Source organism: Lucilia sericata, unplaced genomic scaffold (genome assembly GCF_015586225.1).
Source record: "Lucilia sericata isolate MDLA Ls3-8-SP2 unplaced genomic scaffold, ASM1558622v1 Contig001600F_arrow, whole genome shotgun sequence".
Lineage (NCBI taxonomy): Eukaryota > Metazoa > Arthropoda > Insecta > Diptera > Calliphoridae > Lucilia > Lucilia sericata.
The window spans coordinates 1-114,835 of record NW_023995517.1 but is presented as its reverse complement, the minus strand read 5'-3'; the positions used below and the strand labels follow the sequence as shown (position 1 = coordinate 114,835).

At 33.0% G+C, this 114,835-nt stretch overlaps 8 protein-coding genes across 11 annotated transcripts; 4 read left to right on the top strand and 4 right to left on the bottom strand.

The window, feature by feature from the left end:
- Positions 1-8,424: 8,424 nt before the first annotated feature.
- On the top strand, positions 8,425-9,450 carry LOC119612103 (rRNA-processing protein UTP23 homolog). Its single transcript, XM_037967833.1, is given in 8 exon segments — positions 8,425-8,555; positions 8,557-8,580; positions 8,582-8,660; positions 8,720-8,919; positions 8,978-9,128; positions 9,131-9,238; positions 9,241-9,345; positions 9,348-9,450. Coding segments are annotated over 8 exon segments (768 nt in total). The 5' UTR covers positions 8,425-8,537; the 3' UTR covers positions 9,431-9,450.
- Positions 9,451-10,600: 1,150 nt separating this feature from the next.
- On the top strand, positions 10,601-11,430 carry LOC119612100. Its single transcript, XM_037967830.1, has 2 exons — positions 10,601-10,898; positions 10,965-11,430. Exons 1-2 carry the CDS (start codon positions 10,695-10,697, stop codon positions 11,235-11,237), a joined length of 477 nt encoding a protein of 158 aa, XP_037823758.1. The 5' UTR covers positions 10,601-10,694; the 3' UTR covers positions 11,238-11,430.
- LOC119612099 (dehydrogenase/reductase SDR family member 7) lies at positions 11,288-12,710 on the bottom strand. The gene has a single exon (XM_037967829.1). The coding sequence runs from the start codon at positions 12,511-12,513 to the stop codon at positions 11,548-11,550; it is 966 nt and encodes a 321-aa protein (XP_037823757.1). The 5' UTR covers positions 12,514-12,710; the 3' UTR covers positions 11,288-11,547.
- A 191-nt stretch (positions 12,711-12,901) lies between these two features.
- On the bottom strand, positions 12,902-13,723 carry LOC119612101 (exosome complex component RRP40). The gene is given in 2 exon segments (XM_037967831.1): positions 12,902-13,555; positions 13,558-13,723. Coding segments are annotated over 2 exon segments (687 nt in total). The 5' UTR covers positions 13,613-13,723; the 3' UTR covers positions 12,902-12,923.
- Positions 13,724-15,916: 2,193 nt separating this feature from the next.
- On the top strand, positions 15,917-25,478 carry LOC119612096 (enolase). Of its 2 annotated transcripts, none has more exons than XM_037967822.1 (2): positions 15,917-16,397; positions 23,655-25,478. In XM_037967822.1, the coding sequence occupies exons 1-2, from the start codon at positions 16,246-16,248 to the stop codon at positions 24,961-24,963; spliced, it is 1,461 nt and encodes a 486-aa protein (XP_037823750.1). In that variant the 5' UTR covers positions 15,917-16,245; the 3' UTR covers positions 24,964-25,478. The 2 variants fall into 2 exon arrangements, with proteins under 2 accessions (XP_037823750.1, XP_037823751.1); XM_037967823.1 differs by lacking the exon at positions 15,917-16,397 and adding an exon at positions 18,294-18,434.
- Positions 25,479-32,544: 7,066 nt separating this feature from the next.
- On the bottom strand, positions 32,545-64,733 carry LOC119612097 (villin-like protein quail). 2 transcript variants are annotated; one of them, XM_037967825.1, is made up of 8 exons: positions 46,135-46,821; positions 38,789-38,998; positions 35,499-35,701; positions 34,855-35,440; positions 34,474-34,797; positions 33,394-34,413; positions 33,109-33,333; positions 32,545-32,900 (listed from the first exon to the last, which is right to left on the bottom strand). In XM_037967825.1, the coding sequence occupies exons 1-8, from the start codon at positions 46,150-46,152 to the stop codon at positions 32,787-32,789; spliced, it is 2,700 nt and encodes an 899-aa protein (XP_037823753.1). In that variant the 5' UTR covers positions 46,153-46,821; the 3' UTR covers positions 32,545-32,786. The 2 variants fall into 2 exon arrangements, with proteins under 2 accessions (XP_037823753.1, XP_037823752.1); XM_037967824.1 differs by lacking the exon at positions 46,135-46,821 and adding an exon at positions 64,108-64,733 and having other exon boundaries at positions 32,571-32,900.
- Positions 64,734-68,680: 3,947 nt separating this feature from the next.
- On the bottom strand, positions 68,681-70,952 carry LOC119612098 (elongation factor Ts, mitochondrial). Of its 2 annotated transcripts, none has more exons than XM_037967828.1 (4): positions 70,634-70,952; positions 69,718-69,985; positions 69,411-69,659; positions 68,681-69,341 (listed from the first exon to the last, which is right to left on the bottom strand). In XM_037967828.1, exons 2-4 carry the CDS (start codon positions 69,871-69,873, stop codon positions 68,829-68,831), a joined length of 918 nt encoding a protein of 305 aa, XP_037823756.1. In that variant the 5' UTR covers positions 69,874-69,985; positions 70,634-70,952; the 3' UTR covers positions 68,681-68,828. The 2 variants fall into 2 exon arrangements, with proteins under 2 accessions (XP_037823756.1, XP_037823754.1); XM_037967826.1 differs by lacking the exon at positions 70,634-70,952 and adding an exon at positions 70,364-70,473.
- LOC119612102 (dynein heavy chain 7, axonemal) lies at positions 70,113-108,465 on the top strand (the record flags this gene model as incomplete). The annotated part of the gene is given in 23 exon segments (XM_037967832.1): positions 70,113-70,287; positions 73,506-73,808; positions 74,062-74,296; positions 74,400-74,615; positions 92,193-92,355; positions 93,235-93,468; positions 93,532-94,821; positions 94,885-95,174; positions 95,247-95,369; positions 95,696-95,849; positions 95,910-96,041; positions 96,101-96,736; positions 96,790-97,317; positions 97,380-97,807; positions 97,809-97,824; positions 97,903-98,016; positions 101,059-102,575; positions 104,952-105,738; positions 105,887-106,069; positions 106,130-106,476; positions 106,714-107,449; positions 107,509-107,612; positions 108,100-108,465. Coding segments are annotated over 23 exon segments (8,924 nt in total), but the record flags the coding sequence as incomplete, so codon positions are not given.
- Between the last annotated feature and the right edge of the window lie 6,370 nt (positions 108,466-114,835).

Genomic DNA, 114,835 nt, shown 5'->3' with positions numbered 1-114,835 from the left:
TTCAGTTCTAGTTCAGTCTAGTTCAGGTTCTAGTTCAGTTCTAGTTCAGTTCTAGTTCATTTCTAGTTCAGTTCTAGTTCAGTTCTAGTTCAGTTCTAGTTCAGTTCTAGTTCAGTTCTAGTTCAGTTCTAGTTCAGTTCTAGTTCAGTTCTAGTTCAGTTCTAGTTCAGTTCTAGTTCAGTTCTAGTTCAGTTCCAGTTCAGTTCTAGTTCAGTTCTAGTTCAGTTCTAGTTCAGTCTAGTTCAGTTCTAGTTAGTTCAGTTCTAGTTCAGTTCTAGTTCAGTTCTAGTTCAGTTCTAGTTCAGTTCTAGTTCAGTTAGTTCAGTTCTAGTTCAGTTCAGTCAGTTCAGTTCTAGTTCTAGTTCAGTTCTAGTCAGTTCTAGTTCTAGTTCAGTTCTTTCAGTTCTAGTTCAGTTCTAGTTCAGTTCTAGTTCAGTTCTAGTTCAGTTCTAGTTCAGTTCTAGTTCAGTTCTAGTTCAGTTCTAGTTCAGTTCTAGTTCAGTTCTAGTTCAGTTCTAGTTCAGTTCTAGTTCAGTTCTAGTTCAGTTCTAGTTCAGTTCTAGTTCAGTTCTAGTTCAGTTCTAGTTCAGTTCTAGTTCAGTTCTAGTTCAGTTCTAGTTCAGTTCTAGTTCAGTTCTAGTTCAGTTCTAGTTCAGTTCTAGTTCAGTAGTTCAGTTCTTGCTCAGTTCCAGTTCAGTTCTAGTTCAGTCTAGTTCAGTTCTAGTTCAGTTCTAGTTCATTTCTAGTTCAGTTCTAGTTCAGTTCTAGTTCAGTTCTAGTTCAGTTCTAGTTCAGTTCTAGTTCAGTTCTAGTTCAGTTCTAGTTCAGTTCTAGTTCAGTTCTAGTTCAGTTCTAGTTCAGTTCTAGTTCAGTTCTAGTTCAGTTCTAGTTCAGTTCTAGTTCAGTTCTAGTTCAGTTCTAGTTCAGTTCTAGTTCAGTTCTAGTTCAGTTCTAGTTCAGTTCTAGTTCAGTTCTAGTTCAGTTCTAGTTCAGTTCTAGTTCAGTTCTAGTTCAGTTCTAGTTCAGTTCTAGTTCAGTTCTAGTTCAGTTCTAGTTCAGTTCTAGTTCAGTTCTAGTTCAGTTCTAGTTCAGTTCTAGTTCAGTTCTAGTTCAGTTCTAGTTCAGTTCTAGTTCAGTTCTAGTTCAGTTCTAGTTCAGTTCTAGTTCAGTTCTAGTTCAGTTCTAGTTCAGTTCTAGTTCAGTTCTAGTTCAGTTCTAGTTCAGTTCTAGTTCAGTTCTAGTTCAGTTCTAGTTCAGTTCTAGTTCAGTTCTAGTTCAGTTCTAGTTCAGTTCTAGTTCAGTTCTAGTTCAGTTCTAGTTCAGTTCTAGTTCAGTTCTAGTTCAGTTCTAGTTCAGTTCTAGTTCAGTTCTAGTTCAGTTCTAGTTCAGTTCTAGTTCAGTTCTAGTTCAGTTTAGTTCAGTTCAGTTCTAGTTCAGTTCTAGTTCTAGTTCAGTTCTAGTTCAGTTCTAGTTCTAGTTCAGTTCTAGTTCAGTTCTAGTTCATTTCTAGTTCTAGTTCAGTTCTAGTTCAGTTCTAGTTCAGTTCTAGTTCAGTTCTAGTTCAGTTCTAGTTCAGTTCTAGTTCAGTTCTAGTTCAGTTCTAGTTCAGTTCTAGTTCAGTTCTAGTTCAGTTCTAGTTCAGTTCTAGTTCAGTTCTAGTTCAGTTCTAGTTCAGTTCTAGTTCAGTTCTAGTTCAGTTCTAGTTCAGTTCTAGTTCAGTTCTAGTTCAGTTCTAGTTCAGTTCTAGTTCAGTTCTAGTTCAGTTCTAGTTCAGTTCTAGTTCAGTTCTAGTTTCAGTTTCTAGTTCAGTTCTAGTTCAGTTCTAGTTCAGTTCTAGTTCAGTTCTAGTTCAGTTCTAGTTCAGTTCTAGTTCAGTTCTAGTTCAGTTCTAGTTCAGTTCTAGTTCAGTTCTAGTTCAGTTCTAGTTCAGTTCTAGTTCAGTTCTAGTTCAGTTCTAGTTCAGTACTAGTTCAGTTCTAGTTCAGTTCTAGTTCAGTTCTAGTTCAGTTCTAGTTCAGTTCTAGTTCAGTTCTAGTTCAGTTCTAGTTCAGTTCTAGTTCAGTTCTAGTTCAGTTCTAGTTCAGTTCTAGTTCAGTTCTAGTTCAGTTCCAGTTCAGTTCTAGTTCAGTTCTAGTTCAGTTCTAGTTCAGTTCTAGTTCAGTTCTAGTTCAGTTCTAGTTCAGTTCTAGTTCAGTTCTAGTTCAGTTCTAGTTCAGTTCTAGTTCAGTTCTAGTTCAGTTCTAGTTCAGTTCTAGTTCAGTTCTAGTTCAGTTCTAGTTCAGTTCTAGTTCAGTTCTAGTTCTAGTTCAGTTCTAGTTCAGTTCTAGTTCAGTTCTAGTTCAGTTCTAGTTCAGTTCTAGTTCAGTTCTAGTTCAGTTCTAGTTCAGTTCTAGTTCTAGTTCAGTTCTAGTTCAGTTCTAGTTCTAGTTCAGTTCTAGTTCAGTTCTAGTTCTAGTTCAGTTCTAGTTCAGTTCTAGTTCAGTTCTAGTTCAGTTCTAGTTCAGTTCTAGTTCAGTTCTAGTTCAGTTCTAGTTCAGTTCTAGTTCAGTTCTAGTTCAGTTCTAGTTCAGTTCTAGTAGTTCAGTTCTAGTTCAGTTCTAGTTCAGTTCTAGTTCAGTTCTAGTTCAGTTCTTGCTCAGTTCCAGTTCAGTTCTAGTTCAGTTCTAGTTCAGTTCTAGTTCAGTTCTAGTTCAGTTCTAGTTCAGTTCTAGTTCAGTTCTAGTTCAGTTCTAGTTCAGTTCTAGTTCAGTTCTAGTTCAGTTCTAGTTCAGTTCTAGTTCAGTTCTAGTTCAGTTCTAGTTCAGTTCTAGTTCAGTTCTAGTTCAGTTCTAGTTCAGTTCTAGTTCAGTTCTAGTTCAGTTCTAGTTCAGATCTAGTTCAGTTCTAGTTCAGTTCTAGTTCAGTTCTAGTTCAGTTCTAGTTCAGTTCTAGTTCAGTTCTAGTACAGTTCTAGTACAGTTCTAGTTCAGTTCTAGTTCAGTTCTAGTTCAGTTCTAGTTCAGTTCTAGTTCAGTTCTAGTTCAGTTCTAGTTCAGTTCTAGTTCAGTTCTAGTTCAGTTCTAGTTCAGTTCTAGTTCTAGTTCAGTTCTAGTTCAGTTCTAGTTCAGTTCTAGTTCAGTTCTAGTTCAGTTCTAGTTCAGTTCTAGTTCTAGTTCTAGTTCAGTTCTAGTTCAGTTCTAGTTCAGTTCTAGTTCAGTTCTAGTTCAGTTCTAGTTCAGTTCTAGTTCAGTTCTAGTTCAGTTCTAGTTCAGTTCTAGTACAGTTCTAGTACAGTTCTAGTTCAGTTCTAGTTCAGTTCTAGTTCAGTTCTAGTTCAGTTCTAGTTCAGTTCTAGTTCAGTTCTAGTTCAGTTCTAGTTCAGTTCTAGTTCAGTTCTAGTTCAGTTCTAGTTCAGTTCTAGTTCAGTTCTAGTTCAGTTCTAGTTCAGTTCTAGTTCAGTTCTAGTTCTAGTTCAGTTCTAGTTCAGTTCTAGTTCAGTTCTAGTTCAGTTCTAGTTCAGTTCTAGTTCAGTTCTAGTTCAGTTCTAGTTCAGTTCTAGTTCAGTTCTAGTTCAGTTCTAGTTCAGTTCTAGTTCAGTTCTAGTTCAGTTCTAGTTCAGTTCTAGTTCAGTTCTAGTTCAGTTCTAGTTCAGTTCTAGTTCAGTTCTAGTTCAGTTCTAGTTCAGTTCTAGTTCAGTTCTAGTTCAGTTCTAGTTCAGTTCTAGTTCAGTTCTAGTTCAGTTCTAGTTCAGTTCTAGTTCAGTTTTAGTTCAGTTCTAGTTCAGTTCTAGTTCAGTTCTAGTTCAGTTCTAGTTCAGTTCTAGTTCAGTTCTAGTTCAGTTCTAGTTCAGTTCTAGTTCAGTTCTAGTTCAGTTCTAGTTCAGTTCTAGTTCAGTTCTAGTTCAGTTCTAGTTCAGTTCTAGTTCAGTTCTAGTTCAGTTCTAGTTCACTTCTAGTTCAGTTCTAGTTCAGTTCTAGTTCAGTTCTAGTTCAGTTCTAGTTCAGTTCTAGTTCAGTTCTAGTTCAGTTCTAGTTCAGTTCTAGTTCAGTTCTAGTTCAGTTCTATTTCAGTTCTATTTCAGTTCTAGTTCAGTTCTAGTTCAGTTCTAGTTCAGTTCTAGTTCAGTTCTAGTTCAGTTCTAGTTCAGTTCTAGTTCAGTTCTAGTTCAGTTCTTGCTCAGTTCCAGTTCAGTTCTAGTTCAGTTCTAGTTCAGTTCTAGTTCAGTTCTAGTTCAGTTCTAGTTCAGTTCTAGTTCAGTTCTAGTTCAGTTCTAGTTCAGTTCTAGTTCAGTTCTAGTTCAGTTCTAGTTCAGTTCTAGTTCAGTTCTAGTTCAGTTCTAGTTCAGTTCTAGTTCAGTTCTAGTTCAGTTCTAGTTCAGTTCTAGTTCAGTTCTAGTTCAGATCTAGTTCAGTTCTAGTTCAGTTCTAGTTCAGTTCTAGTTCAGTTCTAGTTCAGTTCTAGTTCTAGTTCAGTTCTAGTTCTAGTTCAGTTCTAGTTCAGTTCTAGTTCTAGTTCAGTTCTAGTTCAGTTCTAGTTCAGTTCTAGTTCTAGTTCAGTTCTAGTTCAGTTCTAGTTCAGTTCTAGTTCAGTTCTAGTTCAGTTCTAGTTCAGTTCTAGTTCAGTTCTAGTTCAGTTCTAGTTCAGTTCTAGTTCAGTTCTAGTTCAGTTCTAGTTCACTTCTAGTTCAGTTCTAGTTCAGTTCTAGTTCAGTTCTAGTTCAGTTCTAGTTCAGTTCTAGTTCAGTTCTAGTTCAGTTCTAGTTCAGTTCTAGTTCAGTTCTAGTTCAGTTCTAGTTCAGTTCTAGTTCAGTTCTAGTTCAGTTCTAGTTCAGTTCTAGTTCAGTTCTTAGTTCAGTTCTAGTTCAGTTCTAGTTCAGTTCTAGTTCAGTTCTAGTTCAGTTCTAGTTCAGTTTCTAGTTCAGTTCTAGTTCAGTTCTAGTTCAGTTCTAGTTCAGTTCTAGTTCAGTTCTAGTTCAGTTCTAGTTCAGTTCTAGTTCAGTTCTAGTTCCGTTCTAGTTCAGTTCTAGTTCAGTTCTAGTTCAGTTCTAGTTCAGTTCTAGTTCAGTTCTAGTTCAGTTCTAGTTCAGTTCTAGTTCAGTTCTAGTTCAGTTCTAGTTCTGTCTACGTTCAGTTCTAGTTCAGTTCTAGTTCAGTTCTAGTTCAGTTCTAATTCAGTTCTAGTTCAGTTCTAATTCTAAAGGAGAGTTCAATGGCATGACTTAATCAAAATATGTACTATGGTAGATTATACACATTTCTCAAGGGTCTAAGAAATAATAAAAACACTCTGCGGTCCTATAATTAAATCTTTTATCGATTCTAAAATACCTACTCGAGGGGTGACATCTTATCAAAACAAAGCAACTTACTGGCAGCCGGCTATTTTGAAGGTTGCTTTTATATAACAAATAACAAAGATTATGGTCAATATTTCATTTGTTATGCCAATTTTATAATAATTTTTAGTAATCCTGATCTCACAAATAATAAATTATAAAAATAATTGAACTTTGATTTAAAAAAATAAAATGTAATTTTTCTTACCTTTTTCTGCGTTTTAAGTTACGGAAGTTTTAATTAACATTTTAATCATTAAGTTAACACTTATTTGTATAAATATCCCTCAATTACACTTTGTTACATCTTCATTGCTTAATAAATTGTACAAGTTATTTTATTTAATTGCTAACTATTAATTAAATTAATACAAATTCACTAATAAACAATAAAACGTACAAACACACCAACAAATGCAAATTGTGCAATAGTCAATGGAAAAAGGAGAGAAGGATGCATTTTAACAGCTGTTAATGGTCTTAACAAAGTTGCCATATAGTTTTAGGCTGAATAAGAAAGTTTAATAAGTTTTTAGCTATTTTACACAAACAACAACCAACATGAAGATATAGTATCTTATTTAAATATTTTCTGTGAATTTTAAATAACATTTTAAGGAGTTTTTTTAAATTTAACGTTAATTTTTAAATAAAATATTGGCAACTCTATATATATATTGTGAATTACTGAAAAGAGAAAACAGTGCTTCTTCTAGTTTCCACGTGTTTGTGAATGATTAACCAGAGACTTGCGCCGATTCGGCTTATGCCGTCTAAGCCTAGCCGCCGAACAAAATGTTAAAGCGCCGTTTGAATTTTTATTAAAAAGTTTTAAAATATATATAATTTTGTTATTGGAAATAACATAATTGTTTATTGAAAAGTATTTAAGTGTAAATACTAAAAATATTTATTGATTTGGCCTGTTTGTGCGATCTAGAAGATTAAAAATGTAAGTAATGATGTTAATTAATTAATTATTTATTTGTCTCTAAAGAACGTCTTTCTTTTTATGAAAGAGGAGGGATCACGTTGGTCTCCTGGAAGAATGCCCACAAAAGAGTGGTAATTGTATACCTCCCTAGTCACCTAGGCGGGTGGTGGTCGATCGGCTAGTGGTGACATGGTATATATGAAATATGATTCTTATTACATATCAAATACATTAGTAGGTGATTTTTATAAACTATTTTAAACATACACTTTGCAGCATGTTTACATCTTCAAACGTCCAAATAAATCAGGCAGATATTTTAAAATTTCCGTGAAGCCATAAACACCAGAAATATTGTCTATATAAAAATAGTCAATCTAATTTTTTTTTTTTTTTTTTTTTCATTTAAATATAATAGTTTAATAGCAAACAAACCTTTTTAAATCACTTAAATACCTTTTGTTTAAATTTAGAATCGAAAATTAACGGGTTTAATCTGTATGTGTGATGAAATACAAAATATTTATTCTTTTAAAAATATTTTCAATTTTTTTGTTTGACAAGAAATAAAGTTTGAAGAAAATTTTTTGGTTATTCTTTTACTTAAGTTGAAATTCAGTTAAATTTCAAACAGTTGAATTTTTTTGTGCTTAAGCCGGCTACTCACCATGATATTCAATAAACGACATGTCAAATTTTTCAAATAAAATTAAAAATATTATAGTGTAGATACAAAATGTAATAAAACTTACTGAAAATACGGATGGAAAATTGAAAATCGCATGGTTTTTTTTTTAATTTTTTGAAAATTTTCAAAACGATTGGATTTTTCTTTTTATTTGAGTTTTATTTTTATTTAAACAAAGAAAAAAATAAAAACATTTCTTTCAAATGTCGATGTAATAATGGAATTCGACGAAAAAAACTTTTTTAGGAACCGCCAATATAACCCACTTACAGAAAATCAATTTATAGCTAATACATCATTCCAAAAGTTATCATTATGATAGAATTATGGCAGAATTAAAAAATACTTTAAATTATGGAGAACTTGGTCCATAATTGAACCAATACCACATTTAAGTCCCTATTCCGAAAATCACGCTGACGTTCTTGTTAATGTAATGATCAAAGTCCATATACATATGTATATGACCACTTCCGAAATTTGCTTTTTTACGACATATGATTTGCCGAATATAATTCTTACTTCTTAATTATTTTAATCATAAAGAAATTTCCGCTAAAAGAGGAATAGTCTGCCTTTAGAGTTGCGAGTTTTCATGTTTTCAAAGTGAAACTTTTGGAATATTTTTCAATCTCTTTGTATTTTTTTAAGAAAAACTTAACAGTTATTGAAGCTTTTAAAATTTGGTGTTATTCAAATCGAATTTTTATTTGAACGTAGAATTCAGAAAAATAAACATATTTTAGCTTTGTTTCAGAACTTTTTTGGCTAAAGAGAATTAATGAATTTTCTCTCCGTATTTGTAAAAAGTACGGGAACAGAAAACACTAATTTCTCTTTCAATAAATAAAAAATTTCGAACATTTTCTGTTTTCAATGTACTTTTTAAACAATAATTTATTTGACAATTTTTTTTTTTACCAGGAAAAAATTTTCTGGCTAAAACCGACAAGTTCTGACAAAGCGAAAACTATTATTATGTCAAGTAAAGGAACACAGCTTTTATATGAAAAAGAGTTTAAAAATGCCCATAGCATTTATTTTAAGTTACAATTGCAAAAAAAAACAATTATTTAATTTATTAGAATAAAATTACATTCGATTTACTTTCCACTAGATTTGTGTACTCGGTTTTAAAACGAAAAAAATTATGCCAATTCGTTTTAAATGAGAAATTTACTCGGATTCGGTTTACAGAACAGACATCGGCCGATCCTCGTAAAACTTGGAAAGGATTTGTTTTTAATTTTTAAGAATTTGTTATCCATCCCTGCATAATTTCTCACACAACTTTTGTGCTTGCTCTGGTTTGTTGTTATAAACAATATATTTGCTTCCAAAATCCCACTTTCTGATCTTTCGGATTCCGTTTTTATTTAAAATCGTTGAAAATTTAAAAACTAAACGTAGTTGAAAACTTAGCCGGCTTAAAGTCGATTTTAAGCCGCCGCCAACATATTTAGTGTCAGTCGCCGCAGACGTTAATATTGTCGGCGCAGGGCTCTGTTAACAACTTCGAAGCTAAAACGTGTGGTTTTTGTAATTTGTTTTGATTTTTAATAAATTTTTCTTAGAAAATTAACTAATTTTGACGATAAAAAATGAAAATAACGCGTTATAAAAAAATCCCACAAAACTTTAATGTTTTTTTGCCACACATTTCAATTATCATGAACCTTATCAAGTGTTAGTGGATGCCACTTTCTGCCAAGGCCGCTTTAAAGGTAAGAAATTAAATAGAAATACTAGAATATTTAACATTCTAATGTGTCTTCTCCTTCAGAATAAGTTATAATCGAAGAACAAATAAAGAAATACTTTCAAACTCAAGTAAAACTGCTAACAACACAATGTATTATTTTGGAGGCCGAATCTTTGGGAGCGCCACTCACGGGAGCTACACAAATTGTCAAGCAATTTTATGTGCACAAATGTGGTCATGAGGGAAAACCTGTAACCGCAGCTGAATGTATTAAACAAATGGTGTGTAGAACATTTATAAAAACTTTGAATCGCCTAAAGTTATTTCGTTGTATTACAGACCAAAGATTCCCGCTATATAGTTGCCAGTCAAGATCGTGCCTTACAAGGCAGTTTGCGCAAAGTGCCCGGACGTTGCCTGCTATACCTACATAAAGCTGCTCCCGTTTTGGAGGCTCCTTCTGATGCTTCCAAGAAATGGGTACACAAGAAGCCAATAATCTCTTGCCGCAAGAGGCAGAAAAGAAAATTGAGTTTCTTAAACAAAAAGAAGGTCTAGTTAGAAAGGAAAACGAGCTGCCAAAACGTAAACAAAAAGGTCCAAAAATCCTAATCCTTTATCCTGTAAAAAGAGTAAAAAACAAAGACAATATGAACAGCAACAATTGCAAAAATCTGATGTCAGCAATAAGGAACAGAAAATTGATGATAGAGTAAAACGGATATGAAACCTAAAAGAAAACGTGTAAAAGTGCCAGCACATGTTAAGGAGGTGTTGAAAAATAAATCGTGATAAGGAATTTTATGAATGAAGCTTTCGTTCTAAACAGGGATTATCCAGATTTTGTGTGGTAAAATGAAATAAAAAGAAAAAACTATTGGAATTGCTAATGAATCCTAAGGAGGCCATAACTCTTTTTAACATTGTTACCATCGGAATACTAACAATTCTCTCTAGCTGTTAATACAGTCAAATTTGTTTTATCTTCAGATACGGACAAGCATATAAATATTTACAATATTAACGGTTTATCGAACGAATTATTGCAATAAAAAACTTACCGTTTGAGTCAAACAAATTTGATGTGTGGCCGTGTCGCTTTACACACAAGAAAAATATGGGATTTAGGGGAAAATTATAGTTTAAAATAGGGTTCTATAAGTCGACTTTCGAATAATCGAACAATCGACTTTTTGTCGAAAAGTCGAAGTCGACTATTTTGTTCCAAAAAAGTCGATAACTCGACTATCGTCTGTGAAAAAAGTCGAAAAAGTCGACTTTGTGAATAAAAGTCTGAAAATCGAAAAGTCGAGAAGTCGTAAAAAGTCGAAAAGCCGAAAAAAGTCGAAAAATCGAAAATTGTAGAAACAAGTCAAAAATTTTAAAAAAGTGGAAAAAAAGTCAAAAACTCTAAAATAGTCCGAAAAACTCGAAAAAAGTTAAAAAATAGTCGGAAAAAAGTAGAAAGAAGTCGAAAAAAGTAGGAAAAAGTCGAAAAGTCGACTATTTATAAAATACTTTTAGTCGAAAAGTCTAAAAGTCGACTTTTATTTAAATGAAAAAAGTCGAAAAATCGACTTTTCATAAAATGCAAAAAGTCGAAAAGTCGACTTTTAACTAAATGAAAGAAGTCGAAAAGTCGACTTTTTCGTTTCAACTATAGAACCCTAGTTTAAAATGGTGGCAGGATTGTTATTAACTATCCATCAGAGATGGTAATGTAGTTTTTAATGGTTTTCAACTAATTTTATCCATAGTTAACCCAAATATCAGAAATTTTTATTTCAAACTGAACAACTTTTATAATAAATTTGATCTACTGATATGAACCGTGTTGAAATTGAGAAATATCTGCAGTTTAATGTTACCTTGATTTATTAAATTTATCAAAATCACTTCTCTTTTCCCCTTATTCAAAATATTCCCCATTCCACCATAAAAAAGTAAGACTCCATTATATTTTCCATCTCTGGAACAAACAAAATCAAATTCAATTTCTTGTTAATAAAAGGATTTTTATTATTTCACTCTATTTAACCACATAATTATTAACATAATGAATTCAAAACCCACTTTAAAATCTAAATGTCTAGCTACCTGCTCATGCTCTTGTCCAACATGTCAACAAAGACAGAAATTAACTAAACCCACAGTAAATTCTACTCTGCGGCAAAAGCAGCAAATAGAGCAATTGCAGAAAACTAATTTATTAAAAAATTCCAATAAACCCGAAGACTGCTTGCAGTTAAATCCCTCCAAGGTAAGTAACAAGAAATGTTTACAACATTAAATGCTTTAAATGTTACTTTTCTACTTTATATTTTAGTATACGACAAAATTAAATTTTGGCGCCAATCACAAGTTATTCAAAAATCTTACTCCAATAAATGTTAATGATTCTATTCTATTGCCAAAAGACAAAATGTCAATTCCCAAAAAATATATACGTAATAATGATAAAATACCTGCACCGGAGTTACAAGACTTTCTGGATACAGTTGCTCCCAACACTTATGTTATACCAGAACCAGAAATTAAACTAGAGTTTATGGAATATGAATTTGATGTGCTCTCCGGCTATAAACAATTAATAGAGTAATAACTTCAAACAAATTTCAATTGCGGTTTTTAAAAGAAAAACAATTTCAATATTTCGTTATATACATTTATTAGTCATTTTTAAAATAGAATACAAATTACATTTTATATCCGTGGATAGATGTATGCATTAAGATTTTTGTTAATAAATAAAATTCGAAATTAACTTTTGTCTGACTTACATTTTCATCTTATATTTATTTGCTTTTTTATACAAATTTAAATGCTTGATTATTTCATACAAATTTTGTAGATCAAAATTGGAATTTTACGACAAACTTTGAACTTAATATGATGGCATCTAATCACTTTTAAATTTTACCTTCTCTTATTTTATTTAAAGTATTTTGAGTCATAAATTGTTTAAGTATAGCACTCAACAAAGTATAACGTGAGACATAAGCCAGGAAATTGACTGGAAACAGGCCACACCAAACTAATTCCATTTTATTAGCCAAAGCAGTGGCGAAGAGAAAACCGCATCTGTCGGCTGTTAAACGTTTTTGATTTTTGGTACTTTGTCCCACTTTGCTATTGGGTTTGGCGGTAAAGGCTTCCTGTAGGAAATCTGTGGCTACTGGACCCGGATTGAATAAGGTAATATCCAAAGAAGGATGTTCCATGGCTAAACATTGTAGATAGGCATTTAAAGCATGTTTGGCACCACAATAACTGGCCGAAAAGGGTACCGTAGTTAAGCCCGCTACACTGGAAGTAGCAGCTATATGACCCTTGCCACCAGCCTGCTCCACAAAATAGTGTACTACTAAACGGCTGAGATGCAAAACGGAAAATACATCCAATTCAAAAAGTTCACGATCTACTTGAATGTCAATGTCTTCCCAATTTGCTCTTTGGGAACGTCCAGCATTATTGACCAAAATATCCAATTTGCCAAAGTAATTTAAAACCTCCAACAGACAGCGGTTGTGAGTCTCCAACTTAAGCATATCCATGGGCAGCACCAAGACATCTTTGGCCGCCAATAGTCCCTTAGCCTCTGCCAAACATTCTTCTTTCACTTCTTCCAATAGGGCTTCACGTCTGGCAGATAATACTAATCGTACACCATGTCGAGCCAAATTTAAAGCCAAACCTTTACCAATGCCACTGGAGGCTCCAGTAATCCATACCACTTGACCCCGTAAGGTGGAAATGTGTACACCAAAACGTATCTTCAACCAAAGTGCCACATTACAGTCCAAAAAGATCCATAGAAGAAAGTAAATTACGCAGTAAATTAGCACAGTAAAACCCAAAATTTCAAAGAAGTTCATAGTACATAACTAATCTGTACGGAACGAAGTGATGATTTGAGTTTTATCTCTCTCTATGTTGTTCAAACGAGAAGTTTTAAACTTTTATTATAAAATAAATAAAGATTTAACAGTGATAAGAAAAATCAACAAAAATTAATAAATGAAAATAATAACAGAGTTGTTCATTTGTTTGGACAAAACAAAGAGATCATACAGGTGGCAGCGTTCAGTGAAAGTGATGGCAAAAATATTTGCATATAATTGTCTATTTTTAAGGTACTTTTTGTATAAATTTGGTACTTTTTTGTTAAAAATTTAAATCATATTGAATGTATCTACACATAATACGAATATCTCTATCATATATGTTTATATCCCAGTATATATTAAATAAAATACAAAACACTTCTTTTTTCAAAATTATTAAATCAAGTAAATAATATATTTCCAATATTTTCACATATTTTTGCAATTTGCTCATTGGAGGCATGTTCTGCCGCCAATATAGCATTACCCACTGCTATAGTTTCTTTCACCGACTTCGCCTTAATCCAGATGCGTCCATTTAAACCTACCGCAATTTCAAATGGCATCTCCTTTGTTAGCGCCGCCAAAAGTGGGCAGTCTTCGCGCAAAATCATACGTGCCAAATTTAAACTACAATTGAAAACAAATCCATCTGGAAGTACTCCCAGCTTTCCTTTTTTACCCACCGAATTGACGCACACCAATTCGGGTTCGAAATCTTTACTTGCCACTATAAGGCGGGCATACACTAAATCGCCTGTATTAACATCCGGACGATTTTTCTTGGTGGCCTGTTCGAAGGCCAAATAGGAAAGAGAGGCTTGTTCACAGCCTCCTATATCGACACGAAAGATATCACCTGCCTTGGCTGTCACTACACCAATGACTGCTTCTCCTCTTACGGGCACATATCTCCTCTGATAGCTTTCCACCCAAAATGTGTTGGGTTCTTTGTGTTGTAGTGTTCCGGCTTTGCAGGCCACAACTTGTTCGTCTTGTCTTCTCAGACCGGGTCCCAATATTACTTTCTTTGTTTAGCCATCTCTTCAGCGGCTGTTATACGATCACCGGGCATAACTATTTCTGGCATTTTGTTTATTTATCTGTGCTATTTTTTAATTTCAATTTAATAAAAATAAGACAATATATTAAGACACACGTGAAAATAGAAAAACTAAAAATCAAAACAATTTGTGTTGTGATGCCGTATGACAAAAAAGAGTTGTCGGTTTGCCATATCAACTTAAAAACAGTTATATTGCCACAGTGTGGAGTAAAAGAAGGTTGCCAGTGAAGTAAATTATTACTAAATAGACGTTAAAATTACGTACAATTTAAAATGAAATATGAGATAGATAGATAGATTGATAGATAGATATATAGATAGATAGATAGATAGATAGATAGATAGATAGATAGATAGATAGATAGATAGATAGATAGATAGATAGATAGATAGATAGATAGATAATAGATGATAGATAGATAGATGATAGATAGATAGCTCGCTCGCTCGCTCGCTCGCTCGCTCTCGCTCGCTCGCTCGCTCGCTCCTCGCTCGCTCGCTCGCTGCTCCTCGCTCGCTCGCTCGCTCGCTCGCTCGCTCGCTCGCTCGCTCTCTCGCTCGCGCTCGCTCGCTCTCGCTCGCTCGCTGCTCGCTCCTCGCTCGCTCGCTCGCTCGCTCGCTCGCTCGCTCGCTCGCTCGCTCGCTCGCTCGCTCGCTCGCTCGCTCGCTGCTCTCTCGCTCGCTCGCTCGCTCGCTCGCTCGCTCGCTCGCTCGCTCGCTCGCTCGCTCGCTCGCTCGCTCGCTCGCTCGCTCGCTCGCTCGCTGCTCGCTCGCTCGCTCCTCGCTCGCTCGCTCCTCGCTCGCTCCCTCGCTCGCTCGCTCGCTCGCTCTCTCGCTCGCTCGCTCGCTCGCTCCTCGCTCGCTCGCTCGCTCGCTCGCTCGCTCTCTCCTCTCGCTCGCTCGCTCGCTCTCGCTCGCTCGCTCGCTCGCTCGCTCGCTCGCTCGCTCGCTCTCGCTCGCTCGCTCGCTCGCTCTCTCGCTCGCTCGCTCGCTCGCTCGCTCGCTCTCTCGCTCGCTCGCTCGCTCGCTCGCTCGCTCCTCGCTCGCTCGCTCGCTCGCTCGCTCGCTCCTCGCTCGCTCGCTCGCTCGCTCGCTCTCGCTCGCTCGCTCGCTCGCTCGCTCGCTCGCTCGCTCGCCGCCGCCCGCCCGCCCGCCCGCCCGCTCCCCCTTTGTTCCCTCCCCTTCCTCCCTCGCCCCTTTCTCTTCTCTGGGCCTTTCCCCTTCCTTTTCGGCCTCCCCCTCTTTTGCCTTCTCCCCGCTCCCTCCCTTCGCCCTCCCTCTTGCCCCATCCCCCTCGTCTTCCCCTCCCTTGCCTCCTCCCCTTCCCTCTCTCGGTCCGTTCCTCCGTCCCTCTCTCTGTCTTCTCTCTAATACATCCAACATAAAAGAAACATCCAGCCAGGTTGACCTTCATTTGAAATTGTTAACACTAATACAAAATTATGAAATTACCGTAGTAATGATGACTCATTGACCATTTGGTTTTAATAAACCAACCAAACATAAATAAATGATGAAACTATTATAGCAATTGATGATTTGAGTTTATTTTAATATTTCCCTTGAAAATATAAACATTTTAACAGAAATAAAGGATAATTTAAACTTTCAAAAGGTTTCATGATTTTAAATATTCGGTGGGTCATCGATAATTAAAGTGTACATATAATGTTTAATTGTTTTTATAAGATCATAATTGACACTTTTATAATAAAAATTTTAAGAATGTGTAATGTTTTCTTTAGAAATTAATCAGTTTTATTGTGATGTAAACGTTCATTCATGATTAGGAAATTATTTGGCGGGCCTCTATTGTTAATAAACGTGATGGCATCACTTGTTTGCTCTCTCCAACATTTTGACAAAACTTATGTTTGGGCTTGCCAGACTTTATTTGTAAAGTTTTTGGGAAAAATAATGTGACAAGGATTTTTTTAATCAATTTTAGAATATTTTGGTAAATTTAAATGTTTTAAGGGGTTGTTGAGATGAAAAATAAATCTTTTGAATGAAATCGAAAATACTTCAACATAAAATTATATAATTGATATGTATATGTACATTATTTGTATGACCACCTGTCAATTGAAATTATAATGGGGTCATAACATGAAGAGCTAGAGTATTTATTTATTATAAATAGATATGTTATCTACAATTCAATGTAAAATGTAAATGGGTCTAAACGGAGAAGGAATATTTATTTAGTTTTTAAATGGTTAGAATACATAAACAAAAAATTCGTTCCTATAAATAAGAAATTTTGTGGATATTTTCCATTTTGATTAGAGGAAGCGACAAGAAAAAACTATCTGGCAGCGTTGATGGTAAAAAACAACATCTGACAAAATTCCATGCCAAACAACAAAAACGATAAAAAAATACTCTCTGGAAATTCAAAAGAAAAAATTATTACCGGTAGAATTCTCCCTTGTCACCTTGCTCAAGGTCATTAATAAAAACAAACCCCCCGCCCGCTAAAAAAACATAATTTTGAATTGATTTTTCTTGTGGGAAAAAGGCCTAAATACAGAATTTTAACCCCTAACGAGTAAATAAACTAATAAATTTTCCACATCTTGTGGAAGAGACATTTGTATCTATTATTTTGCGCAAAACCAAAGAGAATTTAAATCAAGTTCCTCCCGTCGACGACAATGATGATGGGGGCAAGTACAATAAAGTTGGGCAAAAATGTATTGTATGCTAGTACACGTAAATACTCAGTATCAGTCGCTAAAGAGTCGTTGTTGGGTATAAAACAACTAAAGTTTAGTTCTGTCAATTCACTGCAAATAAAAAGATACAAGTAAGTTGGAAAAAGCAAAAAAGAAAAAAAAAGAATAGTGGACAAAATTTTTTTTGAATTGTGTTTTTGAAATTTTTCTTTTAAAATTATTACGGGCCGGTATTATTATTTTTTTGAAAATCATTTGTTTTTGTTTTATAATTCACACCCAAATGCATTTTAATAAAAATTTACAAGAAAACCATAAAATGCAACCATAAAGTGCAAGCGTGTTGTAAAAATAGTGTTGTGCTATTAGATAACAATTTTTATACAAAATTTTTAAGATTTTTCTTAAATTCTTTTAATTATTAAAGAAATTTTAATTTGTTTTATAAAGATTAATAATTTGTTCTGTGTTTTAAGTTTGATTTTTTTAGAAAATGTGTTTTTATTCATTTGACCTCTAGCTAAAGCTTAGAGGTCATTTGTTTTAGATTTCATTTACTCATCATAGTAATTTACTGTGCAGTGTGTTTGTTATAAAGTTAATTTTAAAGTGAAAGTATTACAAAAGTTAAAAGTTTTGTTCTTTTAATTAAATAATAACCATTTCTTTAAATATTCTATTAATTTCTAGAATTTTTTCTCAATTTGGCAAAATTAGTTTATAGAATACAAGTTTATTTTTAGTTTATCCCCTTTACCCTTTTACTATTAGTTGTCTGCTTTATGCAGTTTATTAAACTTTTATTTTCTTTTTACTTTTTAATTATATTTCCTGTTTATTTTATTGCTTTATTTTACAAAAGAGAAAGAGCAATCACAATAAAAATTGCACTAAAAATTGCATCGCTGTGTTTGTCACTTTGACAACTAGCAAATGAAAAAGCAACTAGTAGTAGTAGTAGTAGTAGTATTTTTTTATTGAGACTTATTTCATTTTTGACACTACGAAAATCTTATAAGAGTAAAGATATATGTAACAAGGTTTCTTAGAACTATATTCGTCTTATTCTAATACACGGTGAATTGAAATGGCTACTAGCCTGCAAAATGGATGGAAGATGTAACACTATGTGTACATTATATTTTTATGAAATGTCAATGCTTGCTCGCGGCATTTATGTTGACTAACAGAGCTATGTCTGTTAAAAATAAATAAACAATACAATAATCAAAACTAATATATACAATACAAACAATACTGTCAAGTAACGTTAACACAACAGTGAAATTGAACAAATCAAAATTTACAGTTAACAGAACGTTAAACCAATTAAAACCGAAAGGTTTCCAGATCGTGATCACAAATTAATATAATTATCCGAAAGGAGTTCATCCCACAGAGATAGATATAAAATCGGACTCTATCCGATCCCAATAAACCATCCATAAAGCAGTCTAGAAGGCAATAAGTAGAATTTTCAGTGAAAATAATACAATTCACCACCCGTAACCTTAAAAAATGGTACCAAAATCTAGTAAACAAAGTATATAAAATATCACATATATGCATGTATAAATATCACAGATAAATTCGAAAAAAGTGTATATAAAATATCAGCCCCTGTGTGTCCCCTGGTCGGATTTCCTGAAGAAATCTGGCAGTTCGTAGATGGCGTCGTCCAAGATAATATTCTCATTGAGTATTCCAACAGGAGATAGATAATAGGGGTTATGCCAGCTGATATCCCTTTGTGCCGCAAAAATCTCGTTCATTAGATGGTTCTCATGATCAGCGAGACGGTCCACAAACTTCCTTTGTAGAGCTAGAGCATACTTGCAAAATGGAGTCACAGAAGCAGTCTCATAGATGAATGAGTTGGAAAATCTTTCCGTATGATTTTTAAAGTTGCGGTTTATACATTTACGTAAAATATTTCTTTCCAGAAGTTCTATCTCTTTCGCAACCGTTGGAGATATGGAAAACCATATTGGAAAAGCATATGTTAAGACGGATCTAATTGCCACTTTGTACAGGAGGAGTTTAGTATTTTTGGGAAAATAAGTACTATTCAGCAACCTAGAGAACATCGAAGCAATGCGTTTAGTTTTTGTCAGAAGTGTTCGTCCATGGCAGTTAAACTTAAAAAGTTTGTTGAAATTAACTCCAAGGTATGTTATATTGTCTTTTATTGGGATTTCTATCCCATTTAGTGTGAGAAGTAGGCATTTACTTTGGGGGACCACGTAGTCTGCACATTTGCCCGATGCGTTTCTAATACATATAGCCTTCGATTTTGCAGCATTTATCTTAATTCCCCATTTGTCGTAGAAATCACGGATAGAACCCAAATGTGCGGCGGTGTTTTTCAGTGCTTGTAATGGCGAATCATTGTGGCTGTAAACCAAACAATCGTCAGCATATAAGATTGCTGTGGAGTTATCTTTTGTATGCGGAAAATCATACAATAATATGTTGAATAAATATGGAGCAAGAATGCTACCCTGTGGTACACCACTGTTCACAAACCCGCACGAGGAAATACTGTCCTTTATTTGAACACAAAATTGTCGGTCTGTAAAGAAACTTTTAAAAAGTTTAACAATAAATGGATCTACAGCGAGTTCTACCAGTTTATACAGGATGCCTTTATGACATGTGTAATCAAACGCCTTCTCGATATCCAGTGATATGGCCAGAGTACAGCATCTTTTCCTCAGATTCACAGTTACATCATCGTGGAATTTCATTAGGGCGTGTTGAGTGGAATGGTGGCGTTTAAACCCAAATTGATATGATGGGATGGGCTCGATCAGAAATTCATTTTCAAGTTTTGATTTGATTACATGCTCAAGCAGTTTGCCAATGTTTGACAGTAGTGAAATTGGACGGAAGTCCTCAGCTCTATTACAACTGCCTTTCTTCTTCATTGGCAAAATTTTCGCTATTTTCCATGCCCGTGGAAAGTAACAATTATTGAGGCAGTTGTTGAAGAGAATAGTCAAAAGCTCAATAGTTGGGTCTGGGAATTTTTTTATCAAGAAATTTGAAATGCCGTCGAGGCCACTGGATTTTTTGTTTTTTATGTTCGATATGATCGATTTAATGTTGTGGACATTTGTAAAATGGTACGCATCCTCATTGTCTAGAGAGTTGAACTCACTATTGAAAGAATATATATGGTGTGATATATTCTCAATATGCGAGCCTACACGATGAGCAAGATCGGCCACCGGATTAACAGGAAGTTTTTCCGTATATATGTTGGAATAGTATTCCTTAAAATACGCAGAACATGTATCACTGTTGGTTACCGTAACGTTGTCAATACAGATATTGTGGCAAAAAGGTGATTTATGTTTCCCAACAATATTATATACCTGTTTAAAAGCATGAGGTCCGGGTTTGATATGTTTTAGTTTGTTGTTAAAAATGTCTGCTTGTTCCATATTAACAAGATCCTTTATAATTGTTTTAAGCAACTGTATTTGCTTAGAAAGTATATTATATTCGTTACTCAGTCTATTTCCATAGCGATGATATATTTTCTTCAATTCCCTTTGCCATCTATATTTAATCTTATAAAAATTTTAATTTTGTCGGAATATAAAAATTTGCCGTTCTTAATTTCTACTTTCGTTGTATGTAGATCATGAGCAGACTTGAAACTTTCATTAAATTCTACTATAATTTGTTCAATTTCAGTGTTTTCCAAATTTCTGTTATTCGGTGGCATTAAAATATTAGAACTGATAGTTAAGTCCAGTTGAAAACGTTTCCAATCGGTGTTCTTGTAGGAAGTGTAGTAATGGGGGTTATTAAGTAATATATCCGAAGCATTCATATTAATTTCCAATTTCAATGGAAAATGATCCGAGAACGTCGGGAGGGATGAGATCCTGTAGTTGGGGGTGTCATTATTCATCAAGGAAGTGCTTATGAGGTAATGATCTAGAAATGAATTCGCGCTTGGAAATGACGGGTTGTTATGACAAATCCTTGTGATATCCAACGAATGGTCTTCAAGCCAGTTCTGTAAAATATTGCCGTTTTGGTTTCCAGTACTGTCACCCCATGCTTGATTTTTGGAGTTTAAATCGCCACCAAGAAGAAATAGGTCGAAACCATTTGCCACTAGAAGTATTTTGTCCAAACTATTGCGTAAATTATTAGCAGTAGTGTTGCATTTTACATATAGCGATCCAACCAGGATTTTCCTGGTTGTGTTGTTTATTTTCAATTGGAGTTCTAAAAATGTTCCCAGAATACTTAGGTCGTCGATACCAACTCTTTTGTATGAGATGTTATTTTTAAGTGCAATGGCTACTCCAATGGAGGAGTTATCATAAATAAAGTTGTAGTTATTCAAGAAGACTTTTTTTTGTCTACGGAGATGGCATTCTTGTAGAAAACAGATATCTATTTTGTTGCTGTTAAGGGTGTTAGTGAGATCTATTTGACGACTTCTCTCTAAGAGAGATCTGACGTTAAATGTTAAAAAATTGATGATTCTATGGCCCATGAACTTGTTGAACTTTTTTAAGAAGCCGCAGGAACTCCCCTTTGGCTTCTACTTTTGGCCTATTTTTGTACTCGTTCATGAAGTTATTGAGTTCTTGTTCTAGAGTTAGCTCTTCTGGCTCGAGAAAAAATTCAGCAAGTTTTAAAAATGTTTCAACAATTGACGGTTGAACAGGTTTATTGTCCGCAGATGGCTTATGAAAAAAGCTTGCAAATGATTTGGCTGGATTAACTGCTGATGAAATATATTTGTTGACGTTGCTGCTAGCAGCACTTTTAATTTCTTGAACCTCACGTAGGCGTTGTTTTTTTCTCGACACATAATTTTTGTAGAATGTGCAGCCTCGCCAATTTGCGGGGTGACCTTCTTCGCCGCAATTTACACATTTTGGGTTTGAGTTGTCGTTTTTATTCCGGTTACATTCACCAGGCAGATGATGTTGGTCGCATTTCACACATTTATAGTCTGAATTACAATTTTTTGCCATATGACCCCAATGTTGACATCGTCTACACTGTATTTCTCTATCCTTTTTCTTTGGCCTTTCCCAGACAACTGACTGGCTAAGTACGAATTTTACGTGCGATATGTCGCTCAAGTTCTTGCCGGGGTGCAAAGTTACAAGAAAAAGACCTGTGTCACAATTGTTTTTCATAGAGTATGGGGTTGTAAATTTTGTAACCTTTGAGATTACATCGGGAGTTATCCCATCCAGGTGTGATTTTAGTTCCTCGATGTCAGTGCCGTGATATAGGCCACGTAGAACTAACGAGATTTGCTTCAGTTCTCTAGGAGTGAATGAATAAGAATTTATCCTCTTCTCCTTAAGTACCGCCATCATTTCCGTATGGACAGTGGCGTCTGAAAGATAAAGTTTGCATTTATTCCTGTTAACATTCTTTATTTTAAAATTTATCTTGGGTGATTTCGCCTCCAGTTGGCTCACCAGATGTTGTACATTAATATTGTACAAAAATATAGGGGGGCAGAATTTGTTACCAGTTGGTGTCGTTGAAGTGGAATTAGTTGGCTTGTCAACAGTGCCGTAATTCCTTGGAGTGCCGGCGGAGTCATCATTACTCTCTATGTCAAGGTCAGCTAGGAGACTGAATCTGTTGCTGCTAATGGGAGCAGCGCCATTGTCCGGGTTTGATATGCTTTTACGTCTCCTCTTGGAATTTTGCTGTTCAACCTTGTTGTCAATAACTTGTCCTTGAGATGCAACGTCGTCAATATCGTGGCAATCCATATGAACATATATCCATAAAATCCAAGGAAAATTGTATCCCACGTATTCAGCACTAAAGACTGAGTGTCTTCAATCCTCCAAGAATTAATGTTGTGTCGAAAAAGCAACTAGCAAAATAGTTTAATGCAGGTTGCCAGATTTTAGTTGTTATTTTTAAAACGGCAAAAAATCTCTAAAATGTTTATTTAGTTTATAAATTAAACGGATTTTTATTTTTGTGCAAAAAATCTTTAATTTTGTTTGTTTTTTATTTAAAACTTTTTTAATATTAAAGACTTATCTTTATTGTTGTAAAATTTCAAAGAAATAAGAACTTAATTGCCGTTTTTTATAGATGTTGATAAGCATCGGTCAACAAAATATTTTTAGAAAATTTTCCATAAATACGTTCAATACATATATACGTATATTTTATATGTATATGGACAATTATGTTGTTAATTTGTGGTTATACATAAAAATTTAATTGGAATTCTTCTGTTATACATATATACTAACTTTTCCGTTAGAAACTATCCAAATTTTAATTAAAAAAAAAAAAACAACTGCAAACAAAAACTTATAATATTTCAAATCTTCCTGAGAGCTATTTCCCTAATTCTTTATTTTTGGAATTATCTATTAAAAATTCCAATGCATTCTGTAAATTCGGAAATTCACAAGATTTCTGACAAAACAAATTATTTCCATGATAATATACACAGGCCAACAAATTTTTAACCCAGAGACCAAAATATACATTATTATAGGATTGATCCGAATCTGACCTCTATTATAACTTCCCAAAAATGCAAAAATAGTAGGATTTTTATGACACGATATCTTGAAAATTGAATGTGATGGCTTAAATCTTGCCCATAAAGTAGTTTTCTTTGTTTTTGGAAGAATGCGGACATATAATTAATTCTATGACTGTATTCGAATTTGCAAATTTCCAAATACTAAATATTTGTAATAATTTCGGGAAATGTTCTTCATCTCTGGATACTTTTGCAATAATAACAACCGTCATAGGAACTGACATAGGGTATTCAACTAAGCATTGATTAACTGCCGAAAGCCACTTATATACTTTTTAGAGTAAAACTTTTAATTTTACTCTGAATTGCCCTTTAGTGGTAGATGAAAAGAGGGCCATTAAAAAATGTTTTGTTTGTTTCAATTAAGCTTATCATTTGCACTGTGGCCCACAAAAATATTCGTAAACATTAATAAAAATTGTATTTTTAGTATATATCCTCAAATCCTCTATGACATTTTAAGGACAAATAGTAAAAAAATAAACATACATACACAAAACATAAAAATAGGTTTTGCGCAGTGTACAGGAAATTAAAAAAATGAGGACTACAGAGGCAAACAAATGGAAAAACACATAATGCCTAAAGAGGTTTTTGCTCTCAAATATATTTTTACTTTAATGAAATATTTATAGCATTCACAACTAGAGTCGTATTGTTGTATGATAAACATAATTCTTATTAATTTCGTTCCATAGTAAATATTTGTTATTGTTTAAAGATTAATTAATCAATAGCCCTTAGTTACCATTATTTTGATAACAAAATTTTAATTTTTTATCTAATAATATTTTTTATCACATTTTTCTTTTATTACCAGGTGCAACATGCCAATCAAATCCATTTTCGCTCGTCAAATCTTCGACTCGCGTGGTAACCCCACCGTTGAAGTTGACCTTACCACCGAATTGGGTCTTTTCCGTGCTGCCGTACCATCTGGTGCCTCCACCGGTGTTCACGAAGCTTTGGAATTGCGTGATAATGACAAGAAGAGCTATCACGGCAAGAGCGTCTTGCAAGCCGTCGGTCATGTCAACAAGACTTTGGCTCCCGAACTCATTAAGGCCAATTTGGAAGTTACCGACCAAGAAGCCATCGATAACTTCATGTTGAAATTGGACGGTACTGAGAACAAGAGCAAATTCGGTGCCAATGCCATTTTGGGCATTTCCTTGGCCGTCTGCAAGGCTGGTGCCGCCAAGAAGGGTGTACCATTGTACAAACACATTGCCGATTTGGCCGGCAACAAGGACATCATTTTGCCCGTACCCGCTTTCAATGTCATCAACGGTGGCAGCCACGCTGGCAATAAATTGGCTATGCAAGAATTCATGATCTTGCCTACTGGTGCCACCAGCTTCACCGAAGCCATGAAGATTGGCTCTGAAGTCTACCACCACTTGAAGAAGGTCATTAAGGACAAATTCGGTTTGGATGCCACCGCTGTCGGTGATGAGGGTGGTTTCGCTCCCAACATTCAATCCAACAAGGAAGCTTTGAGCCTTATCTCTGATGCCATCGCTATGGGCGGTTACACCGGCAAGGTTGAAATCGGCATGGATGTTGCCGCTTCTGAATTCTTCAAGGATGGTGTTTACGACTTGGACTTCAAGAACCCCAACAGCGACAAGGCCCAATGGCTTGCCCCTGAAAAGTTGGCCGATTTGTACCAAGAATTCATCAAGGACTTCCCCATTGTCTCCATTGAAGATCCCTTCGATCAAGATCATTGGGATGCCTGGGCCAAACTTACTGCCGCCACCAGCATTCAAATTGTCGGTGATGATTTGACTGTCACCAACCCCAAGCGTATCCAAACTGCCGTTGAAAAGAAGGCCTGCAACTGCTTGTTGTTGAAGGTCAACCAAATCGGTACCGTCACCGAATCCATTAAGGCTCATTTGTTGGCCAAGCAAAACGGCTGGGGCACCATGGTTTCCCATCGCTCTGGCGAAACTGAAGATTCCTTCATTGCCGATTTGGTTGTTGGTTTGTCCACTGGTCAAATTAAGACTGGCGCTCCTTGCCGTTCTGAACGTTTGGCTAAATACAACCAAATTCTCCGCATCGAAGAAGAATTGGGCGCCAATGCCAAATTCGCCGGCAAATCCTTCAGAAAACCCCAATAAATCGCCTAACATCGAGCGAGCATAATTCATTGTTACCACACCTACACATCTATTCCAACAACTGAAAAAGAAGAAACACGCTAAAAATGCTAAACCTAAGTTGAGCTTGGTTATATAAAAAACAAATATTCATATTTTTTTAATTTAACAAGGATTAGGATTAATATTAAATGAGGGAACTCTAGGTATATAATCTTAAACCTTTTCTAAATTATTATTGATGTTTATTTAAATACACTACTACAATATTTATTAAATAATTATCTCTATATAGTTCTACACAAAACATAATTAAATAAATATATGTAGTTCGTTGTTGTCAAAATTATTACAAAACAAAATTTTGGAACAGTCGTAATTGCATTCATCAGGATTCAATTACAGGCTGTTCCTTAAGTAAGACACACGCATAAAATTTGTTAATTTTTAATCAGTAGATTTAAGTATTTGATTACTTCATCTTAAATTAAATAGATGGGTAATTATTAATAAAAAAACAAAAAAATTACAAAAAATACGATGTTTCTTTTCAATCATCATTTATATATATTTTAAACAGTTTATTATTACCCGGAACGAAAATAGTACCAAAAAGTTCCATTTTATAGAATTACATTCCATTAGAATGGTATAGGTCTGATTTTATGTTCCTTGTTTACAGTACTCTTTGATATCCAAAAGTCTACTCTATAGTCTAGTCTATAGTCTAGTCTATAGTCTAGTCTATAGTCTAGTCTATAGTCTAGTCTATAGTCTAGTCTATAGTCTAGTCTATAGTCTAGTCTAAGTCTAGTCTATAGTCTTGTCTATAGTCTAGTCTATAGTCTAGTCTATAGTCTAGTCTATAGTCTAGTCTATAGTCTAGTCTATAGTCTAGTCTATAGTCTAGTCTATAGTCTAGTCAGTCTATAGTCTAGTCTATAGTCTAGTCTATAGTCTAGTCTATAGTCTAGTCATAGTCTAGTCTATAGTCTAGTCTATAGTCTAGTCTATAGTCTAGTCTATAGTCTAGTCTATAGTCTAGTCTATAGTCTAGTCTATAGTCTAGTCTATAGTCTAGTCTATAGTCTAGTCTATAGTCTAGTCTATAGTCTAGTCTATAGTCTAGTCTATAGTCTAGTCTATAGTCTAGTCTATAGTCTAGTCTATAGTCTAGTCTATTAGTCTAGTCTATAGTCTGTCTATAGTCTAGTCTATAGTCTAGTCTATAGTCTAGTCTATAGTCCTAGTCTATAGTCTAGTCTATAGTCTAGTCTATAGTCTAGTCTATAGTATAGTCTATAGTCTAGTCTATAGTCTAGTCTATAGTCTAGTCTATAGTCTAGTCTATAGTCTAGTCTATAGTCTAGTCTATAGTCTAGTCTATAGTCTATCTATAGTCTAGTCTATAGTCTAGGTCTATAGTCTAGTCTATAGTCTAGTCTATAGTCTAGTCTATAGTCTAGTCTATAGTCTAGTCTATAGTCTAGTTATAGTCTAGTCTATAGTCTAGTCTATAGTCTAGTCTATAGTCTAGTCTATAGTCTAGTCTATAGTCTAGTCTATGTCTAGTCTATAGTCTAGTCTATAGTCTAGTCTATAGTCTAGTCTATAGTCTAGTCTATAGTCTAGTCTATAGTCTAGTCTATAGTCTACTATAGTCTATCTATAGTCTAGTCTATAGTCTTGTCTATAGTCTAGTCTATAGTCTAGTCTATAGTCTAGTCTATAGTCTAGTCTATAGTCTAGTCTATAGTCTAGACTATAGTCTAGTCTATAGTCTAGTCTATAGTCTAGTCTATAGTCTAGTCTATAGTCTAGTCTATAGTCTAGTCTATAGTCTAGTCTATAGTCTAGTCTATAGTCTAGTCTATAGTCTAGTCTATAGTCTAGTCTATAGTCTAGTCTATAGTCTAGACTATAGTCTAGTCTATAGTCTAGTCTATAGTCTAGTCTATAGTCTAGTCTATCTAGTCTATAGTCTAGTCTATAGTCTAGTCTATAGTCTAGTCTATAGTCTAGTCTATAGTCTAGTCTATAGTCTAGTCTATAGTCTAGTCTATAGTCTAGTCTATAGTCTAGTCTATAGTCTAGTCTATAGTCTAGTCTATAGTCTAGTCTATAGTCTAGTCTATAGTCTAGTCTATAGTCTAGTCTATAGTCTAGTCTATAGTCTAGTCTATAGTCTAGTCTATAGTCTAGTCTATAGTCTAGTCTATAGTCTAGTCTATAGTCTAGTCTATAGTCTAGTCTATAGTCTAGTCTATAGTCTAGTCTATAGTCTAGTTATAGTCTAGTCTATAGTCTAGTCTATAGTCTAGTCTATAGTCTAGTCTATAGTCTAGTCTATAGTCTAGTCTATAGTCTAGTCTATAGTCTAGTCTATAGTCTAGTCTATAGTCTAGTCTATAGTCTAGTCTATAGTCTAGTCTATAGTCTAGTCTATAGTCTAGTCTATAGTCTAGTCTATAGTCTAGTCTATAGTCTAGTCTATAGTCTAGTCTATAGTCTAGTCTATAGTCTAGTCTATAGTCTAGTCTATAGTCTAGTCTATAGTCTAGTCTATAGTCTAGTCTATAGTCTAGTCTATAGTCTAGTCTAGATCTATAGTCTAGGTCTAGAGTCTAGTCTATAGTCCTAGTCTATAGTCTAGTATATAGTCTAGTTAGTCTAGTCTATAAGTCCTAGTCTATAGTCTAGTCTATAATCTAGTCTATAGTCTAGTCTATAGTCTAGTCTATAGTCTAGTCTATAGTCTAGTCTATAGTCTAGTCTATAGTCTAGTCTATAGTCTAGTCTATAGTCTAGTCTATAGTCTAGTCTATAGTCTAGTCTATAGTCTAGTCTATAGTCTAGTCTATAGTCTAGTCCATAGTCTAGTCTATAGTCTAGTCTATAGTCTAGTCTATAGTCTAGTCTATAGTCTAGTCTATAGTCCTAGTCTATAGTCTAGTCTATAGTCTAGTCTATAGTCTAGTCTATAGTCTAGTCTATAGTCTAGTCTATAGTCTAGTCTTAGCGAGTCCTAGTCAGTCTATAGTCTAGTCTTAGTCTAGTCTATAGGTCTAGTCTATAGTCTAGTCTATAGTCTAGTCTATAGTCGAGTCTAGTTATCTATAGTCTAGTCTATAGTCTAGTCTATAGTCTAGTCTATAGTCTAGTCTATAGTCTAGTCTATAGTCTAGTCTATAGTCTAGTCTATAGTCTAGTCTACTAGTCTAGTCTATAGTCTAGTCTATAGTCTAGTCTATAGTCTAGTCTATAGTCTAGTCTATAGTCTAGTCTATAGTCTAGTCTATAGTCTAGTCTATAGTCTAGTCTATAGTCTAGTCTATAGTCTAGTCTATAGTCTAGTCTATAGTCTTCTAGTCTATAGTCTGGGTCTATAGTCTAGTCTATAGTATAGTCTATAGTCTAGACTAGACGGAGAACATCATCCGTTTAGGTAATCCGAAAACTACTCGCGTGTAAACTTTATTGGATTACATAATCCATAATTATATGTGTGCGAAGTAGTCTCAATTTTTGAAGGGTATTACACAAGTTTTTTGTAATATCCCTTTTATACACAATTTTCCCACCATCTGGCAGCACTTGTTTACTGGTATCCGCTTTGGCAACTCCTTTCAACTACTGTTATTTTCATTTTTGTAGTTGTTCTCTAATCGTTTACATTAGTGCATGTGTTATTAGTGAGTTGTTTACAAAAAGTGTTATTAAATCAAATGTTATTTACATTTATTATAATAATTAAAAGCAAATAGTGTTATTTTTACAATTAAAACATTGAAATGCAGAAAATGTTGTTAAATATTCGTCAGTTTATTAAAGAAATTGCGGTATTGCAGTTTCTTGCCTGTTGCAACAAGTGATAAATTTTCTTTCTCTTTCGCACTCATATCAAGTGGATGGATAGCAAAAAAAGTGTTAAGTCATGGGCATGCAAAAACACAAAACAAGCTACAAATAAGCCGGCTGCTGTTTATAATAATTTGGCAATCGTAAGTTAAATTGTTTTAATTTTATTCTATAATTTATTGATTGATTAATTTAATTATTGCTAATTTGTGGGATTAAAATGCCATTAAATTCATTTAGGTATAAATAGTGTGTATTGTCAAATTGGCTAAGACTGAATATTTATGATGTTGCAAATCCTTTGATTTAAAAGTGGTTGTTACTTAAAAAAAGTTATTGTTCTATTTAATAAGATAGGAAATAAAGTGTAGGCGGTTATGCACGATTATGTGATACCCTTTGTTTGAAATACCATTGTGTGTTGTAATGGGAATTTTTACAGTGTCTTCTAGTAGCAGTACGTCGCACAGTGGATAAGAATCGTCTTTCATCTGTCAAAAAGCTTATAACTGGCATAATAATAGCGGTAGCAATATTCGACATAAACAAGTTTTATAAGAACAAAAATCTCTCTAACAAAATTGATAAGGATCAGCTCTTAATTGATCCTACTCGTCATATAAGGTCCCCGCTTTTAGGTAGAGTTCTATAAATCGGCTTTAAAATAATCGAAGTCGACGTTTTTGTCGTAAAAATAGTCAAAGAATCCATTTTGGAAATAAAAATCGAAAAAAAGTCGGAAAGTCGAAAAAGATTTAAGAGTCGAAAAAAGTCAAAATGTGGAAAAAGTAGACTTTTTGTTGCTGTACTGTAGAACTCTACTTTTAAAGTTCTATACACCTCGACTTTTTGTCCAAAAGTTAAAACTACTATTTTTTATTAAAAATAGTTAAATTTCTTGTAGGTAAAAGTCGCAAAGTTGACTTTATAAACAAAAGTCGAAAAAGTCAAAATAAGGTAAAAATCGACAATTTGAAAATTGTAAAGTCGAAAAAACGATTTTTCGCAAATTGAAAATATGTAGTGCGATTTTCATCTATAGAAACCTATCTGCTTTTCATTAATTATTTAAAAGTCGACTTTTAAAAATGACGGAAGAAGACGACTTTTCCAAAAGTCAACTAGACTATAGACTAGACAATAGACTAGACTATAGACTAGACTATAGACTAGACTATAGACTAGACTATAGACTAGACTATAGACTAGACTATAGACTAGACTATAGACTAGACTATAGACTAGACTATAGACTAGACCTATAGACTAGACTATAGACTAGACTATAGACTACTAGACTATAGACTAGACTATAGACTAGACTATAGACTAGACTATAGACTAGACTATAGACTAGACTATAGACTAGACTATAGACTAGACTATAGACTAGACTATAGACTAGACTATAGACTAGACTATAGACTAGACTATAGACTAGACTATAGACTAGACTATAGACTAGACTATAGACTAGACTATAGACTAGACTATAGACTAGACTATAGACTAGACTATAGACTAGACTATAGACTAGACTATAGACTAGACTATAGACTAGACTATAGACTAGACTATAGACTAGACTATAGACTAGACTATAGACTAGACTATAGACTAGACTATAGACTAGACTATAGACTAGACTATAGACTAGACTATAGACTAGACTATAGACTAGACTATAGACTAGACTATAGACTAGACTATAGACTAGACTATAGACTAGACTATAGACTAGACTATAGACTAGACTATAGACTAGACTATAGACTAGACTATAGACTAGACTATAGACTAGACTATAGACTAGACTATAGACTAGACTATAGACTAGACTATAGACTAGACTATAGACTAGACTATAGACTAGACTATAGACTAGACTATAGACTAGACTATAGACTAGACTATAGACTAGACTATAGACTAGACTATAGACTAGACTATAGACTAGACTATAGACTAGACTATAGACTAGACTATAGACTAGATTATAGACTAGGCTATAGACTAGACTATAGACTAGACTATAATAAAAGTCGACTTTGTAAATAAAAGTCGAAAAAAGTCGAAAAGTCAAAAAATCGGAAAGTCGAAAAGAGTCGAAAAGTCGAAAAAAGTTGAAAAGTCGAAGAAAGTCGAAAAAAGTCGAAAAGTCGGAAAAAGTCGAAAAGTCGAAAATAGTCGAAAAGTCGAAGAGTCGAAAATTTTAAAAAAGTGGAAAAGAGGTCAAAAACTCTAAAATAGTCGGAAAAACTCGAAAAAGTAAAAAAATAGTCGAAAAAAAGTCGAAATAAAACGAAAATAGTCAAAAAGTCGTAAAAAATCAAAAAGTCGGAAAAAGTCGAAAAGTCGGAAAAAGTCGAAAAAAGTTGATAAGTCGAAAAAAGTCGAAAAAAGTCGAAAAAAGTCGGAAAAAGTCGAAAAAAGTCGAAAAGTCGGAAAAAGTCGAAAAGTCGAAAAGTCGGCCATTTATAAAATACTAAAAGTCGAAAAGTCTAAAAGTCGACTTTTAAATAAATGAAAAAGGTCGAAAAGTCGAAAAATCGACTTTTCATAAAATGAAAAAAGTCGAAAGGTCGAAAAGTCGACTTTTAACTAAATGCAAAAAGTCGAAAAGTCGACTTTTCGTTTCAACTATAGAACCCTATTAGTAAAGTGATTAAAATTATCGATTTATGTAAATCGACTTTTGATAAAAAAAAAACGGAAAAAGTCGTAAGTGAAACTTATTGTTGCAACGTACTCTATTGTACTGTATATAACAGTTTGAAAATCATTGTAATATTGCGGATAACAACCGGAAATGATATGAATAGTTATGTTAGTTTTGAAATACTGAATAAGCGATGAGTAAATGTTATACTAGTTGATTTGATATTGATCTGAATTGATATTCACAATGTGGGGAATTGAAAATAAACACTCTAATGAACAACCTAAATGTTTAGCAATTATAAATTCATGCAGATCGAAGATATACATAAATGTACTAGAATATAAACAAATAAAGTTTTTAATTGTAGGGGGGTAATATTTGGTATTAATTAAAAATCTCATTCATGGTTATTAATTTTCAAGGTAAATTATTTAAAAAAAAAACAACAATTGCAGTTTAATTTTGGTTCTTTTTTTGAAAAATAAAAATTCAGTATTACAACAATTGTTCAAGTGATTGACACATACGACAAAAGTTTTAAATTTAAACACCAAAAGAACTAAAAAAATGTTTTTCGATCTTTTGCAAGGATTATTTGATATGATTTGGGGATTATTGCCATTTGGTAAGTATTTTATTCAAAAACAAGGAAATAAAGTCAACATTAATCACATAAAAAACAAATTGCGTGTGTTTTTAGGTGGTGGAGATGACGATGATGATGGTTCTGAAGAATCCTAATTTTAATTTTACACCTCAACGATTATAGTCATGCCCGAGTAAGTTTTTATTAAACAAAAAAACTGAATAATAAAATTTCAAATATTACAAATAGTTCAACCATCATTCTAGTAACCAGTTAAATAAAATTAACAACATGTTAAACATATTCGAAATGATATTTTTATTTTTTCGAGGTCTTACGAAAATTGTCCAAGTTATTAGGGAACCACCTAGTAAGTTCTGGAAATATGTTTAATCTGTAATTGTTTTTATTAATGTTTTTCTTTAATTTCAGCCTCCGGCGATGAACCCGATTCCGATGAAGTTGAAATTATTTCCACTTGACATTGTTTTATTTTATTGTTAAATTCAATATATTTTATTAAATATTATTCATAATTTATTTTTATATAGTTTTTATTTATATAAATATATATATATTTGTTTTAAATACATTTGTTTTGTAAAATAAAATAGCTTTTTACAAAAAGTTTTGTTTATAAATTAAAAATGTTTGCAATAGTGTATAAATTTAATAATATTTCCTTTTTTGGGGGGAAAATTTATAAAATAAACATATATAAATAATAAAAAATAACTTTTAAAATAATTTATATTTCTTTTTTAATTCTTGTTTCTTCCAACCGGGTAACTCATCAAATTCCCAAAATGACATATTGAATAGGGATACAAAATCATCATGGGTTAAGTGAACCTGTAATGGGAAATAGGATATTTTAAATATAAATTTGCGTATTTTTTTCGAAAACTTATTTAAAGAATTTTTTGCTCAAATCTTAAATTTCCCGACATATCTCAATATTCCCGACATATCTGAACCATATTGAGAGACAATACCGGAAATCAGAGTACCAAAAATATACTCTTGGATATTGAGGTTAAATGTTTAAATTCTCACTTACCTCTCGTTTTAAGGGATTAATTTCTGCTGGCAGTAAATCGATTTCTTGTTGTAAAACTGATATAGGATATTTTTGATGACAATCGAAATCCTTTTGATTGTTCAACAAAGCAGGATGAACTTTGCCATTAGCATCGCCATTTGAATGTATACCATTACCATTAGTACTCGACGAAGCGGAAGTGTTGGACAAAAGTTGTCGTTTATTTTCATAAGTCACGTAATTCTGAAAGAAATTCCCATTGAATATTTTAATTTAACAAATTTCACTATTAAAATAACTTACATTCCACAACTGATGATTCCAATTCTCAAAGAAACCCTTAAAAACATTGGGTTCATCTTGCTGCCTAACCACACCTATAGCGGTTGTGGGTCTTCTAGCTATGGGTACCGTTTCCAAATAACTTTGAGCCATATTAAGGTATTTATCTTTTTCGTAAGCCGAAACATGTTTGCCCAACCAGACATACGTTATAATACCAGCATCTAGTATATAGACACATTCGGGTGATAGATCGGTTTGTTCATAGCCCAAAACTTCTTCGCTATAGAATTTGTTGCGCAAAGACCACACCAGAAATAGCTGAGTCTGAAGACGTGGTTTGTTAGGGGAGCTATTGCAGTACTGCGGTGTACTACTGCCATTTGTAGAGGGTGGTGAAATACTGCCATTTGTGCTATTTGAACTGCCATTGCTATTAGTGCAAGAACCGTTGGAGTTGTTCAAACCATTTGGTATAAGATTTTGATTCATAAAATTGGTAACAGAACGCCAAAACTCTTTGGGCTCTTTACCCTCCAGCACCAAAGAACTTTCGCCCAAGAGAGTGCCAATATTTTTGGCTACTTCTCGAGCATCACCTGTCGAAGATTGACCGCACCATACCCAAACGTGATGGGATTTAACAACATAACATTCTTTGGAAGACATGGAAGAAAGTGGATAGATTTCAACCGCTTTAGAGTTGTATGTTGAATCACCATAAATTTTCAATATTAAATGTTCATTTTCAGGGCCACCACCATTAATGCCATTATGATTATTGTTATTTTGAGAGTGTGGCATGTTTTTGTCATTCAACAAAATAATTAACTTTCCGCCAAACATTTGCAGGAAATGTGGAGTTTCATCGAATTCCATCATTTGTATAAACATGGTTTTTTGATTTGATTTTTCAAATAAAGTTTTCGCAAAATTCTCAGCTTTAGCGGCAACATCCACGGCAGCCTCTGAGCCGTTCCATTGATAAATGATTTGCTTAACGCCTACATTTTCACTGTCTAAAGGATTCATAGAGCAGCTCTGGGGAAAAGAAATTTTTATTATAATTATGAGTGGTAATAAATTGGAGATCGAACTTACCGCTACGGTATATTGTATAACATAGGACTGAAGTGTAGTAAAGAATACAGCTTTGGTTTCTGGCATTTCTATAACTTGATCCTTGGTAATGCGATAAATTTTACGCTCTCCTGAACCATCATCAATTAGCTGAGTTTCAGCAGCCATTTTGGGTCTTTGGCATAAAGTCAAGGAATCAAATTTACCCAATATAGTTGAAATAGGTTTGGCCGAGGAAGTGGTATCATTATTATCCTGCTGCCAAGAGGGAAATAATCGTTTAAACTCAATGGGTTCATGACCTTCTATAACTCTGATAACTGGTGTGCTGTAGGGATATTTTTTCTAAAAAAGAACATTTTATTTATATTATTTGCAACAAATAGTTTGCATATGCTGTACCTTCTTAACAAACGCCCTACCATTGCCCATAGCACTGGTCTTATCCGGTTGAGAGGCTTGACTACCCACCCACAACCAAACGCCTTGAGAAAAACCATCTAGCACATAAGCCGTGCTAGAGTCACTAAAATCATCTTTAGTCGGTATGACCACATCCAATTGATCCAAATGCAAACGATTATTGCGATAACAGCACTTATAAATTTTCAATTTATTGCACACTGGTTTCTCCGGAATTTGGGAATTTTGTGATACTGCCCGTTGATTCAAAGGTAAAAATGTATTCCATTCATTTTTACGATTTTCCGGCAAAGATTGTTCATAACCGTCATCGACAATGGTGATATTGTTCGCATTCGTTTGCCATTTATTGGCCAATTCTATGGCATTACGTCTTTCTACATTGCTACTAGAGCGGCCAATCCAAACATATAAATGATTAGCGGTATGTAAGAGCATAATATAATCGGCACCAAAATGTTCCCAAGAAATATTTTTCATTTCAATACAATGCATCCATTTGCGACCATAGACTTGATATAAACGATTGGGATCATTAGAATTTAAAAGAGCACCCGATTTAATGCTGCAGAGAAAGAGAAATCTGAGCAATTTGAGTTTTTTAAAAGAAAAGTTAAACTTACGTTATTCCCTTTTTGAAATACGATAGAAATCTAGCACTTTCATTATTTTGTGTTTCACGATATTCGGTGGCCACATTACCGAAATAAGAGTCCAGCTCTTGTATTTTATGAGCCACATTGGAACGTTTCTGTTCGGATACATTTTCACCCAACCAAAAGTGTATGAAACGTTCTAAGCTGATAGAAGGTTTTACTTCACGGGTCTGGAAAGATATAATAAAATAGAAATATAAATGAAGGGGATCAGAAAGTCCTGAGGGAATGACTCCCTGTCACACCTTCGTATTAACCATAAATACTTTGTTCATTTGGACTAGGGTAACAATCAAGACAACAGATCAGACTATAGTCGCAACCATACACCAAATTATAGTCGAGTCAACCGGATTAGACTAGATTATAGACTAGACTATAGACTAGACTACTATAGACTAGACTACTGTAGACTAGACTACTATAGACTAGACTACTATAGACTAAACTACTATAGACTAGACTACTATAGACTAGACTACTATAGACTAGACTACTATAGACTAGACTACTACAGACTAGACTACTATAGACTAGTCTACTATAGACTAGACTACTATTGACTAGACTACTATAGACTAGACTACCATAGATTAGACTACTATAGACTAGACTACTATAGACTAGACTACTATAGACTAGACTACTATAGACTAGACTACTATAGACCAGACTACTATAGACTAGACTACTATAGACTAGACTACTATAGACTAGACTACTATAGACTAGACTACTATAGACTAGACTACTATAGACTAGACTACTATAGACTAGACTACTATAGACTAGACTACTATAGACTAGACTACTAGACTAGACTACTAGACTAGACTACTATAGACTAGACTACTATAGACTAGACTACTATAGACTAGACTACTATAGACTAGACTACTATAGACTAGACTACTATAGACTAGACTACTATAGACTAGACTACTATAGACTAGACTACTATAGACTAGACTACTATAGACTAGACTACTATAGACTAGACTACTATAGACTAGACTACTATAGACTAGACTACTATAGACTAGACTACTATAGACTAGACTACTATAGACTAGACTACTATAGACTAGACTACTATAGACTAGACTACTATAGACTAGACTACTATAGACTAGACTACTATAGACTAGACTACTATAGACTAGACTACTATAGACTAGACTATAGACTAGACTACTATAGACTAGACTACTATAGACTAGACTACTATAGACTAGACTACTATAGACTAGACTATAGACTAGACTATAGACTAGACTATAGACTAGACTATAGACTAGACTATAGACTAGACTATAGACTAGACTATAGACTAGACTATAGACTAGACTATAGACTAGACTATAGACTAGACTATAGACTAGACTATAGACTAGACTATAGACTAGACTATAGACTAGACTATAGACTAGACTATAGACTAGACTATAGACTAGACTATAGACTAGACTATAGACTAGTCTATAGTCTAGTCTATAGTCTAGTCTATAGTCTAGACTATAGACTAGACTATAGACTAGACTATACTAGACTATAGACTAGACTATAGACTAGACTATAGACTAGACTATAGACTAGACTATAGACTAGACTATAGACTAGACTATAGACTAGACTATAGACTAGACTATAGACTAGACTAGACTACTATGACTAACTATAGACTAGACTATAGACTAGACTATAGACTAGACTATAGTACTAGACTATAGACTAGACTATAGACTAGACTATAGACTAGACTATAGACTAGACTATAGACTAGACTATAGACTAGACTATAGACTAGGACTATAGACTAGACTATAGACTAGACTATAGACTAGACTATAGACTAGACTATAGACTAGACTATAGACTAGACTATAGACTAGACATAGACCTAGACTATAGACTAGACTATAGACTAGACTATAGACTAGACTATAGACTAGACTATAGACTAGACTATAGACTAGACTATAGACTAGACTATAGACTAGGACTATAGACTAGACTATAGACCTAGACTATAGACTAGACTATAGACTAGACTATAGACTAGACTATAGGACTAGACTATAGACTAGACTATAGACTAGACTATAGACTAGACTATAGACTAGACTATAGCTAGACTATAGACTAGACTAGACTATAGACTAGACTATAGACTAGACTATAGACTAGACTATAGACTAGACTATAGACTAGACTATAGACTAGACTATAGACTAGACTATAGACTAGACTATAGACTAGACTATAGACTAGACTATAGACTAGACTATAGACTAGACTATAGACTAGACTATAGACTAGACTATAGACTAGACTATAGACTAGACTATAGACTAGACTATAGACTAGACTATAGACTAGACTATAGACTAGACTATAGACTAGACTATAGACTAGACTATAAGACTAGACTATAGACTAGACTATAGACTAGACTATAGACTAGACTATAGACTAGACTATAGACTAGACTATAGACTAGACTATAGACTAGACTATAGACTAGACTATAGACTAGACTATAGACTAGACTATAGACTAGACTATAGACTAGACTATAGACTAGACTATAGACTAGACTATAGACTAGACTATAGACTAGACTATAGACTAGACTATAGACTAGACTATAGACTAGACTAGACTATAGACTAGACTATAGACTAGACTATAGACTAGACTATAGACTAGACTATAGACTAGACTATAGACTAGACTATAGACTAGACTATAGACTAGACTATAGACTAGACTATAGACTAGACTATAGACTAGACTAGACTACTAGACTAGACTATAGACTAGACTATAGACTAGACTATAGACTAGACTATAGACTAGACTATAGACTAGACTACAGACTAGACTATAGACTAGACTATAGACTAGACTATAGACTAGACTATAGACTAGACTATAGACTAGACTATAGACTAGACTATAGACTAGACTATAGACTAGACTATAGACTAGACTATAGACTAGACTATAGACTAGACTATAGACTAGACTATAGACTAGACTATAGACTAGACTATAGACTAGACTATAGACTAGACTATAGACTAGTCTATAGACTAGACTATAGACTAGACTATAGACTAGACTATAGACTAGACTATAGACTACTATAGACTATAGACTAGACTATAGACTAGACTATAGACTAGACTATAGACTAGACTATAGACTAGACTATATTTGAAATTTTCGAAAATTTCCCATGAAAAATTACTTACGATTGTATCCTGATTTACAAATGTTCCCGTTGGACCACAAGCATATATTATATAAGCACAATCATCCAAAAATGTACCATATTGAGCTTTTGGTTCGGCCTCCAAACGATCTTCCTCAATTTTCCAAACATGAAAGCAGATGGCATTTTTTGGTATTCGTCGAAAAGATGCATCTACCTTAACATCGGCAATAGAATTTGGACGAACCTCCTAAAATGAATAGAAATTATAAAGTAAAAAGTGAATAATTGTAACAAATAATAATTAAAATTTTCTGCTATTTTCTTTTGAATTTCAAATATTTTAATCGTTGCCAAGTCATAAGATAACTACGTTAATCTATTGCGATTATCATATTAAGAGCTGGTGTGTAAACATGATTTTTTTATGTACAACCAGTTACCACTTTTACTCCATCATAATAGCTGTCAAAATGTGCATCACACTATTCTCACTTGCAAGTTGCCACAAATGTTTGTTCACATTATAATCATTCATATAAAATAATTGTTATTCAAGATCTTGATCGTGTTTAACTGTTGTTGTTTTTTTCTCTTACAATTTTTACTTTGATTAATGTTTAATTACAAATGTTTCTGCGGCAACAGTGTCACCATTATCATCATCATACTTGTATCATACTGTTTTGTTTGATAAGAAAAAAGTACACTAAAACAAAGTTTAAAATTAAAAAAATTTTAACCGGCGAAACGATATGAAACGGCGGAATTAATTGCTTGTCACTTGAAGCATGAATTTGTTGTCTTTTTCATTTGTTGTAACGATGATGAATACTATGAGAGTGTGTCCGATATCGTGTAATTGAAGAGACAATGAATAATAAAAACTTTGAAAAAAAAACTATAACAAAATAACAATAAAATGTACTCGCATTATTACGTAGCACGTTTGTAGTTACAGCTAGAAATGATCATGGTTTCAAACCTAAAACATTTTAATTTGTTTTCTTTTAAAATGAAACACGTTTAGAACTTCCAAATGTATAACACACACTGTCTGTGTGTATTTTACGACAGTGGTTCCCACTGTTTTTTAATTCACGAAATTTTTATTTAATATGCCGTTTGGTATATTTATTCCTGTATGTCCAGGATAAGAGAATAGCTCAACCAATCATCTTTTAGATAACTAATCCGATTTGTTTGTTTATGCCCCACAGTTGTCGACTACATGCACCCTAAGCCTCAAAGGTTTTGTGAAGAAAATATGTTGTGAACCTCTGTTTCAGAGTTTTACAACAAATTGTGTGATATTTACACAGAAATACATATATGTATGTAGTAGTTAATTTAGTTAGAAATTAAGTTTTAATCTAGTTAAAAGTTAGATCTAGTTCAGTTCATTAAATAAAGATCTTAAAAAAGATTTTAAATAATTTCCAAACTCTGGATATCATTCGCTCTTCTCCGATTGCTTTATTGTTATCCTAAGTATCGTCTGCTTTCCACTGTTTTATAGGGTATATTAGAGCACTCAAAACCCTGAACTAGAACTGAACTGGAACTGAACTAGAACTGAACTAGAACTGAACTGGAACTGAACTAGAACTGAACTAGAACTGAACTAGAACTGAACTAGAACTGAACTAGAACTGAACTAGAACTGAACTAGAACTGAACTAGAACTGAACTAGAACTGAACTAGAACTGAACTAGAACTGAACTAGAACTGAACTAGAACTGAACTAGAACTGAACTAGAACTGAACTAGAACTGAACTAGAACTGAACTAGAACTGAACTAGAACTGAACTAGAACTGAACTAGAACTGAACTAGAACTGAACTAGAACTGAACTAGAACTGAACTAGAACTGAACTAGAACTGAACTAGAACTGAACTAGAACTGAACTAGAACTGAACTAGAACTGAACTAGAACTGAACTAGAACTGAACTAGAACTGAACTAGAACTGAACTAGAACTGAACTAGAACTGAACTAGAACTGAACTAGAACTGAACTAGAACTGAACTAGAACTGAACTAGAACTGAACTAGAACTGAACTAGAACTGAACTAGAACTGAACTAGAACTGAACTAGAACTGAACTAGAACTGAACTAGAACTGAACTAGAACTAGAACTGAACTAGAACTGAACTAGAACTGAACTAGAACTGAACTAGAACTGAACTAGAACTGAAATAGAACTGAACTAGAACTGAACTAGAACTTAACTAGAACTGAACTAAAATTGAACTAGAACTGAACTAGAACTGAACTAGAACTGAACTAGAACTGAAATAGAACTGAACTAGAACTGAACTAGAACTGAACTAGAACTGATCTAGAACTGAACTATAGAGGTGTATGGTATGAAAACCACATCAATAACACTATTCATAATTACACCCTGTACTTTATTTGACGATACCATTTATATGAATTCTGGGAAATTTGTGTTTTGGGCTAATGATAATATAAAAATGGTTATACCGACAATGTTAATGGTTATAAATAGTGTGAATATATTTTATGGTTTTAGCTATAATAATAATGGCAAAAATATTTTAGTGGGATTCCATTTAAATTATATGGCAAGGAGTTTTTAAGGTAAAAAGAAATTAAATTGTAAATTTATATATAAAACTAAAAACATTATCAGATTTAACAAATTTAAAATGAGAGAGACAGGTATTTGACCGATATCGTATTTCGATTTTACTTTTAATGCATCGTTCTTAATGATAAACCCTATAGTCCATTTATCACAATTATCAGATTTTAAGACTAATTAAGTATTTATAGTATACTTATCAATCTAATTAAATAATTAAATGTGATTTTTATGTGATTCATTAAAGTGTATTAATTTAAATACAATATTATCAATGTATTTAATCATTAAACAAATGCACTTTTAAAGTTTTGAATACGTTTAACAGCTTGAATAATTTAATTAGATTTTATATGTAGTTTATTTTTAAACTGTTTGATTTGTAACGTTACTATTAAATTAATTTCAAATATTCTGGTTATTTGTTTAATTTTATGGGTTATAAAATAATATATAACTTCTGGAATATACAATTAATTAAAATGTCGTTAAAATGTGTTTAATTTTAAACTAGAAAAATCTTTAAAAGTCTGTTATTGAAAGTTATAAATTTTACTGCAAACAACTGATGAACCCTTGGCTTTAAACCATTATTAGGTCGATCCAAAATATCTCTTTTATAAAACCTTTTACTACAGTTAACTCATAGTTATTTTAATAAAATAAAAGCAAAATTTATAACCAGAAAAACGGCAACCGAAATCAAAACAAAACGTTTTTCAAATTTATGTATTTTTCATTGGAAAAAACTTCACCAAATTTATGCATTACTAAATGTTTATAATCACTTTAGGATTAATGCACTTATAATTATTAAATTAAATAGTTTTTTTTTTTTGGTTTAAACTGGTTAAAAATTCGTTAATTCAATTTTAATTTAAACCACAACATAATAAATTAAATATCTAAAATAAAAGCACGAAATACGTATATAAATAAAACATTAAATATACATGCAACATGCTAACAAACATGCCACACCACTTTCTAGAAGTAGTTTCAACTAAAAAATTTTAAAAAAGAAACAAAAAAGTTACAACAACAAAAAAAAATCGTATAAATAAAATGTGCAAAATATTCAATAAGTTTTCACTATCGTTTGAAAAATTTACAATGGACGTTGAAATTATAGTTATGTGTGTGTGTGTGTATGGATGCAACGCTCAAATGCAAGATCATACAAAAGAAAAACTATTGCCTAAGACTAAGTTCGTTCGGCTGATGTTTGAGTTGTATGGCTGCTTGAGATGTTGCAACTAATGCATTGTTAGATGAAATCGAACATGTGCTATTGGAAGCAGATTGTTTTGCAGTAATTGCAAAACAAGTGACCATTATAGTTATGTTACCAGATGTTTTCTAATTAATTCCCGCCATAATGTTTGAAAGAATTTTTCCTATTTAGGAAAAACTTGCAAGTGCAAACATGTGTTATGACAGAATAAACCATGATATGCATTGTAATTAGAATACCACTTGAAGTTATGTTACCGGTTGGTTTTGAAAAGGAATTTCCTTATAAGGTTTATGCAAAAGTTTCTAATTTTGGGCGAAGGTATTTTAAATGGCTAAATGTTATATTAACATTGTAATGAAAAGTGGTCAAATAAGGTATTGCATTTGCATTAGGGTAGGACCGTTTGTGTAAAGAAAAAAAATAAGGTTATGATTTTATCACCCAAATTGAATGTTTGGTTCATACTAAAATACCCGGGGCAAACGTTAAAAAGGAGCTTTTTTAAGGTTTTCCAATTCTTTCTATGTTTCACGCTCATGAAAGATATCAAAAGCCCCCTTCGAACACCTTTCTTATAATACCAATATTGCTCACCTTCTATTGACGTCACTATATAAAATTTGAGAGATCCTATAACAATTAACAGGATCTACACACTCTCGTCGCAACTTTAGTTAGAAGGGACCGTTAAAATTAAAGACCACAGTGTCCCTTATACACCGATAACTGCTGTTCTGACTAAATATTTATTCCAGGGTAATAATCCGTATTTCGATTCAATGTATTTAACTGTTTGCGAGGTCTTAACACCACGCTTGTCCTTTTCAACCTCTGAGTGGACTCAACACGTAATCAATCTTTGTTTACGACTCGATAGGATTCTGTGCAAGGTTAGCCGTTTCTTACAGATGTACTAGCGCTGTTCCAGCATGCTAGTGATCGTAATGTAATTCAGAGTCAACCTTTCGGGGGCCCCTATCAAACATTTGACTGTTAACCTCTTTTGAAGGCCAGCCACCAACTTGAATATGTCTGAAGGATCTTTTTTGCTAGAACATTTCTGAACCAAAGCCGCTCAGTCACAATTCTGAGAACCTAAAGACATATTTTACAGTCCGAATTAAGCTCTCCATTAACATTATCTGAACGAGATTAAGGTCCTCCCAATGTCTAGAATATGTAGGACACTGTCCTGCGGTTAATTGGTTTCCATGTTACACAACAAGGATCTATAGACAGCCGTACGTTAAAATTGGCTACAATTTTAGATCCCGTGAAACTTGAGGCAGTAGCAGAAATGCTTTACCTCAAAGTCTTGAATCATATATGATAAGAGTTATCTTTCCATCGAGTCTAATTGGTTTATCTATTTAGTAAAGAAACATTGCTATGCAGGGTTAAAGATGTTTGGACGTAGTCCCGTTTCAAAACTATGAACCTCTTTACTCACAAGATCATACTTTTCAAACAATCTATCACCCATTTTACTTCATACACGTCCGGCAACTCACACTAATTAGTTTGAAAATAAATGTCTGCCTGTAATGTGACTGTAACGGTTTCTGTCTGCCTTCTGCCAAGTTGAAATGTGTCACAAAACCATTTTGAAAAATTGCATGTAGATCAGATATAATAGAAACAAAAACAGAAAAAAAAATCAAACAAAACAACATTCATCTCTGTTTGAGACAACTTTGAGTTTGTTTAGCAAACAAAGTCGAAGTAGCCGAGAAAATACATAATTATGAAAATAAAAAAAAAAACAAGTAAGAAAGTTAAAGTTAGAGCGATCATTGGATGCGGTACAGATGACAGTACTTATTGCGAAGAAGTTTATCGATTAGAAGTTTAAAGTAGATTCTATACGTTGGCATATCAAGGATGTAACGATTTTTTATAATCAGATCATTTAATCCGAAGTAGACATCTGGGGACTATTTCGAATGGATCCGCCAGGTTGTTCAAAAATTATTTCTTTGGCGTCTCGAATACCAGTTATATTCCCGACAAAAGATTTACTGTAGAGACTATGGAGAGAACATTCTCTTTTATGAATGATACGATCGTAATCTATATATATTGGATCCATGAAGCATTACGAGGGGAGTGCTGATGGTCGTAATGATATACATATATGCAAATATTTTGGAAGATCTGCCATAAAGTAGCTGTCTCCTTTAAAAGTTGTAACAACGAGAGTGATCATGTAATTTACCTTTATACGTTCTGGAAGATCTATCAATGTCAATGATCTTTCCAAAGTCGATATTTCCAATATTGAGCACATAGTTGTTTACAGTACTGGTTCGAGATATATTCCTATTCGGGTAAGACAATGGGTGCGATCATAAACCTAAATAAGTGGATTATTTAATCAACTACCTTTTGATAAGAAAATTCTAAGGAACTATGTTCCGGAAGCAAAGTTCTGAACATATATCTCTGTATATGGGGTTTTCACTAACATTTTCCATCAAAAGAATCGCACAATAGAGCAATAGCGGTCTAGGTGTATATTGTTCTTATCTGAGTCTAGGACTACTACCTTAAGAAGGCTTTTTGGTGGGTCTTTACAGAGTTAAAATTAGTAATATTGATTATTTTTGCCAAAGGGTGTTCATTTCAATAACGAACTTCAGCTCGGCTTTTCCAGACAAATTTTCAATGAAAAGGAGTGTACAATAGGGTCAATGGCGGCCTAGGTGTATATTGTCTTTATCTGAGTTTATGACTACTATCAAAAGAAAGATTTTTTCACGTCTTAGTGGGTCTTTTCAGAGTCAATATTTGTAATATGAATTATTTTCGTCAGAGGATAAGACAAAGGGTCCAATCATAGACCGAAATAAGTGGATTATTAAGTCGACCAACTTCTAATTGGAAAATTGTATGTAACTAAGTCCAGGAAACTAAGTTCTGAACATTGGATGTGTTATGGATCGAGAAATCATCATATTCGGGTTAGACAAAGAGTTCAATCATAACTTGGATTATTGAGACGACTAACTTCTGATTGAAAAATTTCAAAGAACAATGTACAGGAAAGTAAGTTCTGAATAATGGACAATGTTTCCACCAACATTTTCCATGATAAGGTGCGGACAACATGCCCAATAGCGGCCAGGGAGAACTGTGGACTGAATATAAAATTCGAGATGACTTAGAGAACGGGACCTTTGAGATCCTTCAGGACTTAAATGTTTAATAATATGATTAAACATTTTATTATTAAATTTGATCACAACAAACATTAGCTTTAACACACACACTAATTACTAACGCCAGTGTAGGGTGTATTGGTAACAAATTTGAAAAAAAAAATAGATCAGTTGTCTAACAAGTACAATTATTTTTGACATTCTGTTGTCTCCATGTTTAATCACTTAATACAATGAAGAAGCTACCAACAGATTCAATACTTTCTAAAGGATTTCAAATAGTAGACAAAAAACACAAACAGTTAGAAAAATAACAATGGCTTCATAACGATCAACTAGTTTTCAAATAAACACAAAAGAAAAGAAAAATAATTACCACTGAAGTGATCTCCATGATCGGTTGCTAAATGATAATATAGATGATATTTCAGTTAAAAAAAAAATTGCACAATTTCCTTTGCAAAATGCCAGTGGGTGTTGAAAATTTAAGTTGTCACAAGTTTAGCGGTTAATTGTTGTTGTTATTGTTGGGGATGTCAATAAATTGCAGACAAATTGAGAGGTGTTGCACTGTTTTCTATTTTTGTTGTATTTTTTTTTTAAATTATTGTTTTAAGAGAAACTTTTTGTATTTTTTTTATATTCAAGTAAAAGTTGTAATTTTCTTTTTTATATATTTTTTGTTACTAAAAGGCGTTAATTAAATTTTTAAAATGTGTTATATGTTTCTAAAGAGTTTTTAGCGTTTTTTTAATTATAAATTGTTAAATTTTTATAGGAAAAATAAAAAAATGTTTTTAATGACACTGAAAATTTGTTGGCGTTTAAGTGAATTTTGAGTAGAAGTACTAAAAAAATTTAAATTTTGAAATACAATTTTATTATTATTTTTAATAGAGTTGTTTTTTGTTCAAAAGTATTGATGTTAAAAAACCCCAAAATAAAAACGGTTACTTTTTTGTATTTCAATTAAAATATTCAAACTGTTGTTTGTTAGTTATGGCAAGACGCTTTCAAAACCGTACACGTCAGGCATGTTTCAACTCTCAAATCAAACTGTTTTAACAACAACTAAAAAAGTTGTTTAATTCCAATTGTATGCAACTAACAACAACTTTTCTTCATTGCTGCCACTACATACACCACCAACAAAAACAACAACTACGACAACAGTATCTGCTATTATTTGATTAAAGCCAACACAAAACGTTGCTGTTGACTCTTTCATACATCATTTTTTTTTTCTAAGTAATAATTGTTTAAAATTTTTTTCTGTTCATAGTTTTCTTTATCTATGTGTAGTGTGAGTTTGAGTACAAAATGTTGGTTGCAACATGAATAAAATTATCAAACCATTCACGTAGTTTGCGGCGGTTGCTGTTTATTGTTTCATTTGTTTTTCCTTTGCCAGAGGAGGTTTTTTATCTTCATTTTACAGATTTTATCATTATGAAGAGTTAATAATGTATGAATTCATTAGTGTGAATGTCTTAGTTAAGATTTCTAACGAAATTTTTAATAGTTTGTATATACGAGACATCAGTTTGATGTCAAACTGGGCAATTTCCTTCCCGGCGATCTGCCGAATAACAATGATGACATTGGATCACCTTGGTCTCTTCAATAAGAGATTATGCCTTCTGATTATTATCGGATATCATAGTCAGAGAGCAAAACTATTTCTTCCAACTTCTAATTGACTTAACTTTAGCCAAAACAGTTTTCCGACAACCTAAAAAGATCGTCTACATACCGTTCTTTCAAAACCTGTCTTCCATACGCCATGGAAGACGTTCTGTGATAGTTCCATTACCTCTCTTCTATGAACTGAGATTTTTTCTCTTATGAACTGAGATATTCACTTGGATAACTTGGATATTGTAGTCTTGATGTAAGTATATTCCTAGAGGTTCTAACAGTGACTATATTTGAGACATCATATTGATGTCAAACTGGACAATCTAGGCATCTAATTCACGGCGATTCGCCGAATAAAATTGATGATTTTGCATCAACAAGGTCTCTTCAGTAGAATTGAATGTCTCTGTCTTCTGATCAGTGATCAGATATAACAGTAATATCATGCTCCTCGTCGGATAGCAGAGCTCTCACTTCAAACTACTAATGAAATTGAGATCCAAGGTCTTTTCAGTAGGATAACATAACACTGCCTTCAAACTCCTCATCAGAGATCAGAACCATCTCTTGGAACTTCTAAGTGAAGCAAATTTCCTTAAAGGAGTCTTTCGAAAACCGTAAAGACATTTCACATTCAGTTCTTTTGAAGCCTGTCTTCCATACTCCTTATCTGAACCTGACATAAAAGATAGTCAATATCAGTTCTTTTCCCTATCTTTCTCCTATGAACTGAAATTTTTTACAAGAAAATCTTGATATTCCTTTACGGCGATTCGCCGAATAAGATTGATGATTCTTGGATCCACATGGCCTTTTCAGTAGAATTGAATGCCCTTGTCTTCTGATCAGTGGTTAGATATCAGAGTAATGTCATGCTCTTCGCCAGAGAGCAGAACCATCAAGATTCCCTCAAACAGATTCAACAAGTACAACTTTCGTTTGGAATTTGTTCAGGACCCAACTTCATTATCAGAATCTAATGCCATTTCAAGGTGCCTAAATCTGTTGTAGTTTTATAATTCACAGGTTACCTGTGTCCATGCAAGACCGTTGACTGAAAGATTAGTGTTGTTCTGGTTATAGGAAAGAAACCTTTGGGAAGAGAACGTCCGTTAAAAGTCTGATCATCCGATGCCACTTTGTGGAGTGGTTATATGGCTTTGGAAATGGATCGGTACTAGCAGAGTTGGATTCTGGCGACTTTGTCGATGCAGCGAAGTCACTGGGATAAGAGTTTATATAGCTCGACATATAACTAAAGACGACCATGTGGATGAAAAAGACCACCGTATTGTTGATTCCTTTCTGAAACGAGTTCGTATCTGGTAGAAAGGAAATCAGTTGGAAGCAGGCCTCTTCCTGTTCTAGTTATTGAAAAGGAACCTTTGGGGATCATGTGGTGCCTGTGATTGTATTCAAAATCACGAGAAGATAATGTCGGTTAAAATAAGGATGCCACCGAATATGTCTGCAGGTACCGTTGCCGAATCAACAGGTGTCAAACAGCGGGAGAAGAAAGCTGTTGCCGATTGTCGACATAGCGGGGCTACTGTGACTCTTTTTATCACTTTGCACGACACTTAGGCAGACACGAGGTCCAACCTGTTACCACGGAAATCAGTTGCCCACATGACTTGACCTGTTCTGGTTACTTGAAATAAACCTTTAGCTATCACTAGTACGACTTCGGTAGAGAAATGAATTGAGTTTAGCAGAGTTGGACTTTTTCGGCTTTAATGATATTAATCAATTTTGTCGATTAGTCGGGGACATTGAGACCCTCTGCTAAGTTGTTGAATGTTAAATAAAGTCCACACAGAGGTTGAAAAAGCACAGGGCGTGCTGGCGGATAGTTGCATTCGCTAAGCTTAAACTTTGAATCACTGCAAGATCTGCTTGAAACCAGTTTAGCAGTCTTCACTAGGTTGCATTTTGGATCAGTTGAACAAAACATCCACCAGACTAGCTGACCACCAGTTTAACCAAATCGTTTAAATCAGTGCTCCGATAGAATTTTTATTGTACAGCCAACGCATCCATAAGTGTTCAATATCTAAAGACATAAAGAGGTATATTCTGTTCGGGAAATCATTTGATCCCCATGGAACAAATAGTACAAGTCCATCTATTAGAGATTTTACGAAACCTGAGTAACTCATTAACCTAGAATGCTGTAATATCATGTTATCAAAACTCACCATAAGATAACATGATCCGGCGCAATGCTGCAGAATAATGAATGAAATAACCAAGATAATATGATCACAATTTATTCAAAAAATAAATACATACTTTTATATCTCTGCAATTTTGTAACAGTGTGAAATATTAATTTAAATACAAACATGTAAAAGAAATAATGATGTATGAAAGAACACTCACTTGAATCATTTTCCAACATTGTTTAACATTTTGTAATTATTATTAACTTTTCTTTAAATCTACAAAATTTTTGTTTTTTAATGCTCTCGAGCTGTAGTAATTGTTACAGTTTTTATCAGGTTTTCTTTCTATTGTAAATAAGTTTGTAAATGCCTGATGATCTGACAGTGATTGACAGCTTGATTTTTTTGTATTAATTGATTTATGATCTTTTAATTAAAAACATGTTGAACAAAATTATTTGAAAATATTGAACATTAATGGGGGATTGTTAGTTAAAGAGAAAAAATCGGGTTAAAAGATAGACTTAGATTAGAAGATCGAGCAAGAGCATGAACTAAAGTTTGGGAAGATTGTTATCTTATAAACTAGGCACATCATTCTACTTTAATGTTTCCTCTCTAAGAGAGAGGAAGACATGATTAGCAGAATAGGTTGCTTAAATCATTGAACGTGTGATCGATTCCTTTCCGCTCAAAAAATCCCGAGCTTGTGCTAACTTTAACTTGAAATTATTATTATTTATTTTAAACATTATAATGATGTATAATTAAACTTTAAGGCTGATCCCTAACACTTAAAGATCACTTCTCTTTCACACTACCCTAAGCATTTGAGTGTTAATAAATGGAAAGTAAATATTTAGCAAAAATGAGCTATGTACAGCATAATACAAAATAATTGTACTAAGTAAATATGCATTAAATTAAAGTTTTATTTTGAAAGAAAATATTAGACAATAGAAGCAAAAAAATACATATTTACAATGAAAAATATAAACAAATAGATTTGACATTTACACAACCAGTTTAACATACATTTGAGTGCGCTTGTGTTGTTTCTATTAAATCTGGGAAAATCTGTTCAAACTTCAGGTTCGAAGTCGAAGTTGGCAAGATATTTGGCGTTAATGCAACAAGCTTAAATCATTATTATGTTTAACGTTTTCATTCATTCATTCGGTACAACTAAATTTTGAAGGCATTATTGTGGCATTTACCTGGGGTGATGATAATTGATTGTTATTTGACTTGTGGTCGGATTGGCTTTTATAAATATGTATGAATAATTGTTAATTTGAAAGAAATGAATACATTGCTTTCATTACAACTAATTTTTGTGTATTTTTTTTCGATTTTTTTTTTCATTAATTGTGATAAAGTGTGATTTTTTTGTTAACATCTTAAATTGTTTTCAAAATGAAAACAATTTATTTTAACAATGAATAAAACATAAAAGAGGAATTTTTATTTAAATATTTTGACATTGGTTGGCTAAAATTATTATCGTCTATACAAAGATTGATAAAAGTTTATGTAAGTCGATTTTTGGTAAATAATTAATTTTTGGTTTAATACAGGAAATTGAAATTTTAACATGAAGTTTTTAATGAAAATTTTAAAATCTTGAAATAAATTACTTGTGGCATAAACTTATTACACAACAAGTAGGAAAGTATAGTCGGGCATGGCCGACCATATAATACCCACACCATGAGTATATTTTAAAAATTTTTATTTTTCACAAAGAAACTTTAATGTTGAATTTCACGTTAATTCCAAAGTATTCAAGCAATTTATTGATAAAAAAACAAATTTTGTAAATCAGGCTTTATGTAGGAGTATAGGTCAAAAATGGGCCGATCCTCATTAAATTTGGGAAAAGGATATATTTTTAAATAATAGTTAATTATGTTGTGTTTCATTGCGATACAAATGGTTACAAGTCAATTTTAGACGTTTAAGAAATTTTTTGAAGGGGGGTTTGTATGGGGGCTAGGGTCAAATAAGGGCCGATCATTACGAAAATTTGCAGTGTCATTTGTACTTATATAAAACTTATTTGTGCCAATTTTTAGAGAGATGATAGTATATTTGACGTAACTATGGCATAAAAAGCCCAAATCGGGAGGTACGGTTGTATGGGGGCTAGGTGAAATAATGGACCGATTTCAACCATTTTCAATAGGCTTCGTCCTTGTGCCAAAAAACATGATTGGTCCAAATTTCATCAAATTATCTTGAAAATTGCGGCCTGTACCTTGCGCACAAGGTTTACATGGACAGCCAGCCAGCCGGACAGACGGACGGACGGACATGTCTTAATCGACTCATGTGATTCTGAGTCGATCGGTATACTTAAAGGTGGGTGTAGGACCAATATTTTTGTGTGTTACAAACATCAGCACAAACGTATAATACCCTCCCCACTATAGTGGTGTAGGGTATAATGAACAAAGGAGCAGAATCGAATTCGATAAAGAAATCCCTAAATCGGATTCAAAGACCATCTAGCAAAGTCCATCGTTCTGTCTGTGTTGTTGAAAACCAGATAGGGCCTAAACTGTAGATGATGAAGAACTGAAATTTTTCACAAATAATCTCTGTTAATACTGTCTGGACAAAATCGGTTTCTAGCCCCCTTATAAGGTCTTCTTCAGAAAATGATTTAAAGGTTCATAACTGGCTTAAAGTTACAAGTAGAATAATGAAATTTGACAAGTTGTCTACGAGCCAAAACTTCTTAACCAAATTTCATAAGGCCCGGTCCATAACTGACCCTTCCTCCATATAACCTATCTTATAAAAAATCACTTTATTTTCAATAACTCTTTCAACAATTGTTATTAGAAATCCATCACTCTCCCGAAATCTGAATAGTTCGGACCACAATTGACCCATAAAATGTATTCTTTCGAAAATTATACTCATGTTCATATTAATATAGATACATATGTATATGACAAGGTATTGGAGGAATCATATTCATTCAGGATCTGAAACTGAATACCTTGAGCCTCTAAGTAACATTTATGGGAGATTGGCTTAGTCGTGGACCAAATTTTTAATATAGAAAATAAAGTCAAGCAAGACATAAATTTACGTGAACACCTGCCTTGAGGGCATAATTTCACGGTGGTCTGTTTGATCCACAGGGTGAGCTTCTTTGATGACTCATTACCGCCCCTTTGTGTATCTTACACGCCGGTAGCAATTTTTGCACATGGTTCTGCCGGGCCAAGCACTTTGCTCAAGAACTCGAGCTATCTAATCTTATGCCACCGTAAGAGAGATTTCCAATACATATGTATACCGAAATCACAGGTTTAGAGCCAATAGTAGGGGCGGGGCATTAACAACATCAAGTGAAAACACTTTATTTTACGATCCATATTTAATTGACAAGATTTATTACAGTGGTCACAAGGATCTACTTATTAAGTTGAGTATGTTTAGGAACACCCAGCTATAGGTAGCACCACGCCGTAATTACAACACAGAGTTGTCCTCATCCATCGGATACTTGTATTGGGTATTAATACATAAACTAATGCTCAATATTTGCATTATCAGTTCAAATCCTACATTTGTATTGTTCCTAGAAACTAGGAATGTTAAGAGAAACTTATTCAGAAAAATAATAATTTCGTCGTGCATCAATCTTTTAATCGAGCGCATTTGGGTTTAAGCCACGGCCATTACGTGGATCCCAATGGAACCTTCATCAATCGAACAGCCAGGACGAAGTCCTGTGGCAACTGTCCACCCGTAGTATTAGATTATCTAGTGCTCTGGTTCGACGCCAAGTCAAATTATTTCAACGAAAGGTCCAGGATACATTTGATCGTCACAAGTTTATAGTCCCGCTAGACTAAAGGTATTGGTAACATCTTTTTTCCCGGTATTGCAATAACACCAAGATGTGAGAGAGCCATTAAGGTAACATACCCCCGGAGGGAGGAGATAGAGACTCTCCTGAAATTGGTAGAGACATATCAGTTCTTATTTATATCGAATTTTATCGCTATAAGAACCGATCTCCGCCAAACTTTACAGAGATCAGATTATACAGTTTTTTAAGGGCTTAATACTTTTCCTAGACATAAGGCTTATAAAATGAAAGGTCTTTCGAATATTTTTCATTTGATATATACATTTTGCCTATTTATATTTACAGCATCCAAAATACATTAAAAATAGTGGAAAATCTTTTGTTTTTTTTCGGATTTATGTTCATGTCACCATTATTATAATTCTCGAAAGTGTGTCTGATGGAATTATTGAAGATTAATCAATTCCGAATAAATCTGTGGTCTTTGGAAAATTGTTTCAATAAATTAATTGTATTCCATATCTAAGAAGCAAATTGTGAATACCCTTAATATCTGTAGATCTTCAACAAGAGCTGTCACATAAAACATTTCCAATGGACAAAGTAGAAGAAAGAATTCGTTTCTAACCAGATAATAGAGTCATATTTTTTAACGTTATAACATAAAGAAACCAAACATATTTCATTTTATTCATGGTTACTTTAAAAATCACATTTTACGACTATAAATGTGGTTTGACTTAGATTTGAAAACTAAATAACAACTTTTTTCTGAAAAAATAAAATAAAAGTCATTAAAAAAACTCAAGATTAATATTATATTTATGTGAAACTTTTCACCTTAAATTAAACTTAAAAGAAACAGCTTTCAACATTTAAACAATTTAATTATTTTCATTTTTAAATTAGCGTTTTTTTTTAATCCATATGAAAGGTAAATTTTTTAAAATATTCATATTTCTATAAAAAACAACAGAAAAAGTAATGTTTTTTGCTTAACTTTGTAACCACAACTAATTACATATGCTCATTGCTACCATAACATGATAAAGGCTAAAAGCCTCTTAAAAATTTCTTAAAATTTATGATTCAAAGTGAAGTTTTAAAGCAAACAAATATAAATTTATAAATTCATCTTTACAAATCATGCAATAGTTTTTCTTAAAATATGTATTTCTTTTTCTCTTTTGTTGGTTTATTGAATAATTTTTCCATACCTTACGAGATTTTCATTTGAATTTTATTCAAATTACGATGATGTTGCCTTCACAGCTTTAACATCTTTCTTCACTTTTCTTTTATTTTTACATGTGATGATGTCTTGTTTTTTTTCATATTCATTAATTTCTTAAGATTTAATTGAAAGTTATACTAGTGGGAAGAAAAAATACGGTTTTTTCTTTTAATTTGTATTTGTTTTATTACTTTTTTCTGGAAAATGAAAGTAGTCTTTAACAACCTGTGTTAGTAATTTTTTAAATTTTTATTAAATTTTTTGAACTACTTATAAAACATCTTACAAGTTTATAATTCTTGGGTGAATTTATTGAGAAAGTTGAAATTATAGTATTTTTATATCCTTTAGTGGGGAGGGTATATTGGGTTAGTGCTGATGTTTGTAACGCACAATAATATTGGTTCTATACCCACCTTAAAGTATACCAATCGGCTTAGAATCATTTTCTGAGTCGATTTAGCCATGTCCGTCCGTCTGTCCGTCCGTCCATGTAAACCTTGTAATCAAACTACAGGTCGCAATTTTGAAGATAATTCAATTAAATTTGGTACACGATCTTCTATGGTACCAGAGACGAAGTCTATTGAAAATGGTTAACATCGGTCCATTATCTCACCTAGCCCCCACACAACTGAACCCCCGAATAGGGCTTGTAAACCTTGTAATCAAACTACAGGTCGCAATTTTGAAGATAATTCAATGAAATTTGGCACACGATCATCTATGGTACCGGAGCCGAAGCCTGATGAAAATGGTTAACATCGGTCCATTATTTCACCTAGCCCCCATACAATTGAAGCGGACTAATAGGGCTTTTAAGTTCATAATTATGTTTAATATACTCGTATCTCGACAAAAAGCTGCAAAACCAAGTTCTATACTAGCCTTGATGACCCTCATGAATTTTTTAATTTATGGGTCTCATTTGACCATAGCCCATATTCAAAGCCCCCTTCAAAATTCGACTTAAATGTCCACAATTTTATTCAACAATAAATGGCTTAAGTATATCTGAGGCAAGGTACAATTCAACTTAAATGCTTTATTATGAAAACTAAATCACATTTTTTTGTAACAGGTGTAGGGTGTTATATGGTCGGCCTCGCCCGAATATAATTTCTTACTTGTTTTGTTATGTGAATATTTTGTATGGATCATAAACATGCAATTATTAACTCATTTAACCAACAATCTGCTAAGAGCTCCAGAGAAGGAATCAAAGATCAAAAGATTTTATTAATTGATGATCATATGAGCAAAGCTCCCTTATAAGTTCCACTTATGTACATTTCTAAAAAATGTACTAGCTTTTAGCTGTAGGATATTTAAGATTCGACATAGCCGAATATAGCATTCCAAATTGTTTTTTGTTCAATATGTTCATTTCTCAAAAAAATCCCCTTTGTCTTTTACATCAAAGTAATTAACCTTTGTTGCTAATTGTATCCAGGAAATCAATATTTATTGTTAAGCAATTGAAATATATTCTAATATTCATACAGTTTTATCTAAATTGAAATATGTATGTGTTCTTGCATATGAAATGAAATCAAATTCATTAACTTATCTATAAACGCAAAGTTTATGACAAGATCATAAACAGAAATTAATTAAAATATTGTTTTAAATATCAAAGAGTAACTCCACTGAGTACTCTACCATATATTCCGCCAATTTACAATCATCATCAATAACATTTATTGGAAATAAATCTGGTATTTCTAAAAGACTGGTGCAATCGGGCATACATTTTTTGTGGGCATAGCCAAGTAGTATTCGACTTTAAGATAAGCGCTATAGGGACTCAAAAATAAGTCTAGTCTATAGTCTAGTCTATAGTCTAGTCTATAGTCTAGTCTATAGTCTAGTCTATAGTCTAGTCTATAGTCTAGTCTATAGTCTAGTCTATAGTCTAGTCTATAGTCTATAGTCTAGTCTATAGTCTAGTCTATAGTCTAGTCTATAGTCTAGTCTATAGTCTAGTCTATAGTCTAGTCTATAGTCTAGTCTATAGTCTAGTCTATAGTCTAGTCTATAGTCTAGTCTATAGTCTAGTCTATAGTCTAGTCTATAGTCTAGTCTATAGTCTAGTCTATAGTCTAGTCTATAGTCTAGTCTATAGTCTAGTCTATAGTCTAGTCTATAGTCTAGTCTATAGTCTAGTCTATAGTCTAGTCTATAGTCTAGTCTATAGTCTAGTCTATAGTCTAGTCTATAGTCTAGTCTATAGTCTAGTCTATAGTCTAGTCTATAGTCTAGTCTATAGTCTAGTCTATAGTCTAGTCTATAGTCTAGTCTATAGTCTAGTCTATAGTCTAGTCTATAGTCTAGTCTATAGTCTAGTCTATAGTCTAGTCTATAGTCTAGTCTATAGTCTAGTCTATAGTCTAGTCTATAGTCTAGTCTATAGTCTAGTCTATAGTCTAGTCTATAGTCTAGTCTATAGTCTAGTCTATAGTCTAGTCTATAGTCTAGTCTATAGTCTAGTCTATAGTCTAGTCTATAGTCTAGTCTATAGTCTAGTCTATAGTCTAGTCTATAGTCTAGTCTATAGTCTAGTCTATAGTCTAGTCTATAGTCTAGTCTATAGTCTAGTCTATAGTCTAGTCTATAGTCTAGTCTATAGTCTAGTCTATAGTCTAGTCTATAGTCTGTCTATAGTCTAGTCTATAGTCTAGTCTATAGTCTAGTCTATAGTCTAGTCTATAGTCTAGTCTATAGTCTAGTCTATAGTCTAGTCTATAGTCTAGTCTATAGTCTAGTCTATAGTCTAGTCTATAGTCTAGTCTATAGTCTAGTCTATAGTCTAGTCTATAGTCTAGTCTATAGTCTAGTCTATAGTCTAGTCTATAGTCTAGTCTATAGTCTAGTCTATAGTCTAGTCTATAGTCTAGTCTATAGTCTAGTCTATAGTCTAGTCTATAGTCTAGTCTATAGTCTAGTCTATAGTCTAGTCTATAGTCTAGTCTATAGTCTAGTCTATAGTCTAGTCTATAGTCTAGTCTATAGTCTAGTCTATAGTCTAGTCTATAGTCTAGTCTATAGTCTAGTCTATAGTCTAGTCTATAGTCTAGTCTATAGTCTAGTCTATAGTCTAGTCTATAGTCTAGTCTATAGTCTAGTCTATAGTCTAGTCTATAGTCTAGTCTATAGTCTAGTCTATAGTCTAGTCTATAGTCTAGTCTATAGTCTAGTCTATAGTCTAGTCTATAGTCTAGTCTATAGTCTAGTCTATAGTCTAGTCTATAGTCTAGTCTATAGTCTAGTCTAGTCTAGTCTATATTCTAGTCTATATTCTAGTCTATAGTCTAGTCTATATTCTAGTCTATCTAGTCTATAGTCTAGTCTATAGTCTAGTCTATAGTCTAGTCTATAGTCTAGTCTATAGTCTAGTCTATAGTCTAGTCTATAGTCTAGTCTATAGTCTAGTCTATAGTCTAGTCTATAGTCTAGTCTATAGTCTAGTCTATAGTCTAGTCTATAGTCTAGTCTATAGTCTAGTCTATAGTCTAGTCTATAGTCTAGTCTATAGTCTAGTCTATAGTCTAGTCTATAGTCTAGTCTATAGTCTAGTCTATAGTCTAGTCTATAGTCTAGTCTATAGTCTAGTCTATAGTCTAGTCTATAGTCTAGTCTATAGTCTAGTCTATAGTCTATAGTCTAGTCTATAGTCTAGTCTGTAATCTAGTCTGTAATCTAGTCTATAGTCTGTGATATGGTGATACCCACATAGGGCTGCATTAAGTCGAGTTAACCGATTATTTCTTTAAAAAACTACTAAACAAATATTTCATTATTAATTTGTAACGCAAAACAATCTTCAAGAACATATTAATCATTCACTATTTACCTATTCAGTTCCGAAGAAAATTAAAAAAAAAAAATCTTATAAAAAAAGAATCTCAAGAAAGAAATAAAGAATGAACATAATAAGTAATAAAAGATAAATATGAGTTTTTTTGTAACCCGAACATAACACATTTAAAATAGATTAATTTCAATGTCAGACGTGATTATTTGATGTTAAGTTTGTTTTCCTACATTTATGGTTTTTTTTACCTCTTTTTACTGTCTAGAAACAAAACACCCTTTTTGAGAAATTGTATCTTTGCAAGAAAGTTCAGAGAAAAAAAAAAAAAAGAAAGTTCAATGGGAAATATGAAGAGGTTCAATTTCTAGATTGTTTGGTTAGTTTGGTTTATTTCCTGTCATTATGAATAATTAAGTTGGGGTTAAAGAATATTGTGTCTTGAAATGATTCATTTGGTTAAAGAACTTACTTTTTTTTCTGGTGAAGAAAAACTCTAAGAAGAGGAAGTGGTTGAAAGCATTCAAGCTTCTTATTTTTATTTTTTTCTTTAAGATTTGAAAGTAAATTGAGGGCATTGGGTTTGTAAGTAACTAAAAATAGTAAATATGTATTTTAAAATAACACTGATGTCGAGTTTTAATGATTAAGTGTGTTTTTAAAGTTAGTAAGTAGTTCGCTCCCTCTTTGAATTTTCTTTATTCTCTACCGCTTGCGTGTGTAAATTTTTTTTACTAACTTATTTCCACTTTATTTGTATTTAGAAAGGTCTGGCTAGTGGTTCTTCCCATAAGATCTAGTAAGAAGTGCTGTTTAATGTATATTTTATGACCATCACACTTTAACATTGTAAGAAATCATAGAAAAATACCTTAATTAAGATAAGTTTTTTTATAATTTCTTTTGTTTTAAGAATTACAACTTAATTATTTCTTTTTTCAAATTTTTGGGTGGATTTATAATGCTTATAAACCCTAAAAATTAAATGCAGTGTTTGGTTTAAAATACTTACATTCATTTTTGAATATAACTTTTGTTTTTAGAAAAGTACTAAAAGATTTTTAACGATCGCTCTAAAAATAAGATATTGTTATTTTTTAATTTTTCATAGTTTTTTTTTTTTTTAACTTTTAATATGTTTTATAACTATTAGTAAAACACTTTCTAGATCAGGGTTTCCCAACGTATTTTGCTTCGTGGATTATAGACTGATCCACAGTTAAGACTATAGACTGATCTTTAATCAAGACTATAACCTGATTTATAGTCAAGATTATAGATTAATTTGTAAAATGACTATGTGCTGAACTATATTCAAGTCAAGACAGATATATAGCCAATACTATATACTGTTAATTAAAGACTGATCTATAGTCAAGACTATTAAGTGATTAATAGAGAAGTTCATAGAATTACCTATAGTCTCGACTATTGATCAGTTTATAGTTGTGACCGAAGATAAATCTATAGTCTTAACTATTGATCAGTTTATAGTATTGACTATAGATCAGCCATAGTCTTGACTGTAAATTATTGATTATATTATAGATCAGTTTATAGATCAGTTTATAGTCTTGACTAAAGATCAGTCTATATTCTTGACTATATATCAATCTATAGTGAATATAGATCAGTCTATATTTTTGACTAGAGATTAACCTATACTATATAACCTTGACAATTTACCAGTTTATATTCTTTAATATTGATCAGTCTATAGTCTTGGCTATAGATCAGTCTAGACTATCATATATCAGTCTTAATAATATCTCAGTCTAGTTTATAAGTCTATTACTGGACTTTAGATCAGTATATAGACTAGATCAGTCCATAATCTTGATATAATATTGACTATAGATCAGTCTATAATTTAGACAATAGATCATTGTATAGTCTAAAGTCTGGACTATAGATCAGTGTATAGTCTTGATTTTAGATCAGTATATAGAATTGACTATAGATCATAATCATGACTAAAGATCAGTCTATAATATTGACTATATATCAGTCTATAATTTAGACAATAGATCAGTCTATAGTCTTTATAGATCAGTCCATAATCTTGACTAAATATCAGTTTATAATATTAACTATAGATCAGTCTATAATCTAGACAATAGACTATTGATCAGTCTATAGTCAGATCAGTTTATTTTTGATATTTATTAACGACGCAATAGCGGAAAAGGCTTAATTTTGAAAATTGCTAGCAAAGCAATTATACACCCCCCCCCTCTGAGGGGAAATTGTAATAGCTTCTATAATTTATGTTAACCAACAAAAGCATCTTTATCTTTTGCTTGATTTAAGTCTCCTCTAACGGTAGTTTGATATTTAAATTATAAGTTTATTTTCATTTGTTTCTTAATTCGAAACAACTCTTCATTATGAACTTAAATTATGTACAAATTTTCCTATTTCACAAGCTGAAAAAAACCAAAACAATAAAATAATTTGTTCCCTTTCCATTATTTTCCACAACTGACAGTGTGGGATTTTGTGTTTTGGTGTTTTTTGGGGGGGGGGGGGATTTATAACAAACGTCTTTTTTGTTTAAAACAAACATTTAAATTTTTTTCGGTTTTTAAACGGCCAACGAAAAAAAAAACATTTAATTTCTTTGTCGTAATATCTCTACAACAGCCTTAAATTGTTGTTATTGTGGTAATAGTTTTGGCATGAATACATTCGTATGAATCTCTACTATGGAAACTTTAGTTAAAAGGTTACATCATGATAATTATGGCCAATTTTAGCACCTCAAGTTCATTTAACTTTTTTAAACGAAAAACTACAAAAACATTTTTTTCTGTAATTTTCAAATCACAAAACAATTACTAACTAACAAACTCTCTCTCACTAAATTAGTTATTTCTTTCTCATCATTATTATCATTAAAACAAAATATTTGCATGATCTACATTAAATTGTTGGTGAGTGTGTATTTTTATTATTATTTGTTTAATTTTAATAGTAATTTTCATGTTTTTTTTTTTATTTTATGCAAATTATGTTTAATAATTATTATCATTTATATTACAACAAAAAATGTTTCTTTAATTTAAAATGCGGAAGATATTTATAAATATTTAAATAAAACCACATTTATATTTGAAGCTAATGTTGCGCAAAATTGAAATTATAATTTCGAAAAATGTTATCAACAGTGTAAATATTTTCCTACAATTGCCAAAACGAACTAAAAAATTCACTGATTTATAATCAAGTCTATAGTTGAGACTATTGATAATCTATGTTCAAGATTATAGACTGATCTACAGGCAAGTCCAAAAACTGATTTATGACCAAGATTATAGACTGATCTATAGTCAAGAATATAGGCTGATGTACAGTCGAAACTATAATTTGATCTTTAGTGAAGACTGTAGATTGATCCATAGTCAAGACTTTAGAATGATCTATAGCTCATACTGTGGCCGAATCTATAGTACAGACTGATCTATAGTCGAGAGTGCTGACTGATCTATTGTCAAACTGTAGATTGATCTATAGTCAATACCGTAGATTGATCTATAGTTAACTGATCTGTAGCCCCTTCTACAGACTAATCTATAGACTGATCTATAGTCAAGACTATATACTGATCTATAGTCAAGACTATATACTGATCTATAGTCAATACTATATACTGGTCTATAGTCAAGACTATAGACTGACCTTTAGCCAAGAATATTGACTGATCTACAGTCAAGAATATAGACTGATTTGTAGTTAAAACTATAGTCAAGACAATAGACTGACTTATACACAAGGCTTCAAATAGATATATAGTAAGAACTATAGACTGATCTATAGACAGGACTATTGATAGATCTATATCAACAGTCAATACTATAAAATGATCTTTAGTAAAGACTATAGAATGTAGATTGCTCTATAGTCAAGACTTTAGATTGATTTATAGCCCATACTATGGACTAATATATAGGACACACTGATCTATAAAACAGACTGATTTATAGTCAAAAGTGGAGATTGATCTATAGTGAAGATTGTGGATTGATCTATAGCCCGACTGTAGAATGATATAGTCAAGACTATAGACTGATCTATAGTCAAGACTATAGACTGATCTATAGTCAAGACTATAGACTGATCTATAGTCAAGACTATAGACTGATCTATAGTCAAGACTATAGACTGATCTATAGTCAAGACTATAGACTGATCTACAGTCAAGACTATAGACTGATCTATAGTCAAGACTATAGACTGATCTATAGTCAAGACTATAGACTGATCTATAGTCAAGACTATAGACTGATCTATAGTCAAGACTATAGACTGATCTATAGTCAAGACTATAGACTGATCTATAGTCAAGACTATAGACTGATCTATAGTCAAGACTATAGACTGATCTATAGTCAAGACTATAGACTGATCTATAGTCAAGACTATAGACTGATCTATAGTCAAGGACTATAGACTGATCTATAGTCAAGACTATAGACTGATCTACAGTCAAGACTATAGACTGATCTATAGTCAAGACTATAGACTGATCTACAGTCAAGACTATAGACTGATCTATAGTCAAGACTATAGACTGATCTATAGTCAAGACTATAGACTATCTATAGTCAAGACTATAGACTGATCTATAGTCAAGACTATAGACTAATCTATAGTCAAGACTATAGACTGATCTATAGTCAAGACTATAGACTGATCTATAGTCAAGACTATAGACTGATCTATAGTCAAGACTATAGACTGATCTATAGTCAAGACTATAGACTGATCTATAGTCAAGACTATAGACTGATCTATAGTCAAGACTATAGACTGATCTATAGTCAAGACTATAGACTGATCTATAGTCAAGACTATAGACTGATCTATAGTCAAGACTATAGACTGATCTATAGTCAAGACTATAGACTGATCTATAGTCAAGACTATAGACTGATCTATAGTCAAGACTATAGACTGATCTATAGTCAAGGATCTATAGTACTAGACTGATCTATAGTCAAGACTATAGACTGATCTATAGTCAAGACTATAGACTGATCTATAGTCAAGACTATAGACTGATCTATAGTCAAGACTATAGACTGATCTATAGTCAAGACTATAGACTGATCTATAGTCAAGACTATAGAATGATCTATAGTCAAGACTATAGAATGATCTATAGTCAATAATATATGTATACTGGTAAATAGATAAGAGTATAGACTGGTAAATATACAAGAATATAGACTGATCTATATTCTATACACCGATCTATAGCAAAAACATTGTAAAAGATTTAAAGGAAAAAATACTATAGACTGATTTATAGTCCAGACTCTAGGCTGATATATATTCAAGACTTTTGACTAGACTCTAGACTCATCTCTAGTCAAGACTACATACTTAACTACAGACCGATCTATAGTCAATATTATAGATTCTTGTTAATGTTATGTTTCCTAGATGGTCTTGTATTCAAAGTAGTTATCTCTAAATTATTGCAATCATTAGATAGATAAGCAATAAATAAATCATTTTAAGATAATGTAAAAGCATTTGATGATAGCTACTAATAAAAAACATGTGTATAGCTTAGGGTTAAATACTTAGAAAAAAGATTTAATCATTTATCATTTAATGCCACACAAAAAAGTAATAAAAAATATGAATTATTTTCGCTAATTTCTTACCTGTTGTATAAAATTAAATTGTAATGCTTTTGTGGCCATATTTGCGGGGACAAACTTTAATTGTTAATAAATAATTTAATTGAATATTCTTTTCATATAAATATTAAAATTATGTTAATTAATAAAAGCGATTTTCTTCGATTTTCAAACTATTTCCAATAGAGAGAAATGGATAAAAAGAGACAAATAGCGATTGTTTTAAAATTTAAACTCAAAAACCGTTAGAATTTATACAACATGATAACAACAAAATAATTAACTACTCAAAACATTAATTTTAACACTTTTTTTTGACAGTTCTCTTAAATGTTTACACAGTGGGAAGAGGGATTACACGGACTTGATGTAATTAATGTATGTATTTATTTATGTAAATTATTTGGGACCAACGAAAATGTCAATGGTTTAAAAATAATTTGTTTTTGTTTTGCAAATAGAGAGGGCAGTTTTATTTTAGACACTTTATTATGCTGCCTGCCACTTGTTGATTCTATTTTCTGAACTTCCTTTTGTAATTTCGTAGTTTATTTTTTAGTTCAACTCGTTTTATTTCTTCATTTATTTGTTTCTATTGTAGAATATGACCGCTACGTTTCAATTTGTATTTAAAACTAAATTGTCGAAAACAAAGTTTGTTGTTGATGGTTTGTCCAAAGATATTTTTTTTGTTGTTTCAATTTATTTTTTCTCTTTTTTGTTTTTTTCTTCTTACTTTTCCAACTTCATGTTAAATAATCACTCTGTGTACGATTGTGTATTGTTGGTTGGTTAGTTTTTGTTGTTTTTGTTTATATATTTGTTGTTGTGGTAATTTTGTCATTGTTGTTGTTACCATTTAGTGTAATACGGCGTGGGGATGACCAAAATTAGATGTTTTTTCCTCTGTATGTACTTTTCCTTTGCCATTTTATGTATGTTTGAATATAATTTTGCATATTTTGTACACCCTACAGTGGGGACTATAGATTGATTTATAGTAAAGACTATATATTGATCTAGTGTCACTACCATAGACTATTCAATAGTCAAGACTATAGACTAAGCAATAGTCAAGACAATAGACTATTCTATAGTGAAGACTATACACTATTCTATAGTCAAGACTATAGATTATTCTATAGTAAAGACTATAGAGTATTCTATAGTCAAGACTATAGACTATTCTATAGTCAAGACTATAGACTATTCTATAGTCTTGACTATAGACTATTCTATATTCAATACTATACACTATTCTATAGTCAAGACTATATACTATTCTATAGTCAAGTCTATAGTCAAGACTATAGACTATTCTATAGTCAAGACTATAGACTATTCTATAGTCAAGACTATAGACTATTCTATAGTCAAGACTATAGACTATTCTATAGTCAAGACTATAGACTATTCTATAGTCAAGACTATAGACTATTCTATAGTCAAGACTATACACTTATCTATAGTTAAGACTATAGACTATTCTATAGTCAAGCCTATAAATTATTGTATAGTCAAGACTATAGACTATTTTATAGTCAAGACTATAGACTATTCTATAGTCAAGACTTTAGAGTGATCTATAGCCAAATCTATTTAATGATCTATAGTCAAGACCATAATCTGATCCATAGTTATAACTATAGACTTATATATAGTCAGGATTATAAAATGATATATAGTCAAGATTATAAACTGATCTATAGTCAAGACTATATACTGGTCGATTAATAGCTTCTTGACTATTGAATAGTCTATAGTATTGACTATTGAATAGCCTATATAGACTATTCTACAATTTTCAAAACTATAGATCAATCTATAATCAAGCCCATAAACTGGTCCATTAATCAGATAGACTGTAGATTCTATAGCTAAGACTATAGATGGATTTATAGTCAATACATAAGACTTATCAATAGTCAAAACTATTTAATGATCTAGTCAAGACCGTAATCTGATCAATTGTTATAACTATGGACTGATATATAGTCAAGACTACACACTGTAAAGACTGATCGGTTAATAGTTTCTATTAAGTCGACCATAACTAATGCTTAAAACTTTTTTGAAGCTTCAAATGATTTTGCCATTGTTAAACATTCATATGTACATGTGTATGTTTATATCTGTATGTAATGTGATCACAATTCATGTATATTTGAGAGTGTGTCTGCTGGTCGATATTGTTTTGACCAATGTTTTAAATTGTATTTAGTTCTGTGCTAAAATAGAATTAAATCTTTCTCCGGAAAAGTAATTATTTAGCCATTATAAGTTTTTTCGAACCATTCATAAACTTTAACTAAAAAATCACGTACAAATAAAAATGTACGTTTAAATACGACAAAGTAAAAGAAGAATGACAGACAGAGAGTGTTATAGTAGTTGGCTTTGGTTAGTTAATAGTTTGTCTATTTAAGTACATGATTTAAGAGTGTGATCAAAAAAGAAAGACTAAAAAAAATAAAACTCAACATAAAAACACAATTAAAAATCATTGACATTGCATGTTGGTCTCATTGCGTCTATATCTAAACGTTTGTCTACCCGCCTATCTATGTATCTGCATGTCTGTCCGTCTGTTTGATTCTTGCCTCATATTATGACTTCACTCTTCCGTTTGCTACTTTTTTTCGGGCTTATCTTTTTGGAGTAAAAGCAAATTATTGTTTATATATGTTTTATTGGACAAAAAAGAATTTGGCTTAAAGCCAGTTTTCGTTGCTTGCAACCCTAATAATTTACATTGAATTTAGTTTAAAATAAGAGTGACGAATGGTTTTTATTTTGAAATTATATTTTACATGCAGGTGTAAGTTACTCATGCGTAAATCCCCTATTCTTTTTTCTAAAGTTCGTACATACAGACATAAAATACAACAGCAGCAACAGGTGACCTTTTTTTTTTGTAGAATTCTAAAAAGTTTTGTTATAAAGTTCAATGAAATTGTTCATAAAATTTCATCGGTTAAGTAAACTTTTATCCATGAATAAGCAGATTTATTTTTAATATATAATTTTGGCAAAAATAAAAATTTTAATTTAAGAAAAAGAGAATATGTTTAGATAGAGATATATAGATAGATAGATAGATAGATAGATAGATAGATAGATAGATAGATAGATAGATAGATAGATAGATAGATAGATAGATAGATAGATAGATAGATAGATAGATAGATAGATAGATAGATAGATAGATAGATAGATAGATAGATAGATAGATAGATAGATAGATAGATAGATAGATAGATAGATAGATAGATAGATAGATAGATAGATAGATAGATAGATAGATAGATAGATAGATAGATAGATAGATAGATAGATAGATAGATAGATAGATAGATAGATAGATAGATAGATAGATAGATAGATAGATAGATATATAGATAGATAGATAGATAGATAGATAGATAGATAGATAGATAGATAGATAGATAGATAGATAGATAGATAGATAGATAGATAGATAGATAGATAGATAGATAGATAGATAGATAGATAGATAGATAGATAGATAGATATATAGATAGATAGATATATAGATAGATATATAGATAGATAGATAGATAGATAGATAGATAGATAGATAGATAGATAGATAGATAGATAGATAGATAGATAGATAGATAGATAGATAGATAGATAGATAGATAGATAGATAGATAGATAGATAGATAGATAGATAGATAGATAGATAGATAGATAGATAGATAGATAGATAGATAGATAGATAGATAGATAGATAGATAGATAGATAGATAGATAGATAGATAGATAGATAGATAGATAGATAGATAGATAGATAGATAGATAGATAGATAGATAGATATATAGATAGATAGATAGATAGATAGATAGATAGATAGATAGATAGATAGATAGATAGATAGATAGATAGATAGATAGATAGATAGATAGATAGATAGATAGATAGATAGATAGATAGATAGTAGATAGATAGATAGATAGATAGATAGATAGATAGATAGATAGATAGTTAGTTAGATAGATAGATAGATAGATAGATAGATAGATAGATAGATAGATAGATAGATAGATAGATAGATATATAGATAGATAGATAGATAGATAGATAGATAGATAGATAGATAGATAGATAGATAGATAGATAGATAGATAGATAGATAGATAGATATATAGATAGATAGATAGATAGATAGATAGATAGATAGATAGATAGATAGATAGATAGATAGATAGATAGATAGATAGATAGATAGATAGATAGAAAGATAGATAGATAGTTAGATTGATAGATATAGATAGATAGATTGTTTGATTTTTTGAATTTTCGAAAATATCCATGCTTTGGAGAATCTTTTATACTTTTTGAATTTTCGAATCGCACCGTTTGAGATCGATTCTATTTAATTCTTGTTATGCTACAATAAACTAACTAAATCTGTTGGTCAAACTTAGCTATAAAACTATCTGTATTCTGATTTCAAAAACCGTCTACTTCACTTATACATTAACTGGAAAACATCTTCAGTATAGTTCAATTATCTATTTTTAATAACACCATATTTATTATTTAATTAGTTAACTTATTTGCTTTCTTAAGTTTAACATTTAACAATAAAAGCAAACTTTATTTAAATTGCTATGTTTCATTCAAAAACATGTCCAACATTTATTAAAACTAAATAAAAATGTTTTCACCCACATTACTATTACTAATAATCTTTATCAACTCTGCTTTCGCGCATTTGTCAATTACTGAGTTTGGCCTTTTCCAATTCCTCATTAGCAGCAGCTTCGCCACATTCAAAACGTTGATAGTCAATAATAGAGAGATTATTTTCCTGCAATACTTCACCGACAGTCTTGTCATCATCAATTAAATATTCCTGGTGAATAAGACAGGTTTCATCGTCCTTATTGGCCATGGGTTTATCCTTGTCAGCTTCACCCACTTTTTTGGGATTCATACCGACAATATGTTGGCAGAGGTTCTTTTGTAAATCCTCATCGACATTATTGCCGCGGAATGCTACAATGGCACCATATTTACCAACTTGTGTAATATTTTGTGTTGATTCTTGGGTAGTGGCCTGGGGGTGAGCATAACCCGAAAGTTTCAAATCGTTATTGACTTTGAAACAAATGGCACGCTTAATAGAGGCATTTTCACCTACGGTGCCAATTAATAAGGCCAAATGATCGGCCAAGGTTTTGCCATCCGAAGTTTTAAGATTTTTCAAAGCATCGGCCTCGAACCCGGACTGTTTAAGGTGGACAAATAATATTAATATTTGTTTTCAATATTAATAAATTTTTATATTTAATATTACCTTCCATAAATCGCCATCAAATTGGGTTAACTCTGTGTACTGAGCACATACTCTGGAAACATGATCTACGAAATTTTTGAAATTTTCATTGCGGGCTACAAAATCAGTTTCGCAATTGACCTCCACCATGGCACCGATATTGCCCTTGATTAAAACACCCACTAAACCTTGAGCGGTAGCTCTTTCAGCCAATTTAGTAGCCTTAGACCAGCCAAGACTTTGGGCCTGTTCATTCAACCATTTTTCAGCCTAGAATAAAATTCCTTTTATAAAAATATCCTTAAATATGTTTTAATTTAATATTTACCAAATTGATATCATTATTATGCATTTCCAGGGCCTTTTTGCAGTTGGCAAATGTGTAGCCGGTCTTTTTTCTTAATGCTGCTAATGCACTTTTCTCTGCGCCGGCATAAACAATACGGGTGGTGTGCAAGAATCTGGTGAATTGTTGGAAAATCATTTTAATAATTTGTTAGTCTGGTTACTCCTGGTGACACACACGCTTAACTTGTTGCTGGTTTTGTCTCCCTTAAATGCAGCTCTGAAGGTATGTGAAAATTTTCCCTCAACACCTAGGAAACCAAATATACTTTTCATTTAATATTTTTGTTTATAAAATGACAATAGAAATTTCAATAGCAAGGAAAATAAAACAAAATTTTCCAACTGTCTAGCAAACCGGCAAGAAAAATCAATTTCTAACTAACAGTCACAAAGAAAGAACGAATTTTGCTTAAATAATATAAAAATTAAACTACAATAACTCGAAAAACTTTGTTACAAACAATCTTCCGTTTAAATAATTAAGAATTTATTAACAATTTTTAATATATTTTGGATGTTTTTACTACAATGAAACGTTGCTCGGAAGAAGGTATAGTTTTTTCACAAATTTTAAATAACTTTAATTGAAAATTTTATTAAATTAAAAGTTAAAAAAGGAATTTTACTTCTTTTTGCACGATGAATGAAAAGAAAACAGTTGCACAATATGTCAAAAGAATATTTTTTTGACATAAAGCACGTTGAGAGCAAATAGAAGAGAGAGAGAAACGGCCATAGAAAAGGTATACATAGAACTGAAACTGAGTATGACAAAACCTAAAGGCCCAACTATAATGTGCATAAGCTTGCTTAAGGTAATGTAACAATCGAACGAAAAGTCTCTCAAATGTTTAAGAAAATCCGAGGAAACTTTTAGGTGGCTATAATGTACTTACGTGTATTCAAAACAATTTAGCTCCATTTACACATTTATGTGACACACGTAATAAAAAAAATACATATTTCAAAATATTTTATTGAAATAAATTAATTTTCTTTTAGCTTTCCATTTTTTTCTTTATTTTCTTTGTGTATAATAAACAAACAATTGATTCCGTACGTAATGTGCTGTCAGTATCGCTCTTTGCTTAAGCAAATAAAATTTGACGAAACTTGACGAAACTCTCTTAAGTACATTATAGTTTGTCACATACATTTTATATGTGTTCGCACAGTTGCTTAAGCTGACTTCAGTTTGTTTAAGCATATTATAGTTAGGCCTTAAGTCTGCTGTCAAAAACCTAAGTCGTGAGAATGTATTAGTTGAAAAATATGTAACCCAACAAACACAAACTCTTTTGTTTAAAAAGTTTTTATATTTTTGTTTGATATTATATTTCGATATTTTATGAAATAATGGTTTGAATTAGCCATTTTTATTCAATATCAGTTGACCAATGTAAGAAAGATCTTCATTAAAAATAATTTTTAATTTTAAATAAACTCTTTTTGGTTGCTGGGTTGAGTCAATATTGACACTTGAAAATAATATTAAAAAATAAAAACGATTGAAAAATTTGTTTTTTTTTTCTGAAAATGTTTTCAATAACTTTATGGGAAAACATAACTTTTAGCAGTGTTTATTGCAGCAGCAGGGGCTATTTTGCCAAAGGAATTGTGCTAATGCTAAAATTAACGCTTGATATGAACGATTATTGTTAATTTCAAAGCAGCCCAAATGCAGTCAAAATACACCCTACACCACACTAATGGGAACGGTATTTTGTTTACGTCTTAAAGTTTGTAACACCTGCGTCGATGTAATGATGTAATCCGCCCATAAATTAGCCTATTGAACTTTTGTGTAAGCGGTACATGCTATACAAGAATAGAGTATTTATAAAATTCGACTCAACAAATTTTATATATACGAAATTTTGACTATATATTGTTATAATGAGTAGTACATTCATTAATTAAGCAAACATCAATCTCTTGAATATAACTTCTACATTAAAAAATACTAAATAACTTATTGCTACTTACTCGCAATGTGGTAGGGTATGGTGTATTCGGATACATTTTGTACTTTCATATTTTTGTTATTTTATGTAAACAAACATAAAAATACTCATACAATTGTATAAATTCACACAGAACCTGTACATGTGAGAGAGTAATATTTCTTATTCTCAGTTTCAGTTCTATTTATTTTTCTATGGAAACGGCCTTTGAGGAAATAACAAAGTCAGTGTTAAAAAAAAGCGGCGTCAAATATTCGGTAGTGTTGTAAAGTAATTTTGCTTGGAAATTGTGCACTACAGTACTTATCAACCGCTGTTGAGGACTGAGGATACGGGAAGGGAAAAACAGGGGGGAGGAAAGAGAAAAAGGCGGAAAGGGAAAGGGGAGGGGAAGGCGAAGAAGAGAAAGGGGAACAGGGGAAGGGAACCAACAGGGGAGGAAAGGGACGAACCAACGAACGAACGAACGAAACAAACGAACGAACGAAAAACGAACGAACGAACACGAACGACGAAACGAACGAACGAACGAACGAACGAAAGAACGAACGAACGAACGAAAAGAACGAACGAACGAACGAACGAACGAACGAACGAAAACGAACGAACGAAAAATAACGAACGAAAAAAACGAACGAAAACGAAACGAATACGAAAGAACGAAAGAAAGAAAGAAAATAACGAAACGAAACGAAACGAAGAACTAACGAACGAACGAAAGAAACAAAAGAAAGAAAGAAAGAAAATAAAAAAAAAAGAAGAAAAAAAAGAAAAACAGAAACGAACAAGAAGAACAAAATAAATAAAGAACTAAATAAAGAAAGAAAATAAAAAAGAACTAAAAAAAACGAACAAAGAACTAAAGAACAAATAAACTAAAAAAGAACTAAACTAACTAACTAACTAACTAACTAACTAAGAACTAACTAACTAACTAAACTAACTAACAACTAACTAACTAAACTAACTAACTAACTAACTAACTAACTAACTAACTAACTAACTAACTAACTAACTAACTAACTACTAACTAACTAACTAACTAACTAACTAACTAACTAACTACTAACTAACTAACTAACTAACTAACTAACTAACTAACTAACTAACTAACTAACTAACTAACTAACTAACTAACTAACTAACTAAACTAACTAACTAACTAACTAACTAACTAACTAGCTAGCTAGCTAGCTAGCCTTTCTGCAAAACATTTTCCACTTATAAACCAGTTTTGAAGTCACGTAGCTTGCTTTGCATTTGGTAAGGTTGCACCCGTATTCCGGAATCTTCGGCTTATTAATTTTGAATCTAAATCTGTCCATACGAGCTTTGCGGTCCTACCCAACGTTCTGCGTCTAGTTAGCTCAATCAGTTTAGCATTGGTCAGATATTGATTTCTTCAAGTCTCTTTTCATTAAAAACAAGTGCCTTGTTGTCCATTTTATATAGCGCATACCAGATGAAGAAAGCGTATTACGTGTCCCAGTTTGGGAAAAGTCGAAATGCTATTCTATATCTCTCCAGTAACCTAGGCCCGATCTCGCTTTCGTAGGGAATATCTGCTCTCAAACGAACAAATTCCTTCTTTTATTTGAACAAGGGCATAAACTTTAAGAGATTAAAATTTAACATCTTCGTGGTGTCTTATTTCACTTGGAGCAACTCGTTACTTTCAAATAGAACCGGTCTGATATATTTAAATACAATTCATTTCTGCCCACTGGGCAATAACTTTATTTTAAAATCATCATTTAAATTAGATCAATGAATTTCTGATTCTAGTCGTCTCCTTTTATTTCAGCTTATCGCAAATCACAGCCCAGCCATCTCAGCTCTAGCAGTGGAGTCAGCAATGTCAAAAGACCATGTTCAAAACAAAAATTCGTTTACAATCGACCCAAACCCGATACACTAGAAAGTATATTACGTTCGAAGGCGAATCCCGAATACAATTCACGACGTCTCTGGTATGAATTGAATATGCCAGAATGTACAAGTGAAATATTAGATGGAAGAATGCTATCAACCAGCATACCTGACAGGCTGCTATGTCATACCAAAGAAATGCGTTGTAAACGTAGGATACAAACTAAAAAGAAAGAAAGTAAGTAGAGGAGATGTAAGTTAGTTACAACCATGTAAATATGTTTATATATGAATGAATGTGTATAAAGTGGGTGGCAAAAAGTTAGATGTGCTACTTTCTTGTATATTATGGCTACAATTTGTTACACATGATTACACATTAATGGCAATTCATGTTATTTGTTTCATGCACAACGCTGTTCCTTTGCAACAACACTCTCTACAACCCAACTCCTTAAAACTTTTGGCCCCATTTAATATAAATAAAATAGAGCGACCTTCTTACATGCAAATGCGTTTGGAACGAGAAAACTTTCGCAAAAAGTTAGTCGAATTAATTGCCCGTAAAGACGATGATGATGCTGGAGGTTCTCCCGCTACTGCCATTGATTTGGAAGCTGAATTTCCCAATAAAGAAGAAAAGGAAGTTTTACGTTATTACTATTACATTAAACATGGCATCGATACAATACACGTTTCACCCATGAGCAAAAAAGTGTTAAACAGGTAAGATTCTAATGGCTGTTTTTGTTTTACTCTTGGATTATTTGTACCTTAGAAAGTTTATCTACATTTAATTGCCTCTTCATTTTGTTCCATTAATTTTTAGAATTAAAAGTCAAATACCAGCTGTTTTAAATAAATGGGCCACTGCTCTTAATGAAAATATCGATGAGATAAAATCTGATTATGTGTTTGCCATGAAGAAGGCAGTCATTGATTTTGTTCTACAAAACTCTTTAATAAATTTGAAAAAAGATGCGCAATTAGAATTGACGGCAGAACGGAAGGAGGCGAATAGAATGTTTAATAGATGGCGTTATCGGTAAGTGGGATAGAAGGTCTATTTAGTGTATTTGATAGGGATGCCATTCGGGACTGATTTTTAAAAATCACGGTATTCGGGACTTTTAAATGAATCCCGGAATCCCGATATCAGGATCGCGGGATTTCCGGGATTTCTAAATCCCGAAAAATATAAATAAATTATTAAAAAATCTTAATAAATTGATGACAAAAATAACATTTTCTATTTCATATTACAATATGAATACACTTAATATGTGTTTACTAACACAGAAAGCTTTTCCAAAAGTATTTTGTGAAATTTTTGGAAAACAAATTAATTCAAAGTACTAAAAATAATACAGTGCTTTCTAGATACAGCGGTACAAGGGTATACTCCGTCAATTTTTCAATATCAATTCATAAAATGTCCATTCCAGGTACTGAATAGTAGAATAAAAACCTACTTATGAAGACCCATGCGTCTTGCATGGTTTCCAAATTTACAATTTGTTGAAACCTACAATTTAGGTAGTATGTTTTATGAGGATCCATACGAGGCTACAGCACCTTAGCAATTGAGCAAGTGTACTCATGTGACCAACCGTCTTGAGCTGAATATCGGATATATGGTTTTTAATGGCCGTAAACACTACAGAACTGGTCTATATCAAGTATAGCCATCGTAGTTCCAGCTTTTGCCAATGTATCAGCAATATTATTTCCAGTTATATCCCTTGTCCTCTTACCCAAAAAAGGGAATTATCATCTCGCCATCTTATTAACAGGTTAATTGCCAGTATATATTCTGATAAATTGTAGGGCCTTTGAGCTCATAATTATGTTTAATATACTCGTATCTCGACAAAAATCCCGGGATTTTCTGGAATCGGCAATTCCCGTTTGGCATCCCTAGTATTTGAAATGTGTTTATTGTAATCATCATATTCATAAATATTAGAAAAAGTTATTGGTAATTAAGGTGGGAATATCGTAGGAATGATTAGCAGTGGAAGGTAATTGTAGAAATAATGGGGGCTAGTGGCAAGCTCCTCAAAGTAGGTCACTTCAGGTATCAACTTATATGACAATTTGTCGAGTTAATATATGGATTATTCAGGGAAATAAAACTCCAATCAATGCGTATTTAGCGGATCGACTATAACGCAGTGCCAGGAGGAACTGTGTTAATAATTGTTGTGTTCCTTAACCGACATGCGGAACGCTGACGTCATTTGTATACAATCCATTATGCCTCTAAGCGCTAAGTTAGCTTTACAGCTTATTCATGTCGATTGCCATAACCAGTTTTATCGATTCCATAAAGAATTATGATAGAATCTGAGTCTTCCTATAAAACCTAATCGAAGAAATGACTAATTTCCCTGATAAAATCTAGTAGACTGCGAGGGAAGAGTCCCTATAAATGGATTTGATATGTTTAGAAGGTTTTTGAAACTCCACTGGAAGACCATAAGGCCTTCGCTTTCCAGATTGCACCCTTGCTGGTATTCATTTTGGACCTGTCGCTAAAAACTACACACCCTTTAAACAGTCTATCGGTTACACGTCAATCGTTCCTTGTGTGAAATTCCATTAGATGTATTTCCTTGAAGTCTAGACTCGTAATTCTATGATCTCTAATTCCACAAGAGGTGTTGCCATCATCAAGTAGATCTTATTCGTATAGAAATTTTGTGTGATTGTCGTGCGAAGTTTTGACTAACAAAGACTCATACAGTCTTAGTAGACTTCTAGCCGCCAAACCGGCTACAAAATTTTCTATAGGTCAAAGGTAAAGAAAGAATGGTGTTCAAGTCCACTTGAGGAGTCCTCAGAAGCACACTTTTGAGCTTTCATCATGCCAATGTGTAGACACTAGGAATGTTTCGAGTCTGGAAATATTTCAAGAAACTCTGTACTGAAAAGGTTTTTACTGCGAACTCTTTGGATCTTTCCCAAAAGTTTGGAGTTACTTCGCACTGTTAAAAAGTCTAAGTACAGCCTTATTGACTTCTGCATCAGGTCGATTAAGGTAAAGTCTATTAATTTTATATGAATAGTAGGGGGTCTTGTTTGACATCTATATTTTCTTTTATAGCGTTCCATAATAACCTTATATTTCATTAACAATTAAACTAAAGGTGGTATTACGCTTTTCAAACTTTTCGCGCTTTACAAGCTGCAAGTTACACACCACGCGTCATTTTGATATTTCTTTTAATGTTTTTTTTTTAAAACTATTACTGTTTTAAAAATGCAAATTTTAAGTTTTTGTTTATTTTTTTAATTTTTTTCTTTCATTGTTGATGAAATTTATTTCATTTTAGTTTATTCTTATTCTACACAAAACAAAATACAAACCTGATCAGCTGCCGACGCGTCAAAAGTTGAAAGTTGCTGAATTTTTTGCGGCAGACGCGTTACAAACTACAGTGTGTAACTTGTTAAATGAAAACACACTATTTCAACTTTTTGTTGACAGAAGCCTATAAAGCGTTGCCGCGTACAACGCGAGTTGTGTACTTCTACCTTAAGGCATTCTTATCATCTTAAAAGTGTAAGGTATTGAATTTGAATGCAATAAATTTTAAACAAAAAATAAGAAATTGCAATATTAGAAATCATACTTGTTCCTTAACATGTTCCTTAACTCCACGCATTACATATTGTTCATAAATATTAAAAGATTTCTTTTAAAATTTCCCTACAAAGAAAACTCGATACATAAAAGTTAAACACATTTTTGTGGTGGCACAATAAACAACGTTAGGAGAACAACAACCAGGATTAAAGTATGTGTTAGAATTCGTATTATTATTATAATTTTCCGTAATACATACATCAACATTGTAATTCAAGAAAGTAAGAGAAAACAAGTTAGAGTGCTATATTCGGCTGAGCCGAATCTTAAATACCCTCCACCAGCAACTTTTGTATTAATACATTTCTAATTAATAAAATATTTGTAGAAATAAGTTTTCTCATGTCATAAATAGAAAAAACCCAAGATTTAAACAGCTTAAATCTACTGCAATTCCAAGATTTATTGAACATTAGAAACGCCACTTCCTTTTAAATTTTTATAGCGCCCTAAGATATGCTTTAGCGATATCTAGTATTTGCATGTGTGTGAAAGATTTAAGGATTTTCAAAATACATACATATATAATTTTGTTCTACACAAATTTATAATGCAAATAGTTAAATACGGTTAAAGCGCTTTTAGGGGCAGGACCTAGTATGAGAAATATGACCAAATATAGACCGATCGTGAAAAATTTTTGAAATAGCATTAAGTGGTTTTGTATTACAAAATAGTATTTATGAACAAAAATAGTATTTATTTATATCATTATTTGGTAATGAGTTATGTGCCTTTAAGTGTTTTTCTGAAAGGGACCTTGTATGGGAGCTATGATCAATTATGGATCGATAGGAAAACAATTTCACAGTAATATTTCACTGTATATGAGCAATATTTTTGCCAAACTTTATATGGATATCTTAATTTAGTAATGAGTTATGTGCGTTTAAGTGATTTTCGGGAGGGGACCTTGTATGGGAGCTATGACCAGTTATGGACCGATCGGAAAAAAATTTCACAGTAATATTTCTATGCATATGAGTAATATTTGTACCATATGGGTATCTTAATTACGTAATGAGTTATGCGCGTTTAAGTGATTTTCGGGAGGGGACCTTGTATGGGAGCTATGACCAATTATGGACCGATCGGAAAAAAATTTCACAGTAATATTTCTGTGCATATGGGCAATACTTGTACCAAATTTTATATGGATATCTGAATTTAGTAATGAGTTATGCGCGTTTAAGTGATTTTCGGGAGGAAACCTTGTATGGGAGCTATGATCAATTATGGACCGATCGGAAAAAAAATTTCACAACAAAATTTCTGTGCATATGAGTAATATTTGTACCAAATTTTATACGGATATCTTAATTTACTTATGAGTTAAGCGCGTTTAAGTGTAATATTTCTATGCATATGGGCAATACTTATATCAAATTTTATATGGATATCTTAATTTAGTACTGAGTTATGCGAGTTTAAGTGATTTTCGGGAGGGGACCTTGTATGGGAGCTATGACCAATTATGGACCGATCGGAAAAAAATTTCACAGTAACATTTCTATGCATATGGGCAATACTTGTACCAAATTTTATTTGGATATCTTAATTTAGTTATGAGTTATGCGCGTTTAAGTGATTTTCGGGAGGGGACCTTGTATGGGAGCTATGTCCAATTATGGACCGATCCATAAAATTTTTCCTCCGAAAGAATTCTATTGACATAAGATTTTAATTTGTAAACTTTTGTGAAGATATCGACATTGTGGCGGAAGTTATTAACAAAAAACCCATTTTCCGGGAATATGTACTTTTGTATGGGAGGTATATGAAATTGTGGACCGATTCTGGCAATTTTCAGCAGGGATCAAGATCTTGTGCAGAAACGAATGTATGGTGATTTCCATGGAATTATCTTGCATAGTTTTCGAGAAAACTACATCAGAATGTGTAAAAAATGCTTATTTTTTCCGAGGTTGTTTTAAATTTTGATTCATAACTTTTCCCGGTGTGAACCGATTTTGCCCATTTGCAATACCAAACAACTTAGGAAAATGAAGAACATTTTGGGTGAATTTGGTTAAGCTCTATTGCTTCGTTTTATCGTGAGCGTGTTTTACACAGACAGACGGACATAGCTAAATCGACTCAGAATTTGATAAGCACCCAGAATATATATACTTTGATGGGTCTCAGATGAATATTTCTTGGTGTTACACACGGAATGACAAAGTTATATATACATAGGGTATAAAAAAACGCCAAATTCCATTATAAAAATGTTATATTTACGTTACTTCCATATTTTCAGTTACTCCTATAAACTTGCAGGAAAATACACGCATATTTTTATATGATAACTGAAATATGACGGTTTTTTCCTTTTTATGAATAAACTGAAAATATTTTTTTTTATCATCCTTGGAGCATTAAAAAGCTGAGTAGATAAAAATCAAGTGTGCTGTGAAAAGTTTTCTTTTATTTTTTAAAGAATGAAAGAAAGCAAAAGGAAACGAATTTGACTCAATCAAATTTTCGTCTTATAAAATAAACCATGCATAAGTTATGAAGGTTTTTTTGTTTTTGTGAGAGGTGCGCTTGTTAGAGATATTAGAAGTTAGATTATTCGTTATTTGGCAATCAAAAAGTTGGTATCACAAATTGCTTAATGTTGACTCCACTGGCTGAATCAGAAAATTCTCTTAATGGAATGATTTTCAATGTCGATGATTTGACTTTGTCTCAGAAAAAAAGCTGTGGAAAGTTTGTTTTCTTTCGATATCATGGAACAAACTCTATGACAAGACTCCTCAAGTATAAGATGATATAGTATTCCGTAAAATGAATACATACATATGTTCCTATTCTTTACTTCAAACTTTTTTGAATCCAAATTCCTTTGAAAAACTTTCTAAAATTAATTGTCGAAAGATTGACATCGTTTTCTTTCGTTATCGTGAAATAGACACAATAAAATGACCTCACATTTGCAAGTACCGATATTCTATGTTCTATATACCCTGCAAAAATTATTGAAGTACATAATCCATTTAGGTAATCCATAAACAACTCGTCTGTAAACATTATTGGAGAATATAATCGGTTTAGTAGTCTAGTCCTATGTAGTGCAGTTATGGATCATGTTTATCATTTTTGAAAACAATATGGTCCATAGTCTACATTACATAGGATCATATTGAGGATCATGTACTCCCATAATTTCAGCATGGGACTAGTTTTGGGATTAGTCCAATGTAATGCATTGACAGATTGCGAGGTCCTCGCTTGGTCATCACAATGTTAAATGGAGTATGTTTGGATTAGTTTTGGACCAGTCCTAGTCCTTTGAAGAGTACTCTTTACACGCGTTTGCGGAGTAGTCTTAATTTTTGTTTATATACCTAAACAATAAATCGACACCATTTTTATACCCACCATTAAAAAAAAGATGGGGGTATATTGATTTTGTCATTCCGTTTGTAACACATCCAAATATTGGTCATAGACCCACAAAAGTATATATATTCTGGGTCCTCATTAAATTCTAAGACGATCTAGCCATGTCTGTCCGTCTGTCCGTCGGTCTGTCTGTCTGTTGAAAGCACGATAGAGTCCGAATGGAAAGAGCTAGAGGGTTGAAATTTCACATAAATATTTCTTTTGTTTGGTATTGAAAATGGGCAATATCGGTCCAATTTTTCGGATAGCCCCCATACAAGTGGCCCCTCGAAAAGCAGCTTTAACAGCCATAACTTGTTTAAAAATACGAATATAGCGATGAAATTGGACATAAGTAAGTTTCTTGTGATCCAAAATCACTATGCAAAATTTTATGGATCGGTCTATAATTGACCCTACCCCCCATATAAGGTGCCCTTCAGAAAATGACTTTAACACTCATTACTGGCTTAAAAATACTAGTATATAGATGAAATTCGACATAAGTAAGTTTCATGCGAGTCAAAATCTATCAAAAAATTGTATGTTGATCGGTCCATGATTGACCCTATCCCCCATAGAAGGTCTACTTTGTGTATTTGAAATGTGTTTATTGTAATCATCATATTCATAAATATTAGAAAAAGTTATTGGTAATTAAGGTGGGAATATCGTAGGAATGATTAGCAGTGGAAGGTAATTGTAGAAATAATGGGGGCTAGTGGCAAGCTCCTCAAAGTAGGTCACTTCAGATATCAACTTATATGACAATTTGTCGAGTTAATATATGGGTTATTCAGGGAAATAAAACTCCAATCAATGCGTATTTAGAGGATCGACTATAACGCAGTGCCAGGAGAAACTGTGTTAATAATTGTTGTGTTCCTTAACCGAAAACATTGCCATTCCGACATGCGAAACGCTGACGTCATTTGTATACAATCCATTATGCCTCTAAGCGCTAAGTTAGGACAGCTTTGGAGCTTATTCATGTCGATTGCCATAACCAGTTTTATCGATTCCATAAAGAATTATGATAGAATCTGAGTCTTCCTATAAAACCTAATCGAAGAAATGACTAATTTCCCTGATAAAATCTAGTAGACTGCGAGAGAAGAGCCCCTACAAATGGATTTGAAAAGTTGGTATCACAAATTGCTTAATGTTGACTCCACTGTCAGAATCAGAAAATTCTCTTAATGGAATGATTTTCAATGTCGACGATTTGACTTTGTCTCAGAAAAAACGCTGTGGAAAGTTTGTTTTGTTTCGATATCATGGAACAAACTCTATGACAAGACTCCTCAAGTATAAGATGATATATAAGGTCCCGTTCAGAAAATGACTGCAACGCTCATTAATGGCTTAAAAATACGAGTGTAGCGATGAAATTCGACACAAATAAATTTAATACGAACCAAATTCTGTCTACCAAATTTTATGAGGATCGACCCATAATTGACCCTACCCCCCTATATAAGGTCCCCTTCAGAAAATTACTTTAACGCTTATAACTGGCCTAAAAATACGAGTATATAGATGAAATTCGACATAAGTAAGTTTCATTCGAGTCAAACGAGGTTTGATGGTAGGTATATAAGATTCGGCATAGCCGAATATAACACTCTTACTTGTTATTCTATATTATCGGGATATACAATAACCCGAAAAAAATTTCCTACGTTTTATTTCAATATCATGCAATAGCTACTAATATTAGACCCCCACTCGTATAACCCAGTGTTCGATGTCAAGAACACATAAAATTTTGAAGTCTACGAAGGAAATCTTCAATTTGAATACAAAATTCTTCAGAATGAACTCTAGAATAAGTTCTTCCATATTGAATGATCGACTACGAAAAAATTCACTACTTTTTCATTCAATATCATGCAGTAGGTACTAATATTAGACCCCTCAATCGTATGACCCAGTATTCGATGTAAAAAACACATAAAATTTTAAAGTCTCCGAAGGAAATCTTCAATTTGAATACAAATTTCTTCAGAAAAAACTCTAGACTTAAGTTCATCCATATCGAAAGATCGACTATGTTTTCATTCGATATTGCGGATTAGTCATTATAAGATGATCCCTCATTTCTATGTTCTAGTGTTCAGCTTGAAGTTGATATCTCTATTCCAGACTAAGAACCTAAAATTCTTCAGAGAAACTCAAGAATTAAGACATTTTTACACTGAATTAGAGATTATCTGCTATGACGGCTCTAGGGATATACATACATTGAAATCCTTGAAGTAAAAATATACCACAGAATTGAATTGAATATGGTGCCAACAAAGGTTAACATATCTTACGACAGCCAGCAAGTAGGGAGGAGGAAATTATAGAAAACTACGAGAAATTGGTCCCAGATGGCAATCGTGGTCAGGCGGAACATTAGAGAAAATCTGTCTTCTATCGGGCCACTTGCGGATAATAGGCAATTAAAGAGCGAATGTTTTTCTCATAATGAAATGGGAGTTTGAAGAAGTTAACCTGACATTCCATTATCTATCGGGCTACTTGAGGATAATAGGCAATTAAAGAGCGAATGTTTTTCCTATAATGAAATGGGAGTTTGAAGAAGTTAACCTGACAAATGCTAAACCATTCCATGGCTAGAGTATTGCATACGGCCATTGGGAATAATGTAACGGTGGGTAGGTCCACTGAAAACCTATGAGATGAGCAGGTTCGAGGTTCGTATGATGGATCTTATTCTTAGTGGGGACACAACCATGCAAAATCGGACGAACGGATTTTGACGATTTTATGCATGTAGAGAGGACAGTGAGATGGAACATTTTCTCTGTCATTACCAGACTTTCGTCAAAATTATGTATATCCAAATATAACATGCCTCACGAATTATGATTTTAAAATTCTGAGGAACTATGTACGTCCAGGAAACTGGAACTGAGTTTCTATATAAGGCCTAAGTTTACCTTTTCAATTCTTATGTAATATATGTACATCCCCCTTTTAAACAATCCTAACCTATATGCTCCTAATCTAATCTATATGTTCAATTTTTGGAAAATCAGAAGAAATTGTTAAGAATTGGTTCTATTGTAGGGAAAAGGATATTGATAACTTCTTCAGAAATTACAAATCTTTAATATGAATTATTTTATTCGTTTCGCATTTCTCGAATAATCGAATTCCCTGTGTATATGCCCGCATGAAAATAATACAGAAAGAAAGTTCATTGTATGTAAAATAGAAATGGTGTTAAAAAAGTGGGTGTTATTACGAAATAAACTGGCTATAGGTTCTCCAGATTTTTTTAATGGTTTCTACTTCACCGGGTGAACAATATTTGGATATGAAAATTCGTATCTTTCGATGGATGATGCAGCGATTGTTCACTTTTATTAGAACTCTTTGACAGTAGTCTGACACAATCTGGAAGTCATATAAGTTTCATTTCTCGGAACCTTAGGTCAAAAGAATAAGTTTGATTAATGTTCGGTCGTAATCAAAGAATTAAAAAACTACTGCATCTAATGGGACAAAACCTCAAATATATTCCAGGAGTCTTTTGTTTAATGAGTATTTAGATCCTAACGAGGAGAGTAATATACATATTCAAAATTTGGTAACAGTAAAGTGAACCGTGCTCAGTTGGTACCAACATTAACACCCTTTTTCTCAAGCACCTTTTTCTGAAACTAAACAAAATGTACAGCGCATAATGGCAAAAAAATAGATTGTACTGAGTTCTTCTCTTCCATTTTTTACATCTTCTTTTACATAAAAGGGAATTCTTCAATTTTTAGGTTGGATAAGTAATCTAGACATAATAGGTGGAGGTATGATGACAACAACAACAATAATAAAAAAGAAAATGGAAAATATTTTTATAAAATATACATAAATATTTATGAACAAAAAAATATGAAAACATAAATTGTAAGAAAAAAAAAACAACTGAGAAATACATCCATACATATGTACATAAGAAATAACTTTTGAAAATAGCTAAGGAAGCATAAAGCGTAGAATATAAATTTAAGCGTAAAAAGTTAACCGCACATTGACTTAATACCAAAGGAGCTTTATTTCGGATGTACATTTTAGTTAAAATTATAATTTTAATGGCATTAGGGGAACATGTGGGAAGGCTACATGATGAAAAAATACTAATACTTTTGAACCATGATTATCTTTTATTTATCGTTTAATTTTCAACTCTAGTTTTTAAATTTATTTGAAAAAATAATCATTTTCGGCTTAAGAAATATGTAAAGATTTTTTAAATGTAAACACTTTCACTTTAAGTTCTAAACATTTGTTGTGTAGGGTGTTTGAAAACTTTGCCTTTTTATTAATGTTTATACAGCTGAGGGCTAAAATTTAACAAAAATACAATAAAAAGAAATAAAGGCAACAAACTAGGTTTGAGTTAATTTAGAAAATAATAAAAAAATAACGTTTTTTGCCGAACAAAAGTCATTTGTTTGCAGGACTTGTTTTTGACACTTACCTAAACAAATCATCATACACATTCAAAATTACAATACATGTAAATATTTGAGTCTGTGCTTCTGCAACTGTATGTATTAGACTGGTTCAAATTAATAAATTTTTTCCAACCATAGCACATAGAGCACACCATAGAGCTGACCCTAGTCCAGACCATAGACCAGTCAATAGACCAGGCCGAATCCATCAATCATAGCTTAGACTTTAGACAAGAGCATTGATGATGCGATAGACCAGATAGACTATAGACTAGATTATAGACTAGACTATAGACCTAACTATAGACCAGGCTATAAACCAGGCTATAAACCAGACTATAAACCAGACTATAGAGCAGACTATAGAGTAGACTATAGACTAGACAATAGACTAGACTATAGAGTAGACTATAGACTAGACTATAGACCAGGCTATAAACCAGGCTATAAACCAGGCTATAAACCAGACTATAAACCAGACTATAGACCAGACCGCAGACCAGACTATAGAGCAGACTATAGAGTAGACTATAGACTAGACAATAGACTAGACAATAGACTACACAATAGACTAGACAATAGACTAGACTATAGAGTAGACTATAGACTAGACTATAGACTAGACTAGCCTAGACTATAGACTACACAATAGACTAGACAATAGACTAGACTATAGAGTAGACTATAGACTAGACTATAGACTAGACTATAGACTAGACTAGCCTAGACTATAGACTAGACTATAGACTAGACTATAGACTAGACTATAGACTAGACTATAGACTAGACTATAGACTAGACTATAGACTAGACTATAGACTAGACTATAGACTAGACTATAGACTAGACTATAGACTAGACTATAGACTAGACTATAGACTAGACTATAGACTAGACTATAGACTAGACTATAGACTAGACTATAGACTAGACTATAGACTAGACTATAGACTAGACTATAGACTAGACTATAGACTAGACTATAGACTAGACTATAGACTAGACTATAGACTAGACTATAGACTAGACTATAGACTAGACTATAGACTAGACTATAGACTAGACTATAGACTAGACTATAGACTAGACTATAGACTAGACTATGACTAGACTATAGACTAGACTATAGACTAGACTATAGACTAGACTATAGACTAGACTATAGACTAGACTATAGACTAGACTATAGACTAGACTATAGACTAGACTATAGACTAGACTATAGACTAGACTATAGACTAGACTATAGACTAGACTATAGACTAGACTATAGACTAGACTATAGACTAGACATAGACTAGACTATAGACTAGACTATAGACTAGACTATAGACTAGACTATAGACTAGACTATAGACTAGACTATAGACTAGACTATAGACTAGACTATAGACTAGACTATAGACTAGACTATAGACTAGACTATAGACTAGACTATAGACTAGACTATAGACTAGACTATAGACTAGACTATAGACTAGACTATAGACTAGACTATAGACTAGACTATAGACTAGAATATAGACTAGACTATAGACTATAGACTAGACTATAGACTAGACTATAGACTAGACTATAGACTAGACTATAGACTAGAATATAGACTAGACTATAGACTATAGACTAGACTATAGACTAGACTATAGACTAGACTATAGACTAGACTATAGACTAGACTATAGACTAGACTATAGACTAGACTATAGACTAGACTATAGACTAGACTATAGACTAGACTATAGACTAGACTATAGACTAGACTATAGACTAGACTATAGACTAGACTATAGACTAGACTATAGACTAGACTATAGACTAGACTATAGACTAGACTATAGACTAGACTATAGACTAGACTATAGACTAGACTATAGACTAGACTATAGACTAGACTATAGACTAGACTATAGACTAGACTATAGACTAGACTATAGACTAGACTATAGACTAGACTATAGACTAGACTATAGACTAGACTATAGACTAGACTATAGACTAGACTATAGACTAGACTATAGACTAGACTATAGACTAGACTATAGACTAGACTATAGACTAGACTATAGACTAGACTATAGACTAGACTATAGACTAGACTATAGACTAGACTATAGACTAGACTATAGACTAGACTATAGACTAGACTATAGACTAGACTATAGACTAGACTATAGACTAGACTATAGACTAGACTATAGACTAGACTATAGACTAGACTATAGACTAGACTATAGACTAGACTATAGACTAGACTATAGACTAGACTATAGACTAGACTATAGACTAGAGATAGACTAGACTATAGACTAGACTATAGACTAGACTATAGACTAGACTATAGACTAGACTATAGACTAGACTATAGACTAGACTATAGACTAGACTATAGACTAGACTATAGACTAGACTATAGACTAGACTATAGACTAGACTATAGACTAGACTATAGACTAGACTATAGACTAGACTATAGACTAGACTATAGACTAGACTTAGACTAGAATATAGACTAGACTATAGACTATAGACTAGACTATAGACTAGACTATAGACTAGACTATAGACTAGACTATAGACTAGAATATAGACTAGACTATAGACTATAGACTAGACTATAGACTAGACTATAGACTAGACTATAGACTAGACTATAGACTAGACTATAGACTAGACTATAGACTAGACATAGACTAGACTATAGACTAGACTATAGACTAGACTATAGACTAGACTATAGACTAGACTATAGACTAGAGACTATAGACTAGACTATAGACTAGACTATAGACTAGACTATAGACTAGACTATAGACTAGACTATAGACTAGACTATAGACTAGACTATAGACTAGACTATAGACTAGACTATAGACTAGACTATAGACTAGACTATAGACTAGACTAGACTAGACTATAGACTAGACTATAGACTAGACTATAGACTAGACTATAGACTAGACTATAGACTAGACTATAGACTAGACTATAGACTAGACTATAGACTAGACTATAGACTAGACTATAGACTAGACTATAGACTAGACTATAGACTAGACTATAGACTAGACTATAGACTAGACTATAGACTAGACTATAGACTAGACTATAGACTAGACTATAGACTAGACTATAGACTAGACTATAGACTAGACTATAGACTAGACTATAGACTAGACTATAGACTAGAGATAGACTAGACTATAGACTAGACTATAGACTAGACTATAGACTAGACTATAGACTAGACTATAGACTAGACTATAGACTAGACTATAGACTAGACTATAGACTAGACTATAGACTAGACTATAGACTAGACTATAGACTAGACTATAGACTAGACTATAGACTAGACTATAGACTAGACTATAGACTAGACTATAGACTAGACTACTATAGACTAGACTACTATAGACTAGACTACTATAGACTAGACTACTATAGACTAGACTACTATAGACTAGACTACTATAGACTAGACTACTATAGACTAGACTACTATAGACTAGACTACTATAGACTAGACTACTATAGACTAGAGACTATAGACTAGACTACTATAGACTAGACTACTATAGACTAGACTACTATAGACTAGACTACTATAGACTAGACTACTATAGACTAGACTACTAGACTAGACTACTATAGACTAGACTACTATAGACTAGACTACTATAGACTAGACTACTATAGACTAGACTACTATAGACTAGACTACTATAGACTAGACTATAGACTAGACTATAGACTAGACTATAGACTAGACTATAGACTAGACTATAGACTAGACTAGACTATAGACTAGACTATAGACTATAGACTAGAATAGACTAGACTATAGACTAGACTATAGACTAGACTATAGACTAGACTATAGACTAGACTATAGACTAGACTATAGACTAGAATATAGACTAGACTATAGACTATAGACTAGACTATAGACTAGACTATAGACTAGACTATAGACTAGACTATAGACTAGACTATAGACTAGACTATAGACTAGACTATAGACTAGACTATAGACTAGACTATAGACTAGACTATAGACTAGACTATAGACTAGACTATAGACTAGACTATAGACTAGACTATAGACTAGACTGTAGACTAGACTATAGACTAGACTATAGACTAGACTATAGACTAGACTATAGACTAGACTATAGACTAGACTATAGACTAGACTATAGACTAGACTATAGACTAGACTATAGACTAGACTATAGACTAGACTATAGACTAGACTATAGACTAGACTATAGACTAGACTATAGACTAGACTATAGACTAGACTATAGACTAGACTATAGACTAGACTATAGACTAGACTATAGACTAGACTATAGACTAGACTATAGACTAGACTATAGACTAGACTATAGACTACTATAGACTAGACTATAGACTAGACTATAGACTAGACTATGGACTAGACTATAGACTAGACTATAGACTAGACTATGGACTAGACTATAGACTAGACTATAGACTAGACTATAGACTAGACTATAGACTAGACTATAGACTAGACTATAGACTAGACTATAGACTAGACTATAGACTAGACTATAGACTAGACTATAGACTAGACTATAGACTAGACTATAGACTAGACTATAGACTAGACTATAGACTAGACTATAGACTAGACTATAGACTAGACTATAGACTAGACTATAGACTAGACTATGACTAGACTATAGACTAGACTATAGACTAGACTATAGACTAGACTATAGACTAGACTATAGACTAGACTATAGACTAGACTATAAACTAGACTATAAACTAGACTATAGACTAGACTATAAACTAGACTATAGACTAGACTATAGACTAGACTATAGACTAGACTATAGACTAGACTATAGACTAGACTATAGACTAGACTATAGACTAGACTATAGACTAGACTATAGACTAGACTATAGACTAGACTATAGACTAGACTATAGACTAGACTTTAGACTAGACTATAGACTAGACTATAGACTAGACTATAGACTAGACTATAGACTAGACTATAGACTAGACTATAGACTAGACTATAGACTAGACTATAGACTAGACTATAGACTAGACTATAGACTAGACTATAGACTAGACTATAGACTAGACTATAGACTAGACTATAGACTAGACTATAGACTAGACTATAGACTAGACTATAGACTAGACTATAGACTAGACTATAGACTAGACTACTATAGACTAGACTATAGACTAGACTATAGACTAGACTATAGACTAGACTACTATAGACTAGACTATAGACTAGAATAGATAGACTATAGACTAGACTATAGACTAGACTATAGACTAGACTATAGACTAGACTATAGACTAGACTATAGACTAGACTATAGACTAGACTAGACTATATAGACTAGACTATAGACTAGACTATAGACTAGACTATAGACTAGACTATAGACTAGACTATAGACTAGACTATAGACTAGACTATAGACTAGACTATAGACTAGACTATAGACTAGACTATAGACTAGACTATAGACTAGACTATAGACTAGACTATAGACTAGACTATAGACTAGACTATAGACTAGACTATAGACTAGACTATAGACTAGACTATAGACTAGACTATAGACTAGACTATAGACTAGACTATAGACTAGACTATAGACTAGACTATAGACTAGACTATAGACTAGACTATAGACTAGACTATAGACTAGACTATAGACTAGACTATAGACTAGACTATAGACTAGACTATAGACTAGACTATAGACTAGACTATAGACTAGACTATAGACTAGACTATAGACTAGACTATAGACTAGACTATAGACTAGACTATAGACTAGACTATAGACTAGACTATAGACTAGACTAGACTAGACTATAGACTAGACTATAGACTAGACTATAGACTAGACTATAGACTAGACTATAGACTAGACTATAGACTAGACTATAGACTAGACTATAGACTAGACTATAGACTAGACTATAGACTAGACTATAGACTAGACTATAGACTAGACTATAGACTAGACTATAGACTAGACTATAGACTAGACTATAGACTAGACTATAGACTAGACTATAGACTAGACTATAGACTAGACTATAGACTAGACTATAGACTAGACTATAGACTAGACTATAGACTAGACTATAGACTAGACTATAGACTAGACTATAGACTAGACTATAGACTAGACTATAGACTAGACTAGACTAGACTAGACTATAGACTAGACTAGACTATAGACTAGACAATACACTAGACTTTAGACCACACCAATGACTAGATCATATTCTAGTCTATGTTTGAAAGATATAGTAGTTATTTATAGCATTATCTTTTCCCATATAATTTTGGAACTGTCTAATTTTCATACATTCATGAATCCATTTGAATTTACATACTCCTTACTCTACGTACAAATATGCATAATTTAAATCTGCCACCTTCCTTTGTGACTTTATATTCGTCTTTTTTCTTTTGCTACATATGGGGAAAAAAGGTCCATTCTCTGAAAGCATAATAAAGTTTCACATGCCGTTACAAATTTAAAAGTTAAAATCTGAAAAAAGGAAAATAGAAAAAAAAAAAGAAAGAAATTTTACTAAAGACTAACTAACGGTTAAGGATGATGAAAGGTGGTTTAAATTTCGTTTCGGGTGGGCATGCTGCTTGAGCATTAGTTAAGCTGTGGAGGAAAAAGCCACTGTATGAAAGAAAATACACATTTAAAAGTGTAGGAATTAAAGTTTTAAGTAAGGATTTTTATAGCAGATTTTATTTAAGATTTGACAGCGTAGTTTAAGTGGTTACTATAGTTGGGTTAAACTTAGATTATACATATAAAAAACATAAAATGGTTTTAGATACATATTAAAGGAAATTGAAAGTTTAATTTTTTATGAAAATTATTTAAAATAGTGTTATGATCTTTTATGACATGGGAAAAGAATGTCAAATTTTTAAACCATATTCAGCATTAATCTATGTCGTAAAAACTAGACCTAAGCAAATCCTATTTTTATGAAAGATAAGACTTATTTTAGATAAAATTTTATTTATATTTTTCAGAAATATTTTATTATAATTTTGATTTATTTCTTTATTTTGAAGGTTTGATGAAAATCGTTGTCGTCTTAAGAAAACTCTCTTCTGTATACATCGTTCGGTCGCCAGCATTTTAGAACTGTGGAATACCAAATATAAGGAACTTACTTTGGTCGATGCTAAAGAATTGTCTAAAATGGAAACACCTTTTGAAATATTTGAATTTGCGGTAAGGAAACCCATATTTCATTGATTTATAATTTATTCAAAAATAACTAATTCGAGAATGAGTGCATATAGAATCACTTGTCAATCTTGAAAAGCAATCTTGAAAATATGTAGTGAATACGTCATAAACCAGACCATGATCAGACCATAGATCAGACCATAGACCAGACCATAGACCAGACCATAGACCAAAACCATAGACCAGACCATAGACCAGACCATAGACCAGGACCATAGACCAGACCATAGACCAGACCATAGACCAGACCATAGACCAGACCATAGACCAGACCATAGACCAGACCATAGACCAGACCATAGACCAGACCATAGACCAGACCATAGACCAGACCATAGACCAGACCATAGACCAGACCATAGACCAGACCATAGACCAGACCGGACCATAGACCAGACCATAGACCAGACCATAGACCAGACCATAGACCAGACCATAGACCAGACCATAGACCAGACCATAGACCAGACCTAGACCAGACCATAGACCAGACCATAGACCAGACCATAGACCAGACCATAGACCAGACATAAATCAAACCAGAGGACAGACCATAAATCAAACCATAGGCCAGACCATAGACCAAACCATAGACTAGACATAGCCCAGACCATAGACCAGACCATAGACCAGATCATAGAACGACCATAGACCAGATCATAAAACAGACCATAGACCAGACCAAAGACCAGACCATAGACCAGACTATACATTAGACTATAGACGCAATCACAGAATCGGTTCCGAATATGAGAGTTTCAAAATAAATCATTGTTCTCGACACCAAACAAGAACGAGTTTCGACCTCATGCATGCATTCTAGAAAGCATGTTTTTGAATTATAAAAATTTTCCGCAATAGTATACAGTGGGCAAACACATTGAGACTACCAAAGGTCTTTTGGAAAAACAATGGTATGGAGAAATTCATAGCATTTTACTAAAGGCCAGTTTGAAAGGTATTTTACCGGATGTTCGCAAACTAAGATTAATACAACGTTTCTATAATTGTGTGGCCGCTCTAATGACCCAACAACTGGAGGATATGTGCATAAGAAGTTTGAATACATTTGCTGATTTTATATGTGATTATGGAGTAAGTTTTGAAACACTTAGAAATTGAATTAAAAATTTAATTTCAAATTAATTTTATTAACAGAAAACCAATCCCGGTTTTAAAATTTCATTAATGCTGGAAGATGAAGATGTTATAGTTTTTAATCCAAACTTTTCGAAAATACAAAGTGAAATGACACGCATTATCGATTCCATAGTCTTGGCCATACAGAATCTGCCACGTATTGAGGGCAAACTTTATACGGATTTACGTATTACAGATAAAATTTGTTTGACACCTGCCATACCCGAATCCATAATAGCCGAAACACGCAATCGTATTTGTGCTTTGTTGGAAGAGCAAAGAATTGGTCCGGAGCTAAGATTACAAGATTTTGATAAATATATTGATCTAATGAATGGCAAGGATTCCGAAAGAATATCACGTTTTATGCAAGGTGATCCACCATTTGAGGCATTTTGTGATATGGTCTATCAATATCGAGATAAGGAAAATCAAATAGCTAAAGATGTTTGGGGTGTTATACGCATGGGTCTCTATGAGTTTCATCGTGAGAAATTCATTTCCAATTTAGAAACTTTTGGACGTTATATGCAAGAACAATTACTAACACGCATGGTTAATGATCAGCAGGCCAAGATCTCTAAATTGGGTAAGGAATATGAATCTATAGCCAAGAAAGCTTTAACTATACCCAAAGATACAGCGGAACTAATGAGTCTGAAAGCCTATGTAATAAATACCGAAGAAAATGTGGTGCCCGAAATGGAGCAAAGATTACGTGTAAATATGGGTCATATATTATGGCTAATGGATCATACTCTTTTCTCTCCCTTGCAAATTAAAAATAATAGCAACACCTTTCAATGGTACTTAAAGCTGCCCTCCATATTTGAAGAACATCGCCTAATAATAGCCGATAAAACTATTGAATATCAAGAGTTACTTAAGAAACGCATAGAAGCTTTTCGCCGAGAATTACAAACTTATTACGATCAAGTGCAAACCTATGATGAATGGGGTGATATAAAACAATTATCGAAATATAAACGTAAGGCTCAACTGTTAGATAATCGTTTGGTTACTGCCATGGATACTATAGATCGTATAAATGAAGAGGAGACTTCCTATGGCTGGGAACTGTCGCAGTATATTATAAGGAAAAAGGCTCATGATCAATTGAAACCCTATAAAACTCTCTTCGATGCTGGTCAAGAATTTATGGATAAATATGATTTATGGATGAACTCACAAGTGGGTAGTTTTGATCCCGATGAGATAGATAATGATGTGGCGAATATATATCGTATAATACAAAAATTGGAGAAGCAAATGGGTGATCATCCCACTACCATGATATTGATAAAAGATGTAGGTTTATCTTTTACTTAATAAAATGTTTCCCTATTTAAATCAATTTTTATTTTGTTTTAGATTAAAGATCAAATTGAAGCCTTCCGTGAGCATATGCCTACCATTAGCACTTTAGGCAATCCTGGCATGAAGGCTCGCCATTGGGAATTAGTTTCGGAAATTATTGGTTTTCCCATTAAAGTCTCACCAGATCTAACTTTAGCTCGTATTATCGAATATGGTTTAGAGGATTATGTTCCCAAATTTGAGGCCATTTCGGAGAGTGCTACGAAAGAAAATAATTTAGAAAGAGCTATGTCGAAAATGGTATTGGAATGGGAGGATATATCGTTTTCTGTGTCGCCCTATAGGTAAGTGATTTCACGAAAAGGACTGTTGAAAAAGGAAACATTATTATGTAATCATTTTTTAAAATATTTAAGGGATTCTGGAACATATAAATTGGCTGCTGTTGATGATATACAGATACTTTTGGATGATCAAATTATTAAGACGCAAACTATGAAAAGTTCTCCTTATATTAAACCGTTCGAAAAAGATATATTGTAAGTACAAATTTTAGTATAATTATTTATAATATTTGAGATCAGTTAAGTTGTTAGTTTGCAAAGTTCTGAAAGTAATGGATTTGATCCACCCGTAAGGCGTTGCTTCGGTTTGTCCATAATCGCTTAATAGGATCCTGATATCGTCATAATTGTCTTTTGAGATTATTGAACATGTTACTTCTCAGAATTCTCTGTTTTTGTTAAAGAATTCGCTGATCGCTTGATTCAACTGGATGATAGCTTGGTCTATATCTTAATATAGCTTTGCATTACTTTTGTTTTTATCGTTTAAGTGACATTTCGTGATTTATTTCCTTTTTCAGAAAATGGGAAGCCAAATTAATACTCTTACAAGACATATTGGATGACTGGTTGAAAGTACAGGCAACTTGGATGTATCTCGAACCCATATTCTCAAGTCCAGATATACAACAACAAATGCCCGAAGAAGGTAGACGTTTCAGTGCAGTAGATAAGGTATAAATTGAAATTTCAAAATCATTGAGTTTTTGAATTAAAATGTTCGCTTCCTTAAAGATTTGGAAAGAATTAATGAAGCAAGTCAATAGTGATTCCAGGGTAATGACAGTGGTGGAAATAAATAAAATGTCTGAAAATCTGAAAAAGGCCTATAATCTTTTAGAGATAATACAAAAAGGCTTAAATGCGGTATTTAAAGAAATAAACAAATCTTTTAAACTTAATACAAAATTATATATTCTTTTTAGTATCTCGAAAAGAAACGTTTATATTTTCCACGATTCTTCTTCCTTTCCAACGATGAGCTGTTGGAAATTCTTTCCGAAACTAAAGATCCGACTCGCGTACAACCTCATTTGAAGAAATGCTTTGAGGGTATTGCTACTTTAAAATTCACTGAGGAATTAGAGGTAACAGTTATGCGTTCCTCGGAACGTGAAGAGGTGGAATTGGTTGATATTATATCCACCGCTAAAGCCAGAGGTCAAGTGGAGAAATGGTTGCTGGAATTGGAAATTGATATGAAGAAGAGTATCCATAAGAAAATGAGTGAAGCCTTTTACAGTTATCCTCAAAGTGTAAGACATGAATGGGTTTTAGTATGGCCGGGACAATGTGTACAATCGATTTCCTTAACCTATTGGACTTTATATATTACGGAGAGTTTTATGTCCGATAACCCTAAGAAAAGTTTACAAAACTATTTACAAAAAAATATTGAGCAGATAGGTAAAATTGTTGATTTGGTAAGAGGAGATTTAAGTGGTCAAAATCGTATTACTTTGGGAGCCTTGGTGGTATTGGATGTACATGCCCGGGATGTTTTGGCGGAGATAGTGGAGAAGCAAGTATCGGAGTTAAATGATTTTCAGTGGTTGTGCCAGGTAAAGTGTTTTATATTTAAATATTTTAAATCTTAATTTTTTTCTTATTTTAGCTGCGTTACTATTGGGAGGAAAATAATTTGGATACTCGCATGATTAACTGTTCTTTGAAATATGGCTATGAGTACTTAGGCAACACCACACGCTTGGTGGTCACTCCTCTTACCGATCGTTGCTACCGCACTTTGTTTAGTGCTTTACATTTGCATTTAGGTGGTGCTCCTGAGGGTCCGGCTGGCACGGGTAAAACAGAAACTACCAAAGATTTAGCCAAGGCAGTGGCCAAACAATGCGTGGTTTTCAATTGCTCAGATGGTCTAGATTATCTGGCTTTGGGTAAATTCTTTAAAGGTTTAGCTTCTTGTGGTGCCTGGTCTTGTTTCGATGAATTTAATCGCATAGATTTGGAGGTATTATCGGTAGTGGCTCAACAAATTTTAACCATACAACGTGGTATAAATTCTGGCAGTCCTACCTTGGTGTTCGAAGGTACAACTTTGACTTTGGATCCCACCTGTGCGGTATTCATAACTATGAATCCCGGCTATGCTGGCAGATCGGAATTACCCGATAATTTGAAGGTATAAACAACATTAAAAAATTTGATTCTGGTAATACATTGTTGTCTTCTTTATTTTGAAAGGCCTTATTCCGTTCGGTAGCCATGATGGTGCCCGATTATGCTCTTATCTCGGAAATTGAATTATATTCCTGTGGTTTCTTAAGCGCTAAACCTCTATCCGTTAAAATTGTGGCCACTTATCGTTTGTGTTCCGAACAGTTGAGCACCCAGTGTCATTATGATTATGGCATGCGTGCTGTTAAATCGGTACTTAAAGCGGCTGGCGCCTTAAAACTACGCTACCGGGATGAAAATGAAGATATTCTAGTACTACGCTCTATTAAAGATGTTAATTTGCCGAAATTTCTTAGTCAAGATGTTCCCCTCTTTCATGGCATTACCTCAGATTTGTTTCCGGGTACTGTTTTGCCAGAGTCAGATTATGTGGTGTTAAATGAATGTTGTCAGCTGGCTTGTGAGAAGAATAATAAACAATGCACCGATTTCTTTTGGAGAAGTTCAACAGGTTGACTGAATAATGGATTTTTTTTAAAAAAGTGGTTTTCACTAAGTTTATATATATATATATATATTTTTTTTCCAGTTGTATGAAATGATAGTGGTAAGACATGGTTTTAATGCTGGTGGGTTACCTTTTGGCGGCAAGACAACCTGTTACAGAATACTGGCCGAAACTTTAGAGTGTATGGAAAAGAGGGTATGTAATGCTTTTGATATATTTATAGGCGCTTTCTGAAAAACATATCGCTATAATTGTCTTTATTATATTCGAATAGCATCGAGCGATATACATTGATTTAGAAACAGAGGTAGTTGGACAACAGTTCAGTTCTAGTTAAGTTATAGATAAGTTCTAGTTCAGCTCTTGTTCAGTTCTAGTTCGGTTCTAGTTCAGTTCTAGTTCAGTTCTATTCTAGTTCAGTTCTAGTTCAGTTCAGTTCAGTTCTAGTTCAGTTTAGTTCAGTTCTAGTTCAGTTCCAGTTCAGTTCTAGTTCAGTTCTAGTTCAATTCTAGTTCAGTTAGTTCAGTTCTAGTTCAGTTCTAGTTCAGTTCTAGTTCAGTTCTAGTTCAGTTCTAGTTCAGTTCTAGTTCAGTTTCTAGTTCAGTTCTAGTCAGTTCTAGTTCAGTTCTAGTTTCAGTTCTAGTTCAGTTCTAGTTCAGTTCTAGTTCAGTTCTAGTTCAGTTCTAGTTCAGTTCTAGTTCAGTTCTAGTTCAGTTCTTGTTCGTTCTAGTTCAGTTCTAGTTCAGTTCTAGTACAGTTCTAGTTCAGTTCTAGTTCAGTTCTAGTTCAGTTCTAGTTCAGTTCTAGTTCAGTTCTAGTTCAGTTCTAGTTCAGTTCTAGTTCAGTTCTAGTTCAGTTCTAGTTCAGTTCTAGTTCAGTTCTAGTTCAGTTCTAGTTCAGTTCTAGTTCAGTTCTAGTTCAGTTCTAGTTCAGTTCTAGTTCAGTTCTAGTTCAGTTCTAGTTCAGTTCTAGTTCAGTTCTAGTTCAGTTCTAGTTCAGTTCTAGTTCATTCTAGTTCAGTTCTAGTTCAGTTCTAGTTCAGTTCTAGTTCAATTCTAGTTGTTCTAGTTCAGTTCTAGTTCAGTTCTAGTTCAGTTCTAGTTCAGTTCTAGTTCAGTTCTAGTTCAGTTCTAGTTCAGTTCTAGTTCAGTTCTAGTTCAGTTCTAGTTCAGTTCTATTTCAGTTCTAGTTCAGTTCTAGTTCAGTTCTAGTTCAGTTCTAGTTCAGTTCTAGTTCAGTTCTAGTTCAGTTCTAGTTCAGTTTAGTTCAGTTCTACTTCAGTTCTAGTTCAGTTCTAGTTCAGTTCTAATTCAGTTCTAGTTCAGTTCTAGTTCAGTTCTAGTTCAGTTCTAGTTCAGTTCTAGTTCAGTTCTAGTTCAGTTCTAGTTCAGTTCTAGTTCAGTTCTAGTTCAGTTCTAGTTCAGTTCTAGTTCAGTTCTAGTTCAGTTCTAGTTCAGTTCTAGTTCAGTTCTAGTTCAGTTCTAGTTCAGTTCTAGTTCAGTTCTAGTTCAGTTCTAGTTCAGTTCTAGTTCAGTTCTAGTTCAGTTCTAGTTCAGTTCTAGTTCAGTTCTAGTTCAGTTCTAGTTCAGTTCTAGTTCAGTTCTAGTTCAGTTCTAGTTCAGTTCTAGTTCAGTTCTAGTTCAGTTCTAGTTCAGTTCTAGTTCAGTTCTAGTTCAGTTCTAGTTCAGTTCTAGTTCAGTTCTAGTTCAGTTCTAGTTCAGTTCTAGTTCAGTTCTAGTTCTCTGTTTTTCAGTTCTAGTTCAGTTCTAGTTCAGTTCTAGTTCAGTTTAGTCAGTTCAGTTCAGTTCTAGTTTAGTTCAGTTCTAGTTTAGTTCAGTTCTAGTTCTGTTCTAGTTCAGTTCTAGTTCAGTTCTAGTTCAGTCAGTTCTAGTTCAGTTCTAGTTCAGTTCTAGTTCAGTTCTAGTTCAGTTCTAGTTCAGTTCTAGTTCAGTTCTAGTTCAGTTCTAGTTCAGTTCTAGTTCAGTTCTAGTTCTTCTAGTTCAGTTCTAGTTCAGTAGTTCAGTTCTAGTTCAGTCTATCTTCTAGTTCAGTTCTAGTTCAGTTCTAGTTCAGTTCTAGTTCAGTTCTAGTTCAGTTCTAGTTCAGTTCTAGTTCAGTTCTAGTTCAGTTCTAGTTCAGTTCTAGTTCAGTTCTAGTTCAGTTCTAGTTCAGTTCTAGTTCAGTTCTAGTTCAGTTCTAGTTCAGTTCTAGTTCAGTTCTAGTTCAGTTCTAGTTCAGTTCTAGTTCAGTTCTAGTTCAGTTCTAGTTCAGTTCAGTTCAGTTCTAGTTCAGTTCTAGTTCAGTTTTATTTCAGTTCTAGTTCAGTTCTAGTTCAGTTCTAGTTCAGTTCTAGTTCAGTTCTAGTTCAGTTCTAGTTCAGTTCTAGTTCAGTTCTAGTTCAGTTCTAGTCTAGTTCAGTTCTAGTTCAGTTCTAGTTCAGTTCTAGTTCAGTTCTAGTTCAGTTCTAGTTCAGTTCTAGTTCAGTTCTAGTTCAGTTCTAGTTCAGTTCTAGTTCAGTTCTAGTTCCGTTCAGTTTCTAGTTCAGTTCTAGTTCAGTTCTAGTTCAGTTTCTATTCAGTTCTAGTTCAGTTCTAGTTCAGTTCTAGTTCAGTTCTAGTTCAGTTCTAGTTCAGTTTAGTTCAGTTCTAGTTCAGTTCTAGTTCAGTTCTAGTTCAGTTCTAGTTCAGTTCTAGTTCAGTTCTAGTTCAGTTCTAGTTCAGTTCTAGTTCAGTTCTAGTTCAGTTCTAGTTCAGTTCTAGTTCAGTTCTAGTTCAGTTCTAGTTCAGTTCTAGTTCAGTTCTAGTTCAGTTCTAGTTCAGTTCTAGTTCAGTTCTAGTTCAGTTCTAGTTCAGTTCTAGTTCAGTTCTAGTTCAGTTCTAGTTCAGTTCTAGTTCAGTTCTAGTTCAGTTCTAGTTCAGTTCTAGTTCAGTTCTAGTTCAGTTCTAGTTCAGTTCTAGTTCAGTTCTAGTTCAGTTCTAGTTCAGTTCTAGTTCATTCTAGTTCAGTTCGTTCTAGTTCAGTTCTGTTCTAGTTCAGTTCTAGTTCAGTTCTAGTTCAGTTCTAGTTCAGTTCTAGTTCAGTTCTAGTTCAGTTCTAGTTCTAGTTCAGTTCTAGTTCAGTTCTAGTTCAGTTCTAGTTCAGTTCTAGGATACATGTTTATAGTATAGCATAATATGTATACATATGTTTATCGAAGAAAATTAGAAAATTTAAACACCTTGTTCCATTTCTTTTCAGAATGCCGGTGAAAATCGAGCCATTTTCACGGTTATTAATCCCAAAGCCATTACAATGGGTCAACTTTATGGGCAATTCGATATGGTTTCACATGAATGGAGTGATGGCGTTTTGGCGGTAAGCTATAGACAATTTGCCGTCTCTGATACACCAGATCGTAAATGGTTGATTTTTGATGGTCCTGTGGATGCTATATGGATTGAAAACATGAATACGGTATTAGATGACAACAAGAAACTATGTCTAATGTCTGGTGAAATTATACAACTATCACCCACAACGAATTTAATATTTGAACCCATGGATTTGGAGGTAGCTTCCCCAGCAACCGTGTCACGATGTGGCATGATTTATTTAGAGCCCACCTCATTGGGTTGGGAACCTTTAGTTACTTCTTGGAAAAATAAATTACCAGCTAGTTTTCATGCCGTAGCTAAGCAGTTAATAACTTCCCTGGTCAATCGTTTTTGTCCCATACTCCTGTTTATAGTGAGAAAAGCAAATCTCTTTGAAATTGCCCCCACCTCAGATGCCAATTTGATGACATCACTAATGAATATATTCGATTGCTTCCTGGATGATTTTAAGGATGAGAAATATGTACAGAATATATCGGATTTAGATATGAGAGCTCAGATCGAGGGTGTATTTTTATTTTCCTGCATATGGTCTATTGGTGGTTCTTTGGATGCGAATAGCAGGGATAAATTTAATCTAGTATTTCGTGCTTTAATGGAAAAAAATTTCCCCGAGAATCTTTATGAAGATTTCGGTATACCAGAAGAGTTGCATGTACCCGTTTTAGCAAAACCCTTTATATTTCCCATACCCAAACAGGGTTCAGTCTTCGATTATAGATTTATTAAAGAAGGCAAAGGAAAATGGCGAGCTTGGCAGGATGATGTCACTGCTGCGGCTCCTATACCACGAGATATACCAGTTAATCAAATCATTATTACCACCAATGAAAATGTACGCATGACTATGCTTTTGGATCTATTGGTAAGACATTCGAAACCGGTTATGTTTGTGGGTCCTACGGGAACAGGCAAGAGTTGCTATATTATCGACTATATGCTCAAGAAAATGGATTTGAATGTCTACAAACCTTTACTCATAAATTTCTCGGCTCAAACTTCAGCAAATCAGACACAAGATATTGTTATGTCTAAATTGGATAAAAGACGTAAGGGTGTTTTTGGACCTCCATTAAATAAAAAGTTCGTTATATTTGTGGATGATGTATCCATGCCTCTGAAGGAGAACTATGGAGCCCAACCTCCTATAGAACTATTGCGCATGATGTTGGATCATTGGATGTGGTATGATCGTAAATCTATATTACCCATGAAATTAATCGATCTGCAAATGATTTGTGCCATGGGCCCGCCCTCAACGGGTAATACTGTAACGCCTCGCTTCCAGCGACACTTTAACGTCTTGTCCATTGATGAATTTAATGATGACATCTTAAAGACCATTTTTAGTAAAATTGTTTTATGGCATCTGGACACCAGGTAAGTTAAGCCAAATCATCTTTACTTTTTCTAAGGTGTTGAGTAAAATTGCGAGAAAGTGTAACCTCACGTAGTGGTCTTTATTAAATCTAATAATATTTATAAGTGCTTGGGGAAGTAAATGTTGTAGTTGGTTGGCTGACTGTCTATTATTACTCTACACAGTTAATTGTGTAACGTTACATCAGGTATTTTCTTTAATACGCAATACGAATAGAAACGCAAAATCATTTGGGAGTATTTATTCTGATGTGACTAGAATTGTTTTCGGAAAATATTATTACTATTACATGTTTTTTTCTTAGTTGTATAACTAAATATTTCTAAAGAAAAAATTACTTTTAGTCACTGGCTATGGTTTATTTTAGTAAATGAAATATTGATGTTTTATGAGGTAGTATTTTTAGGGAAACGGAATATTTTGGGCTTTTCCTTTAAATATATTTAATGTTAAAGCATCTTGTACATGCAAACATGGTCTGAACTAAAACTGAACTAGAACTGAACTAGAACTGAACGAGAACTGAACTAGAACTGAACTAGAACTGAACTAGAACTGAACTAGAACTGAACTAGAACTGAACTAGAACTCAACTAGAACTGAACTAGAACTGAACTAGAACTCAACTAGAACTCAACTAGAACTCAACTAGAACTGAACTAGAACGAACTAGAACTGAACTAGAACTGAACTAGAACTGAACTAGAACTGAACTAGAACTGAACTAGAACTGAACTAGACTGAACTAAAACTGAACTAGAACTGAACTAGAACTGAACTAGAACTGAACTAGAACTGAACGAGAACTGAACTAGAACTGAACTAGAACTGAACTAGAACTAACGAGAACTGAACTAGAACTGAACTAGAACTGAACTAGAACTGACTAGAACTGAACTAGAACTGAACTAGAAACTGACTGAACTGAACTAGAACTGAACTAGAACTGAACTAGAACTGAAATAGAACTGAACTAGAACTGAACTATAACTGAACTAGAACTGAACTAGAACTGAACTGAGACTGAACTAGAACTGAACTAGAACTGAACTAGAACTGAACTAGTAACTGAACTAGAACTGAACAGAACTGAACTAGAACTGAACTAGAACTGAACTAGAACTGAACTAGAACTGAACTAGAACTGAACTAGAACTGAACTAGACTGAACTAGAACTGAACTAGAACTGAACTAGAACTGAACTAGAACTGAACTAGAACTGAACTAGAACTGAACTAGAACTGAACTAGAACTGAACTAGAACTGAACTAGAACTGAACTAGAACTGAACTAGAACTGAACTAGAACTGAACTAGAACTGAACTAGAACTGAACTAGAACTGAACTGAACTAGAACTGAACTGAACTAGAAACTGACTAGACTGAACTAGAACTGAACTAGAACTGAACTAGAACTGAACTAGAACTGAACTAGAACTGAACTAGAACTGAACTAGAACTGAACTAGAACTGAACTAGAACTGAACTAGAACTGAACTAGAACTGACTAGAACTGAACTAGAACTGAACTAGAACTGAACTAGAACTGAACTAGAACTGAACTAGAACTGAACTAGAACTGAACTAGAACTGAACTAGAACTGAACTAGAACTGAACTAGAACTGAACTAGAACTGAACTAGAACTGAACTAGAACTGAACTAGAACTGAACTAGAACTGAACTAGAACTGAACTAGAACTGAACTAGAACTGAACTAGAACTGAACTAGAACTGAACTAGAACTGAACTAGAACTGAACTAGAACTGAACTAGAACTGAACTAGAACTGAACGAACTGAACTAGAACTGAACTAGAACTAACTGAACTGAACTAGAACTGAACTAGAAACTGAACTAGAACTGAACTAGACTGAACTAGAACTGAACTAGAACTGAACTAGAACTGAACTAGAATGAACTAGAACGAACTGAAACTGAACTAGAACTGAACTAGAACTGAACTAGAACTGAACTAGAACTGAACTAGAACTGAACTAGAACTGAACTAGACTGAACTAGAACTGAACTAGACTGAACTAGTACAGATTTATAGAATTTCACTTAGTCTGAAATAGGCCTATGTCGGATTTGGAGACTAGTCCCATATCTGGACTAAAGACTATAGAATAGACCATATTCAAAATAGAATAGATATTCCATATTCAGGACTAGAAACTAGTCCACATTCTCCACTATATTAGTCTATTTTCTAAAATATGGACTTGACCATAGTCATTGCTTTGTTTGACTAAGACAAGTAGTGTAAAAATGTACATCTGCTGGAATACTTTATTTTAATTTACCTAATATTTAAAACATTAAAAAATCTTTCATAATACAAATTAAATATTTTTACGTTTGTTGTCTTACAGAGGTTTTTCAAAAGAATTCGATCCTTGTATTGATGAAATTGTTGATGCTACTTTGAAAATCTATAATAAAGCTAAACTCAATCTCTTACCCACACCAGCCAAGTCACATTATCTCTTCAATTTACGAGATTTTGCAAGAGTTATACAAGGTGTTTTACTATCGGTACCCGAAGCCACTGAAGATATGAATTCCATGAGACGTCTCTGGGTTCATGAAGTACAACGAGTCTATGGTGATCGTTTGGTAGAGGATGCCGATCGTTCCTGGTTATTCCAGGCTTTGTGCGAACAAATGCAAGAAAGTTTTACCACACCACCCGAAGTGCTATTCGAACGTTTGGTGCAAAAAGGCCAAAAACTAACAGAAGCCGATTTTAGACGTTTAATCTATTGTGATTTTACCAACCCGAAAGCGGATACCAAGAATTATGTCGAAGTTCAAGATCTGGAGGAGTTGCGTAATGTGGTGGAGGCCTATTTGGTGGAGTATAATAATATGTCAAAGAAACCCATGAACTTGGTACTCTTTCGTTTTGCCGTGGAACATTTATCGAGAATCTGTCGCATTATAAAGCAGCCACGTAGTCATGCTCTACTGATTGGGGTCGGTGGCTCCGGACGTCAGAGCTTAACACGTTTGGCTTCGCATATATGTGATTATGAGTTGTTTCAAGTGGAAATATCTCGATTATATGGACCGAATGAATGGCATGAAGATATCAAGGTTATATTGCGTAAAATTAGTTCCTCTGAAATGCATGGAGTATTTTTATTTACCGATGTTCAGGTAAAGTGTGGGCGAAATGGGAAGATTAAAATCTGATATATTTTAAGTATTTACTGGAGTATTCGGCTTTGTTTTAATCCTTTTTTTTTGAGATTTTATAATGATTTTAAAAGTTCAGTTGGTTTTTCTAATTACACTTTATTTTTAGATCAAAGATGAATCATTTTTAGAGGATATAAATAACTTACTTAACTCCGGCGAAGTACCCAATTTGTTTTCGAATGAAGAGAAGGTGGAAGTAGTGGAGAAAATGGCTCAAATTGATAAACAACGCGATAAGGCTGTACAAACCGATGGCAGTCCAGTGGCTTTATTTAATTTCTTTGTGACAGTAATGTACTCAAAGCTATTAACCATAATCTTTCATTTATCATTCGTTTTCAAATTCTAGACCTGCAAAGATCAATTACACATAGTCCTGGCCATGTCTCCCATTGGCGAAGCTTTACGTGTACGCATACGTAAATTTCCTTCCATTGTTAATTGCTGTACCATCGATTGGTTTCAGGCTTGGCCTGAAGATGCTCTTTTAGCAGTGTCCACACGATTTTTAGCTCAAGAAGATTTAACCGATTTGGAGCGTAAGGCATCTATTGATATGTGCATGGAGTTTCATACTTCAACACAATTATTATCGGAGGCATTCTATTTGAGATTGAAAAGACATAATTATGTTACGCCTACTTCTTATTTGGAACTGATACAGACCTTTAAGACGTTGCTGAATAAAAAGCGGACGTAAGTAGAAGAGAAATGTATTTTCGATTTAGAAATTGATAATTTATCCGATTTTTTAAATTATAACTTTTATGACCTTGTTTGTTGTTGAAAATGTTGGATCCATTTCAATCTGAATAACTCATAGAACGTTATTTCCAAAAACTTAAAAAATTAAAATCTTCCAACATCCTTGGATCTTTTCTAATTTACCTTATTTAGATTTATTTAACAAATTTCCCTTTTCCCTTGCCTTAGTTCCATTATGACCAATAAAAACCGTTATCTTACCGGTATCTCCCAACTGGACATAGCAGCGCAACAAGTAGGCGTTATGCAAGAACAATTAGTTGCTCTGGAGCCTAAATTAAAAGCAGCTTCCGAAACTGTGGCCATACAAGTAGCCAAGGTAACAGAGGATAGTAAAGCGGCCGAAGAACAACGTGAAATGGTACAGAAGGATGAAACCCTAGCCACAGAGCAGGCCAAAGTAGCACAAGCCATTAAAGATGAGTGTGATGCTAAATTGGGTGAAGCTTTGCCCATATTAAATGACGCTTTAGCTGCCTTAAATACCCTAACCACGGCCGATATAGCGGTAGTTAAAACCATGAAAAGTCCCCCTATAGGAGTGCGTATTGTTATGGAGGCAGTGTGTATTTTGAAAGAAGTAAAACCGGAACGTATAGCCAATCCCAGTGGTGTGGGTATGATAGAAGACTATTGGGGTCCTTCGAAGCGGGTGTTAAGTGATATAAAATTTTTGGATAGTTTGTTAAACTTCGATAAGGATAATATACCACCGGCGGTAATAAAGAAGTTACAAGAACGTGTCTTAAGTAATGAAGCTTTTGATCCCGATAAAATACGTTCTGCTTCGACAGCCTGTGAGGGTTTGTGTAGATGGGTTATAGCTTTAACGAAATATGATGTGGTGGCTAAGGTAGTGGCTCCTAAGAAGATAGCATTAGCTGAGGCTCAGGCCACTTATAATGTAAGTGAGATTTTAATGAAAATTGTCTTTATAAATAGCAAACTTTCTTTGAATTTTAGGCGGCCCAAAAAACTTTAAATGAAAAATTGGCTCAATTGGCGCGTGTAGAGGCAAATTTAGCAGCTATACAAAAAGTTTTGGATAAACAATTAAAGGAATATGGGTAGGTTGAGATTGAACTTTCATTAAATTACACAGGCCGAAAAATTTTTAAACCAGAGACCAAAGTTAGGGATTGAGCTGCATCACATCTGAGATTTGAGATATTGGTAATCTTTGAGACGTTATAACAGCGCCAAGACAACGTAAGTTATAAAATGTGGTATGTCATCTGAAAGTCTTTTCTCACAGCTATAAAAAAGCCATGTCTTCTTTCTTCTTCGAGATATCTTGACCTAAAGCTTGGCACAACAATTTTTTCTTACATTTCACAAAATTTTAAAAACTTCAGGACACGATAACTCGAATCCCAGAACGGATTCGGATTCAGAGCAGCTCAATCCTTTAGAAAAGTATACTTTGGTCTCTGGGTTAAAAATTTGTCGGCTCAATCTTTTAGAAAAGTATAATTTGGTCTCAGGTTTTCGACTTTTTCAAAATTTTTTCGTACAGTGTTAGTATTGTTATTAGAAGATCATTTTTCCTTATAGCGTCCTACAAGCAGAACATGAAGCTTGCACGAAAAAGTTACAAAGAGCCCAAGAATTAATCTCCGGTTTGGGTGGTGAACGCACCAGATGGTCGGAAACGGCTAAACAATTGGGACGCACCTATAATACTCTGACGGGAGATGTACTGATCTCTTCTGGAGTGGTGGCCTATCTGGGACCCTTTACCATAGATTATCGCGTTGAACAAGTACGCAAATGGGCTGAAAAGTGTGCTTCCTTCGGTATAGTCTGCAGTCAAGATTTTCAATTGGTTAATGTTTTGGGTGAACCGGTAGAGATACGCAATTGGAATATATGTGGTCTACCCACCGATGCATTTTCCATTGAAAGTGCCATAATGATGCAGTGAGTATTAAATTTCATTTTCGTTTTTTTTTTACATTTACTATAAATAATTAAATTAAAATTACACAAAAACGCTTGATTACAACGTTATTATATACATATATTGTCTATTATGTACAACTATTAACGTAATATGAAAACAAGTAAGAAATTATAGTCGGGCGTGGCCGACCATATGATACCCTACACCAGTTATGAATATTAAATGTGATTTATTTTTCATAATAAAGCATTTATCTTCAATATTCCCTTGTTCCGATACATTTAAGCAATTTATGGATGAAAAACTAATTTTCTGAAAGAGGCTTTATATGGGGGCTAGGGGCAAATATGGACCAAGCCCGATAAAATTTTGTGAATATGTTTATATTGACATAATATTTTATTGTGCTGAATTTCATCGCGATATTTGTGTTTATAAGTTAATTTGGGACATTCAAGTAACTTTCTGAAGGGGACTTTGTATGGGAGCTAGTGTCAAATGTGGCCCGATCTTTATGAAATTTGGCAGGGTCATCAAGACTTCTATAAAACTTAGTTGTGCCGTATTTTATCGATATATCTGTATATTTAACATAATTATGAGCTCAGAAGCCCTTTTCGGGGGGTTCTGTTGTATGGGGGCTAGGTGAAATAATGGACCGATTTTAACCATTCTAACCAGGCTTCGTCCTTGGGTCAAATAAAACGTGCGTGCCAAATTTCATCCAATTATCTTGAAAATTGCGACCTGTACCTTGCGCACAAGGTTTACATGGACAGCCAGCCAGCCAGCCAGACGGACGGACGGACATAGCTTAATCGACTCAGAAAACGATTCTAACACAACATCAGCACAAATCCAATATACCCTCCCCACTAAAGTGGTGTAGGGTATAAAAAGCTGCTTAAATGGGGAATGTAATTCACTTAATTAAAAAGTAAAGAGTTTTTTCCACATACTTCGTACGTTTTTTTGCGTTAAATGAAATTAATTACATTTACATTACAAGATATTTTAATTACAAAGCTTCTTTCTTTAATAACATGAAACTTCAAAACTTTGTTTTTATTATTACAAGTACACCAAACGCATCAGTTTATGTTGCTGATGTATTTTACGGTGTTTCTGTTGCTTATGTTTCCGTAGTTGTTGTCATGCTTATTATTCCCTTTAGTCCTTTTTTATATCCCTTTAATAAAACAGCAACAAAGCATGTTAAAATATCAGTATTATGTAAAAAACTAATAACATTCAAAACAAGTTATATACATGGTACAGTGGAACCCTAAGAAATATAAACAAAGTTTGACACGATTTTTTTGGGGAATATGTTAGTTAGTATCCCTTTCCCTCCTTCTACAATGTTCAATTATTCTCATTACATCCTGATTTCAATGATCCCGCTTCGAATAGAAATTAGTTTCAAACACTGTTCCACTGTAAACACGTAGCATTAGACGGATATAAAATAACACTTAAATTAAACGCGTAACGGTAATTATGGGTAAAAACATTGAAAAATATAAAATGTATTTTATGAGTTTTAAGAAACAAGGTTGAGGACAATTAGAAAAGGGGGAGGTTTTCCTTCCTTTCCTTTTTTGTTTTCCATGTATTTCTGTGATGCCTTTGGCATAATGTAACCAACCAACAACAATGTGTAAAATATAAGTATTTGTCGAAAATTTCATTTAATTACAGCGCACAGAAAAGAAGTAAAAACAACATTTATATTAACAATAGAACTTATGTTCGAAAGGATGTAAAGTTCAGTAAGCAGCAGCATTCATTGTAACTATGCGTATGAAGAAGATGAAAATTGCAATTCCACTACACAGTTGTTGTCGTTCAAACCACTGAACATATTTTGCTGAAATCGATTAGAGAAAATCAATTTACACTATATCCAAGATAAATGGAATTTTATGTTTTCACTCAATAAATCGAATTTTGGTTAGAAATATAAGTGATCACAGATTTTCACTGTTTTGGCTCTATCTCTTATAGTTTCCAAGATAAATGTTTTCACTCAACAAATTGACCTTTTGTGAGAAATATAAGTGATCACAGATTTTCACTGTTTTGGCTTTATCTCTTATAGTTTCCAAGATAAATGCACTTTTAAGTTTTCACTCCAAAAATCGACTTTTTGTGAGAAATATAAGTGATCACAGATTTTCACTGTTTTGGCTCTCTCTCTTATAATTTCCAAGATAAATGGACTTTTATGTTTTCACTCAATAAATCGATTTTTTTGTGAGAGAAATAAGTGATCACAAATTCTCAGTGTTTTGGCTCTATCTCTTATAGTTTCCAAGATAAATGGACTTTTATGTTTTCACTCAATAAATCGATTTTTGGTTAGAAATATAAGTGATCACAGATTTTCACTGTTTTGGCTCTATCTCTTATAGTTTCCAAGATAAATGAACTTTTATGTTTGCACTCAATAAACCAATTTTTGGGTAGAAATATAAGTGATCACAGATTTTCACTGTTTTGGCTCTATCTCTTATAGTTTCCAGGATAAATGGACTTTTATGTTTTCACTCAATAAATCGATTTTTGGTTAGAAATATGTTTTGGCCCTATATCTTATAGTTCCCAAGATAAATGATTCATGTATTCACTCCATAAATCGATTTTTGGTAAGAAATATAAGTGATCACAGATTTTCACTGTTTTGGCTTTATCTCTTATTGTTTCCAAGATAAATGGACTTTTAGGTTTTCACTCAATAAATCGATTTTTGGTTAGAAATATAAGTGATCACAGATTTTCACGATTTTGGCTCTATCTCTTATAGTTTCCAAGATAAATGGACTTTTATGTTTTCACTCAACAAATCGATTTTTTTGTGAGAAATATAAATGATCAAAGATTTTCACTGTTTTGGCTCTATCTCTTATAGTTTCCAAGATAAAAGGAATTTTATGTTTTCACTCAATAAACCGATTTTTGGGTAGAAATATAAGTGATCACAGATTTTCACTGTTTTGGCTCTATCTCTTATAGTTTCCAAGATAAATGGACTTTTATGTTTTCACTCAATAAATCGATTTTTGGTTAGAAATATAAGTGATCACAGATTTTCACTGTTTTGGCTCTATCTCTTATAGTTTCCAAGATAAATGGACTTTTATGTTTTCATTCAACAAATCGACTTTTTGTGAGAAATAAGTGATCACAGATTTTCACTGTTTTGGCTCTATCTCTCATAGGTTCCAAGATAAATGGACTTTTATGTTTTCACTCAATAAATCGATTTTTGGTAAGAAATATAAGTGATCACAGATTTGAACTCTTTTGCTTTATCTCTTATAGTTTCCAAGATAAATGGACTTTTATGTTTTCACCCAATAAATCGATTTTTGGCTAGAAATATAAGTGATCACAGATTTTAACTGTTTTGGCTCTATCTCTTATAGTTTCCAAGATAAATGGACTTTTATGTTTTCACTCAATAAATCGGCTTTTTGTGAGAAATATAAGTGATCACAGATTTTCGCTGTTTTGGCTCTATCTCTTATAGTTCCCAAGATAAATGGACTTTTATGTTTTCACTCAATAAATTGACTTTTTGTGAGAAATATAAGTGATCACAGATTTTCACTGTTTTGGCTCAATCTCTTATAGTTTCCAAGATAAATGGACTTTTATGTTTTCACTCAATAAATCGATTTTAGGTAAGAAATATAAGTGATCACAGATTTTCACTGTTTTGGCTCTATCTCTTATAGTTTCCAAGATAAATGGACTTTTATGTTTTTACTCAGTAAACCGATTTTTGGGTAGAAATATAAGTGATCACAGATTTTCACTGTTTTGGCTCTATCTCTTATAGTTTCCAAGATAAGTAGACTTTTGTGTTTTCACTCAATAAACCGATTTTTGGGTAGAAATATAGGTGATCACAGATTTTCACTGTTTTGGCTCTATCTCTTATAGTTTCCAAGATAAATGGACTTTTATGTTTTCACTCAATAAACCGATTTTTGGGTAGAAATATAAGTGATCACAGATTTTCACTGTTTTGGCTCTATCTCCTATAGTTTCCAAGATAAATGGACTTTTATGTTTTCACTCAATAAATCGGCTTTATGTGAGAAATATAAGTGGTCACAGATTTTCACTGTTTTGGCTCTATCTCTTATAGTTTCCAAGATATATAAGTGAGAAATTCCAAGATATATAAGTAAGAAATATAAGTGATTACAGATTTTCACTGTTTTGGCAATATCTCTTATAGTTTCCAAGATAAATGGACTTTTGAGTTTTCCCTCGATAAATCGATTTTAGGTAAGAAATGCAAGTGATCACAGATTTTCACTGTTTTGGCTCTATCTCTTATAGTTACAAGGATAAATGGACTTTTATGTTTTCACTCAATAAACCGATTTTTGGGTAGAAATATAAGTGATCACAGATTTTCACTGTTTTGACTCTATCTCTTATAGTTTCCAAGATAAATGGACTTTTATGTTTTCACTCAATAAATCGATTTTTGGGTAGAAATATAAGTGATCACAGAATTTCACTGTTTTGGCTCTATCTCTTATAGTTTCCAAGATAAATGGACTTTTATGTTTTCACTCAATAAACCGATTTTTGGGTAGAAATATAAGTGATCACAGATTTTCACTGTTTTGGCTCTATCTCTTATAGTTTCCAAGATAAATGGACTTTTATGTTTTCACTCAATAAATCGATTTTTGGTTAGAAATATAAGTGATCACAGAATTTCACTGTTTTGGCTCTATCTCTTATAGTTTCCAAGATAAATGGACTTTTATGTTTTCACTCAATAAACCGATTTTTGGGTAGAAATATAAGTGATAAAAGATTTTTACTGTTTTGGCTCTATCTCTTAAAGTTTCCAAGATAAATGGACTTTTATGTTTTCACTCAATAAACCGATTTTTGGGTAGAAATATAAGTGATCACAGATTTTCAGTGTTTTGGCTCTATCTCCTATAGTTTCCAAGACAAATGGACTTTTATGTTTTCACTCAATAAATCGATTTTTGGTTAGAAATATAAGTGATCACAGATTTTCACTGTTTAGGCTCTATCTCTTATAGTTTCCAAGATAAATGGACTTTTATGTTTTCACTCAATAAATCAATTTTTGGGTAGAAATATAAGTGATCACAGATTTTCACTCTTTTGGCTCTATCTCTTATAGCTTCCAAGATAAATGGACTTTTATGTTTTCACTCAATAAATCGATTTTTGGGTGGAAATATAAGTGATCACAGATTTTCACAGTTTTGTCTCTATCTCTTATAGTTTCCAAGATAAATGGACTTTTATGTTTTCACTCAATAAATCGATTTTTGGTAAGAAATATAAGTGATCACAGATTTTCACTGTTTTGTCTCTATCTCTTATAGTTTCCAAGATAAATGGACTTTTATGTTTTCACTCAATAAACCGATTTTTGGGTAGAAATATAAGTGATCACAGATTTTCACTGTTTGTTGTATCTCTTATAGTTTCCAAGATAATGGACTTTTATGTTTTCACTCAATAAATCGATTTTTGGTAGAAATATAAGTGATCACAGATTTTCACTGTTTTGGCTCTATCTCTTATAGTTTCCAAGATAAATGGACTTTATGTTTTCACTCAATAAATCGATTTTTGGGTAGAAATATAAGTGATCACAGATTTTCACTGTTTTGGCTCTATCTCTTATAGTTTCCAAGATAATGGACTTTTATGTTTTCACTCAATAAACCGATTTTTGGGTAGAAATATAAGTGATCACAGATTTTCACTGTTTGGCTCTATCTCTTATAGTTTCCAAGATAAATGGACTTTTATGTTTTCACTCAATAAACCGATTTTTGGGTAGAAATATAAGTGATCACAGATTTTCACTGTTTTGGCTATCTCTTATAGTTTCCAAGATAAATGGACTTTTATGTTTTCACTCAATAAATCGATTTTTGGTAGAAATATAAGTGATCACAGATTTTCACTGTTTTGGCTATATAGTTTCCAAGATAAATGGACTTTTATGTTTTCACTCAATAAACCGATTTTGGTAGAAATATAAGTGATCACAGATTTTCACTGTTTTGGCTCTATCTCTTATAGTTTCCAAGATAAATGGACTTTTATGTTTTCACTCAATAAACCGATTTTGGTAGAAATATAAGATCACAGATTTCTGTGCTTCATTGTTCTTAGATTTTTTTTTTTTCATCTATTATTGTATAAGTGATTTTCACTGTTTTGGCTCTATCTCTTATAGTTTCCAAGATAATGGACTTTTATGTTTTCACTCAATAAACGATTTTGGTAGAAATATAAGTGATCACAGATTTTCACTGTTTTGGCTCTATCTTATAGTTTCCAAGATAAATGGACTTTTATGTTTTC

What these genes read in the sequence shown, in the direction of transcription:
- LOC119612098 (XM_037967828.1), bottom strand. Translation starts at nt 69,873, where the DNA reads ATGATTTTCCAACAATTCACCAGATTCTTGCACACCACCCGTATTGTT. An exon ending in ATAATAATGATATCAATTTG is followed by an intron (nt 69,660 to 69,717) that starts GTAAATATTAAA and finishes ATTTTATTCTAG; the next exon opens with GCTGAAAAATGGTTGAATGA. An exon ending in TTGATGGCGATTTATGGAAG is followed by an intron (nt 69,342 to 69,410) that starts GTAATATTAAAT and finishes CACCTTAAACAG; the next exon opens with TCCGGGTTCGAGGCCGATGC.
- LOC119612097 (XM_037967824.1), bottom strand. Translation starts at nt 64,146, where the DNA reads ATGGCCACAAAAGCATTACAATTTAATTTTATACAACAG. An exon ending in AATTTAATTTTATACAACAG is followed by an intron (nt 38,999 to 64,107) that starts GTAAGAAATTAG and finishes TATTCATTTTAG; the next exon opens with GAGGTTCGTCCAAATTCTAT. An exon ending in TTGTAAATCAGGATACAATC is followed by an intron (nt 35,702 to 38,788) that starts GTAAGTAATTTT and finishes ATATCTTTCCAG; the next exon opens with ACCCGTGAAGTAAAACCTTC.
- LOC119612100 (XM_037967830.1), top strand. Translation starts at nt 10,695, where the DNA reads ATGAATTCAAAACCCACTTTAAAATCTAAATGTCTAGCTACCTGCTCA. An exon ending in TGCAGTTAAATCCCTCCAAG is followed by an intron (nt 10,899 to 10,964) that starts GTAAGTAACAAG and finishes TTTATATTTTAG; the next exon opens with TATACGACAAAATTAAATTT.
- LOC119612096 (XM_037967822.1), top strand. Translation starts at nt 16,246, where the DNA reads ATGATGATGGGGGCAAGTACAATAAAGTTGGGCAAAAATGTATTGTAT. An exon ending in CTGCAAATAAAAAGATACAA is followed by an intron (nt 16,398 to 23,654) that starts GTAAGTTGGAAA and finishes TTTTATTACCAG; the next exon opens with GTGCAACATGCCAATCAAAT.
- LOC119612099 (XM_037967829.1), bottom strand. Translation starts at nt 12,513, where the DNA reads ATGAACTTCTTTGAAATTTTGGGTTTTACTGTGCTAATTTACTGCGTA.